Raw genomic sequence first — 120,577 nt, 5'->3', positions numbered from 1 at the left:
CTGCAGTGGAATAATTATTTACCTTTTTAGATAGGGTTAGGTGACTAGGTAAATAGTCTATCCCTCTATGCCGCAAAAGGATTTGTCAGAGGTAGGTCAGATGAAGGGGACTGCAGATGTCTTCTCTTTGCTGGCCTTAATAATACTATTTGTATGATATATGGGCCTCCCTTATCCCAAACCTTCATTATTTTAAGTTATGAATATGAAGCAATCTTCCATAGCAGACTTCCAAATTATTGTGGGAACTATGACTTTGCTACTTGTGCTATGGCCGTGCCCTCTCACCCCTGACCTTCATAGGCTCTATCTAAATTCTCCACCACAGTGCCAGGGAGACGCCTACACTACATTAAGCATTTAGCATGTGAGACCTCAATAGAAAAATGTTTTTAACAGTCTGTAAATGAGAAATATATGTGAAAACTACCTAAAGGTCTGTGTGATGAAATATAGAATTGAACTTAAAATGCTACCTCCATATTGGCATTTAGTAGCAGTCTCTTCTTTAGGAAGTGAGTAGTCAGGAGTCTGTCTCTTTGTGTTAGCTTGTGTAAATTTGCAGTCAGGATTGCCTTAAGGACTTAGTACTGTAGAACTCTAGAGTTAAGTTTTGGTCTATATTTTTATGAGATTTTAATTTCACCTTTGATTGTATTATTTTCACAGCGCAGCTATTAAGCCTTGTTAGTAATATCTATTACAAAATTTGTCAAACTGTCGCTAGCTGTAAATAGCTCAAGTTGAGTAAGACAGCTTAGGCATGACAAGCTATCCGTAGCAGCTGTACCCTGTGGCATGTATTCGGGTGTATGACTGTGTTTACACCATATCTTATTAACTGTCTGAGTTCACTTAAGAACATTTTAGTAAGGAGATGTGTAGCAATTACGAAGACTTCAGAAAGTGACATACTTGCATCACGCTGGCTTACTATTGTCTTTGCACTTGCATTTTAGGGAAATTTCCAGCAGATGGCAGCACAGAATAACTTCACTTTTTATATTAACTACTTAACATGTGTTTAAATAGCTTGTCTGTGCAATACTACTGATTTTCTATGTTGAGGCATCATTTAATCTTGCTTTAGCAATGTGCTTTAACTTTATTTGGGTCAGAAGCTTTAAATTATTATAGGCTTTATATATTTCAGATCTTTGCTGCAGATATTTTGAAATGTTCTTGGTTATCTCTCATACATATAAGTAATAAGAATCTATGATCTATGATCTCTCTCCCTCGATAACCTCTGAGGTCACCTGGTCCCCTGTGACTGTCCTCTCCACTTCTCGAGTGTCCTTTGACCTTGCTCTACTCTGCTTCCCTCGACCTCTCCTCCCTCTCTCCTCCCTCTCTCCTCCTTCTCTCTTTATTCTCCCCTCCTTCTCTCCTTCAAGTCTTCAGCCTGTGGATGATACAGAATCCCCGTACTCCAATTTCACCCTCTCATCATGACATCCATTAAAGTTGTGCTGTGCCCTGAGCCCCATTGGCCCGACAGCACATTAGCACTTGGACCATTGAACGGCAACAAGGACCGGCTGAATTATTGATACCAACACAACTAATGAGGAAACCCTATCTCACGTCTTTTGCGGATACACACACACACACACACACACAGGTGTGTGTAGGAGAACCTGCAGACGATGCTGCATTGATGTATCATCTCTTGTCCTTCATTCAGAAATAAACTCTGAGCCAACCTCAGCTGAGCTAAATATAGGTCCATGTGATTTTGCTGTTGCCGTCTTGAGTCTAGGAGTTGAATAAATGCACTAAAATTCAGTTTTTACTGTGTCTCATAGAAGCCTGTCTTTTAACACCTGGAGCACAGTTGACCTGCTCTGACAGTGTGCTGAGGAGGGCAGGGCTCTTCTGTTGTGATTTGTGTTTGTGATTTGTCAGAGTTTGCTCACACTGACTTTGTGCTGCTGCGGAGAGGTACTGAGGTGTCAGTCTACTCCTTAGTATTCTCTCCAGCACTGTGTGAGTCACTCAGTCCTCAGTCAGGGAGGGGGCAGTGGAAGAGGGAGAGTGGAGATAGAGGGAGCAGGACAAGAGGAGCCCCTCTGAACATTAGCACTGTTTGTGTAGCCCCGGGCTCACGTGTTTGTACTGGTGTGTTTGCAGGCATGCTCACCCAGGGGGATTAATTTTTGACAGCTTTGTTAAGCCTTCTTCTGCAATGTGGCACAGGGCTGTGATGCTCTGAGCTATCACTGTACTTGTGTATTGTATTGTGATTCATCTTGAGTGGGACATGACAGAAGACATTTTCTGATCAACTCGATGGTGTGAAGGGGTTTTAGACCCATCATATCTTTACCATAAAGACAACATATAGCAATAGTCCACAGGATAATTCTGCTGTGTCCACCAAGCCCCTGTATTTCCTGTCCCCTGGTCATCTCCTCTTGTCACTCCACGTCTCCTCACCCCTCTGTCAGTTTGTGTTTAGTTTCATCTCTGCCCCTCCTTCCACAGCTTCCTCTGCTCTGTCGCTTTCTATTTCATCTTGTGATTTGCCACCCCCTCCTCTGCCTGCCTGAATCGCATCCCTTTGTTGAAAATGTAGTGGTTGATCAGATGTGGTGTAACCTTGCTGGCGCAGGTTAAGGGATGGAGACAGTACAGGGGGACAGGACAGAGCCACGTGGATAAAAGGTTAATCCTTAAACAAGTCAGCGCGCAACACCAAATCAAAGGACGGTGAGGGGGAGGGGCATAAACAACCACTGCAATAAACCCATCTGACAATCAGCCCTGCCTCTGTATGGGAACGGTGGTTAGGGGGAGACGAGCATTTTCAGTCTGTGTTCCCCCTTCATGACTTCCACTCTGCATGATGACAAGTGTCTACAGCTTTTCCCATTGGCTGAGGCTACCACCAATCAGAGTGGAGGCATGTAAGGTGCCTGTAGGTTATAACCAACACCAAAATCAAGAAGCTGTGAGAGGGAGCAGAGGCGGTACAAGTGAGGGGCTGTTTGTTTTTAGAGGGAGAACTAAACCAGGCACGACTCGCTGCAGTGAAGACTTATCTGAAGCGGTTTCTTTGAAATCAGAAGGAGAAACTGCCTGTCAGCTTTTTGTTGGAGAGCACACTGCAATTCCTTCAGGCTGCTGTGGAGAAGAAGATCCAGGCTTGTGTGTAGGCTGCCCCTGTGATTGGCTGTCACACTTTAGGCTCCCCCTCCCCTCTCTCTCTCTCTCTCTCTCTCTCTCTCTCTCTCTCTCTCTCTCTCTCTCTCTCTCTCTCTCTCTCTCTCTCTTTTTTTTTTTAACCCCCTTTTCTCTCTCTCTCTCTCTCTACCCCTCTGCGACTAACCCCCCTCCAAGCACGTCCTTACACTTACCTGAGCCACAACTGCAGAACACGGACCACCTCCTACTAACTCTCCATTCTTCTCTCTCACACACACCCCCTGTGGTTTACCTGGACAGGGGCAAAGGAGATAACTAGGGAACGGCATGAGCAGCAGTGTCTCCTCACCTCTCCTTGATCTGCCTCGCTGAGTTGCCTCTTTCTGGAAAGTGGCGAGGAACTCTGAAAAGACGTGTTTTTCCTCGTAGCCATTGTCCCCTTGATGCAAACGGGGGAAACGGGGGCAACTGAGGAGCACTTTTCAACCAGACCAAAGACAGAGCACTCAGCATGATTTTAGGTGAGTTTGGATTTTGTTTTTGGAGAGGTCATCGTTCTTGTGAATACTTTAACTTGGACACATGCAGCAGCAGCTCTGTAGTGTCTATTAACAGCTCCGGATACTAGACATCTGTCAATACTAAGCGCTGAGTGGAGCTTTAAATCATGGTTAGTGCTTGTAATCACCCTAATAGTGTGCCATTATTGTAGCAGGTGTGAGTGATGACAGAGAAGGTCAAAGTGTTTGTTGCCTCACCGTATCATTTTGAGCTGTTTGGTCACATGACTGGACTCCACCATTTCTAGGATTTGTGTAAAGGGACAGTTAGCTTTCACTGTTTGTTTTTGTTATGATGTCACCTGCCACTAAGCTCTGAATGAAGCCCTCCATTCTTTTTAATATGAAACACATACAACTTTTACATTTTAGGATTGTAGAAGCGTGCGTGCATCCCAGCATACAGTATCCCATGTTATTATTTTGCAGTCTTCTTCTGCTCTGAGTCAGCCAGCTTTCTTCTTTAGTATTCTGCTCTCATAGTGGCCCTGTCTGCAAGTGGTGTGGTGGCCCCTATATAGATATCCTGTACATTTATCTAGGGGATGGCTTTCACTGTATGTACATACAAAGGTGCCCAACCGTGTAGATGTTGTTGGAGACATGTGCGCTGCAGTGGCAGTGTGAGTTAGCTTGTCAAAGTGGACTTTTGTGGATAGTTTCTTTGTTTTTGGTGTGTGTTGCTATGTGGGGAGAGCTCACTTTGTTTTAACGCATGCCTGGGCTGATTCAGGAGCTGCTCTGTTCCTCTGCTCTCCCGGCAGGCATGTTTTTCAAGCAGACTCTAATGATTATAGGGAGGGAAGTCTAAGGTGTCTGAAGTCATGGTGCATATTTCATTTAGCTTCAGGCTTCAACACTTTGGTGTATTTCTGTGTGAGAGTAACTTTCGATAGTTTTAAGGGTAATTTTCTAATGTTCAGTGTCCAGAAGAGTTGTGTTTTCTGAGTTTTTGTGGTGGTGGGTCAAAGTGTCTTGTGCCTCATTTAACACTTAGACATGCTGTGTCTTGATCAGGCTGCAGGTGGTAGCAAGATCTCCTGTTAATGATATTTGGTCAGAACACGTTAACAGCAGCTCTTTGCCTGCAGCTGGTGCACCGTAGCAAACACTCAGTAAAGTTAAACAGCTGAACTAATGGTTTGAACCACCAGCACTTTCAACAGTTTGCTTCTTGGAGTAAAATGCGATATCTTAACCTGTGTAAATTAGGAACATTTGAATAATATTAATGTTTACTACACTATGTGTTCAGCAGCTGATATTAATTTTACCACAATACACACTGTATTTCCTATCATTTTTATTGACTTGTAAAATATTCTGTTTAAACCTGCTAACAATTAGCCAGTTATAAGTTGTCTTGTCACATAGATGAAAATGTTTGGTTTAAAGTTTCAGTGTTACCAAATTTGCCTCATTTGTGTCATGATGCACTTGACAATCATTTGACATTTGTGGATTTTGTCTCTAAAAAGGCTAATGTCATTGTAATGACCTTTACCATGCTGAAACCAGTCCAAATAAACCACAAACAAATATCAACAAATATTTACACCTAACCTTCCCCTCACATACAAAAGAACAGATAATGGAGCAGAATTTAGGTGTTTTGGCTTTGGTGTTATTTTATAGCAGTAATCGCTGCTCAGGTGTAAAATACAGTCAATGCAATGCTGATTAGCCTTTACCCGTGCATTTGTGTGAATGACCTTGAACAGTACCCTTGCTAATGCGTGTGTTTATGTTGCATACAGTGGAGACTGTTGGAGCTGTCGGGGTCTGCTGGAGGATGCTGGCTCCTCTCATAGTGATGACAGTCCTGATGCTGATAATGGCAGTGGATGTGTTAGTTTTGTCCAGCACAGCACTACAGTATATATACAGAGGTGCAAGCAGCAGCTCCACAAGGCTCTGCACCAAACAGGACCAGTGCTGCCAGCACCATGGTACCTGAGCACAATATAAAGCGCACTAGAACACCTGTACAAGCTAATAAACAGCATGGCCAGTGTGCTCCCGGGGACTCTCACACTGAAGCACCTCTATTTTATGACAAAAGCCTTCCACTTGTTTAAGTTTGAGAGTTTTTGAAATTCATGTAAATGGACCAGTGTAGGGAATCAGTTAGGGTTGACCTGAGCTGTGACCAGTTTGCCTCTATGTCTATTGTTCAGGCATGCGAGGCCACTCACATCTCATCTGTCTTCATAAAGCCTGTCTCCTCATTGACCTGTCTGCATTATTCCCCTCCCCCTTGTCTGCTCATCTACTCTGTAGGTCATATCTTCAGGTCCAGGTCTTCCTCTGCTTCCACTGCCGTGTTTTGGTCAGTTTCAGAGTGACACAGTAATTGTTCCTCTGAAATGAGACAGAATTGGGTATGCATGGTACAACTTGCCTCTTTGGGCTTCTTTGCATACCCGCCATATAATTTGCATGTTTTACAAGCACTGAAACATTCTGCAGTAAAATGCTAAAAGTGTGTACCTCATTGTTTTACTGTTACTCAGATGTGTTATATTTAATCTAATTAGCTTTAGATTCTTCTTTTTAAAGGACAATTTATTGTATATATATGTATATATATATATATATATATATATATATATATATATATTAAAATTAAAACATATTTCATGCATTTGCTTTTTGATGAAGATCAGGCATCATCAGGCATGGGCAATAATGACTGTGGCAAAGATCCATATAACTAACCGCTGGATTGCACTTGACCCATTTTAGCTCCTGAACCGTTCTGCAGCACTTATATGAAGAGGACTTATTCCCAGGGCAGTAATTAGAAAAGGCCACACACACGAGCAGTGATCTGGGATGGAGGGTTAAGAGGTACAGAGGAACAGCATCATTATGTTTGTGTATTTATATTAAAGCAGAGCACTGGGGATTCCTCTAAGGCCACTGTTGACCTTATTCATGATGTGTTCGCCACAGTAATAAGCTCCTCTAAAATCCTCTCTGGCTGTTCCTTTTTCACTCTGTGGTCTAGTTTGTGGGAGACCTTGATATTACAGGAGTAGAGGAGATGTCCTACCCCCTTTGCACTTGTGCTACTCTCCACTGCCCCATTTGTTTATGCTGGAGTGTCTGTGTGTCAGCAGCTTGTCAATACAGTCTGTAAGAGACTCTAATGAATAGGCCTGTTATTGGACTAGTGGGATGGCTACCCATTGTATCTATGTGACTCTAAGGGCTATTGGAGTGTGTGGTGCAGAGGAGAGATTGAGGTGTTTCTGCTCTGTAGACTGTACTGCAGTGTGCTCCATCAGGGAGCAGCCACCACGACTCAAATATAATACCACAGATATCTGCTTAACTTACACTGGTGGCATTACTTACAAATATTACAAATGCTTGCTGAGATGTACAATTAAAGAAATAAATGTGAAATATACATTTACACTTTATAGCTTACATACAATTGCTAGTCTGAATAACAACAGTTTCATAAACCAACGTAACTTATGTAAATCGTAAATCAGATCTACATTTTTAAATGTTGTGTTACTCTTTCTGCATTACATATCTCCATAACATAATTTAAGTTTACTTGTTGATATTGAATTAATGATATGGTAGTTTAATATATGGAATAAGATGTGACTATTCATTTTCCTCTCACATTTATTGTGACTGTATTTCAGACCACTTAACCAAAAGTGTGGAGATTGTAGCAGCTGCACCTGCACCTTTGGTCCCAAACTCTGGCCAGATGCTTAGTGTTTCTGCTCTGCATACCTCCACTATCCTAGGACACTGCTGCTGCTCTGTGAAGCACAAATGTCCACCTGCGTCATTATGGTGTCACATTAATGCAGTGAGTGGCCGCCTGGTTGAATACTTACTGGGAGTCCTGGGGCTACGAGACACCTGGGACTTGCTCTCTGGAAAAGGGCTTTTATGCTCCACCAGTCACTGTGATCACCCAGTAGAAACACCCAGACGATTCACAGTCTTCACCTTGTAGCCTATAGTGTAGATTATAGTGCCACTGACACCTGTCAAATTGTATCACTTATCTCATTACCTTATGTAACTTTGGCTCATACATCTGTGCAAACTTTAGCTCAGCTGGTTTGGTTGCTCAGACATTGTTAGATAGTTCTTTAAGATGACACTACTTTTGATATAAGCACATGAATCCAGTCGATCAGGGACAGGTTGCATTACATTTTGTCTGTCATATAGTTAAGAGAGTTGGTAATTAAAGCAAGACAGACATTCTTATCTACTATATTTTATAGATTATCATCCATGTGTTTGGTTTGTAAATTTTGAATATTAAAGATAGAATTTTTCTCGTTGTTTGTTTAGCAATAAAACTGTTTTAAATGAGATTACTGTTTGACATTGTTGGAATAGGCACAACAGTTTCCAGCAGCCAAGTATAAAAGGCTGGGCAAAGCTAACGTTTGGCGGCAATAGATGTTGCATTAATCATGGCCGCTCTATTTCTGTGAGCTTAGAAGGGAAGGGAGAAGAAAGCAGTGGGGCTACGAAGAAGAGGGAAGACACACAACTGAGTGAAAAGTGTCATCATAAAAGAGAATTAGCTCCATCCAGCTTTGCAGCTGGGAGGATACTCCTCTGAGCACCGTTAAGATGCGATTTCACACAAAGACCAAAAGAGAAATCAATTCTCCTTGCGATGCAGCAAGGTCACTTCATCAGAGCCTGGTTAGAGCACAGAAACAAGGAATCTGAGGAAGCAACCAAAGGATGGAGGGAGAGCGCAAGATGAGATATGTGAGGCTGTTACAGAAATGAATGCAGAGGCAAATGACATGACGAGTGAGACAGGAACAGAGTAGGACCACAGTCTTCCCTGTTAAATCTGGCCCAGAGGGAGAAATGGATGCTTCAGCGTGGATTTTATACTGTGTGTATAATCTGACTCACACCTAAGGGGAATGTGGGCATATTTGGACAAGACTATAGCCTGGCCTGAACCTACGTTAATGAATATATAACATCTTTGAGGTGGGATCCATAAGAATCACCATCTGATGCGTGTGCATGTACATGTGTACATTAAAGACTTTTTTTTACTCACACATTATAAAATTAAGATACTTAAACAAACAAAAGAAAATGTTGGAAATTAACAACACCACTTTCTCCTCATCTATCTATTTATATGGTTTCTATGTACACACAATTCCAAGCAATGGCTAAATGCCATTATCTTTTACTTCTAAGTAGACTGAGCATAGTGTTTAATCCTTAATGTAACATGAAGTGCTCAGAATAGCCTAAATCCAAGCCCTGAAGCCTCCTCACTGCTAGACAAATCTGCACCAGCTCAGGTTAAACAACAACAGATGAGATGCTGACAGGGAAGTGATGAAAAGGTGTAACTATTTGCTTGCAACATTGAGAGGCACCAAGCTAAGTGCTAATGGCTAGCCGAATGCCCTTTTTGGCTTTGGATGAGGGCCTCGCTAACAGGTAGTTATAGGATCTGTGTGGGGCAGGTTTTAGCGCTGGCGTCTGGTATGCGCACCTGTCTCCACACAAGTCCTGCCCCTTTTTGAGAGACAGGGGTTCTGCCAGGACCTGCAGCGGATCCATGCACTGGCCCTGGGGGAGCGGGGGAGGTGTGGAGAAAGGGGTGCAGGGGGGAGGGAGGGGAGAGGGGGAGGAGGCCAGATCAGGTAAGGTGCCAGAGGTATGGATTAGAAGGCTGTAAGGGACAAACAGGTAATGTGGTATCTGAGGTCATCCATTTACAGTATGTTACTATGTCAGCACAGGTCACATGATACTCCACCATCTACCGCCTCCTATTTTAGTCTTCACAAAAGTCCTCATTGTCCTTCTCTGACTTAAGAAATTAGTGTAGCTCTCTCAAACCTCACTGATTGCTATTTGTGCTTATAAAATGTAGCACAAAGACAGCAGAGTACACAGCAACAAATTAGTATTTCCATAAAATTAGCATCAGAATCTACAAATTTGGTCCGTTGAGACAGGATTCACACAGCACAAGCAAAGTGGCTAGATCACGTTGCATTCTTCACATCTGAATAATGTTGGTTAATGTTGAGGCTTGTTTTTGGGATTGTTGACAAATTTCTCATCAGGAATTTGACAGAACATTACAACACCGTCTGATGTTTAGTGTGTCATTCATTCTCATTTGCACATGTTTGGCCTTGAGGAGCAGTATTTACAGTAGCCCAGAAGATGTTTTTTGTCCTAGCGCTGGGCCAATAATCACCAACCAGCCAGAGCCACAAATCTTCATTAGAGGATTAGGCAGCAGGGAGACAGCTTGTGTTCTTTGGCTTTTATTGGTCACCACATATCCAGCGCTATCAGACTTAGATTCTGCTTTTCTTGTCTCCTCTTGTTAAACCTGTGAACAACAATCTTTTGCATAGACCTTCATGAAAGTGAGGGAAAACATTTTTAATTGACCTGTAATTACATTGTTATTTGTACATTTTCTATATTATGTTTTTGAGGTTTTTGAGGGTAACTCTTCATGGTGAATTGGGCAACACTATTAAAAAGTTTTTAGTGAGATAAAAAAAAATCGGACTCACTTATTTGTGCAAAAAAGTGTATGGATTTTTAGATGGAATAGGTTTTAGTTTAGTTATGATTTAATATGAGATTTTTTCATTTTTTTTCTCTGATTATTTATTTTGAAGGACACTTCAAGAAAGACTAATGCAACTGACGCTTGAATATTCTGAAAGATCACTTGAGTGCCTTTCCTTGTATTAAGTCAATTCCTAACACAGCTCTTCTATTTGAACTCTGAAGGCAAAAGTTTTTTGTCTGAAAATGCAGATTTTCATTTGCTCTGGCCCTTGCCGCCCTGTGAGACATCCCCTCTCTGCATCTCATTGTGAGATTGTGTCCTGTGCTCTGTACATATGCTTACAGCCCTTTGATAACGCTCATACGTGCTGTCACTTTGTTCCCTGAAGAGCATTAGCTCCCACTGGACACTCCAACTCAAGACACAACAAATTAAGGTCATGGTAGAGAGAGCCGAGCCAGGGAAGGACAACCCCGTCTGCCAGGCCATTGTGGATGTGCCAGTCTCTGTGTATCTGTGCCCATGCTGATCTCCAAAGAACGGCTAGACACCAGCAGTGGTTTTGTGTGAAAGATTTTTTTGGCCTAAATTCAAACCAACCCAGGTCTAATTCAAGGGTATTAAAGCAGTTGTAGTACTAAACTATTGTTTTATTTGTATCATAAAACTGTACAAACTGCGACAAACACAAGTCTACAATATGCTTAGATTTCAAATGCAATCATTCTTATTAAATTAGGATAATTAAATTAGGATAAGAGAAATATAATTTTATGTTCTTTAAGCACCATTTTAAGTACCTCTAGACCTGTACTTCTGCTGCATACTTCCATTCATATCCTTACTGCAATTTGGACATAAAAATGACTTCAGCGTACTGACTAACTCTCTTCTGAAAGTTCTTTTTAGTTGGTTTGAGTGGGCTGTGACTCACCTGTGGCTGTGGTTACAGCCCACAGATGGTCAGATACAATTTTCAGGTACTTTTTAGGACCGCAATCCTACATTTATCAACCCAAATTTGCAGGATTTTTAGAAAACAGCCATGGAGTGAGCTGAAGTTTGCATGAATTAATAGATTTGTTCTTACTTTTTATTTGAAGAAACTACTTCTCTATATACATAGCTGTTACTCCTTCTCTAAGTGTTTAGGTCAGATGCATGGTAAGATCATAGAGCTACTTAATATTTTTACAGCTTGTGTCACGGCCCCTTTTAGTCTTTTAATTTAAGCACTATTGGGTTATCTTTAGTCGACCAAGATACCATAGTATTTGATTAGAATAGCACCTGATGGCAGTTTAGTAAGCCTGGTTGTATTCCCCCAATATAGACACATGTTCCTTTTTGTGTGCTTTGACATGCTACAGCTACATTGTAAGTGGCAGAGGGACACGGGGGTCGGTGAGGCCTGGTTGTGCCCGCAGACCTCCCCTTAGGCACGGGATCGTATTCTGCCTGAGTGTGCCCCTGTAATCCATCGCTGCAGGGGGGGTGACCTTCACAGCGGGCTGCGACACTGGCTCTGAGACAAACCTGCCACGCTGACAGCACCAGGGCACTGCACGGCACCTCTTAGATAATTACCTTTTCACATCCACACTCCCGGGCAGTTGCTCTTTTTCCTGTGTCAGCTTTAATTAATTTTCAAGTGATGCAATGTGTGCCATCATCAGTGCTCAATACTTGTAAGACAATCTTGTTATCAAAAGAGCTTCATAGCTTCTCCTCATCATAGTTAAAGTTAGTTTTTCAAGTTGGCACTGTTAAACATTTGATTTTTTTAAGATTTTAAGCCTAATATAACATTTCTAAAGTTATTGGCAGATACGTAGAGATGACGCAGCCAAATAAGTCCCCCTCATGAATGATGCATGCTCCCAGAGGCGCTGATGGAGAGGAGAGAGTAGCAGGCTGACAGCTGGAGTGCGCTGTGTGTGCATGGTGCAGAACAAGGTGAGACTTTATGGTAGTCTCTCCTTTCTCTCTCCTCAGTCCTCTCTTATCCACTCACTTCTATATCGACTAAATCAAGAGCTCTCAGTGGAGCCGTTACGCTGCTAGTCTCCCAGAGCCCAAACTTGCTCACTGACCTTAACGCAGTCTGCTTTACTGATCTGTGTCTTGCTCTTTCTTTGCACTTTCTCTCACGTCTGAGCCCCCTCTATATTTGCCAGGAACAATCACTGTATGTTCCGGCCCAGTGCCCTGTGATGCAGCAGTCCCAGCCTGCAACAGCAACAGCCACGATGTTGCGACGTTACCATAACATTGTCCTTTTGGCTTAAGACCATGTTAACAGTGTCTCCATAAGAATGTCAGTGGTATAATACTGTTTCATGTAGGAGCATATAAAATGTATGCATGGTTACGTTAGACTAGACGCTTTGAACAGCTGCAGCCTTGATTTAATTGCTAATGTATGCAGCAGGTATAAGCAGTTTAAATTCATGAATTTGGGTTGAATTTACAAATTATAAAAAAGCTGCAGTCAGATCCAGATGGCATATAAAAGGTGCAGTTGCAGCCTTATATGTGTAGGCTATGTTTTGATTTGATTTGTATTTTAACAGCACATAAAAGCATGACAACACTTGAACACGATGACAACACTGTCTTGTTTACTATGTATTCTTATTTTTTATAGCCGTCAATTTAAATGCCAATAACAGTGATTATCTGCCGTGGAAGGAAAACATTCACAACTGAACTTTATAATTTGACAGCTCTGTCCAAGGTGCTGATCATGAAATTGTTATTTATATATTTAGGAGCTACGAGACAAACTGTTGTGTCACAGACTGGCAATTTGGCCAACAAGTTTCCCTCAGTTGGTCCCAGAACAGTTGTAGCTACTGAAGGGTGGGTCATGAATGAATAATGCAATTCAAAGAGTTTTGTTGGACAAAATCATTTTGTTCAGGTGTCAAATGAAATAATAGTTGAGCAGTAGCTGCTGAAACAACCTGTTTGCTTATATCAAATTGAATAATTGTATTAGGAAAAGTAACAGTGACAGATCCCAACACTTATCTCAAATTGACTGAGCAGGCGTTTGAATAAAACATTGTGGAGGCAAACAACATCATTGGAGAAAGCCATTAAGTCCTAGATTAGGCGCACGGCTGTTAATGCAGTTGGTTGGTTTGCAAAGGCCCTGAACCCACAAACAAACACATCAGTCTGAATAACAGTGTGTCAACATGCACAATGATTACCATACTAATCCTAGGGCACATGCCACTACAATCGCCACACAAATACATAGAGAGACCTTAACCCCAATATGCAAATGTTCAACTCACTTTTTCAGAGCCAGCTGATAAAACAATGTTTTCAGTGCCACAGTCAGTAAATGGTCTCTGACACAACACACCAGGTGGTATTTAGAGAGCCCTTTAATGGCACTCCAGTGATTATGCCATGTAAATGTGTGGTGAGTGTGAGATTTCAGAAGGAGATGTGGCACTGTGGAAAAATCGCGGGAGCATTGAGCTGGCAATGACTTATGTAGTGTGGGGCATTCTGGTGAAGCTGTTTTGCTTTTATTTAAGATTTATAAAAACGTAAGACACACGGCTACCAGAGCCATTTAAATAAATTCCTATTAAGGTCATTTAGATCAAATTTGACAATTCTGTATATTGTCAGTAGAACTTCTCTGGATGTTTACATAATATTCTAGCTTTTCAACAAAAAGGCCGTGCAGCAATGACACAATCAAAACATTTAACACAATTAATTAAGCATTATATTATATTTAATTAAGCAATATATGTCTAAAAAAATTATACAGTATATATACAGTATATATATATATATATATATATATATATATATATATATATATATATATATATATATATATATACACATACATACATACACACACACATATACACATATATACATGCATATATAGACATATATGTATATACATGTATATGTATAGAATATGTGTGAGTGTGAGTGTGTGTGTGTGTGTATGTATATATATATATATATATATATATATATATATATTTTTTTTTTTTTTTTATTATTATTATTATTTTCTTTTTTCCTTTTTTTTATAATATGAAAGGAACAATTAGATAAACTTCTTAATTTGATTTATGGATGGAAGGATGATGATCATGTGACACCCGTTTGTAACAGTTTAACCTATAAAATCCTTTATCCTTTTAAGTCACAAAACAGTTAGAGATTACCCCATCATGTCTAATTAATACATTAGGTCTGTTTTGCAGCGTAGCATATCTGTGCTCCTGACATGGCTCCCTGTCACCTGCTCTCCTTGGGCTGTAGAAATGTGCTGGTGCTGCAGTCTGCACACCTCTGCTCTGCATGGTGCCACTGGGCTGTCCTCCAAAATGCATCCACTACTGCACGCGTGTCACCCTGTCACCACTGCAGAGCGGAGGGCACCCAGCCACACACAGGAAAGGGGAGGTGGGGGGGTGGAGATAAGAGAGGGGAGAGATGGATAAAGAGATGAGAGAGGGGACGGGGGGAGACGAAGGTTGGGAGAGAGGAGAGGAAAGAGAGGACATGTGAGACAGGAGAGAGGACATGAGAAAGAGGGGAGAAGAGAAGGGGAGATGGGGGTGAGAGAGAGGAGAAAGGGCAGAGGACAGAGGGGAGAGAAGTGATGAGAGAGGAGTAGGGGAGAGGAGTGGGCAGAGCAGAGAGAGGAGAGGAGGAGGAGAGTTGAGTGAGGAAAGTGGGGTGATGAGAGAGGACAGGAATAAGAAGAGGGGGAGTGGAGTGGGCAGAGGGGGAAGAGGGGAGACAAGGGCTAATTTTGGATGCGACGCATGTGGAGTTAGGATAAGCATCTTCTCTCTGCAGCTCTCCTCCTCCTACTCCTCTGTTTGTTCAATTACTGCAGCAAGAGAGAGAGCGAGACAGAGAGACGGGAGGGGACACAGAGGAGATGCTCAGTGATGCAGGGGATGTTGAATGGAATGTGGTGAGAGCAGTGCTGGGTGATATTGTTATGTAAAAATGTTAGGTCCCCTTTTTGCATTAAGAAAAATAACTGGACTGAAATTATTTCTATTAGCTCTTTTTTCACAGATGTAAAATACTATACATGATTAAGATACATGATTAAGGCAGTAGTATCTTCTAGTATTGCTGAGCCTGTATTTACATTCCGTATCCCTGCATGTCCAGACTGTGTCGTTCTGACGTTTAATCTTCAAAACAACTCCAAAATATCTTACATGTGATTATTTCTTCCTGAGTCAACACACATATACAGTAGGGATGTAATAATAACTGAAATATCATGATACGTATCGTCAAAAGTCTCACAAAAATATCATGGGCCATTACAATAGATATGTGTGTGTGTGTGTGTGTGTGTATGTATATATATATATATATATATAAGTCTCTTTGTTTAAATGAATAGGCATGGTGCAGCAATAACTGCACCATGACACATGACACAAAGGGAAATACATAGATCATACATAGAGACATGGTTTAAATCTTAGTTGTTTGGATGAGGGAACCAAATGCTTGCCAAGGTTCATTATGTACAGTTTTGTTAACCTCCACAAAATATTGCAATAAATATTGTGCCGTGAAATGCATATAGTGAAATATTGTGCTGAGTGATTTGGATATCATTATATCAGTACCTTTCTGTGATGTGTACCATTTTCTATTACACATGACAAATACTGAAATCAAATAATCTTCAGATACATTTTGTCAGTTCCAATAGTGTTTTTTTGTTTTTTGTTTTTTTCACGAGTGTCACAGGCTTTCAAGTGTAGCTGGGGCATACTGTTCAGCTCTCAGCAGGGGGTCCCCATGCACCATAACAAGTTCTCAATACTGAAGACTTGCAGTTTTAGCCAAGAACTCCTCCTGCACCTCCCCCCTCCCCTTCCCTTTGCCCCTCTATCCCAATCCTTCCTCCCTCTCTGTAAAGTCTCCTGCCCTTCTCTTTGGCTGGCTCCAGCCCGAGTTCGGAGCAATTACAGAGATGATATCCACTGTCAGTCAGGAGCTCACAAGATGAAGCGGGGCCTCTTTAACATGCTAATGGAACGCCACATTCAATCAAGCCTTTGTATGGCAGAGGGGAGGGCCGTGCAGCTCATTAAAAACCGAATCATAATAACAATGAGGCCCTGGCCACAAGGGAGGCAACACCTAGCCCTTAGCTCCGACCTATGTAAGCTCTCTCTCTTTCTCTCTCTCTTTCTTTCTCTCTCTCTCGCTCTCTGTCCTCTCTCTTTATCTCTCTTGTGTCATACATTGGATGGTGTGAGGGAAAGGTGCTATCAGAACAAGGAGAAAAGGGAGAGAGGGGCGGGCATCCAAATCATGTTACAAAACAAAACGACGGAAGGAGGAAGTTGTCAAGTCAGCACTCTGTCATTTACTTGTGCTGTGTGTCCTCTACAGTATGCCAGTCATTGTCAGCTATACCAGTGAGAGATCTCAGGAGGTGACCTGGAATATAAGATGTATAGTGTTTCTGTATTTCTGTCAGCCAAGACAGCAGAAATCTTGTTCACTTTGTCACTGTTTATCAAAAATCATCATGCGTATAATAGGAAATGCTGTTCACAGTCACAAAAGTGCCTCAAGACAAATGCTAAATGTGATTGCACCCTCGGGTAACACAAAACAAGAGCTGAGAAAAGGGCAGATGATGCAAAACATTGTCGCCAATGGGCTATGTCTTGTTACAGATACAATATATACAAACTTAGTATTTGACATTTTCTTGGATGAATTACAGAGTTACATGGATTACACCATTTTTTTTGCACAGTTATCTTCCCACTACAAAACATTGGTGGAGGCTGTGGATATTCATGCCATTCATTCATCTTTTGAGTCATTTGAGAATGCAAGAATTAATGTTGGTAGTAAATTAAATGAACACAAAGATAACTCACTGTATATTTAGATCTTAATAAGATTAACTTAGAAATAGTGTGTTATGTTATGCGATTTATACCTAATTTAATGGTATTAAAATAAAATCGCTAGTGACCAGTGACCAAAGTGTTCATAATGTTGCTTTCATACTGTAGTTTCAGTTTGTTCACAACATTGATAAATTAGTAAGGGTTTGCAGAATGGGTGCTAGACTTTAGTAAATCTATGCTACACACTGAGCACGAACTTCCTCCTCTTGGCAAATCATCTCCCTCAGCTGTGGCCCTGTCCCATGCACAAAGCAGGTACAGTAGCCCATTTGCATCAGCACTGGGGGAACCTCTGATGTAATCCTCCTGTCACATCTAAAGTAGCACACCGCCTCTCCTCCACTCTCTGATATCCTCATTACTCTCATTACCTTGCAACATTGGCTTGGTTTTTCAAAAGGCCCAGCTCTGCTTTCATCGAGGGCGCGCTTTGTTTAAGATCTCTCCATGGAGGTGTGATTCATGGTCTTCCCTTTATTCATTGGTGCAACACTAGAGGATGCAATCTTGTGCACTTGGGCGCGAGTGTGTTTATGTCTGTGTGTCTATAGACCAGAGATTTATTATGGCCAAGATCAACCAGAGCCGCTGAATAATTCATGAGACACTATCATGGAAAAAAATGTGCTGAATACACCTTAGCCCAACTACAACAAAGTGAGGGAGGCTAAAACGGGGAAGCTTGCGCTCAACTTAGCTGTGGTGCGACAGCAGAGGGAAAACACTGCTGTGACAAATGTGCTGCGGTTTACTTCAAGGCCCCCCTCTCGCTCACGTAATGAGCTGCACCAGGGGAACCTAGGTGTATGCAGATATTTTTACTACAACTAATCACTGCATAGTTTGCCTGCTATCATAAGGTCTTGCTATAAACATCAAGAGCATATTCAGTATGACACAGAAGTGTGTTGATTTCTACCCAATTTCATGACTTAAAACTGAGTGTGTGTGTGTGTGTCATTATTTATTATGTATGAATAAATTGTGTATGTTAGTGTTTTATCACCAGTTCATTAGGAAGAGCCTTCTGACTTGTTTTGGGTTCACTCTTGTATCAGTGCAGTTATGTCTTTGGGCAAGACATTTCACTATCTTGTGTTTGAGGCAATGATGTACAGGCATGTTAACATCAGTGAGTTTGTTTGTGGCCCTTGTCATAGCTGTTGCATCTCTGACCGAGTGCCAGAGGGTAGCGCTCTACCAGTGTGTCACTGAATGAATGTACCTTTTAAACAGTTTTATAAATATTGAAATGATTAACTTACTACATAGTGAATTGAGGCCATGAGTTTTACTTTGAAATAAATTAAACAAATACACACATTCTGTCCATTTGAAGCAGGAATGTTTATTTCTATTATAAAAAGTGATAGATGCTGATTTAAACCAAAATGTCATTTATGGACATTCCAATGACAAGTGACATTAGAGGGAGTGCCTGCAGCACTTAAAGAGATTGGAGAGTGGCGGATGCCTGAGGAGAGCACAAGCTTTGGTAGAGGACACTGGTGAAGCTTCTCTGTATTCATAGACACTACACTGCAGGGCTGGACCACAGCAGTCTCCTCCCCCACCCACTCTATTAGGCTGATAGCAGTTTGCCCTTTACCCTCTATATAGGGAATGAAGTCAAGGGAATAAACTGGAAATGGGTTAGTGTACTGTAAGAATATATTTTACCGCAGAAGAAGATTTTTCATAGCTGTAGGTGCTAATAACCATGTCAGCAATAGCAACCAGTAACTTCAGCGTAAACATGCAGAATGTAATACCTCTGGCGAAGCCTTTTTTGAGGCCAACGATATAATAAATATAATAAAAAGTTTTATATGAGTGGAAAATATATGAATGGCTTCATTTTATCAATCATTTGTGTACAAAATATGCGACCCAAATACATTATAACTGACTTCTTCAAAAACAAACGTAAATTCAAAAATAAAGTAATCTGTTTTTTGTTTTTTTTTATACAAAAGTGTAATGTAAACAGATTTTATGTAGAGGTTCTCCTCAATCCACCCCTGTTAAGGCTGACATTCCTTGATTTCCATGTAAATTTAGAATTTATAAGTTGTAGAAAATCAATGTTGCTGTGTGTCGAAAGATTAACTCCATTCATAATGTACAATGACAAAGACGTCAAATAATTTTAATACTATATGTTGACTCAATTTGACTCCATGTTTAGTGCCCTGATACAGCAATAGGGAACCACGCCTTAAATCTGTAGCTTACAAAATGCAAGTTACTTTCAACAAGCTGCACATTTTTGCTCTTTACAGATCACATACTCAACCTTTTACCACACAACCCATAACTTCAAAAAGTTGTACTACCCCTTTAAAGCCCCACCCCCTCTCCTTCCTGCTCCTCAGGGCACAGAGTCTAATCTCACAGAAGATCTCCTGCCTTTGTCCATGTCCTGTGAGGTGTGCTCGCCCTCATCCACCTGTTGATGCCTGGATGATAGAGTTCCTCACCTGGGGCCACTAGTTTCAGGGAGGTGCATGGAAATAAAATCACTGTGTATTGTTCTGCACCTGGGCGTGTGACTGCTCCTTACTCTGCTGGGGAAGAAGCAAGGCGGGTTAGACAATGAACCAATGTGAAAAATAGGCTAGAGGAAGGGGCCGTGCAGGACAGGTAGGGGGGCATGTTTTGGTATGCTGCGTTTCTCGGCCAAAACTGTCACCTTGTCCCCTCTTGCTTCCTTTGCTTTCCTCTGTGTTTACGCTACACTGATATCCACACAGTGTTATACTCTTCTTTTTTTTTCCCACTAGCTAAGTTATACTGCACCCCATCAATAACAAAGCACTTGCTCCTCTTCCACCTGGACAATACATCACAATTAAGAAACATAGCTTAGTCCTTAAGAGACAAAAGGTAAAAGGTTCAAAGGGAAGCTGATTTGTACATTTGAATGCCAACTGTGTGTCTTGTGTAAGCCCTAGGAGCAGGAACAGCTTTTGAAAGCATTGACATTGCTTGGTTTTGGTATGTTTACATATACTACACAAACACAACATGTGGCTACATTACTGATGTTCATACTGATATTCAACAACACTATTATTTCATGTATCAAAGACACAGACACTGACACATTACAGAAACATCTTGAGTGGGCAACTCTGTGATCGTCTTACCAATGTGGATGGCCCCCAGCCAAGGGAGGAGCTGAGCTCATTACAAAGACAAAATACATAAAAAAAAAGAAATTTGAGAAACAGGCAGACAGCAGGGAGTTTAAAAGAGGACAGAGGAGATGAATGGAGGGTATGGAGACAGCTCTAAAACACTTTGTCCTTTTAGCTGTTTGTGTATTCTCAAGAGGCACTCTGCTGTGAGGTTTGATTAAGAGGGTACAGTGACCACCTGCACTTACAGTCTTTCACTTATAATGTAATGAACCAACATTATTCACTTGTATGCCTGTACTCTGTAGTCATTCTATTATGCAAGGAAAAAACAAATAGTATTCTTTACAACTGGAACCATAACTTTGACCTGGTTGACCTTGGTTGGTCCAGCATCTCTCTGATTTATTAGAATGTTTCAAGCCATTGTGCAAGCTCCCTTATTAAACGTGATAAGAGCATTGTCTATGTTATGCAAACCTGAAAATTCATTATTTGTTTTTCTTGATTTTGTTTTATAATATCATAAAGTAATTCTTTACCATTCATATAAGTCTGATATGCAAGTGCTCAGAGTCACCAAACATAATTGTTATTGTAAGATACACAAATTGGTCTGTGGTCAGTGGTTAACATCACAAGGTAAAAGGCCATGTCTTGGTGGAGGTTTTAGCTGCTTTTATGATGGTAATGTGTGCATGGTATGTGAGGTGGGGGATTAGATTTTTTATGTTTTGGAGATATGCAAAGTTACATGGTTTAAAAATATATACAGTGTTTTTAATGCCTTCTTATGTTATTCATTATTCTGTGTGCAATACTTGAACTTCAGCCAGACTACGGGTATGTTTTTCACAGCAAGCAGACTTTAGACTTATTTATTGAAGATTGACTTAGCAGGAGATATTCGATTATGTGTGAGACATTAATATTGTGCAACCATATACTGTAACAATAGATGAGACTATAATAATGTTCGTAATTCATAGAGGAAATATGAAAAAGATAGTATTTGACAAAGCTTAAAATGGCCATCTCTATGTAAATCTATGTATGAAATTCCAGTCAGACATCGTGGTGTCTCCTTCTGTGTGAGTGACCTTGTCTGTGCCGTAGGATCCCAGTGTGCAGCGTCTCCTCTATCAGCCCTCTCCCTCTGTGTCCCCTTCATCTGACTGTCCCCTCCCATTAGCCCTGACAGCTATTAGTCTGTCATTACTGACCTCAAAACAACACACACACACTCACATTTTCAAGCATTTATGTCAGGTTTCCATGCTTGTTGGAGACATTACGTTGACTTATATTCATTTCCTGGAGACTTATAACCATGTAATCTTAACCACAGTCCCTACTAACCAAATCTAAACTCTAAATCCCAAACTTATCCTATTTTAACCCATATCTGAACTTGTCGTGGATCTAATAATAAAGGATTAAGTCATAGGGGACTGATTTTTGTCCCCATAAGTGAGGCAGATCCTCATAAACTGAGTATGTATATAGATTTCTGGTCATCACAGTGTTATAAATACCTGCCCATAACCAACACAAGAGCTCTCCAAAACCATTAGCGTTAAAACTTAATTATACCATGTAGCATCGTGGAGATAAATATGAAAGTGGAATGCATCCCGGCTATGGACAGATCCGGCATATTTTCATTAGGTCTATTAATCCTGCCCTGAATGGATTGATGCGAGTCTTTGCATGAAACCAAACGCGCGGTGACTCTCCTAAAACAGCATCATTATAAGTGTTGTCATTGATTTAAGGTGGAACTGGAGACAAACAGGATATCAGTCATGCAGGCAGAAATAAAGCTGTATCATATTCCCTGACCACCTTTAGTGCCCTTGGATGGCTGGATAATGCTGTACAGATGCGTTGGGAAGGGAAAATTACTAAGTCAAAGGATTTGGAAAACTGATCATATGAATTGAGAAGGTCATAACCCCTCAGTATGCAGGTCAACCCATGTGCATATGTGTCCTGTGTGTGTGTATGTGTGTGTGTGCAATTCTTAAAGTGACAAAAGGTACCAAAAGTTTAAGCGCAATGAGACCAGGTGCCAGCGGGAGATTTAGGCCCCGGATTATGGAGGGTGCATCTGCTTTTGGAAACAAGCACGTGTCTAAAATTAAGCATTTATTTTGAGCATTGACATTGTATAGGACAACTGCCATTGCCACAGAGATATTGCTGTTATAATACATTTATTCTTTAGTAATCAAATAAATTAGAGTTGTGCTTGCGTTGAACTAGACTTTAACCAGTGAGCTCTTTATTCCATTTTTTTTACTGACCCCTTGTGATTTTCCCATATCTCATCTTAGCACTTGAACAAAAAGATTCTAGGCATCTCATCCAAACCAAAAAATTAATACTTCCTCTATTGGCCTCACCCTGGACTGAAATTTCCATAAGAAAATGTAACTAATATTACATTTTACATTAATTCAGTTGAAGCTTCCAGAATCACTTTATATTTGCTATGCACATTACTATGCACATTTTACATTGTCTGCTGCTGTCTTTTTATCTCCATTTCATAACCCTCTTCTTTGTGTCTACCTCCTAGATGGGCTGTGTGTATTTCATTAAATCCTCCAAGGGCCTGGTTCAGTTACTTAGGAGAGATCAAGTAGGCTCTTAGGGCTTCGGGGGGGCTTCCACTGTCAGACCACCAGCGTGTCATTTACCATACATTCTCTGTCATTAAAACCTCGCATGTCTTTGCTGTAGTTATAAGGTTTTCTTGAAGTACTCTAAAACTGAGCTCTCATTAGAATAAGTTTACTTACTTTATCTTTGTTTACTTTAAAGGTCATATATTTCGCAAAACTGACTCTCGTGAGCTTTAAGCCAGAATAAGTTGTGTTTTGTTTCATTCTCATGTTTGAGTAATGCTGCATTATTACTCTGTCTACATCTCCAAAGCTCAAAATGCTTTGTTCCATTTTATGATGTCATGAAGCATTGCTTTTCAACTTAACAGCTACTTTGTACCCTTTGTTTAGTAGAGATTGGCAATTTTAGAGCTGAAATTATCCAAGTTATTCTAGTGAAGGTGTATGGAGTTTAAAAACACAGTGGACCACCTGTTTTACCACATGACATCACAAGATGGAACAGAGTTTTTTCTGTTTCAGAGAAGAACTCAGCCTAAATATGCAGAGTTTGTGTGTGAATGAAACAAAACGCAACTACAGGTATGTTTTTGATGTGGAAACAACATATACGATAAAACATATAACAGAAAATCTGAACTCTGAACTCTTTAACAAACTTCCTGTATTTTTTTTTATAGTAGTAAGAAAAGGGTAGAAGACAAAACCATAGCAGCAACAAGATTATTTAGTTACCGTAAATAAAAGGTAAAGATAAATACAGGAGGATACTTGTAGAAATGTAAAGTAAACATTTATGTCTCTTTAGTTTCTACCAAAATCCAAATGATTTTGATGTAAATGCTTTCAGACGTGTGCTCTTCATGTCTGATGGGATTTTCAAAAACAGCAGCCAAAGCACATAACATCACATGCATGCAGCAGCCTATACTTACTCATACCTCACAGTACAATGAAATTAGCCAAATTGCTGTTTTCCAAATTGGTAGGTTGGGTTGCATTTAGAGCCGTACAATTACAGGGGAAAGTTTAACACCCTCCCCGTTATACAGAAAAATGCTTGCAGATATCATCATTTTGCTATCGTGCAGTCAGGCTAGTACAGAGTAGACTGCATAACAAAACACTTATTCATTTGTTAGACATCCAAAATAAGCCGTCATATGTCATAGCTGGAACACTGTACTCTGTTTGCAATGCCGTGAGTGACTGTGCGTGTGTGTTTTTGGATTAAGGCCCTAGACATGTTCTGACTAATTCTCTGCTAAATCTTCAAGAGCACATTTATTCAAAAAGTCAGTAAGCATTTACTTCACCTGACTTGTAAATAGATATGCACATACCTAGCGTGTAAGATGAGTGAAAAAAACTCAAGCCTTCTGTAGCTGTAACAGTGAGACTAATTCATGCTAGCTTGGCTTCCCCTGCATAATTCTCATTTAAGCATAACAGCAGTTCCAGGCAGCAGATTCTTATCACTACCCACCTCCATTTTTATGCATGTATTAACCTTCCCAAGAAGCTTAAATTAGCATATCGTGATTAGGACAGATAGAAGGAGATATGGGGTTTGGGCCATACAGTATAGTCCATTATTTTCTTCTAAAAATAAGGACTTAACATGATGGCTTTGATGTGTACACAGGGACTCAGCAGTGCTCTCTAGTGGACAGTCATGCTGGGAATGATTTACAGTCTAGGCATCAAAGGACAAACTTGACTCTGTGGCCTCAAGCATTTGGTTGCACTTTGCAATTTGTTCTATAAAACACTTTTCAGCTTCAGTCAAATACCGTATTTTGTCACTGAAACTGCGTTAGTGATAAGGGCAGCCATCACATTCGTGAACAAAGCTGTAAAGAAAAGAACATTAAGGTTTACCGTTGCTGACAACGAACACCAATCTTTTAGCATACGAAGTAAGCAATAGGGTAAAAATGCTGTTGCTATACTACCCATATATTTCCCTACAATAAAGCATGAAATAGTAAGATTATCATTGCATTTATGGAAATTGTGTCGAACAGGAAAATACAAGCAAAGAAAATGTTTACTGTGTCTTTAAGTAGAATCATCAAATGTTGTGAGCTGCCAGCTTTTGTATAGATTACTTCTAGGTCTTTACTCTAATATACACAAACAATAGTATGTTATAGGTTACATAAAAAAATGCTTAAGGAAGACCATTTCTCACAATTAGTGGGACATGCCATTTCTAACTTCTGACTTTTCAAAGTGTCAAAATTCCTCGTATAATCCCCTTACTGTGTGCTTATGAACATAGGTATAAATCCACAGAGACATGTGAGTCAAAGGAATGCTGCTTTTATGGGCCTCACTGTTTAATCCTCTGAGTAACCGGGGGCAATGAAGTGTAAGCCTGCATCAGGAGAAAGAACAAACTCCACAGCCCTTAACCATGAAAAAACATTTGCAATTAAACTCATGACTAAACGTGCACTATGTAGCTTTTTCGGGTGGAGGGTCCATCTCTTTCTTGTCATCTTGAAGCGGTTAATGCTTTGACTAGATTATTCTGCAGGTCAAGTTACATGTCAGGTGTGTAGAGAATGGACATGCAAGTCTGGTCACAGTAAGAATGGTTGTTTTTTCATGTTTTTTCTTTTTGTTTCAATAAAATACCTATCGTCTAGTCCTACTTAAACATGAATCTGTCTATGGATGAGCCAGACCTCTGATCCTGTGCATGTGTCATCTGAAAAGAAGCACAGTAGCCTAAAGCTGTGAAGGAATACTCTTTGGAAAAAGACCAAATTCTCATTCTGTCCCCACTCCCAGTCTGACTGCACTTTATCATCCCACCTCCGACTCTCAAATGAATTGGCTATTGGTGTATGGGCTCCGGCACAGCTGTGTACTTGCCCTGTACCCACACTCACTCCATCACCAGGGAGGGATCGTCCGAATGAGGAGCGGGATGCTGCAAGAATCCAGACAGACATTTGGACATATGGCCAGCCACCCATTACACAAGAAACACCATATGAAAGCACACATCAGCAGTGAATTATGTGTGGGCCCTGGCTGATGGTAAATGCTGAAGTCTTTATAAGCCAGTTATTTTAGTGGCACAGGTCTCCTCTCCACTGCTTATGAAAAAGTCTGGCAATCCCATTTGGTAGCACAAGTTAATGTTAATGTGCAAACAGCCATCCTCCGAGCTGTCAGGAGCAGCTAATGGTGTCGCAGTGAGGGGCTAGTGCAGTCTGCCATGTCTGTCTCTGCCTGTGTGAGTGTGTGCCTTTGAGGCCAGTGGCTGTATGACTTAAAATGAAGTACCAGCTTAGATTTCAGATACTCACACATAAGACAGGAACCAGTACATTTTTTTTTTTTCATATGAACTTGCTTGAATTCTAAATGTATTATATCCTTCAAGGATATCAACAAAACTAAACCTTTACTAACTTACCCTGGCAAAATTTGAGGAAAATACCCAATAATGATTCCTCTGATAAAGACTGTGGTTGGGTTTGCCCTTTTATAGCAGGCCTGAGCAGACACTAAAGCGGGACAAAATTACTCCTTAATACAACTAGACAATGCCAATGTCCTAAAAGTCACCCCACTACCTCATTTTATAACCCCCAGGGAAAGCCAGTGGTTGAGGTTTTCTTATTAAATCATCCCACACACATATTTACGCACACAGCCAGAGCAGGTTTTCCTGGTATTTAGAGCCAACAGTTCTTCAGATATTTCAAAGCGCTCACTCCCCTCCACATCGATAAAATAAATTATGAACAGTGTACAGTTAATCACTAAAGCTGCTGCCTGGCGCAAACTTAAATATGCCAGAAGTATTTGTTGCTTGTTGTTATTCATTATGCTAATTTCAGTCAGATGCTGTTTCTATCAAAATACTGAGGTAATGGCCCACTGGCAGTTCTATCTACACAGTAGGATGACATAGCCCTTCTCTCCAGGGACCCACGCGGATGACAGGTGGACTAGTTTATGGGGCAGCAGACACAGGAGTTGGCAAATTGGCTGTGAGCTTCTCTGCTGCCAACAGGCCTGGCACATCTGTGTGTGTCCAGCCCTGCCAGCCTCATCTCCCATTGTTCTCCTCTGAATGCACCCAACGCCCATGGGAGCTGAAGAAATGCAACCTACACAGCTAGATAATCTGAACACATGAAAGACTCCGTTAGCCTAGATTTGAGCTTTTGTCTGAAAGGAAAATGCTCCCACTTGAGATTTGTATGATTCCCTTCCACAGTTTGGTTTTCCATGTGCACAATAATCTTACCTTCTGTGATAAAGTGTGTTGTTTGTTGGTGTATCCATCCAAAAAATGAGAAATGAGAAAGGATGCAAAAATCCAGCATCTATTGCATAATTAAAAATGAGTTATTGATTCAAACAATTAACATTTTTAGGAGTCTCACAAGCCAATGTACCGTTTTGGCTGGAAATTGAATTTTTAAATCAAGTGAAATGGAGGTGCTTAAATTACTCATAAATCATTTTCACTGGAAACAAACATAAAAGCAATGTAAAGCAAAGTAACAGCTACATTTCACTAACACTAACTGTATCACTTAAGGTATCCAGTCAGTGTAAAAATGCAATATGCTTCAGATACTTTCAGATATTATGCTGTTGTGAACTTGTAATTAGACAAAATCTGGTATATTTTTAGTCTTCGCCTGAACATTTAAAAGTCCTCGAGCACCATACAGTTTGCCCACAACCAAGAGGCTATAACAAAGAAGTGGCCAGACCAAGCACAGAGCCATATTGACTGTATATGTTATTTACACTTGTGGCTTATGTGCCTGCTCTAATTTAACTCTGCACACACAAAGGCGAGCGCTGGGGTTTGTCCCGTAGAAAATAGGATTTGGAAGCATTGATTTGTGTGTGTGTGTGTGTGTATAATGTATGTGTGGAGTCACAGGACGTAGCCAATGGCACATTTATCAGGGGCATACAGACTGCAGAATTATTCCAGATAGGAGAATCGCACTACTCTGGCTTTGATCTCACTTCTCTCTAATTTTAAACCCGCCTTCATTTCCTCTCTACTCTGCGTGTTTTGCACCCAATTTCATCTCTTAACTACAGCTGCAATGTGGAAGTAGTTTGCTTGAATCTATTTATAAAAGCTTTATAAATGCCTTGGCTCTCAACCTCACCATCACAACTACAAGCATATTCCAAAAAAATACCACCTAAGTGATCATTTAACCCTGAAATATTCTTTAATTGGTTCTAAAGTGGAAATAGAAACTGACTTTTATAACTTGGCTGCTATGGAGTCCAGTTGCAATGTCATCCAGGCTGTTTATGACTCCTGATTATGGAGCTATGAGCGGGGGGGATTCCTGGAGTGTCATACAGTTTAACAACATCCCTGACAGTGTGAGGAGCTCTGCAGTCTGACCCATCTGTCAGTCACACTCTCACACAGCTACAGCCACTGGCGTCAAGATTTATGTTTGCACTGCTGTTATGGATAATGTTTTATGATCCTGTGGTGCTCTTGCGTTTTGGTAGACTCAGGTTTAAACATGCTAGTATTGACAAACTATCATTCTTCTTAGATAGATGTGGTCACAACTTATTTTCTCCTCAAGTCTTATTCTGGGACCACACAAATGTCTGAAAAGAAATTATTTAGTTTTGTTGTTTCTAGTGTCCATGTATTTATATGAAGTATAATATTTATATATTATATTTATTTATATATTAAAGTTATTAAGTTATTGTCAGCGTTCCCTTGGGGGGTCAGTTAAGTCATACGGTGTGGTGTCACAAAGAAAAAGTACCTACGATAAATATTTACCTCCAAATGATTGTTCCATCTTTCGTGTGTATATAGTATTAACCGTGGCAGGCCTAGAAGTTGCATGCGCCTTTAACTAGATGCAACACAGTTTCTACTTAATATCACTAAATGTCAACAATAAGAATTTTGGCAGACATGATAAAGACAACTGATAACAAGGGCAGAAGTTTAATTCCAAGTTAATGCTGGCAGATAATCCTCAAATAATCAGTGTCTGCTGCAAAGTGCAAAGAGAAACTAATGAACAGGAAGAAAAATGACTGCACATGAATACTGCAAGAGCCACATCAGTCCTACTGCACAGTCAGTACCACAGATGCCTATAGACCAGATTTAAAACGCACATATTGACTTGTGGTCTATAACATGCTGCGTTGGAGCATATAGAGGTCATAAAAGCACATTAAAGTCTTTTAGTGATTTACTTTGTGTGGGATGTCTCTCTAGAGATGTTCAAATTAATGGTGTAATTATACAGTGGTATGGGATGGGAGGCATTATGATTTATGGTCATAGATAGACACGCATATGCCCAATACAGCACACACATACACACACACATACTTACACAGAACAGGGAGAGCGCGTCTTGGGACGAGCTCTGTCTTTGCTCCAAGGACAACTGCCTCTCCACTGTCTCCTCTCCCTTTATCTGCATACATTTTAGCCTGTCCTCTACACAAACTGCTGGCTTTCGGGCAATTTTTCATATAGACAGTTTATTAAAGATGTGCTTTTCCTTTTATTTTAGGGAAACTAATCATTCACCTCATTGCTTTCTAATGTCTAAGGCTGAACGATTGCAAATTGATTTACGTTTGATGTTTTCAAATCAGATCATAGTGCCCATTTTACACATGTCTCAAATATAAACCGCTATACTAATCCATGAGTTCCAATGTATATCAAAACATGTATGTTGGTCTAAACATGCATACAGTAAATACATACATTCCATACATCTGTACTGTACAATACATCACTATACATACATTGTGTGGGCAAGATTTATACATAAAACAGGATTTTTTTGTTGTTGTTTGTCATTCTCATTAGGTTACAATTAATCTAACTGGGGTCTTATCTATGCTTAGAATTATAAAGCATTTTTCACAAAGAGCAAATCGAACACAAACCTTTTTGAGCTTTGTTGTTAAAGAAATAGCTATATCCAACTCCTTTATAAAAAGAAATCAATAAAACAAAAAAAGTCAGAAAGCTGGTTTTTCATCTATTTTTGCCATGTTTTCTGTCCAAACATGAGCAAAGTGTTGCTGTGGTCACTGTAGACATCACGACGCCGCAAACATCACAAGTGCACCATTTCCACTTTGAGCCTGTCTGTCTCCCCTGCACAAAGAGCAGGAGGCCATGTGTCAACTACTACATGTGCCGTAATGGCATGATGAATGCAGTGGAGAGGTGTAGTATTCGTCATGTTGTTAGTGTCTGGGCCCCAGAGGAGGATCTGCAGTCATCACTCACTCTGGAGGTAAAGGTGGAGGAGAGCAGGCCTCACATCCTCTCACATCTCTGCACACTGCGTAAGGGAGGAGCACACTAGACACCAACTCTATGTGGACTCGCTATTTACTGCTATTTTATCATACAGATCCACTGGATAGTTCTCAGCTTTATTCAGATATTAGCTGAGTCACGGATACTAACTCATCAATATCCTGAAAAAGCTAGAAACACAGTCAGTCACTGCAGATGTACATTAAATAGGCCTGTCATGATAAATACCATATCGACTTATCGTTCAATACATGACAGATGGAACAATAGTTTTTTGGGGTCAATATTTATTGTGTGTAATTTATTTTTATTTTTTTTTTGCTATACAATGAGATTTGAACTTTAGAAGGTTGAATGAATAAATATTATGACCCATTACAGATACAATGTAAGTACTAAAGTGTTCATTTTGCTATTTATTTATTTATTGCAACAATTTTGATTTTAAGCAATGATTTTTGCAATGTAGAGTTCAATTTGTTTTTGTGGTTTAAATCTGCTCTTGGGTTATTGTGTCAGTGGCATAAATTACTTTCAATATTATCATTTATCATCTATATCTTCTTCAGCAATATATGTATGTACTTCAAAGAGACCATCTTTATGATCTCAAAGTCTCTGTACATAGTAAACTAAATGAATACATCTGAAAGTGTATAATTTTAAAACTCCAATGAAGAAATGAAATAAAGAGTACACAACATGGTACACGTTGCATCAAAAAGACCATTCATCATAAAACATAGTCTCAGCACAACAGAAGAGAGACAATTTGATTCATTTTTCATTGTCACTACAGTATAGTCTTTGAAATATTGAAAACATACTAGAAATTCATTTTTTGGACAGAAGCAGTATTGTCCAGGCATAGACCTCGTATAAACAATGTTTTATCTTTAAAGCTATGGTGTTAATTCTTGTTATTGCTTCCATATGTGTTTTTTCCTCCCCTCTTCCTCTCCTCTTCCTCTTGTCTTACTCCCCTCTTCCTCTCCTGTTCCTCTCCTCTTATTCCCCATGTCGACTCCTTAACCTCTGTCAAGGATGATAGTGATGGGGCCCACACAGCAAACAGCAAACCTCAGCCTCAGCAAGCTCTCAGATTAAGCTTCTTAATATCCGCAACTGGATTTCTGTGGCTTTCAGATTCCCCCGAGACTTAAGGCTTTGCTGCGCTCTTTTTGGGATTGCTCATAAGCTACTCTTTCCCTCGCTGTCCTTCACTGTGCAATCTGTTTTCCTCCCTACCTGCTTGGCGCTTTCACATGCTAATTTTGTGCTTTATTTGACAGCTCTGCTTTCTCATCCAGCCTCTGAATGTGATCATTGGCAATAATGGCGGAAATATGGTGTTTGCAGAGGGATGCTAGCTCTAAAGTTTGGCTCATGAGAAATGAGAGATGAGAGAGATACAGTGAGGCAGACTGTCATACTGTAGGGAAAGTGCCATCTCAGCTCAAGCTTGCTGCCTTCTGCTGAGCATCTGTGGGCTCCGTGATTGAAGAATGACATTCATTTTCCACACAATAAAACACAATTGCAAAAACATACTTCAGGTTCAGGTTCTCCCCCTGACTACACAAAGTGTTACAGTACATTTAACAGAATCTGTATTTTATGTAATACACTGTGTACAATGAGGTAAAACAGTTTGCATTTAAACCACAAATCAATTTTGTTTTTAAAAGTGCACTATGTAACTATTCTGGCGGGGGGCTCCCCTACCTGGTTGTGCCCATGCTTTCCACAGTATGGCATTAAACTGATCTATTATGCATTTACAAAATTATTATTACACATCTTTACTGCTAAAACATGTATTCTTGCTGTGTATGGGGATCACCTCCACAGATCTGAACAGTAACTCGGTCTGCTTTTGTCATCTACTTTTAATGCCATACTGTAGAACATTCCAGGCAAAGTCAAGTAGGTAGCAGACACTTCCCCCGGAGCCTGAAAAATATAGTGCACCTTTAACACAGTTCCTTGCTATAAAACACTGCAAGATAACAAGGACAAAGGGACATATTCTCTATTGCTACTTGTGCTGTTGACATGATATTGTGTTCATACTGACTACTCTTCTGTTTATTTTCCTCATGCTGCAGTTTTACACATGAGCTGTTGCAAGGAAGCAAGGAATTCCAGGGAAAGTTTATCTCGGCGTGTGCAATCCTCTCAAACAGCATGTCGGATACAGTTTAAGCTCTGCTGCATGTGTCGAGCTTTTAGTCCAATCTGCCTCTGACTCATTCCCTTCATAATTAGACACAACCCCGGGATTCCTCCATAGCTCCTTTACAACGCATCCAGATATGAGGCCATTATCACAGGGATGCACATGTTTCCACACACAGGGGCAAGGAGGGCCGTGCAGGTAGACGGCTCTGAGATTTTCTCCATGTGGCATTCCTGTTTCATTTGATCTCAGAAGTGAATGAAATGCCAGCACAAAGGCCACAAATTCATCAGTGCTGCTTCATTCTTGCCTTTTTGTCTAGCTGAGCAGAATTCACGATTATTCAAGAATCCTTTTCAGAGATTCTTTTGCTGCATCGCCTTTCTCTGTCCGCTGAGAAATAATTGCTTTTGCAGTGCAATCATGGCACACAATGCAAGAAGAGCCAGTTGGTTATAAGGTAATAATGTGAATTTATTGGCCGTGACTCCATTTTATTACGTGCCAAACAAAGCCAAGTAAACCATTGATGTTATTTAAATTAGCTTCAGAGCATGCACCATTTAACCTTTCCACGGTGAATTTTGTTGCAGGAGGAATAAACCGAGCAGGGGCAGCCGTGCCCACGTTCCTGAGGACCCCCACCGTGATCCAGCCGCACCTGGACATGAAGCCCTTCCTGCAATTCCCCATGGAGACAGCCCCCCCTCCACACAGCATGAGCCTCTTCCACAACTTCAGCACGGTATGCCACCATATGTAAATACACGTGAAAATACCAGTTATACATAAGAAGGCAAATAATGACAAACAAACAACAAAACCAACGTTTTAGGAAATGTTTTTAATAAGGCCAAACTATCTACTTTAAAGATGAAAACTTTTTCCTTAATATACCTATATTGTACATTCTTTACTGTGCATTTGCTTATAAATGCAAAAGCCTGTGGTACTGGATTTAATCACAACAACTATATGCCTTAGGTGGAATAGAATCAACAGTAAACAACACACACACACATTAACAGACAGTTCAGTCAGACAGTCAAATATTCTTTAGCTATTTAGGAATTTTATAGTGGTACTATAATTAAATAGTGATTACAAACTTTAATAAGTGTTGCTCTAAACTAGTCTAATAAGCTTACAACGTTACACCTAAAATTGGGAATGGTGCAAAAATGGTTGGGCTATTTCTATTAGTCTATTACTATTAGTCCCAAGAGTTCACAGCAATTTTCATTTTAAGTTTGTAGATATTCATCAAAAACAGCCCACCTCTTCTGTGGGAGTTCTGCATCAGCTAACAAGTGTGAATGCATATGTTGACCATATGAATGGTAGTATGAAATGAATCAGTCTAAAGGGTACATGCGTTTTTTGTTATGTTATTGTGTCTAGAATTTTATTTTTGCTGTTTTATGTTATATGTGCATTTGTAAAACTCTACAATGTTATAATGTTGTTACCTCATCAAAAACATGCCTTAAGAGGTTTTAGATGTCATCCATGCATGTTTTAGTATTTTAGCACTCTGTCCTGGGCACTATTCAAACCCTTCGTATGTTTAACAGTAAGAGTCTGTACAATTCTCAGTCAACAAGCCAACATCCATGCTCCCACACAACAATTCTCAATAAAAATTCAAAAACATGATACGAAGCACACACACTTGACAAACCTTATGCAATGTGCAGTAGTTTCATTAGCAGGATGCATGCTGATTGTGTTGTGATAGCGCTCTGAAGGGGAAGTGACATGGAGAGCAAAAGGAGGGGAGCCTCAGATCGTCGAAAGTGAAACTTATAAAATATATTAATTAAAGTTGGCAATCTAAAAATGCATTAGCAGCTAATATCTCATAGAAGTAAAATACACTCTTTAACAAATAATAAATAGTAAATAACAAATAATAAAAATTAAATCAAAGATACTTTTTGTTTATTCTGTTTCTACATCCTTTTACACCATCTTGTCATGGGGATTGTACCTTTAGACTCCAGAAGGACCATGAAGCATTGGAATCTGTGACCTATGTGTATCCTAGCTTGGCCTGGCCTAGCACTATTAATGGACTAAAGAGGTTCCTTGAGTCTTCTGCATTTCAGCTGGTGTATATTTGGTTTTGCAATTTGCTACGGATCTGTGTGCTAGCCTCTTTCAGTTAATTGGAAGTCATTCTCACTATGGCACTACAGGGAGTGTAACAGGAGTCCGAGTGCTGTTAAGCACATTAGAAGTTGCATAGTAGGTTAAGAGCCCTCCTTGGACCATGACATAAGAGGAATACCCATTGATGTCAAACACCGCACCCAACACACAAGGATTAATAGACACGCTGACATTATCCAGGCTCTGCTCTCTTCATTCCTGTGTCTATTGTTCAGAACTGTTTCTCTTCTTTTCTTTGGTCTCTGTAACATTCTCCAAAAATCCCCACTGTCCTTCTTTCGGCTTGTTCAGTAATCTGTACCAGCCTGCCACACTCCTCCTCCTCACAGAAACTGATCAAAGCCGGCTGTAGTCTTAGTATAAACTGGACCTAGTTTAGATTTTGTCTTTTTTTATTCATGTGCTTCTGGTTTATAGCTTAGGTAAGGTGCACTGTGTAACAATTTTGGTAGGTGGTCCGTCACCTTCTTGTTTCCATGATGCTTTGCTTGGAATGTTCCATAGTGACATTAAATCTAACATTGATGGAATTACTTGTGTTTTCATAACTCTAGTATACATTGAAAAACAAACATTCTTATTGTGAGTGTAGTCCTCTCTCCGCCTGTAATTTGGCCTGGTGGTGTAACTTGCTTGTCTCCATGAAAATAGGTAAGTTTACTGCCACATTGTGAAAGATTCCAGGCAAACAAATAACAGACAAGCAGGGAGAAAAGTGACACAGTACACCTTTATCAGTGTCACTATGGTCCCAACTATGTCCCATTACTCATTTTAATGATTGATTTGCTTTTAGATCTGCCTTCCTCTAACACAACTGGTCTGGTTTCAACCTGGAATATATTAGTCTCTCCTGATCAGGTTCTACTGCTCTAGTCCTGGTTAAATTCTGGTTAAGAACTGGTTCAATCCTGATCCTTGTTTTTGTACTTTTTATTTTGATGAACTTCATATTTACTGATGGTTTGAATTTCTTCAGAAATCAAGACTGACTTTCTCTGTTGCTCTTTTATAAATATTAACATACTTTGTTTGCATAATATTCCCCACGTGTTTGAATGCTGAGGCTGGCAAGTTGTGGTGCTCTTCAGGCTTGTGGCCAGAAGAGGGGGCCAGAGGAGAGGCTCGGAGGACACTCTGACCTTTCTTTTTCTGTAGCAACCCTGGCTCATTCTCTCAACACTGGCACATTTGCACTATAATAACAGTTAATGGCATGGACAGATGATCGGTGCTGTAATGATCCCAAATGGCATCCTGTATGAAAGAAACTGGAGAGAGAACTGTGATGGTGTAACTCATGGAATGCAGACTGATTTGGGTAATTTATAGCCATTTAGACCTTAGATTACACAATTTTTATTTGTTTTGCTTTTGTTCTGTATATATTTTTTTCTTATGACTTCCAAATGTTGCTATTCAAGACAGTTTTTCAATTTATCCTGGCTAAATATGCTTTTTATTTTATGCCATTTTGAGAGTTTTCTATTGAATGATTGATTTACCAAAGTTTACAGCTTGGTTTAGTTTGTATTTAGTCTATTCTGTCCTTATATAGTAATCTACATTTCAGCTGTACTACATTATGTGAAATCACTGGCGTAGCACAGTCCCTGTTGTTTTGAATGCATGCAGTGTAAAGGACTGCTTAGGGAGGCACTTTCAGACATTAAAAATTAAGAAAAAGAAGACATTGCGAGTGTCTTCTGCTAACAACCAAACTGTGTTGGTGTTTTCTCACAGAATCAGTGAAGCCCCCAGCTCTGTCCGCCCTGCTTTATGTTTAATTTAGTTGTGTGCATTTGTAAAAGGAAGATTCCCAGTTTTAGCGAGCATTTCTGTTTACATCCTCTACGCCGCTTTATGGTTTGTTTCACTTTTAGGCAGAAGAATCTTTAAACACCGTGAAGGAAGTACTGGAGATGAACTCCTGTTAATTTACATTTACAAGATATCGTTTAATCTCTCTCATGCCTTCTGGTTTATGTCTGTGAGGGATCCATGCCGTATATGTAGAAATAAAGCTTTTATAACTGAGTGTAGCGGTACCCTCTAGAGTGGCATTACTGAGCTAAGCTGCCGGCGAGCTCTTGTACTGCTCCTGTTAAGTGATGAGTCCCGAGTTTGTACAGCCCTAATGAGACTCTACTTCAGATGGAGGGTTATTATCTTTATTATAACAGAGGAATGGTCCTATCCTGAAGTCCTACACAAGTATAATGGTTTTCTAATGTGATTTGCCCTCTACCTGGATGTCTGGTCCAATGTGCCTTAAGACAGTGACATGGTTGAATTATTTATTAGCAGTTGCTCCTGATATAGAAACATCTTATGCATAGTACATCATTATTCTATACTGTGTTCAGATTCACCCCACGTAAAGCCAGATTTAAATGTGTATTGCTTGGTGCATGTTGTTCTTATTCAAAAATGGTTCAATGTAAGTTTAATCTACATGACAAACATTACATCATTGTTACATCACTTCCAAATCATGTCCAAGTCTAAGAGAAACTTTTGAAAGCTGAGTTTAGTGTTTTGAAGTGCATTCTTTCAGACAAACCAACAGACTGATGTCTTCTGCTGATGATGCCCTTGAGACCATTCATTATACTATTGTTTCTAGCACTTTATTCTTTTGCCTGAAGTCCCCACAGAAAATGACTTGCATATTTACGCAAGTCAGTGTGATTTTGTTTGGGACTGCTCTTTGGGAGGCTCTTTGTACCTAAAAACAAATGTTGCAATTTTATTTCTTCCGATTATTCCTTTCTATTTTATGTCAGCATCCATTTTTCAAAAATGCAAGAAAGCCCCCACAGTACTTCATAAATTCACTTTCTATTCATTTGGGACAGATTTTTCCTAAAACCTTTTCCTTGCAGGTCACAGTCAAATTATTTTCTCCTAGCATGTTGTTGTTTAGATTATCCTGCTTGTGTACAGACTGTTGATTAGCAAATTACTAAATTAGATTTTGGGTACTTGTTCTGGATTATTCTGTAGTTAAAGGTCCTATATTATGCAAAAATTGACTCTTGTGAGCTTTAAGCCATGTTATAATGCTGTTACCACATTAAAAGCATACCTGGAGTTGTGTTTTATTTCATTCTCACAAGTTTGAGTAACGCTGCATAATTTGTCTGTCTACATCTCCAAACCTCAAAATGCTCTCTTCCACATTGTGATGTCATGAATCTTTCAAGTTAACAGCTACTTTTTACCTTTAGTTCAGTAGAGACCGGTAGAATGAAATTATCCAAATGATTCTATTAAAGGTGTATGGAGTTTTAAAAGCACTTCCTGTATTTCCACATGACATCACAAGGTGGAACCAAGTGCTTTCTGTTTGAGAGAAGAACTCATCTTAAATATGCAGGGTTTGTGTGTTAAACATGTATGAATGAAACTAAACACAACTGCAGGTATGTTTTTGACAATGAAACAACAGTATAACACCCTAATACAGCGTAATATATGCAATTTAATAAATCAGATAAGCAATAATTAAACATTGTAGTTTTGATGTGTTTTCAAATATTTGCACAATCAAAACAGCTCCTTAAAATTATATCCATGTAATGAATAGGTTTAGTTCCCACGGGACCTAATCATCATTTATGTGAATTTGGCTATGGCCTGAGGCGAAAAGTTCACTGTGTGTAGCTGTGGTTAGGGACTTTTTACTGGGAGGGGGTGTTGTTGCATGGGTGAGGCTCAAATCTCCAGTTTCTTTTGATGACATATGATCGATGGTGCGAACATGCACAGGGGGGCGTGGGGGTTGACTTGCAGGACCCTGTACATCTGGACACATTGAGTATGCATGAGGAATGGGGCGCGATAGGTTCCAGCTCCAGCAGAAGGGGGAGGAGACAAGCGCAGAGCTGTGCCGGAGAACATACTCTTTACAGGGGAAAGCCGGAGAGAAGGAGAGAGCTTAGACGCACTTGTTTGATGATGTGTCAGCTATAACATTTGGTTTCTGTTTTGCTTCAGCTGTATGTAAGGAAAAAGAGAAAGGAACTCTTATACTTGAAATGCATCTCTAGACTAGATCTTTTGAGTTAGGATTCTGAGTTGGTATCTGACCAGTGCAGCTGAATGAGTGAATGCAGCGTAGCCAGTCTCACACATGCTGAGACCCAAACAGGAGCACCAATGCAGCTAGAAACCTCAGCAGAGACAGAGGAGAAGAAGGTGAGTTTGAGAAAGCACTTTAAGATGATTTTTTCCAGCTTTGTTGTAATCTGGCACAAGTCAAAAGAACTGAGGAACTTGTCTTCAAAGGGGGTTGTTATCTCGCTCTGCGCAGAGTGTGTGTCTCATAGTGTATTATAGTCACTGGAATTCAACTCTCTTAAATGTTTTGCTGAACTGATCAAACATAGACAATGCCAAAGGGAAGGATGAAATATGTTCACATAAACAGTTAAGATGAAAAATGGGAAGTCAAGTTTCTTTCTGCTCAAGTGGCATTGTCTACACTAGAGGCGTGTTGGGTTATTTCTGAGTTGTTGACATGAACACTGTGATGCTAGACTCTGTGGTTTGTCTGGTGTAGTTGTCTGCCATCGCTGTTACCACTTTCACTAAGCACTTAAACTAACTATAGACTCTTGAAATAGCTGTCTTTACCTCATACGATTTATTTATAACTTAACAGTCTAATAAATGAGTGTCACTTTAGATTCTGATTCGACCACAATATTTTGGAAACATTCTGACACTGTAAGGCTTTCCTCCAGTCCATGAGACTAAGTTTTGGCTAACGTTTAGGCAAAGGGGTTATGACTATAGCTCTCTGAAAGGCTTCCTGGCAGAGTGAATGTTTTCTTCATTTCATTAGTATTATTTTTCAGTGCAGTCCAGTTCAATAGATCATAGCCGATCCACACCCAGTCTTTGGACACATTGCAACTTAAAGGAGAGTGAAGCATTTCCACATCCACAGTCCCATAAAGTTACATACATTTATTATAACATTTGGCATTTAGTGTTTTTGTGTTTTATTATGTCAAAACCTGCCATTATATGTGTTGATAATAACCATTTAATTGGCTGGTTTAGGGGTCCATAGATGAATATTTTTAGTCTAAGGTGACATGAATAATGACGCCTTGAATCATAATGCCTTTAAGGATACCCAATATGTTTGCATGTTGCATTATTCAAAATAATTCGAAGTGCACTGGCAGGCCTTCATTGTAAGAAGAAAACTGTGAGAAGAGAAATAAGCCAAATCCTAATTTGTTTATTAACACAAATGTACCAAATGCATTATTATCTCTTATTGCAGTAATTGAATGCATATTATTTGACCAGTTATCACAGATGACTTTTCTTTAGAGGGACGCTTCAGGGAATTGTGGATTTATGTGGTTGAGAAACAGCCAGATGCGATAAGAGAGTGTGATGGGAGGACGTCCGGACTGGGCCCCAAACTCCCTTTCACTTCTCTGCTTTTCTTCGTCACCACTTCCTCCCATCCGTCCATCTCCCCCTGATTCATACAGCCCTCCAGATGGCGTGTTTCTGTACCATCCTGTCAGGGCCACATGCCTGGGCTCTGTTGGGCTCTGTTTGCCGTGTTTCCTCACGGTTGCTGAGTAACACTTCCACAGAAACTTGAATAGTTTAGTCTTTCTTTTGGTCCCTCCTTCGGCCAAATTCTTCAGTTTGTTTATAAGATGACACTCTCTAGGCGTAGAGTAGCCTTGAGTTATAAACCTGGTCATTAGCCAAATTACTCTACAGCAATAAGCCAAAATTTGACTCATTTTTCCATTAAAGCCAAGAATTCAACTTGGACATGTTTTTGGAATATTTTTACGAAGCATAGACATAACATGATATGTGTTTACATTGAATAATTTTATAATTCCTTGTTGACTTCTATTTGAACAGCACCACAATTAAACTTCACCAGCCATTGACGCCAGGCTATGATCTATGAGCTATCATCATTAACCTAGTGTCATTTTCAAACACAAGTAATTGGAATGATGCCCATCTGATCAGTGTTAAAACAGAGGGATTAGCCACTGACATGCTAAAGCTAGCCAGTTAAATTTAAACAAGGTGCTTAAGTTGCCACCAATGATTGACAATGCAGCTGAGACTATTAACACTCTCCAAGGACTATTTGGATTGAAAACTGATCTGGGATTAACATGTTGTAAACACCTAATAACAATACACACAGCATAAAGGTTAAATAAAAAAAACATGTGTTACTACTTATAACTGTAACTTATGTCATGTTTTTCTGAATGATTGGTGCAGTTTGTTTGTTTGTTTGTTTGTTTCACTATGTCATTGCCATTTTAAGCTATTTCTGTTGCTTCTGACAAATGCTCTAACCTCCAAGCAATTTTTCATGGTGTGATCACAACAAAATATGCAGAGATAGTGGCATCTAAAGAGATTCATTAATTGTAGAACGGAGATGACATTTTACCCCAAACAAGAAGTCTGTATTCCTTTCAAAATTTTATTAGGAAATCTCAGTATCACCACACACTGACTCAATAGAAATCTTGTGCATGCATTGTTGTCTAAAGACCTCGGGGTGCCCCATTCATCAGGCTGAAGGCCACTTTGTGTTCAACCCTTCTTTGTAATGGTCTGTCCTCACAAGGAGCTGTGAGAGTAGTGTATGAAATATGGCCGCCAGACATTTTCCTGTTCTTATTCTCTTTCTATGTTTCTCCTCTGTGCTTTAGATGGATCCGGTGCAGAAGGCTGTGATCAACCACACTTTTGGAGTCCCTCTGGTCAAAACCAAGAGGCCAATCATCTCCTGTAACGTCTGTCAAATCCGCTTCAACTCCGAGGTACAGTCCCGTAAAGAAACACTACATTTCGTCATCACATTTTGAATTACATTTTGACATTCTTTGATAATCTAGGCATTTCTCCACTGTGTTCATAAGGCCCCACATCCTGTTTGCTCTCCTGAGGATATGCTACATTTGTTTGTGTTACGTTTCAGCTGTCCGGAGTCTGGTGGAATTTAATTTGTTTTAAGACTAGAGTCAAATAATCACAAGAGCACAGGAACAGTTGTAGCTGAGTGCGAAAGAAATGTGCAAAATCATACATGCACAGCAATTAGCAACAATCCAAAGAAAAAGAGATTGCCAAGACTAGTAAGTAATATGGTATTTTTGGTCCATAAGACAGAATGCAGAATCCAATGAGCCAGTGTAACCGATAACAGTGATATTTTGGCTTTAAACATGGAAATTCCTCTAGCTTGTCAAAACTGGATGATGCTATCCTGATAGTGAACACATGTATGAGGTATTTTTAGTGAGTCACTAAGTCAACAATGTCAAATTAATCCTGCATGCTTTATTTCGTTCTTTATTTTAATCTTTCTGGCCATATGGTTCAGTTTATTGTGATCATAAACTTGTAATGCAAGTTTAATCACACATTGTGGGCAACCTGCACAGATGAGTAATGGCAGATTAACAAACATCATGTGAACGTTTTCTAGTCTTGCACCAGTCCAATCCTTTCTCTCTGTTTTTCCTCTATGGACCAAAAGGACAGACAGTGGTGTCACGTGTACACTTTGTAATTTGGCTCTACTCAGACCCAGGCCAAAGCATGCGCCCGTCCACAGCACTCAGCGTTAGGGTGTGGACCAGGGCTATATATACTCGTCAGGTCTACAATCAAGGCTTCCATGTGGCCACAGAAGCACAAGCCTGTAATCTGTCTCACTGTAAATCTTCAGTCGACAGGAAGCAGTTTTATAGAAGAGACACTGCAATGGGAGGTTTTGATCCATGTTGTTCAATATAGCAAGAGGCTCTTAAATCTTATATGCATCATGTGTATTGTGAATGGTGGTTTTATTTGACATACGGCATAAGTCATAAAACAATGTAAAAATGTTTAAAAGTTAACTGCAACTTTTCTGTAAAAAGGTCATTGCTTATTAGAATGTGGTCTTCTCTGGGCTTATTCATCATTTAGCCAGCCTACTGTAGCCTGTACATTATTTTATTTTAAATCATAATAATCTAATAAAAAAATGCAGGCTCTAATACAATGATTCTCAAGCTAGGGGTCGCAGTCCCAAAACACTTAACAGTGGATCCGTAGGCATGTTAAATTACTCATATAGCATATTTTATCATGATAACTTGTTGTTCCATAACATCTTCCTTATAAGACAGTAGTTGGTGTCCCCAGAATAGCTAATGGTAAAAGAGGGGACTTACTGTATTAAAGCCTAACAAAAGCCTAATAATAACCACCATCATAAGATATGCTTTTTGATATTGTTTCATTTGGTGAAAAAAGCATTTCACAAAATCATAATAAATTCATAAGTCACTGATGTGAGTTTGCATGTTGTCCATTGTCAACGCCAAAACATAAAAATGACCTGTCCCTTCTTAAAGCATAGATTAGTGGTGGTATGCCTGTTGAGAAGCACATGGACATTTGTTGACATGTTTAGTGCTCAGGTTTAGGTTCATGCTTTCTAACACCAGACATGTGACTTTGTGAATGTGGCATGTGTGCATATAGCCCCTCCTTGTCACTGCTGTATCAAAGCCCTCACTGCAGTAGATCAGCCATTGTGAATGTATGACAGCTCATGTATAGTTTGTGCTGCTCCACTAAGCTACCTCCCCCAGAAAGCTTCAGACAGACTCCCTACCCACGCTGCTCTTTTTACATAATGCCACATCAAGCCGAATTTTTCATGGACTGAAATAAAACAGCGGGAAACTGTGCAGATTAAAGACTGACTTTTGCAGCTCCAGTGTTGATGAAAGTCCTTTTCTCCTTCCTTGATATTTTCGGTGTGCTCCGCCTGTATACACTGTTGTTTAAGTCAGAACATTTGAAATGGGTTTGCTGTTTAATCTGTGTCATCATCAGAGGAGGTTCTTTGAAGGCCCAATCATGGCGTCCTGCCCTAACCGTGCACTATCTCAGTATTTCACGCTTCATTTTATCTGCAATTCACCTGACACATTTGATCATTTTCTAGGCACTCCTGTCCTCATGTCTGGCTGTATCCTCTTTAGCTATTATTCTTGTCTGTCTTTCCCTTTTTGCTACATTATTTACAGTGTGGAAATACCTAAAATTGCCTGCCACTACTTATTTTATGATGCATTCGTCATGGCCATGTGTTAGTGTCCAGGTCTGACAGCCCCATTGCATTTTGGGATTGCGACTGCTGTGCGTGTCCTGTGAGGTGCTAAAGGCATTATGCTGTATGCAGAATAACCTTGTGGCTGCTGCTGCATTAGTGACATCACAGCTCTGTGGCGCTGCATTGACCAATGTCACTGTTGCTGCAGTGAGCTCCGTCCTCTTCTCCTCAGTCTCCTTCACGCACTCTCATTCGCCCACAGCTCGGGTTCTCCCTCACTTTTCACTTCCTCTTTGCCTTTCTCTGCTTTGATCTGAAGCTGCAGCTGCTACACTCCAACATCACACTCGTCTCCCTCAGAAAGACAGTTACCCACTTGTGCAGTTTGAGTTCAGGGAAGACATGCACACACACATCCAACATCAATATTTGAATGGGAAAAAAATGAAATGTATTACTATCATTTCAGTTAAGGATGGGTGATATGGTGATAAAACTCTAATCGTGATCTCATCCCTATGACGATCTGCAATATTGGTGATATTGTGATTCACTATTTCTCAGTTGAATGCATCTCTTTTTCCCACTTTGTTCTCGAACCAATCACAGTGACTGTGAGCTTTCAGAAGAAGCAGATGACTTCATTTATCTCAAATGCAACAGAAAAATACAAAGCATAAATGAACCATGATCAAATAGATGGCCCCAAAGAAAACGTTGTATACATTTTTTCCACCACATTGTCTTCCCTTAATTTTAGTAGATAACATAACCACTGTTTCCATCTCTTGCCAATATTGTTTTGATTATGAGCACCACACTTTTGCTTTTAACTATTTTGATTACCAACAGTGAATTTGCCCAATGGTGTTGTTGCACAAATCAATTATTCTAGATGTTTTTCTCATATTGTACAGCTTCCTTAGTAGCAGTACGTCCTTCCATCTCCCTCTTCTTTATTCAGGCGTATTCTCAACAGCTGTTGGCCAGTTGATCCCTTTGGCCTGCAGACAGGGGTTAAGCAAACTTCTGGAGCTGCCTGTCCACACTGCATCATACACCTTTGGATCCCTCTCAGATCTCTGACATTATTGACCTTTTCTTCTCCCTGAGTCTCTGTCCATCTTGATCTCAGGGCATTTGCTGAACTCTTTCTTAAGGCCCCCTTGTTTGGATACAGCAGGGATAGCTAAACTAAGAAACAGTTTATATTTACAAGAAGCATGCCAGATACTAATTCAAGTGGAAGCCATCAGACACATACAGCGTGGGTACAGTACAGTGGGGCTCATAGGCATTACCCATCAGCCCCAGCTTCTTTTGTTAGGCCATCTCGCTGTGATCCTGTGGTCAGTACAATGTCCTAAGTGTCACTGAAAATATTCCTGGCTTTCAGCACATACGGCAGCTGTCAGCCCCTCTTCAAGACACACTGATCCAACCACTTTACACTAATCTTATCATAGCCTCTTTTTTGTACTTTTATGTGGCCACATGGCAGGACACGTTCATTAAAAAAGGGAAACTATTTGACTATGAGCCTTGAAGAAGACAGCAATCAGACTAGTTTTATCTTATGTACTACTGTAACATGTCTGATCTATAAACATTTGTCCCACAATGGAGAAATTCCGATGTTCAAATGCAGGAGGAGAATAGAAATACACAAGCAAAATTCTAAGTAAATGACTATTAAAAATAAACATATGCTGAGCAAACAGTGTAACAATACAAGGCTACAACACTATTATGCACAATAAGTGGCATTGTCTATGATTCTTTACAGAGCAGCAAAAGCAAGAATCCTATACACAGTATAATCAAATACACAATGCTGTTTTACTAGGACTAGCATAGGCCTGTCACGATAATTACTATATTGAATTATTGTTCAATATATGAAAGTTGGAACAATATTTTTTGGGGTCAATATTTATTATTTATACATTTTCTTTGCACTACTGGGAAATTTATGGTTGTTTTTGGCTATATGTTAAGATTTGAGCTGTAGAAAGTTGAATTAATAACTTAATAAGGTGTTTCATTCTCATGTTTGTTTATATATTGGTGCTTATGATTTTTAAATGATATTGTACATTTAGAATAGTTTTTGTGGTATAAATCTGCTCTTGGGTTTTGAATCAGTGACATAAATGAGTTTCAGTTTCACTATTGTCTACATTTTTTTCAGCATTATATCACACTTCAAAATTTGTTATCGTGACAGGTCTACTGGCATTTATCTGTGTATTTGAAGCTGATACCTTTTGTTTAAACATTGACCAACCTTGTGCTTGCAAGTTTTCTTGCTCTTAACACTTAATCTCCAAGGTCAAATGTTTGTTTTATTGTTTCCACACAACCTCTATGAAGATATCATTTCTCTTCACCTGTCAGTGGTAAAATGTCTGATCAGAGTATAATCCCACTGTAAGCATTATGGCAGTATGGTATGGTACATAAAAGGTTATATAAATATCCCATGATCCAGGCGTGTGTTTATGTACCATTGTAACACATGGACACTAAAGCTAGACTTGTGGCGGCATCTCTTTATAGCAACATACTTCCCTTCCGCCATATTGTTTTGATGTGAGATATTCTGTAACTCGCCTGAGCTATCTAGATAGATTACTCTTTTGTTTACTGTCTAGACAAACATATTAGCCGGTAGCAAGTTGCTCATTGAAGCTTCTGCAATACGTTTCTCACTACAGTAATGCACTTCAAATCCCAATCTAATCTAGATCTTGAGTTATTTTTCCCAGCTGCTAGTTTTTTATTGTTGAAGGCTCGTTGTAATGGTAATCTGTCCACTGTAATAATATTACAGTGTGCATGTTTTGAAAGCAGGTCAAAATGAAGCAGATGAGTGCGCCAAGCAAATAGTTCAGGCATCCCGCTGACCCCAAGCTCAACTCTCACTGGCATGTCAGTCAATGTGGCTCTAATAATGAAGGCTGGGACCTTGCATTGGCAGCCACAGTGTCTACTCTGCACACTCTACTGCCAAATTATTAATTTGTACTGATATTCAGTAAATCACAATGCTTCTAGATATTGATTTTGAAAAGTCTCATTCAGCTGTTGGTGTGCAATCAGAGTTTTCTTTCACTTTATTATGATGATTATTATTATTATATGAATTGTATTTATTAATATTTTATTCATTCTGTAATTCATGTTTTGTATTCTTTTTTTAATTCTAATTCAAAATGTTCCATTTACCGTGATATTGCTATAATTTCTAAATTAAGATATTGCATGTTATTACATAATGCATATTGCATGACATTACGTAATGTAAAGTAAATGAAATATTGTTCATGTAAGCATTCTACTTGTTCCTTCTGTGGATAGCATGAAATGATAGGAACTGTTCATCAAGTGTTACTGCTGGTGCAGACACCCCATACCCAAGAAGTGTATGAAAAATTTAGGCTGACCGAAAGTAGAGTCTTTGGCCCTTGAATGTGTCTGGTATTACATCACTGTATACCAGTAATCCACCCATCTCTTCACTGTAAAGCTGTCTGCAGTCTGTGACTGTGTCCCCAGTGTATATTGAATAACATGCTGTCATAAAGACATGCAAATGTGTGTGTGCTACCCTCCACTGTTTTATTCACCTGCTGCTGTTGCTGTTCCTTCATGTGTTCTGTGCAGAGCCAGGCAGAAGCACATTACAAAGGCAACCGCCACGCCAGGAGAGTCAAAGGCATCGAGACCTCCAAGAGTCGTCCTCAAGACGGGGACAAACCTCCTACTGTGCCCCCCACCTCGTCTCCATCACCGCCTGGAGTCCACAGCAGTACCTCTGACAGTGAGCCAACCAGCAAACCAGGTGAGTGCTCCAAGAACCAAGAAGACTCAAGTTTTTCCCATGAACTTTGGGGAATCATGTCTTCTTTCTTTTGTTGTAAGTGAGGAAAGTCAAATCTTACGAAGCACGTATAACCTTGATCCCTGGAGGGGCCTTGCCACACACATGTTACACTTATCCTGAAAAACATGATAATCTTACGGTTATTATTACCGCTCTGATAATATGTTATTTTCCTGAGGTGGCCCTAGATCGGGAAAGCCAAAGAGGAAAAAAAACACATAAACACACAAATATGAAATTACAGTTTTTGAGTCCCCCATTCTATGCAAACATATCAGGTCATTGTGTGGTCACCAGTGACTCCAGCCAACACAACCTCAGCCAAAGCAAAAACACATAACAGGAACTCTAGGCCATATTTCTAACTCAGAAAAACAAGTCACTATGAAAATAACACAATGAAGACTTCAGCATAAAACACAGATTTTTACTATAATTGAATTGTGCTGGACGTTTGAGAATGGTAATGAAACACAGATAAAATGTTGAGGTAATTCATTTTTATTGAACATAAAATTCTAGATTTGGAGCATGTTGGAAAAGTGTTACAAATTCTGGCAAACGCTTGATGAAAACAGATGATCGTCAGATGACTGAAGGAAAACAGGGCTCAACTTAAAACAGAAGAAATGCATTCATTCAAGCCAAAACTCTCAGTCTCCTCTTAAGCCAATATATCATCATGTAAAATGTATTCATTGCACCTACTAGTGACAGGGCAAGTTCATTACAAGTTATTCTAGTCTGGGTCAGCATTTGGGTTTCTGGAAGGGTTTGCTCAAAGCTAGTGCAGATTAAATGTGACTACTTAAAATTCAAGACAGATTGTGGGTTTGAATAGTTTGTTTTTTTCCACTAGATTTAAAGGAAGCTAAATGTGCTCTTTAATTAATCTTCTGGTCAGAAAAGGACTACAAATCAGGCGCGCCCCCCCCCCCCCCCTCTCTCTCTCTTTCTCTTTCTCACTTTCTCTTCTCTTCCCTTCTCTCTCTGTCTCTGTCTTTCTATCTCTCTGCATGGTATCTGAGACTGAGTGACAGGCTGATGGCATTATTATTGCAGCGCATTGAAACAACCCTTGTCATTAGTCCGATCCTGGCCACAGCAATGCTTTGTTCACTTCAAATATGTGTCCCCAGTTAAGAGTGTGTTTAGCCTCAGAGCAGGTGAATGGCACGCTTTCAAAGATCCTCACAATGCTGTTGATGTGCTTATGTCAGTTTAATACGTCTTAATGGGGAATCTGCAATGGGCCAGTGATAAAGGTCGTGCTTTGGACTCTTGTTACTCACTCAACATCAGATCATATTATCATCATTATATTAACTAATAAGGAGCCATCCTTTAGGGGACACTAATGTAAATCATATGCCACTTATTATTGATGAGTTTCAGTTGTGCTTTTTATAAGCAACATTTTGTGGGCATTTGGCCATTCAAAAGATAATTTGGTTTAGAATTGTTTATTTTTCACTTTTTATCATTATTATTATGGTTGCAGTAAGTGGGATTATATTTTGTTATAAATTTTGATTTCCATTGATACAACTGACTGTATAACAATTGTTGGATTGCTTATGATTTACAGTTCAGAATAGTTTAAGTTTTAACTGTAGTCTGTACACTACCAGTCAAAAGATTGGACACAATTTTTCATGTATGTTTCTTCTTTATTTCCATCATTATTTACATTGTAGATACTCAATTAAGGCATCATAACTATGAATGGACATGTATGGAAAGCAGTAAACATTAAAAAAAAAACTTCACTCTTTGCTTTGATCACTGCTTTGCACTTCTTGCATTTCTTGACCCTGACAAACCCTTGGCCCTTGACCCTTGAGAAGGCCAAGGGTTTGTAGTCCACAAAGCTACTAAGGAATTTGAGTAAAACTAAATATAAAATAATACTGAGTTTAGTTATTTCACTTTGTGTATATAAAATGTAGAAAGTAAATGTATACAAAAATAAGAAAAAGAAGGTGTGTCCAAACTTTTGACTGCTAGTATACATATGCAGATAAAGGCAGATGTAAAAAAAAATCACAGAAATAAAAAGACCTTCACCATGACAATTACATCGTCAACATTAAAAAAGTAATCAGTTCTCTATTTTGAACCATTTCTGAAAGTCTACCATTAAATTATGATGCTATTTGTTAAGAACAAAAAAAGACAACTTCCTTGGTAGATATAATTAAGACAGTTCTTTTTAATTGGCATACAGACAACAGATTGTAAGAGAGTAAAAGAAAGTAATTTATTGTTGGCTGCAATTATTTACCAGTTGCTAAGAGCAGAATTTTAATCCTCATCTTTAGTGGGATGCCATTAGGTTTGCACTGTGCTCTGATCATCCTATTTCCAGTTATATTTCTTGGCACAGTGCTGGTTCTGTTGAGCCTCTGCCCTTCTCCTTCCTTCTGTGATTTTCCATTCTCTCAGTGTCACTTGGTCCCTGGATCAAAAAAAAAAAAAAAAAAAACCTAAATAGAAGCACCATCTTTTCAGTGACATTTGCTGAGGTTACAGTAGTCGACAGAGAGCCAAGATGAAGAAACGAACCCATTATAGTAGGCCAATATGGAGCAACTGACCAGCACAAAGGTCACAGCATACTCCTCATGCTGGGTGTTTTGTATTTTATGTTGGACATTGTCTCAGCATGTGCCAGTCCCAAGCTCAGACAAACTGGGGGAGAAAACTGAGGGTGGTTTTGGTATGGCTAGTCATATGACAAAGAGAATACATTTTCCCTCTCATATTGATCAAGATTGAATGTTGTCTTATTGAAAACAGATATATTATTTATAAATTATAATATCCTGATGGTAAACAACAGACTTTTAATTATTGCAATTTAAAGGAAAAGCTTTATGACAGAAGATTTGTTGTGAATTAAAGCAAACTGATAATTGACCATTAAGAATGACAAATATCAACTAAATTCTTAGACTTTTGTCACTGTTGGCCAAGTTTACATGATTATTACTGTTAGAATGTTAACATTGAATGCTGTTAAAGTTACGTAATTAGCCAATAATGTTGCACGTGCTTCTCTCCCCTTTCTCCATATTATTTGGATTCTGCTGCAGACAGTGCATCTACTAACAACACTACTGCTCTATGTAACTGATTTTCTGTGGCACCTTCTGAAATGGAGCCAGCAATTTGTCCATGATTGTTCCTGTGCCCTCACCCCTTCCCCCACAGCGTTGTGATTAGAGCGCACTCCCTGAGCCAAAACAAGCCTGACATGATTGAGATCCGAGAGTAGTAACATGTGAAAGAATGCTATTTTGTATCCAAGCCACATTCTCGTGACCCCACAGCTCATCTCATCTCCCTCTGCATCTCTGGTGCAGTGGATGTGCCTGTTAGTGGTGTGGGACAGTCCACATGTTTGTATCCCCCATTGGGAAAGACTGTGTCTGGAGGGTGGACTGAGACTTGCAGAGGCCACTTTAGGGCAGCAATAAAAAAAGACATTGTACAAAGGAGACCAGGGACTGCTCAGTGTAACCATGCAGGCCTTAAAAAGGAATGATGTGGAAGATTTCCCATAGTGCAGCTTTCAGACAGCACAGAGAGGCAGTTTGCTGTTTTTTGTGGTTTGAACAAAAGTGCCGTCTGTGGAGTTATTCCATTCTGTTACATTTTAATTCAAACTGCAGCTATTGTCACTAAGTTGCAGTTTGTTACTATTTTAATGTATCAACAATTAATTTAGTTTGAACAGTCACAAAAAGCCCAAGTATGTATTCACTTTATTTACTGGGAATATTTCTAATAAAATTAGTTTTAAATGATATAATGCGTTAGATATTATGTTCTTTCTGGATTGCATCTGTTCTAAGACCTATGGCTTATCAATCAAGCATATTGAATACCATTGGTGAGTCATGCTTGCAGTGATCAGAATAGCCCATGGTCTTGTAGAATGTGGTGAGCTTGGCCCCTAAAGAGGAGGCCACTGTGGCTTTGTGGGATTTGGTGTGTTGAAGGAAGGGTTTGGCTGGAGCAGTGGGAGATGTTGAGGCAGCTGTTTACTCCGTTCTTGTCTCCTCCCTCAGCTCCTCTGTGCAGTGTGACAGGGTAATGCAGGGTCTGCTAAACCACCCTTTAGCCCACACACACACGCACACACTCAAGGTCAATTAAACAGATGACTTTCATGTGAAGGCTAGGGTTACCCGGCTGACTTTGGGATTATGTTACAAAAAGCTGATATGCTCTTACAGTGTGTCTATATAGGTGCCTATGTTTCCATTCTTGTATATGAAGTTCTTGAATGATAACAATACTTCAAATGTCATTAGCATGGTTAAGCTGTGAGTGGTTGGGAGACTTTTATTAAACAGGCCAAATAGAGTTAAAATGCACAGCACTGAATTATATATGAATTTGTAAAGCTAGCATTGGGTTTCTTGTAGCTTGTTAATGATTAAGTTCAGGCATTAGGGGGCACCAGTAGCAGACAGGCTAATCCTGCCTCAGCGACTTCTGTATCACAGCTCACTTTGCTAACCCAGAGCTGCAAACAGCACAGTGTTTTCATTCATTTTCAGTGATTATGTAATTCCATTACTTTGTGTACGGTATTTATATATTTTATGTTTACGTTAAGCACTATCAGGCCTGATTGGCCAATACGATCATCACAGATACAAAGCAGCAGAGGTGGGACCAAGTCATTGTTTTGCAAGTCTCAAGTCTTTGGCCTCAAATCCGAGTAAAGTCCCAAGTGAAAGACAGGCAAGTCCAAGTCGAGACTCTAGTCACTAGCCCTTAAGTCCAAGTTAAGTCTAAGTCGTCTGCTTTGAACTTCAAGATTAAAATTTTAAAATGCAGTTATTTTGTCATATAGTCGTCCTGCAGTGAAATGGAATGTTCTTTGGAGTTCCCTCTGTTTTCTGTATTGTACTGTATATTACTGTTTTGTACTGTATATTACTGTATTATATTTGAGGATATTGTATCACAGTACTTCAGTTACATCCAAAGTAACAAACAGAGAAGTGTGTGTGTGTTTCTCAACTGTAAAGAGAAAAGTATTTCCTAAAAACATATATTTTTTAGGATAAGCATCAAGTCTTCTCAAGTCACAGGCTTAAAGTCCTAAAGTTATTGAGCTTCAAGTCCAAGTCGAGTCCCAAGTCTATTTTATCAAGTCAAGTCTCAAGTCCTAAAAATAGTGACTCGACTGACTCGAGTCCAAGTCATGACTTGCAAGTCGCCACCTCTGTTAAGCATGCTCTTCATACACTGAAATGAAGAAATGCCTCTTTCCCATCTCCACCATTTCCATTCTCAGCAAACTAGCTCTAAAAGGGGACATCTGAAGTCCCCCATATTAAAAGATGACACTTACTTGTATGTTTCGGTATGGCTGTGTCTCTTTATTTTTGGCGTACATTTTTTGAAGTATATCTACTGTCTACTTACAGTGAACTGGCATAGATATGGCCTTCCTAACAAAAGCTTTTCATTTAATCTTAACATGAAAATTATAGTTAAGACTATATGCAAGTAAGTTAAGTTAAGTTAATTAAGTTATTTTCCTTATGGAATCACTATTGTAGGTATCTCATTCTAAAGAGAACAATAAACACAAATAAATCAGACAGATTGTAGTAGCAAGTCCCAAATGCCCATCTGGATTTAGATGGTTTATGGACTTCTTTTTCACCTCTCTCATTGCAGTATAATACTTTAATTTCCTGATAGGATTAAGTGGATGTGGACACCCCAGGCGCGGCTAACACATCTGGACTGAGTTATTCTCATACTGACCTGCACCTCGGATAGCACAGTTCTCTGTACCTGTGAGGTTGGTGCATGGAGGGAGAGCAGCTAACTGCCTTATCAATGTTTAATTAGAGCATATCCCACAGCAGGCACAGCCAAGTACCTGAGGATGGCTTTATTTAGGGCAATCAGTGAAGAAGTGTTACAATTCAACCCTGCTTGTGTGAGAGAGTTTTTCATTTGAGTATGCAAACATGAGGAAGAGGTCTTGTGAGTGAGTCCTGACTATGGAGAATGACAGTGAATGAGCAGAGCTGTGCACAGGGACCAGAACTCAAGCTAAAGTTGTTCAAACACACTTGAGGAGTGACTTGGCTGTTTCAGGTTAGACTGACTAGATCTGATGGTTTGCTATTGGCACATCTCCAGCACTTCTTGCATTTTCTATTTGGCCAATAGTGCCTCTGCTTAAACTCAAACCACATGGGTTGTGCAGTTCGAATATTGATTCTTGTTATGATAGTGAAGTCATGTGTGTTTGCTTGAATGTGTGTGGGCATTCAGAAATAAAACTATTATAAGACTGTACTATTTCTGTCTTTAACCACTCACTGACTACACTTGGGTAAAGCCTCTAAAGGCTAAACCAGTGCAGACTGTGCCCTGGCAGAGCAGGTAGGCACATTAAGAGCCACAAATCTCCTCTCACAGTTTTCTGCCTTACAGAGTACTTTGATCTCAGTCCAGTTTATAGACTGCTCACTGTCAGAAATATATATTTCTTTCTTATAAAAAAACATCTGCCTGACAGCAGCAGTGGAAGCTTCCAATGTGGAAAGAGAACAGATCTCGATCTAGGAAAGCAGTGGAATGGAAAGCATTCAGATGGCATCTAAGTCTGGATGATGCAACGGAGCAGCTACAGGAAATCTGCTGTCATCTCTCATGAAAGACAGAATAATATAATATAAAACTACTATCAAAAGTATCAGGTCCCTTATGGACTATTAGGTGACACTATTGTGCTTATGGAAATCCTTAAAAGGAAACTGAGCAGTTAATGTCAATATTTGTTGGCTCCCAGAAAGACTCTTTTCATCTAATACAATAATCCAATGGGCTTTCTCATGGTCTGCCCTCAGCGCCTCATCCTTTGGGGTTTGGACCAAGGCCCACTCCCTCCTTATGAAGGGGGTTCTGCATATCCCACCCAAAATTAGGGGGTCTTACTCAGCCCACACCCACTGCTTAGGGAATACCAGAGTCATTGCGTAGGGAGTGGTTGACCAGAAACATGTGTGCTTAAATATATGTATAAACATACATCCTCTTATTTAAAAAACACCATGTGACCACAACAATGACAATCTGCTCAGGGCTAATGGCACTGAAATGCTAGACGCCTGTGAGGCCCCCGTTAATGATATTTACTTTGGACTTTGTGTAATGCTCTGTGACAAAGCAAGTGGCATTTGGTTTCGACCCCAGTTAAAAACAACAGGTGTGTGGGAAGGCACCAAGTCAGTGGGCCCTAGTTTTCCTTTTGGCTGTGTAACATTTAATATGAAGAGACCACATCATGGCCAGATCACAGTCAGCACTTCAAAAGCCCAAAACATATTAAACTGTTGCCCATACTACAGCACATGCTTGGTTCTATAAAATGAGTGCGTGCACTATAACCAGTGGTGCCATGTTTAGTGGGAACTCACTGGTTTATTCTTTGTCTGCAGGCTGGGTTTTCCACATTTAACTGGGAGTGGCCAAGACATAGTTTATAATACAGTCCATAAAGTCAATAGTAAATCATTTTGATAGGTGTAGCTCATGTATTTAATCCTATTCTCACAGTTTTATTGTATTTTTTTTGTCTTTCTAGATGAAACTCATCCCATACCCCAGATTAATGGACCTCTGCTTCCTCCATTGAGCGACCCAACAACACCACCTCTAGACTCTCCCATTCCCTCTGTCTGCCCCATGCTATCTGCCCCAACTCCACCCCTCATGCCCCCTGCCTCGTCCTCTCCTGGCTGTGGGGGCACCAGCAGTGTTAGCAGCACTGGTAGCTCCAGCTCTGAGCAGCCTGTGTCCGGACCCTCTGCCCCCAGCGTGACGTCCAGCCCAGAGACAGAGGAGGACAAGGCCAAGAAGCTTCTGTACTGCTCACTTTGCAAAGTGGCTGTAAACTCCTTGTCACAACTGGAGGCTCACAATAAAGGTAAAACATGACAAATATTTGCAACTAAACAATTTAAATTAGACAGACTGACTTTTGGCCACAATGAGTAAATTTGAATGGCCAGTAAAAATCAGAATAACCCATTAATTAAATCTAATAATTGCTATATTCTTAAATGCTCAAAAGAACTCTAATCATCGAAACTCCCTGGTAACACGTGTCACACGTGTATTTTGGAAGACAATGCATTCTGAAATAACTCTTTCAAAGTTAAACATTTTGCCCTTTTTTGCATTTTCTTTGACAAACCCTGCTTATAACAATGTGTGTGTGAACAACGTAAATATATTAACTGTTTACATAACATTTCAATAATCTGATAACTCCAGAAATGAGATAATGATCAGATTTCTGGTGTGCATGTAAACACACCAGTGAGGTTGTTGGGCTACTTCTGTTTGCGTGAGGAAATATCCATGACCAAGTGCGCAAGCATCAACAGCCAGATGTTGTTTTGGTAGACACTCCATAGCGATATAAAAAACAGAATTGCTACAAAACAGCCGACGAAACAAAGATTTATTGCATCTAGAAGGTTTAGTCCCAATCATTCCTCACATTTCAAGTGTCTCTGTGAATATTGGAGCTACTGTGCACTTGGATCATTGCTTGTTTTACAGTCTAATTAAACACAGCTTCTCCTGAATAGGCTGCACGCACTTGCAAACAAACAGTAAATAACAACTCAAATGCTTCTGTTTCTCTCTGCGTTCTCGGCTTTTCATTAAAATGTGCCCTTAAGTGTTGAGGCTGGGGTGTAGTGCTGCAGAGGGCACACAGACACTGATCAGCAGATAACTGATCTGTCTGACAATGAGCACTGGGCTTCTGTTACACCATCACCCCAGACACCAGACCACAGCAAAACTCTGTCATAGGAACCCACTGCAAAGGTCAGGAACAGCCATGTTTCTTGGTATGAGTGGCATTCAGCAAAGGAATTCTGTCAATGTACTTGTGCAACTACATCAAGGAGGTGTTTATTAGTGGATAAACATTATTTGATGACTCCAGTATAAAATATGTTCTACATAATTAGTTTTTTAGTCTAACTAGTGAGGCCTTAAAACAGGCTGTTTATCATTGTATGCATAGCTTTAAATGTCTTAGTGTTGTCTATGCTTGTGTACAGGCAGTTATTAAAATGTCTATGGACAATAAAACTATTAGTTATGACTATTGAGAGAGAAATATTATGACTATGTATCTATTTGCAAATATTGACACTTTGACAAAAACAAACAGCAATGAAATGTCTAATAAATCACTTCCAACTAAATCATTCAACTTGTGTGATAGCTTTATGAAATTAATCTTTGACATTGGAGTGACATGAGAGTATAGATTGAATTGACATTATTTATTGTTGCCTCTGAAATGGTCATAATTATTATTTTTAGCTCTTACAAATGTATATGTTATTATTTAGGAAATTGATCATTGCCATTTATATTGAGATCGCTAATAGATAATAGTAGTCTTCAAGGTTGTAATAACTCTGGGTCATAGTTGGACAAAGTCTTTCATCCCTCTTGCAATGGTCAGTTCTGAGGTTCAGAGATGTGATTCTTTTGAAGGCAGCTTCACAGTGTGTCACTCTATAATTCGTCTGTCATAATCGGTGACAGCAGATTCTGAGTAGCTCCTTTGCCCTTTTCTCTGGGATGAGGGATGATATGAATGAATATCCCTTATGATAACATGAAGAACTGAAAAATGTTTGATATTTGTATTGTAATATCAGTAATACCCAATAAGATAACATTAGAACAAAAGGATTTCAAATATGTTATCTTACCTTATCTTGAAACATATACCTTATCTAGCTACTTAGCCTAACCATACATTGAAGAATGAAACATGTACAATATAATTCCAGTGCTGTCTAAGTATATTTCATAAACAATATTGGTGGCCAGCAGCTTAGCCTGTGTTCATTATTTTTACTTGTGCTTGATCCCTATGTTTAGGTTTCCTGGATTTCCATCACATTGGACACAATTTTCTTTCTACAACTATTACAACATTTTCCTGGCAGTTAACCAGCTAAACATGTCACCTCCACACCTCACCATACTAACATTGCAATGGAAACATTTTAGGTGGAAAATGTACACCTAAGTCTAGTCAAATTTCAAGCAGGAAAATGACTGAGATTTGGATACTGCACTGCTTTCACGTAGCAACACTGTTACCATACTGTGAATGTCCCAGAGGAGCTGGTGCCTGCTCTAATCTCTTCTGCTTTTGTGTCTCTGCCCTGTATGAATGGCTGCATCACTGGGACTGCCACTCTTTGCATAGCTCTTAATTTCATACAAAGAGCATCTGGCAGGCATTTTTATTGACAGTCGAGTAATTGAAATTCAGAACACTATGGCTATATTTCCTTTAATGCTGCCAGGCAAGAAGAAAAATCAGTGCTCGTTGTAGAACGTTTAATCAACACCACCATAACTATTGGATTAATGCCTGCTATGCGTCCATAAATCAAGCATCTTATTGATTTTAGTTGTCAACAGCAACTTGTGCTTTGTTGTTCTGCCTACTAGGATGTTTTTATGTTTGCATATATGTAAGGACAGATTTAAGACAGATCTAAACAATCCTTGAATGCTCGTCATGCCCACTGGCTACAAATGTGACCTCCAAATGATTTAAAGATCTCAAAATAGTAAATAATTCTTAAATGATATGCCTATAGAATTGAAATCATATGGGGGGCACATGTTGACATATGAAGTGCAAAAGGAAGACCAAAATCAGAAATTACTTGATTTATTGTTTATGCAGATGCCTCTTGTATGTATTGATGTCTTGAATGTATTTCTGTGTTTTAGTACACATGGAGTCAACCTTTCAAAGGCAGAAAATCCACTGGGCCTTGCTTTGTCATTGACTAAAATAGAACAAAGGGGAAAGTAGAGCCCCAAAGAGCACATTTCTGGCTTCAAGTGAAATCATTCATTGTGGCCCCCTTTCCCCTCAAATAGCCCCTCTCTCTGACCCCGGCATACCCTCTGTCTCTGGTAGTCTTTGCTACTCTTAAAGGGACAGGTTAAAATAATAAAATGGTTCAGTCAGCATATTCAGAAATATTCTTTGCACAAACAATATTGAATAGCCTACACGAACACTGCTATATCCGCCTTATAAGCTTATATCAGTTGTAAATGAAAAGGGAAATGCATTGCTCCTGTTAAAAGCCTACCTCAACAAAAATATGCTTCTCATTAAAATATATCCTTAAATTTCTTTGACATTTACAATCACAAATATTGATTTTATCCTTGCAGTTTACCTTTGTTTCCCTATATTGGCACATGTATATAGTCATCATTTTGTAAAGGAAATATTGTTTATTGCAATTTACTGCTGATGGTGCAATTAGATTAGATTGCTTAAAATTTTGCTGCCTGTTTTCTTCTTCACAGGTGTATGAAGGGTGTCCTCTAGTGGCTATAGCAAAACACTGCAGCTTCATTTCTGAACTAATTCAGATGTGGTAATTTTAACAGAACATTGCCAGTTATAAATCCTCAGTTTAAGGTTTCAGACAGACTGAATTATAAATAATGTTAATCCTATAACTTCATTCTTTATTATCCCCAAATTTGTAATTTCAGTATTGACCCTGCTGACCTGTCTGTGTCTGTCAGGTACCAAACACAAAACCATCCTGGAGGCACGCAGCGGGCTGGGCCCCATCAAGGCGTACCCACGATTGGGCCCCAAACCCAGTGGAGAGCAAGGAGGAGGGCCAGTGGACCCCAACACTCAGGAACGCACCTTCCACTGTGAGATCTGCAATGTGCGGGTCAACTCAGAACTGCAACTTAAACAGGTACAAATAGTTATAGTTATAGTCTTGTTATAGTTATAGTTATAGTTATAGTTATAATTATAGGGAATCTCTCTTATCCATTGTAACAAATGTACAGTAACCTTTTCATCTGTCTGCAGCACATATCAAGTAGAAGGCACCGGGATGGTATGGCTGGAAAGCCTAACCCTCTCCTCAGTAGACACAAGAAGCACAGGGGAGCCGATTTAACGGTGAATGTTACTATGTATCTTATTGTATATCTTTCTACTCTAAATTAATCAATTGAGCCATCATTCTTTTTTGTCTATTTTTAGTCTTCTTTGACCTTCTCCAAGGATCTCACCAAAGCGTTGGGTGCAGGGTTGTTGCCCAGCCCGTTGGCGGTTGCTGCAGCAATGGCTGCCGCTGCGTCCTCTAACCCACTGGCTCTGAGAGCAGCAGCTCCTGCACCCCACCCTCACCACCTCCTGCAGGGTCCCCCTCTGAGCCACGCTATCCTGAGACCAGCCCCGGGGCCCATCCGCACCACACACGGGCCCATCCTCTTCTCTCCATACTGACACATCAACCTAACTGCAGTCGCAGAAACAGCCACTCAAAAGCACACTGTGAAGATACAAACAACAAACAGCAATTGGGGAAATTCTGAGGGCGATTTATCTGAGAGAGCTAGAGGAGTTGATGCCAGTTTTCCCTTTACCTGAACTCTCCCTCTATTTCAAAGACTTCTGAGATTCACCAGAGAAATGAGCAGAGGAGAGATATCCATTATGCATTGAACTCCCTGGTACATCTCTCACCTCCCTGTGTGGTGGACCTGTTGAGTCGCTACAATAGCTACAGAAGAAACCCATGCAAACCATTTTCCAAACATTAAGCTACATGTAGTGTTACCTAACAACTCTGGGCAGGGTGTTTTTCTCTTGTTGTTATGGCTCAGTGTTGTCTCATCCTATGCACCTCAAAGACAATAATGTTATGTCAGTAGCGTAGCTGCTTCCATTGGTCTTAGCTGTATTGGCCTGTGGACACTCCTGCCCCATAGTGACAGTAGGTCCCTTTAGTTACAAACAAGACTTAAGCTGACAGGCAATTGGTCACCACATCTGAACAAGAGACATGCACGGCTATGGGGGACTATGCTCCCCTGTCATCTCCTGAGAGGTCTAGGTGAGAGGAGGGCTGGCATGGGTCAGCGGATGGATGGACTTCAGGCAGCATGCTAACACGCACACAGAAGCCTGAACAAATCTGTGTTTCAAAATAGATTTACCAAGAGAAACTGCTTCAGGGCACATCTGCCAACCTTTATAACAGTCAGACAGAGGCTTCACTGAAGGCAAAAAACTAGTCAAAACATATTGAATTGGACACATGCAGTACTTAGATTATATAGTAGTTTGTATGACTCATTCAGTGTTAATGAAATCATCAATATAGAAGCAATTTCCCCATTTATCATAATGTAAGCCTGTGCAATCATTTTGTTGCATGTGAACTGAAATGGTCCTGTAAGTTCTACCTTCTGCATGACTACGTTGACCTCTAGTGCAATGCCATGCCCTCCTCCTCCAACCTGCTCTCTTCTTTCATGTCCAAAGGCACAAACGAACAAAAAGTAGAGGGCGTGCTATGAATGGTGGCCATAATGCTAGAAGGGAACAAATGGTAGAGAGGAAAATGAAAGCCAAATACATTCTTGAGAAATGACGCTGAGTGGCAGTGACAGGCAAGCATGAAGCCCACAGAGGCTGCCCCGAGCTCGGACACAGCCCTAGGCATCTATCTATACTTTATCTCCTCTAACTGAAAGCCATGAAGCGCACCATGATTAGCTTTCTTTTACAATGACTGGTGAGCACTTTGTTTTCTTTGGGGTTGAATTGTTGTTTTTGCATTTATATTGCATAATATATAAAAGCAGAAAACACAAACTATTTTTGTAGGTAGCAAATGTGTTATCAATGCATTCATTGACTAGAGAGAGAATATTATTGTGGATAAATAGTACTGTTATCATTGAACCCAGACACACTGGCATGCAGGCAAAGGAAGTGACTAAGCAGCAGAAGCAGAGCTAAACCTTTTTTCTGAATTAAGATATTTACACTGTGCCCTTCATTGAGAAGCAATGAGCTCTAATGTCTTACCTTTGTCTAAATATTGCAATGCAATGGGAGTGACTTGTATCTGTGTAACATGTTGTGACATGTTGTGGAGTGAGTGTGAACTGGGAGTGAGCCAGCTGACAGAGTTCAGTGTTCTTCCATGCCCTTGGAGGGCACATTGGGACATGATGTAGACAGACTGACAGAGGTTATAGCTGGGCCCTTCATATTAAAGGGCCATCTTCAATGATAATCTCTGCTTGGGGAACAGGGTACAAAGCCAGGGATCAGAGGATTAGAGCTAGACTTGTTCATCACCATTGTTTTTGGTTGATCTTTGTCATGCGTTTATGTGTGTGTGAAATCAGACAGATTTCCATTGCCATTACTTAAACAGAAGCTGGACTTGGCCTCCACCATTGTGCTCTTTTTGTTGATTATGAGTGAGAAACTCAACTGCTGGTGTGTGTAATATGTATTCTAGTGTGTGTTGGGACCCACTTCGATGAATCAGAGATGAGAAATCTGGAGCTATAAGTGGCCTAACTGTAAACCAGAGACAAAAACCTGCATGTGGGGACTGGAAACACAACACATCCTTCTGGAGACTAGACCATCCAACAAACCTGAGTACGGCTCCTCTTCCTGGTAGATAAAGCTAGTAGCAGCAACACAGAAGTGTTCATACCCTTGTTCTTGAGTTCATAATGTGGAGATCCACCCATTTCATCGTCACTATTCTCTAAATGGGATGTAAGTGTTAGATTCAAGGCAGGTATTTCATGTTAGCTGTATTTAGGCTACTAGCCTTAGCCTTATTCTGCCCTCACATGGAGAGGCTTTGGTGTAATTTTGTCTTGCCAATAAAGTTATTTTTGAATTTCATTGTTGGAGGGACAACGTTTGTATGGCGAAACTGTAGCAATACCTGACTCATTCTGGCTACTCTTGTTTATTGCAATAAGAAAATGAAATAATAAATGTGTATGTGAGTAAAGCATTATAAATGTAATTTAATGAAAAGAAACTTTATGGTAAACACTATTGGTATTCAGAGAAACCATGGTGCAAATCTGTACATGTCAATAAAATCATTTAATGAAACCAACCTGCTTTGTTGGTCTTTCCAATACAGACAGAAGATTCTTGTTATCTCCTAAGACTCACTACCCATAATAAAAGGACTTGGTATTTATTATCATTACATAATGCAGCATTTATATATCACATCAGCACATCAAAGCCTCATGCAGAGCTAGTTAATGAGTCACTAGTAAATGAACATTATTATCAGTCTTTTTGCACAGAACTATAAATAGCAGACTGCTGGTGCTATTAAAGCTCAGTGAGAACACTTACAGCACCCACTATCTCCGCTATCCTGTCTATGTATCACTCAAACCACTATGAACTATGAACTCATGAACCGTCTGTTTGTACTGGCCAAACTCTAGACCAATGTGGACTTTGACCAACTGAACACTTCTCATGCACAAATGCAACACTGAGAGCAACCACAAGATGGTGCTGCTATTTTATCTGTATCCTACACAGTCCCTAGTGTAGTATATCAAACCAAACAACATTTCATGCAGGATCATAACAAAATTTTACTGTGTGTATTTATCTATGTGAGAACATTCTGTTCTGTTGTATGTAATAATCATGTACCTCACGGGGTGTTTTTACCTCTACTGTATTTTTTCCCCTGAGAAGCAACATGATCTTTATGTATGCCATATGAACTTATATTAAACCAGATCAAGGTGATAATATGTAAAATATGTAGTTTGTAGCACACGACGCAAGAAGAACGTACAGTGTCTAGAACTCACATAGGGATGAGCAGTAAATGGAATGTGATCAATATCAGCTGATAGTAATATTGTTATGGGCAATTAGGGATTTATATAGAAAGCTCCACAGCCAACCATGGGGCATTAAAAGCGACTGTATTGCTTTTGTGTTAAATTGCACTGAAGTGGAAAGCAGACATTTAGTAGAAGTTATGCTTCTTCTTGTTTAGTAAATGTTTATGTTATTTGTTAAATGTTTTTATTATAAATATACATTTTTAGAAAATTACTTGGAATTTTGATCAAATCATCTAGTGGCGTGGTTATCTATTTATTTATGTTTAAATTTTTTAGCATGTGACTATCCATTATCCACTCTTTATCAGATTTGGGATTCCCAAGTAACTTTTGCCCACCAGGGCATGTTTAAAGCATTAACTTTTTGGTTGAGGGTCCATCACCTGCTTGTTTCTATGGATATGTCATTGCTCTGCCTGGAATGGTCCACAGTATGACATCAAACAGCTCTACCTATTAAATTACTGTTGGTTTTATAGCTCAAAAATACCTAGAAAAGAAAGCATTCTAACTGTGGACTGGGTTGCCTCTCCACAGATCTGGTGTTTAACTTGGTCTGGTTTGGTCTCCATGAAGATAGAAAGGTTTCACACCAAACTGTGAAACATTCCAGGCAAATCAATAACATCTCAGTGGAAAAAAGCATTTGAAAGACCCTCCACCAAAAGTTACACAATGCACTTGTAGGGTTTGGATGATCATGACATGACTCTGCTTTACATGCTGACCTCCTCTGGCATATCAGGACCTATGTAAACCAGACAATTCATTAAGAAAAAAAAGTACAACCTCAAACGCCTTTAAAAGCATTTCACAGACATCAACTAAACACTTCACATTTCTCACATGCCCCTTTAAATATTTTTAGCTATGGATTTGTAGATTTCTTCTTATAAGTCAGGACTTGTGAGAGCTTGTGTAATGGCTTGGTCCTTCTTTTGCCGTGAACCACTCTTCAGTTGAGAGCAGCACACATCGCACTGTGCCAATAACATCAGAACAGACAGCAGACAGCCAGACGAGGAGGGGTGTTCAAATGGGATCTGAAGAGGCCCAGGTACCAGCACTTTCTCTAAATGAAAGTCTGCATCTGAGAGGTAAGAAAGGCCCTGTGCTTTGGTCACACTATTACTGTGTCACCATCGGCCACTGCCTTTACGCACTCAGAGACTTACTATGCAGTGAGAAAGTATCACGATTTTTTGCTTTCTATTTCTCCTCAGATTATTTCTCAGAGTGCTTGTGCGAGTTGAGAGAGCCTTTGCAATCAACAATGTGCACATGAGCAAATAACTTTTCTTCAAACAGTACAAGGATTTGGGTTGTATCTAGATTGTGTTATTATGACATCTTGGACCCAGCTCTACTTTTATGTGTGATTGACTGACTAAATGATTAAAGGTCTCACAAAAAGTCACAAACATATATGTTCAAATAAACATAGAAGCATATAGTAATGCAATGAAAATATTCTTAAAATGGTATATTGGCATGGATAGTTTTGTGAAATATAGCATACAAGGTGCAACTAAAGTTTTGTCCCTGTCTGTCAAATAGGAGCATAATTATGTGATATTTCCATGCAGCCTACTCACCAAATGCTATTAAATATATCTACATTATAATTAATACCATTAATTTGCTTCTGTGGGCGTATGACAGCTGAAAGAACATTGACATGATGCCAGAAAATTCAGGACCTATGCCTAAAAAGAATGAATCATTTAATATTGATCAGTATTTGAATAGTGGTGATTACATGGGGCACGTGTGAGGTGAAGGTAATTCTATTTTTCTGTTGTTATATATTTTATAGTGAGTGATGGGGCAAAATAAATGTACATCATTAATCATTTAAATTTACTTTGGGTGAGAAATATCTTTCAGTGTGTGTATGCTATGTACACTGTGGTGAAAATGCCATTAAGTACACTTTTTAAAAACTTTTTTATCCTGAGAAATGTCAGCAAATTCTTGATACATGTTATTATTTACATTGACTCAATTCTCAGAGTGCACTGTACTGTACACAGAATTGTTTTCATTATTTTCAGATTAATCTTGGTAAATTGCCAACAAGGACTGGCAGGTTCAGGTGTCTCACTGATGAGATAATTCCTCTAGAGACAGTAAAGCATTATATTATGAGGTGAGACGAGCAGCCGGTGATGTTTGTTAATGTTTCTCCAGCAGCTTTGAGATGTCATAGTGCAAGTGTTGAAGCATGGTGATAATCACATGCCACTATTCCCCTTTTTAAATACTGGAAAACATCAAAATAACTGGTTTCTTTATAGTCTGGACTGTAATACTGGCATCTGTCACAGTGGGAACATAAGAGAGCTATGTGCTGAAGCTAATATGAGCTTCTCTTCAGGGAAATTAAGTCTCGACTCCACCTGAACTATAACCACTGCACCACTCAGGGTCACACCAAAGCCAGACTCATACAAGATTCATTTAGCTCACCCCTCTAAATGAAATACTATTACTGAAGGCCCACTCAAAGTTGAGTGAAATCTTGTGCTTTATTTTCATATTTGGTGATAGCTATGCCAAAGGGATTTATATTGGTAAATTGTTTTATGGGTTGTTTGTTGTTGTGTAGTGGTATAACAGAACTGGTGGTTGACATAATCAGGTGTGGAAAACACAGGGAGATTTGATAAACCGATCTTACGGGCTGATATGGACATCTCAGTCCAGAAAAGTGCAGTACTCAAAATAGCAACTCTCAAGCTCCCAGGCCTCTGGTGAGCTGAATGACCTACCACAGTATATATATATATATATATATATATATATATATATATATATATATATATATATATATATATATATATATAAAAGAGGCATTAGCATTCAGTCGATAGTGTTTGCCTTACTATTGTGTTAAGACTGGTTAGTATGGAGTATGAAGTACTAAGAGTAGAAGTATTTCAGTAGCAGTAACGACTCATCAAGTCATCATAAAGTCTTGCAATAGTAGTAATGATTGTAGTAGTGGTATTTTCATAGCAAGCATGCATGTATTCATACCATGATGCTTTAAATTCCAATATGGAAAGGATTTTTGTCAACAAGAGCATATAGTGTAAGAATGGCTTGTCAATTTCTGAAAATAAAAATAAAATTTGACTTACTTTTAACATTTATAAGTAAAAGTACTTTTACTTGAGCACAGCTGTGGCCTACTTTACTTTCTTCCAACCTTAAACTCTGAGATGGCAGTGATCCACTTTAAGCCTCAGATGCCTTTTCAGCACCATCTCACAACTTTAGGCTGAGAACATCTGGGGCACGTTGGCATGGCAGCGGTGGTCTGAGACAAAAGCTCAGATTGTTGTGACTGTGAAAGAGAGAGAGGGGGGCGGGGGTCTGAAGGGGGCAGTCCTCTGAGTCAGTACAGGCCACAGCCGAGTGAATCTAATTAGCCCTTTTCCACCTGGATACATAGCCCTCAATGATATGTGTGCCTGATCAAAGATGATTTTTGGTCCTGGGCAGGAACTTAAACAGGAAATTTAATCAAATGTATCATAAATTACAGCATTTGTTTGGTTAACTGTCAAATTTACAGTGTAATGGGGATAAGATACTGGAAACACCCAGCTGTGCGACCACTGCGTGTTTGTAATATAGATTTTTTAAACACAGACAGTACCAGTCTAAAAAGTCATGGCAGATAACAGACAATGGCATTTACTTTCAGTCTATAATCAAATGAGATGTTTTCATAATGACATTTATAGCATCTATATTAAATTGAATTTAAAAAGGCTCTTGGATGTAGCCAGAATGATCCAGAACATTTCTTGGTTGAATGTCTAGTATGTGGGATATAGTATGTATGCATTTGTCCAGACTGTCAATACGGTAACACTTTAGCAAAAGGTTTTTGTTATAATAACATCTGACACAAAGCAATCAGCTTTTATTGCATACAGTGACATTCATTTCTAAAATAAATATGTAGAGGTGGAATGTATAGTGATATTTTTGTCCCCCTTTTTTTTTTTTTTTTTTTTACCTTGGCCTAGAGGGTTCGCAATGCTGAATCATCTCCATCCATTAAGACCTAAATTTTAAATCCATCATTTCACATCATCATCTCATTCACCACATGTATCTATGTATCTATTTAGTATATTTTAAAGCTAACTGCATGTACTACAACATTGTATTCTCATCTGACTACAGTGCTCTCTACTGTACTGATGTTGGCTCTTGTTCTAAAAGGCACAGTGAGTCACAGGTGTCCACCCGAACTGTCTATTTTCATCTGGTGCGTTTTGCATTGTAACCCCTGGAGTATGAGTGCGGGTGTGGATGACAGGAGCTGAGCATGCAGCTGGGGGGGACACTGACACTTTGGTTTTCATGTGGCGCTGGTTGTAATGAGAAAGATCGGATGCCACCTTTAATTATGTGACAAGCCGCTGACGAAGGGAACAAATAATGTTGTCATTCAGTTTCCTGTTGTGGCAGAGACACACTAATTACCTCTCCCTTACACTGATGCATGTGTTGTTTGACTTTCAGCCCTAAAGTGAAAAACTCCAGTGGAGAGCTTTATCTGGGTACTTATGCAATCAGACACATAGCTTTTAAAAGCAATTAAAAGCCAGTAAATATACTTTTCCAAAGAAACTGCACTGCCAATAGTTGAGGATTTTGAATATGTCTGATGCACAACACTGGTCAAATTTCATTCAGTTATGTCACATGTGTACCTGGACCTAGATCCACAATAGTACTATGACTGTGATGAGTGTATAGTCACCATTGTTCATTTGAAAAGCCAAGTGTCACAAAAGAGTTAAAGGGGTGCTACTGTGTGGTCTCTCATCTTTGTCTGGCTGTTGTCTCTCTCTCAAATAGTGCGCCCACACAGTGCTCCATCTCTCATTGTCACGAGTGGACTTGTACTTCTGGCATCGACTCACAGCTACTTGGTATAGCAGCTGTGGGATTACATGATCTGTACTGTATTTTCACTGTGCCCTATAGTGACCCTCAATATGTCTTCAATCTAAAACTACACATGGGGTTGCCTTTGTTCAATCAAATCTTACATTGTTGGACTACTTCACAATAAAGCCTATATTTACAGGAAGAATGGGTTTGGCAGCTCTTTGGATGAGCTCTGTTAACCCTTTTATGTACAATTTACTGATACTCGACTTAACATATAGGTGCCTTTAATTTCCCAAGATATATTTTTCTTAGTCCTTTGTTTTTGTTAGCGTTGTTCTGCTTATAAATATAATTGTTCTCTTTATCACAACATTCATTTTACTTACAGGTTTAAAAAAAATCTACTTAAAAATTCTAATACTTCACAAGGGTTGATCATGGGAACAATTGGAGATGGCATAGACCTCTGTCTCCCAGAGACAGCTCTTTTAGGGGCTTAGTTTGCTGGCACTGCCTTCTGAGTCTAGAGCCAAGATGGACTCCTGTTACTGATCATCATACAGATCTTTTGATAACACTTAATCATGAAAAATTCAAATGAAAGTTTCCCATCCTCCAGATTTGGGTTTCTGGACTGTATCATTGCTAAATCACAGTATCATTATTACCGACAGGACATGGGTTTGTGTGATAAACATCTCATTTGTATCAGATTTATAATGAACTACAGTACGTGTAATTATCTGATTGTCGTATAATGACTTTATATTACCCGTCATGCTCACAACAGACTTAAGTGTTGACTATCCAGGGATTTTATCAGAGTCTTATCACACTGCTCTGGTCAGTCAGGTGGAATAAATGGAGTCTGTCTGTGTCAACTCCATCCCAAGAGTGTGTGTAAACTTCCAAAACGCAATCCATAATTTTACATGACTTGAACAATTTGCCTGCGTACAGAGAGCAGAGGCTAGTGTGTTTACCACTGGCGTTATGAACACAATCACTTCAGCAGCCCTTGGCCTGTTATGGATGGCACTTGTCATTTCCACAGCAGGGCCCAGGGCTATCAGTCATCTGGATGTGAGAGCGCAGCCTCTATGGGAGCGTATATGGGGGTTTGTGTCTGACAGGGGGTTCAGAGGGTTTGGAGCTCTATGCAAAACACAACAGGAAAATCTTCTCACATGTAATCACTCAACAGAAGAAAACATTACTGTTTTCTTTCTCTTACTCACACGTTTGAAAATAGTCCATAAACATGCAAACAATAATCTCTGTGTATCACTGTGCAGAATGAACACAACATCTATCACAGACTAGAACAGGCCAAATAGAAATAGAAATGATCTATTCAAACAAGAATTAATAAAAAATGTTTGTATGATAAGATCTGAAAGGATGTTGTTGCAAGCTCAGTGCATGTTTGTTGAATGCAAATGATTGGATTCAAATTAACCATTAAACAATTAAAGCCTACCTAATGCAGACTTATAAGGCTCAGTTAAAACATATTAGCTGAGAGCATAAAAAGTGCATTTTACCTTGGGGAAAGGTGTGGGCTAAGGTCACTGAAGCTAATGATTTTTTAAGCAATCATGTTTTTTTAATAAACAGCAAAGAGCTAATCTATGCTAACTTCATTACACAAAATGAGCAGCTTACCAGTTAAATCTTCTATCAATATATGCAGACACTTCCTCACTGAGAGGCAGCACTAGCTTGATGTGTCACAAATGATCAATACTTGGACCTTCATACTGTGAAAGCAATAAAAGCTGTTTCTTCAAGGTAACGCAGCAGCAAATTAGCCCAGTGCTCCATGAATAATGCCTTTCATTGACTCAATCTCCATCGAGAGAACACAGCTCTCGCCAGCGGACATTCACCACCAACTTTGTATTGTTTTGAGAGATTTTTTATGCACAATATCACCTTGGTTTAGGTATTTGCCTGTCAACGATTTCTAAGTACACTTCACCAAATGTGAGACACAAGATACCACCTATTACAAATGTTTTAGTGTAAGTCCTTGTAGAAATGAATGGAGGTAGAATTTTCATGGGAGATGTACCACTCTCTTGTATTATTTCACATGATATCAGTAGGCTTATAGCCTGCTGGCTTATAGCAAGACTTTTAAGATTAGTTTATACTATTTCATTCATTTCATTGATTTTTGTCAGTTTCTACTCCTGCATACATTGTGGATAATGTTTTAATTATTTGCAGTAGCACACATTTAAGAGCAGGTTCATGCTGTTAAATGAGAAGAGGAAGAGGTCAAGACAAGGTCATCCTCTTAGGGAGTATTGCCTGTATTCACAGTGAAGTAATGAGTAAGGGCTCAGGGTTATTTCTCTATCAAAAACACTTTTGGACATCTCTGTACACAAAGCACTCAGGAAATGCTTTGTGAATGCTGAGACAATTGTATTTTGTGTGTCTCTGGGATGGAATTATGAGAGGATGATGTAAATGTAGACATCTTAAAAATGTTTATTATTATTATGTAATAGTGAAAACATCCATTTGTGTGTAATCCCATTAGTGCAGGTCACCGCTTTTTCCTCTCATGAAAATTTCTCATCAACGAATTTGTCAACATCTCAAGGGTCAAGGCTGTAAATCAGGTGTCATGTTGTTCCAGTACACAGCTTAGCAAAAGTCAGTGTAGCTGGTGTAACTTTTGCAGGTAAGTGTTACAGGTGTAAGTAACTGTTCTATCTTGTAAAGAAAGATATAAGGCTATTTTAACATCTATTAAACAAGACGAATAAAGGCATAAGTAATAAATTACTATTGTAAGTCATCATGGCCACATTAAGTCATGAATCGTATCATGTTGACTTCCTGAAGCCAGGCTTTCTCAAGTCGGCATTTAGTAAAAACTGACCATACACTACAGTAAACCTGAACCTGACTATTGTAGCCTTGAGTTTTGATATAATGTTTAAGGCTGCAGACTAACATAAAATTTTAAGACCATGTTAGGCTTATATAGTATATTTTTTTCAGTGTAGCCAACATTTTGCAGAAGAATCAAAAGCTTCTGCTGATTGACTTGATGGCTGGATGTCAGATTGTATATGAGTCAGAGTCTAAGTTCATGGCTAACTCCAGCCAATCAGGGCCCTGATTACACCTATTTTATGTGAAGTGAGACACTGAACACTGCAGTGATGACTTACAGACACTCACCCTCAGAGCACAAAAAGATGATGATGCAGATGATGTTACTGCATGGTGATATTGTTATGCACAAATTATTTGTGTTTTCATCTTGTGAATATTGTGTCCTGGAGAGGGAGATTTTGACAAGGAACAAAATACCAAATGTGTCCAGACAAGTCTTGAGTCTGGATAGAACATAATAAAATGTTATCAAGGAGGTATTATTCTTTTAAGATGCAGTGGGAGAGGGGCAGATCTGAGGCTCGCTTTAAAACAGAAGTACTTATAAATTCCATGTTCAAATTACTGTAATCCTAATAGATTTAGAGAGCATATCAATGTCCGTACGAAACACTCTTCAGATTAACATTTAGATTGAAGTGACATTTACGGACTTCAGCAGTCATAGATCAGGCCTGAGTGGGAGGATTCACAAACACACCCATCACAGTCATTCTCCATGCCCTGAGGAGGACTCTGTGTGAATGTGAAGTGGACCATCTCACTGCTACAGTCTCCCATTAGATTAGCGCCCATTAACTCAATTATTGACAGGTGAGTCTTATGATCTGCTATGGCCAGGCTGTGAAGCCCACTTTTTTAGCCACACATCGCCACCAGCAACAGCCAAACAGCAGGACTCAGTCGTGTGAAAAGAGGTGTCGTGCCATATAGTTCACACTTGTGCAGGTCCCTCTGGACAAACTGACATTGGATGGAACCTAACTCAAAATTTACACCTTCCAATTTTTGCTCTCACCATCATACATCTATAGTAAGCCCATTTACTGATGCATCATCTTTCAGAGCATGTTTTAAAGAATTTTTTATTTGATCTGTGAATGAAGCAGGGTTTTTAAGCTTTATCTTCTTCCTGTTTCTTTTATTCATGCCAGAAATGACAAGGCACATAATGGTTGAAACACGTATATATCTTAAGTGCTAAGTGTTAATTGCATGAGCAATAAATAAATAAATAAATAAATGTTCTCCCTATAAGAATGGCTGTGACATCACCCCTGGACAACTATAATAGTGTTTACAGGGCAGGCTACTGTTAAAACTAATTGACAAACCTATGTAAAATATTCATTATTTTGTCAAATTAAACTTCCATTTATCATCAGTACAGTCAACTAGAGCCATAGCAAAGCCAAGTTATATTTTTTTCTTAACAGTTTGCCAAAATCTGAATTCTTCTAAAAGTCAAGAAAACATTTCATGTGCAGCATAATGGAGGGCATTTGGTGTAAAATGGTAGGACAAAGGTTTCAAAAAGTTGCTAACTGCACAAGGTTTTTTAGGTTAAGATATTTTTGGTTTACCTTCAGAAACCATTTTGAATTCTATGGCAATTTGCCACTGAAATAATATTAATATATCTTTTATCAGCTATCTTATTTAATTCCTTGTTATTCTACATTATACATGCTACATTCTTTAGCGCTACGATTTTGAAGGTTAACTCAGTGTTCCAGGTCATGAAGTAGATTTTAGTGCCTCCAGCTCAATTATAAAGAGTTACTTATAGTGTGTTGAGACTCCAAGCTGTGGGCGTCGTGCTGACCTGTCATGTTCACTGATTCCTTCAAAATCTAAATGTGATGTTGTGTGACTTTATTTTGGAAAACAAACAGCATTGAAAGCCAACTCAAGACAGAACAGCAAACTGTTTAGAAAACCAGTGGCTATATATGACTAAGCCTGTAATAAATTGTAGGAAGTTCTGTCCATTCCCTGTGGTGTATCTTTTGGATTTGAAATTTACCTCCTCTGTCACAGTATATTGTGGGGAAAGAAGCTTACGGCTCTGTGGCATGTGGCTGTCCAAAAAAGATGGTACAGTCTTGATTACCTACGCACATACAAACAACTCATTAATAATGTAATATGCAATTAGTGACTTCCCCACTTCAGAGCCAGATCTCCCATCACTAGACCCCCACCCTCTGTACAGGAACTGGACAAATATGGAAATGGGAAGTCATTACTAAAACATGGCACATATTAGCTTTTGTGAAATGCACTGGTCGGACTGGTGCCGAGTACTTTGTTGTGGGTGTCACATCCTGTAAAGTGAGCCCTTGGTCACAACATCCCCCACCGTTTTACATCCATGATCTAAAAGTTAGCTTCACTAAAATATTTATGGTTTACTGTTTATACTTAAGTGTAATTGCTTGTGAAAATCATAGGTTTCCGATAAGGAATTAAGCGTTTCTGCAGGGGGGTCAGTTCTTGTAAGTATAAGTTTCAAACTCAAAACATTGCTTTATCAGCTAAATTCTTATCAGTGTTATTATTCATATAACAGATTTATAATACTATGTTTCATGTTACAAAGTCCCACCACTTGTCACAGCAGTTTAGGAAGAATCCATCACCAGTGAAAGTGACATGTTAATCATTGTGTCCAAATATCTATTTTCATGACAACTGGGCAAGCTGTCAAAGTCAAAGCCTGTTATCAGATGTTAGGTAATGGCACCTTTAGAATTTACAAAATACACTAAAGAAATGTTGCTCTTAAAAAAGTTCTCACATTAGACAGGTATTTTAAAATTTAAATGTAGATGGTGTTGTGTAAAAAGCTTTATATTCCATTAACTTTAAGAGTTTATATTGTCAATTTTCTGTGTGAATGGATACTGTGCATAGAATTTCAACCACTGGGCTGTGTATGGACTACATTACAAGCAGCTGCTATCTGTATAATTACTTCCTAAAAAGATTAGTGCGTTGACCATGTTGACTAGAGCGACAAGAAAAAATACACTAGACTAGAGCCGCATAAACCAACAAGGTCAGATTCAACTTAACATACAGTCCATTAACTCGGATAACTTGCACAGAATACTAACGTCAAACTAAAGTGTTAGAGTTGGGTCCGTGGACGTAGACCGTGACGTCACGAGGACTTTTTGCCCCTTTTTGAGGAAGGCGTGTGAGTGGTGGTGATGGTGGGACTTCGTATTGGTCATCAATGAGTGAGGCTGCGTAAATCTGAGCACAACGCGATATAAGCACTTCTGGTCCCACCTACGCTTCAGTCGCTGATTGGCACCAGACAGGTATCCAGCTGTTCAGTCTCACTTCTACAAAAGACACCAAGAGCAGGGCAGCTCAGGCTACACTCTGCGGCTGGATCTAAACCACAAGGACTTTTTAAACAGGTAGACTTTTGCCATTTTGTCTTTGTCTAGTCTGTCCTCGATTCCAGTAGACTATTTGTAAAGAAACTGTTGTTTTAACGCACCAATGTACTTTTACGCACAGATTACACACGACTTTTAGGCGCATTGGGGGTTATCTCTTTTCCATTAATGATGTTCTTTTTTTCCAGACAGGTCGTTGTTAAAATGAGGGCGGGTTTGCTTTTAGTTGCGCTTTTTCTCGTCATGAAACTTCGGTACAGCCAGTCCAGATGTGACGAGCCAGACGCACGAACATCAAGTTCAGAAGTAAGCTCTCTTCTTTTTATAGTTGGCCTGTGATGTTTGTCTTTTTTATTTTTAACTTGAATTACACGTGTGTGTCTTTATAGCAGACCACTGACCGTTTGGATAATCTTAAAAGAAACATTTTGAAGAGATATAGCGATTTGGATTATGACAGCTTTGTGGGTTTGATGGGGAGAAGAAGCGCCGGTAAGGGTGTTTTATTGTTGAAATTTGCTGTTTCATATTGGCGTGTTTTGAAATAGCCTACATTGACGGCGTTTTAATCATTTTGTCTTGTTTCCACAGAACAAAACCCAATTCAGCCCCCGAATAAAAGTAAGATCGGAGATATAGAAATATTTAAAAAAAATTTGTCTCAGGTTAAACTTCTTTTCACTTCTTTTACCAGGGGAAATGCATGACATCTTTGTTGGTCTAATGGGGAGGAGAAACTCAGAGCCTGGTAAGTGCTGTTTCCTACCAATATTCACAAGACTTGCCTTTGTGAGTTGAGTGTTCATGTATATTTTGATGGTACATTGCCCATGCTGCTCATCTTCTGCACAATATATCTTTATGAGTCCGCCTAGTAATATGTGCTCTCACAGATAATGGCCCTTGGAGGAGAGAGAGCCCAGAGAGGAGAGGGATTTTTCTCAACAAATGCAGACTGAGGTGAGTGATTCAGTTTAATAATTTTCACCTGCAGAAATAGATATTTTACTGGGTTAACCATGCTATTAGCACACCATTATTAGTTAAGATTTTTTTCTTTTGCGCAACCCACAACTTCACTTTTTGTGGAAACATTTGCATATGTTAACTCACTCTTAAACCCTTTTTGTTGCAGGTTTCTTCAGGGTCTGTAGCATCTTAATGACTATTCCTTTATTTATTATTTGAGACTGTAAAAGGATTGTGAACACCACTAGAAACTTTTCAGTTGGAAGCAGCTTGGCTTGAAAATGTGTGACCCAATACCCGATGAACTACAGTGAAATTACACATCTGAGATATAGTATGCCATTTTGCTAAAATGTAAAATAAAATATTTTTTGTATACTCTTAAGTTATTATTAGTGGTTATCATATCTTTCCTCTGTCTGAAATGTTGAGTCACAATGTTACATAAAAAGTGAGAAAAAGGTTTACTGAATCGTGTATTGTACATTTGTCAAACAGCAGCACTTCATCAGAGTAGCTCATGTCACCTCAAAGTCAAATAAAAACATTTCTCAAAATGCACTCATGGCTTTTTAAAAACAGTGTGCTTCAATGCCTGCTGTGCATTTTAATAAAACAAGTTTAATAAAACAAACTGGAATAACCCATTGTTGCCTCAATATTTTTTCCTTTGATTGATTAGTGGATTAGAAAGACCTAGTTGCTGTTAAAAGCTGAAATAGGCACTGTGATTTTTGTACAATAAAATATAGTTAAAAAATAGTCAAATTAGACTATAAAAAACTTTTCCATAAGAGTTGACAGTTGAAGTCCAAATCACATCAATTTAGTAATTGTCCTTTCTTTCTTTGTAAATACAGTCACAGCATAATCAATGTTGCGTTTCTTGTGTTAAAGTAGTTGTTGCATTCTCATTATGTCTATATTTTGGACTAGTTTCCTCGTTTTTTGTTGTGGTTTGGTTCATACTGAGGATGTGGTCTGCTGTCGTGAGGTTTCTCTGGTCTGTCATCCCATTCGTGCTTTCATGAGCAGGTGGAACAGTGGGCGTGTGGGAGAGTGAGGAGGTGGGGAGGAGACCACGGCGAAGGGGAGGTCTATACCGAGGCTTGTATCCATACGCCCTCAGGTGGTAAGTGTAGTACTCCAGTGTGTACATGAGCTCTGCATCCACATAATGAAATGACACAGCTAGGTCAGAGCAGCACTGGGGACCCTGAGAACACCACAGATTAACAGCGTAAACAAATCAAATGTATAAATTCACAATAATAAATGTTAATTGCAATGGTTATTGCATTATTGGATCTAGTTCATTTATCTTTCTGAGTCCAGTTAGGTTGAAAGCTATTATGATAGAATCAAACTAATAATATGAAATTTAAATTGTTTTGTAAGATAAAATAAATTAAAGCAGGCAAACATTGCTCCTTTGTAAATGTATGAAAAGCAAATAATTGTTTGTTGGTAATCCAATTATAAAATTAAAAAAGCTTAATTGTGTAGTACCAGGATTAGAAATTACTTAAGTGAATAAGTTGTACAGTATTTAGTTTTAATCACCAAGTCTAGCTGATGGCACTGACCCACAAACCGTTTTGATTTAGTACAAAAACTCAATTACTTTCATATAATGCCAACTTCAGTCCAGTCACTCTCTGACAGTAATAGCTCTCATTTTAATTGCAAAGTACAGTAAATTAGCAGCAGCATCAGCAACAAATTGAGCAATTTTCTCCTTTGTTGATCGGACATTGTCTCTGCAGCAATCATGTACTCAAACTGTACTAGGATCTATTTTAACATGCTGCTTTCTTTTCAAAAGGTCAGGTGGAGATTTCAAATGGGCAAAATAATCAATTATTAATTTGCTTAGTGCTTAGGTTTAATCCTTGGACGTGTAAAGAGACTGTTTTACAATTGTTTGTTAACTTGTTTACTGTACAGAATGTGTTGATGTCATACTCCTAGTTTAAAAGGATAAAAACATTATCCAAACAGAATGTTGTCATCTGAAGCCAGACAATATACATACATAAATGAGGAGAAATACTGTGTCTTAACGTGTAATTTTGTACTAATACTTGCCTCAACAATTTGGTAGTAGCAGTAGCTCCAGTACCAAAAGCTCTTGGAGAATTTTCCTGTTAAATGATGCTCCGGTACAAAGGGATGAAATGTCTCTCTCTGCAAAGTGTCTCTGGAATCCCCTGCCATGACTCCCATCCTTTCTAAGCACTGTCCTAGGGCAAGGTCCTCTACAGGAGTGGTATGTGTACAAACTTTAGTCCGAAACCCCTCCACAAACCTCTGCAGGGCCTCTTTACTGAGCACGTACCCTGCCCCTCCGCTCATGTAGCCCTGTTTGGTGTAAGGTTTAAAGCGTTTGCCAAAATATACAGGTTCTTCTGGAGTGTGATTGGACAAAAGCCAGCGCAAGTTGTCCACATTCACAAAAGTGTCATCGTCAGCTTTGAGGAACCAGTCTGCATCATTTAAATGGTGCTGGTGGACATAATGGAAAGCACGGATGGTTTTCCAGTAGAGTTGGTCGCGGCCCTCCTTGGTGCCAAGGCCCACAGTGGGAAAGTCACTGTCCTCTTGAGAGCTCATGAAAACCACCAGGTTACAGTGGCGGCTCCAGGTGGCTCTGACATGACGTGCTCGGATCTCCAAATTTGAAGGGCCAGTCATTACCCAGCAGAGGACTCGGACTTTCTTGTATAAGGCATCTGCAACCTGGCTATCCTCCCCTAAAAAGACACAACATAAGAGTGTTTAGGTTTAGGTACTACATTACTTTTAAAAGAAAAAAGTTACAAAAGTGGTACTTTTTCAGAAAATTCATGAATACATAAACACCACAAGACCACCTGTATGATGAGGATGTATATGGTTTGACAAGTGCCGAGCCATGTTTCTTCCAGTTGGTCAGTTTATCTTTGAAGATTGTTCCTTTCTCCTGGGCCTCAGTCAGCACAGGGTAGCTCCTCTCGAACCACACCTGGCGCAGGTATAAATATACGCAGCACGAACCAACCAGGAAGCCCAGCATGAAGGCCCATCTGGAGCTGGATCCCTTCATCTTTGTTCGACTGCTTTCAGTTAAGACATGTCTACAATTCAATATGCCACGAAATAAAGGAGAAGTCTGTTAGTACACTATAGCAGCATTAAGCCTATGCACAATAGATGGCTACTTGAAATAAAAATAACAATAACATTAATAAACTTCTCAATAGGGTTTCAATCCTGCTTCTGGTTGTAACCCTATTATTAGTTAGTTCATATATAATCTTTATCAAAAAATGCCAAAGCGTGATTCAATTCCAAGCGTGATATTTGTGCTATTTTTTTTTTTTTTAATATTTAGTAGTATATGCACTCGATTTTAATTGTAAATAGCCACGCGGAGCCTAAATGATCATGTACATTGTTACATTATTACCTTACTTCTGCCTTGTGCCCTTTCATTCATGAAAGCGACGTAACTCCAGACTCGAGCCGCGCAGCCGTCAAATAAAGAACACATGGCACCTGCACCCTGTGTCTTCTGCTCGTTGTATTCACGGTTTGAAATAAAAGCCGTCTTTGTTGTGGATGAATAAGATGATTAGAAAGAGGAATAAACAGCAGATTCTTCTGCATCACAAGCTTAGCCCTAAAAGCTGGCTTCTGATTGGCTATTGACGCGTTACGCAGGCGATTAAGGAAGCCGCTTAACCGCTTTGAGCATGGGCACTGAATTTTCGAATAAAATGGACTATTTTATATATTATTTACATTTGCATGTTTAAAATCTTTCCAATAATTAGTTTAAGGAACCACTAATGTAAAACAAAGAAAAAATATATAGGCTACATTAATGCTTGCAACATGATAAAATACATCAGCTAGCCTTGGGCATCGTAGACTGAAAAATAGTAAAATAATACGTTTGTGATTCAACCTAGTAATAGTTTATATATATATATATATGTGTGTGTGTGTGTGTGTGTGTGTGTTTCTCACCTTCCACGGTGGTAGGTCTCTCTCACCCTCATTCAGCTCGGGTCCTCGGGAGCTTGAGAGTTCTGCGCAGTATCTTTGCTGTTCCCAGTACTGCACTTTTCTGGACTGAGATGTCCATTGTTTTTCCCGGTATCTGTTGTAGCCACACTCTTCCAGTTTGGGGGTTACAGCCCCGAGTGCTCCGATCACCACAGGCACCACTGATGCCTTTACTTATATATATATATATATATATATATATATATATATATATATATATATATATATATATATATATATATATATATATATATATATATATATATATATATATATATATATATATATGGAAGTAGGCCTATAATAAGATCAAACTAAACAGAACTCACGCAATTTCATATACTGACCTGTAGATGTCACTCTCAGCTCACTCCAGTCCAGCAACAAAGAAGGCGCAAATATGTCATTACATTTGTAATGTTGCAAATTTTGCACCTTTTTTTTATACAGTCTAAGGTTTGCACCAAGCAAATAAATCATCTGTTCGAGTTTTTAAAAAGTTATCCACGACAACATTTGGATCCATATAATGGTCAATTTATTCAATGACAAATATTTAATTGGTTCTTTTTCTGACAGTTGGCAATAATTCTAGTTTATGAGTCAATAGGATGTTGCATGTGTAGAGTGGTGAAATTAAACCGTGCAAACTTTCAGTTTGTGCAATTTGAATACATAATAGGAAGTACACGTACCTGTACCGATAACTGAGCAGTTCTTGTAATTATTTACAGATAGTAAAGCCTGTCTTTCACTTTTTCCAGACAAACATTGTGAGACGTCAGGCAACTACTACTTTAAGTAATGCTAGGCTATTATACATTTATTTGCATGTAATTTAGCTGCCAAAACAATGCATTGTCTTGGGTGAGAATGGAAGCTGATGAGTAGCCCTATTGTTGCGTAACCCATGTACTCAAATGAGCTTATGTGCCAACAAACAGTAGTGTAAAAATATATATAAAAACAGTAAAGGTACCTGCAGAAAATTACCAGCATATTTTCTGTTGAGTGGTCTGTAAAAAGCATTTCTCAGACCAAGGGCACATACAAGTTTGTTTCACAATATTTAATCACACAATTAAACTGTCCAACAAAAAGCACATACAGAAAACAATAAGAATTACACACTGTAAAATCTAACACTAGAGTTAACTTGCATTCAGCTAGTTTACTTTGCTCACAGCTACGAATTTGTGGATCTTAATGGTTATGGTAAGGTAACAGTTATTTTCAGGGTGAAAAAAGCACATTTCTTGTCAGTTAGACTAAGGTCAATTTGAATGCGATAAGTAACTTCAACAGTGACATATTATTGCCAAAAGTCCAGCTCCATTTCGCAGTCTGTTCCAGTTCTCCTTTCGCTATCTCCCTGTTTTTCCTACAACTGCCACTCATTCCTTGATCCTCCCAGGACATCTCTATATCCCCCCTCTGTTCATCCAGTCTCTATATCCCCCCTCTGTTCATCCAGTCTCTATATCCCCCTCTGTTCATCCATCTCTATATCCCCCTCTGTTCATCCAGTCTCTATATCCCCCTCTGTTCATCCAGTCTCTATATCCCCTCTGTTCATCCAGTCTCTATATCCTCCCTCTGTTCATCCAGTCTCTATATCCCCCCTCTGTTCATCCAGTCTCTATATCCCCCCTCTGTTCATCCAGTCTCTATATCCCCCCTCTGTTCATTCAGTCTGTGGTAGATTACACCTGCACACCTATTTTGTTTCTTTCAGCATTTTTTTGAGCCTTAAGTGCGCCTTAATTACTGCAGCTTGTATCTTAAGTGGCCTTGGTTGAGTTGACATGGATTGACCAAGCTATAATATTTTATTGTTACAAATGTTACATGTGTTTTGAGCTGATTGAGCTGTTTTAAGCTGAACACAAGTTTTGCTACATTTTTTTTCTAAGAATAATAAATATTCAAATCCTTGTATCTGATGCAGATCTAAATGACATTATTGTAGAATAGAACCTGTTTTTACTCTAACTTGTATATATAAGTAACATTTACGTGCTCAATTCAAGGCCCGGTCTGAATTTACAAAGGTAACACTCACAGCTGCTAAAATCAAACCATTGGATGCATTGTGCTCTCCACAGAACATGACCCACTCACCCACTACAGGAACATCTCACCCCTCTGCCCTCAGGAGAGAGGTACATTGCGCTCAGGTGCAGCTAGAAGCCTGGTGCCCTCAGCTCTGCTTTAGATTCACAGTCCACTTTAGTCTGATTTTTCAAGGCAATACATTTCCTAGATTTTTTGAACTAAGATCTATTTATTAGATTTTACAGTATAAGAATGCGCATGATGTAATTCAATAGCCCCACTGTCCAGGCCGATAGCGCACCCGTGCGCCCCGTCGGTCTCTATGTGTGACCACATTAACTGCTCCAAACGAGTGTTCAACTTTTAAAGGTCTGAAAACCCTTCTTAAATTGTGTGGTAAGGATATTAGCCTACAATGAAATGTGGTCACAAATTTCAAACTACTTTTCCGCGTAATAGCCAAGGAAGGGCACTGTGACAAGCAAAGTCTTGACGTTTGTTGGTAAAATCTTTTCAGGTAATACAAATGATGAGTGTCATCAAGGAGTGGCCCGTGGCTATCTACAGACGCCCTTTTGCGCAGGCTCTAGATTCCGTAATCTACAAATAACACCTACAGCTCCGGCAGGCAGCGGTAAGTGCACCTATATAAGTCTGTTGTTTTAGCTTTAGATAGTTCAGACTTAAGCCCTGTGACTTGAGAAGACTTGATGCTTCTTCTAAAGAATACATGTTTTTAGAAAATATTTTTCTCTTTACGGTTATAAATGCGGTGCTGAATTTTACAGGCACAAACTGGAACATGTCCCTCCTACTTCTCTATTTGTTACTTTGGATGTAACTGAAGTATTGTGACGTGGTATCCTCAAATGTACTACAGTAATATACAGTACAATACAGTAAAACAGAGGGTACTACAAAGAACATGATCCTTCCATTTCAGTGCAGACTACATGACAAAATAACTGCATTTTAAAATCTTAATTCTTTCTATTCTGACAGAAACGATTTGCACTGAGATCTTGTCAAGACATTTAAAAAGGAAAAAATAGCATTTCTACAACTCGTATAAATACTCATATATAAATATACTATGACTTTTTAAGTACAATTTAGTTTAAAAGTCATATGAATAGCAAAAATCTAAGATGGTACTTTGGTTTAAACACTTGAAATGACTTGAAGCTCTAAGCATACGACTTGGACTTGACTTATGGGCCAGTGGCTCAGAACTCGACTTGGTCTTTAAATTGAGACTTACTTGAGACTTGCAAAACGACGATTTTGTCCCACCTCTCATCTATTCTACTACTCTACAAACTCTGTTACCCTACACACTAGATGTAAAAGCTGACAAATAGCGACGTGTTTTTCGATTTAGTTTTTTTAATTTAAGTTTATTTGTTCACTTCATTTTTAGGCTATTGTGTTAACTAGCCTTTGTAAAGGTTACAACTGTATTAACATCTCTTTTCCACTGTAACTAACTTGTTTTGCGTCTTCTTATTTCCGGCATAGATGCCATATCCTCATAAAAGGACTTTTGGTTTGATCTTGTGTAGTGCACTTGGGGTGACTGTGTACGTTTGGAGTCACATGGGACTCTCAGGGGTGAATACTTTGCCCAGACAAGACAAAGCGCATCTCTTCCAATGGCTCAGTCACTACCAATATATTGTTGGAAACGAAAGTGGCATCAGAGTTAAGGATGGCATTGCATGGTATGTGGTATTCAACAACCCTCTTTTTGCTTGTGAAACATAGATTCAAACAAGTGTGATTGAATATCATTTTGTTTTTTATGGCAGCAAAGTGGCATTAAATGTGTGCTCATGTATACCTGATAAGGAGAGCTTTCGGCTCCCATTCTCAAAATTGATTTTTCCCAGAGTTTGGGCTCACTATCTGGACAAAGCCGTTTTGGAGTCTTACCCTGAACCAGAGGAGTTAAAGGTTCACAGAGCACAGGAGTACAGTAGCTTTCAGAAGAGGTAAGACAAGGCAGGCAGTGTATGTGAGGATTAGCATACAGTGATTTGCATGTTGACTTGCAAATATGTAAGTCCTGTCTATGTATCCTCCTGAGATCCAGCCCATTGAACTGCGTGTATGGACCTTTTCAATTTTGACTTTAAAGGCTAATATAATGATTGCACAGCTAATGCTCTGGGCCTGAGGTCTTATAAAATCGTCATATATAATATTTGCAGCATATAAAATGGGACCAGTGTTGGGAAGGTTACTTTTAAAATGTATTCCCCTACAGATTACAGATTACATACCCCAAAATGTAGTTTGTAATGTAATCCATTAAATTACTTAAAGTGAGTAACGTAATCTGAATACTTTGGATTACTTGATTTGCTGTAGAGAAGCAAAGACGAGGATGCTTAACTGTATTAAAAATATTATTGATAGAAGAGGAGGAGACACGTCTGTGCAGCATGGTTTAATCCTGTTAAATCCTGTTACATCCTGTTTTAGTCCTGGTTTAGTCCTGGTTTAGACCTGGTTTAGATCTAGTTTAGATCTAGTTTAGATTTAGTTTAGATGTGGTTTTAGTCCTGGTTTAGACCTGGTTTAGATCTAGTTTAGACCTGGTTTTAGTTCTGGTTTAGATCTAATTTAGACCTGGTTTAGTCCTGGTTTAGTCCTGGTTTAGACCTGGTTTAGACCTGGTTTAGTTTTTGGAATTACCAAAAAAATAAATAAATAAAAATAAAAAATAATGTGAAAACAGGAAAATACCGCCATGTAATCCATTTATTTCAACAAAGTAACTGTAATCCAATTACCACTCATTGAAACAGTAACTGTAACTGGAAACAGTTACTCATAATTTGTACTCTGATTACGTAACTCTGGTACATGTAATCTGTTACTCCCCAACACTGAATGGGACAACATATATTTAACTTGATTGTGGGAAAATTTTATTACCAACATATTTAATAATCTTGTAAAATGACATATGTAGCAGCTTAATTCATATTTTTGTCTGTTTCAAACACAGATCTTACACTGCAGCCAATAGACTCATTGTGGCTGAAGCCAATAGTCCTCTGCAGTACCCTACGCAGGGAGTGGTGGTACGACCATTGAAAACTATCATCCTACCTGGTAATGCTCATAGTTTCAATGGGGCTTTTTTATTGCTGTTGATAATACTATGTGCATTTCAGTTTCTATTTGCCGCCTAGTTGCAATAATAAAAGTCCTCTTGTTGCAGGGTTGGCTCTTAAAACAAACAGAGCATCTATCTACAATGTAAGCACACAAGTGTGAGGTGCTATACACCATGAGCATTGTCTAATTCAAGACGAATTGCAAATCCACATTTCATTTTTATGACTATACAAGCTTTTGAATTCTTGTGGCAGGAGCATGTATTCCAAAAAAAAAAAAGTTTGATTTGCTTATCTAATTATTTGAGCTGTGAAAAACTGAAAAATATGTATGTCTGTTGAAGGTCTATTTGAGAGCTGCTCTAGGCACTTTTGATGTCGCAGCCACTGTAGAGGGTGTCTCTTTGAATGGTGAAAGTAAAAGCCTCATGACCCTATCCAGTCCTAATCTGTCCACTCTGAACAAGCAGCTGAGCCTTGTCACATACACCAACACTGTGTTCCATCCCAGGACTGCTGACAATGGTACAATCTTGTCATAAGTAATTCCATATTGTTTTTACTGAATTAATTTAAACAAATGTATAAGGAAGACAGATTAATTCTACAAATGTAATGGAACTGTGGTGGTAATTGTTTATGTCTTTGTGTGTGTAGTTGAGTTTGGAACAGATGGTCATCGTTCATTTTTCACAATTAAAATTCAACACAAAAGTACTACAAAGCTTTACAACTCTGGACACAAAGGAGGTCTGAAGCATTCATTCAAATGCTAACCATCACTTAATGTAATTTAAAGAGAATTGGTTTCTTTTTTCTAGAGTACAACATCAGTGGACTGGTCACTCTAGCGACGAAGACTTTTCTACGCTATGACAAACTCAAAGATCTCATTGATAGCGTTCGGAAGTACTATCCCACAGTCACTATTGTGATAGCTGATGATAACAAACACCCTCAACCTGTGACTGGGCCACACATCGAGCAGTATTTCATGCCATTTGGAAAGGTAAACAGTCGGTTAATAACATATGTGAGTTATGTAAATTAGTACCCTGTTTTTTAACATCCACAGGGCTGGTTTGCTGGCAGAAACCTTGCATTGTCTCAGGTAACCACCAAATATGTGCTATGGGTGGATGATGACTTCTACTTTACATCCAACACCAAACTGGAGAAGCTGGTGGATATTTTAGAGAAAACAACTTTGGATCTGGTGAGTGATTTGAGTTGTTCTTTTTGCTTTAGGATTGCACACAGCCTGCTATAATCTGTCTGGTGGCTATACAGATAATCCTCCAATGAGATAATACAACAGTAATAATCGGGCTAAACCTCAACATACATGTGTGAGACTTACCTCTCACCTTCTTATTAAGTGCATTTCTATGTCTTGCACTTAGGTAGGTGGGGCTGTGCGAGAGGTAACCGGTTACACAGCAACTTACCGTCATACTATTTCGGTGGAGGACGGAGGAGAAGAGGGGGACTGTTTACACATCCGGACCGGACACCACCACACCATTCAAGGCTTTCCCAACTGTGTTGTGGCTGATGCTGTCATTAACTTCTTTATGGGAAGGACAGACAAGTTGCGAGAGGTGGGATTTAACCCCCGCTTGGCCCGACAAGCTCATCTAGGTGAATGTGCTAAAATTAAAAATGCAAAAACTTCAACTATATGAAATATATTGCAATCAGTGATCACGTGTTTTATATTTTATTCCAGAATTCTTTATTGATGGTCTTGGCTCTTTGCACATTGCTTCCTGCAGTGACGTCATTGTGAACCATGCCTCAAAAATCAAACTGCCCTGGGGAAAGACAAGCTCAGAAAAAGAATATGAAAAATTTCGTTATTCTTCTGACAGTGAAAATTCTAAAATGCGCAATGAAGTCTTTTACTTTACCAACAGGTTCAAGTGCATGACAAGCAACTAGAACAATTTTTTTAAGCTTATATGGGTGTACATATTTTTGCATGTATATACACGGTAACAAATTACTGTAGTTTCTACAGTAACTTTTGCAACTGCTTCTTGCTTTCACAAATTACCTGTCATAACTGTAGATTGCAATGCTTTGTGGGACAAAAAAATATTACAGTTAGTAAAAACTTTTTCTACAACAGCCTGTTGTAAATTTAAATTATTTTGTGCTTTACTGTAGATGGGAGGATATTACATGTAAATGTTTTTTCAAATGATTTTCAAATGTACCGTAAATGAGGCACCGCGGTGTCAGAGATCCGAGCTGAGCCGGACGGACCCGGGTCCAGACGAGGCTGCCTCCAACATCTGAACACTCCGGTAGAACGGGTGTGGCGCACACGAGAGGCAGCGGTAAGCCGAGTAAAGTAGAGGAATATTACGACAGTGTGCTGGGAACAACACAGACACCGGCCGCGGCGTCTTAAAACTCCGGTAGAACAGAAGTTTGTGGCGCATATCGCACTAGAGCCTGTGGTTATCAGAGGTGATCGCGGGCTAAGCCGCTGTTTTACATGTTAACAGTGAATGCGGGCATTGGTCCTGGTACAGCCCGGTAGAACTTGTCATGGAGTGAAAGAGGTGTGTGTGAGGCGGGGCCGCGGAGAACACCGGAGCAGGCAGGAGGAGCAGTGGTGCAGTGCACACGTGATGTGTTTCAAAGGAATCTATGTCAGTCTATTAATTTTTTGAATATGTTTAGGCCTATTTACTGTGAGTGTGAGCTACAAAAGCATATTGCCAGTTCAGGCTTTACACTTCTATGTTCGATACAAATGTGAATGTGTTTGTTCGGGTGAAGTTGTCAGTGCAGTCATCCTTCACCAGGTGGTGCACTGAAGAGAGAAGACCAGGGGCCTCATTTATAAAAAAAAAAAAAAAACTGCGCAGGAGTTGTCGTAAGTTAGTGCGTACGCTTAGTAGCGAGAGGGGTCTGGCTGCAGACACATGGGGAAAGTGGAGCTCCACTCCAGACCGGAAACACGTGACCTCCACCGGAAATACGTCATATCTACGATAGACTTTTATTTTTTATTCGTATTAGCCATATTAGCCGTGTCCCAGTTCCAGGGCGGCAGCTTTCGAAGGTTGTGAAGGCTGTGGCCTTCACTGTAGCTGAAATGTGACAGGTGTAGCCCACGGAGCCGCCCCGTCGCCTAGCAACCGAGACACTTTGCTAATGCTAATGCTAACAACACGTACCACGCAGATGACGCACGGGTAATCAAACTGTTGGAATTTCAGACCAAGTTATTCTAATAATTCTCATCCAAATCTTATGGGTAAAAACGATAACTTATGTTTAACTTTTGCAAAACAAAACGGCGATATTTCTGGGATACATCTAAAATAGACTAAATTGCCTTAAAGTTTCAAAAACTGATGAGATTATTAATTATTAATAAAGTATTTTTAAATTGATAAAGGATTACATTTATACCGGGGATGTATTTAAGTCAGTTTTTATAAAGAAAGACGTCTCTGCTTTGAGAAAAGATGGTTTATTAAACAATCAAAGGATTATAAATACTGTAAATACTTTATCATAATGTGACTAGTCAAACATTAAACCCATTACACAAACACACTCTGCATTAATAGGTGAGTACAAATAGCTGTATGTCAGTGTACTCTCAAAGAGTTGTTCCCATTTTGCTGAAGCAGAAAAAAAAAATTCCAAAATATGATCAGGTGGAATACCACTGCTTAACTGCAGTACAATAGTACATTCTTATAGTACATGTAATTAGTTACTTTCAAAAGAGACAGAAAGTAAATAGCACATTTCATCATGAATCAAACATCAGTACAGACTGAAAAAACATTCAGAAAAACTTATTATGAGCAACTTATATGACTAGTTTTGTCTCATACACTTGTTAAGATCATATAAGGCCACATTTATCATGGGACACTTCCTCAGTGATAAAGCTGTTTAGGTGCTCTTCAGCTAAGACGAACAGAAACCACCATTTTACTGTTTCACTTCTGGAGGAAATAAAACGTTAAACCTAATCTTTATGGACACATCTCTATTAGGACACATTAGGAACAGCAGCAAACAGAATGTGCAGGAGGGAGGCCTGATGCAACCAGAGGCCCCACAGGTCTACAGTCTGGACCTCCTCCTCCTCCTCCTCTGTGAGTCTGGACATGGACAGTGGAGACATGACCCAGTGTACTTGGATCATTCAGTCTGACATATCTCTCGTTTTCTGGAGGAGGAAGAGCAGAATGGGCCTTACGTCTGACTGGTTGAAATTTCTGTCTGCAGAGTGAAAACCTGTAATGACACACACATTAAGAAAACTATTACATAAATCCAAACAGCTAAATATCACACATTTGAGAAATGTGTATTTTCAGAAAATTAAATAATGATTTCAACATGAGCCTGATTCATTTATTATTATTGGAGTTTTCAATGTAACATGTCCCAGACCTAAACAGAGGCAGAAGTCTGGGTCAGCACCTCCTGCTGTTGACTTTTCTTTGTCATCTGCATTTGACCCATTTCATGAATCATGAGCGTCTCATCAGCCAACATTTCTGTGGCCCCAGCAGTGTGTTGTGTTCTCATACAGGAAGCTGCAGATGAGAAAAGAACATGAATATCAAACAGTTTACTCACTGTTATGATATTAGATGTGATAGGCCAAACAGACACAGGTGTCTAGTATCTACAACAGTGTCTGCAAAATCTGTTAAATGAGCCTTATGTCCACCTTATATCTGACCTGTCCAGGCAGGATTCTTTACTTTTCACTTTACAAACATGCACGGATTGTTAAAAGCAGATAATGTATTCCCAGAATGAAATGCACACGTTGGAGGTTTATGTTACATGAATATAAGTAAATATAAGCTTTGATATATTTAATGTTTTATACATTAAACATAAAAAACTGTGTCTTTTATGTTTAATGCATGAAATAATGCGTGTTTTTATCTTACCGCACTTACACTTATACTGGCCAAGTGTTTACAAGTTTTCTCCTCGTAGCTTCATTAAATCACTCCGTGGGCTTCTTTACCCCTAACAGTAAAAACATGATTAGTGTTTGATGGAAATCTGTCCAAATATGAAAGTTTGAGCTGACTTTTCATCGCGTTAGCTGCAGATTACTAATCAAACTTTTAGCTCAAATCTCCGAGGTTCATGCAGTTAAAAATAAACTTATTTGACAGTTTTGTGGGAGTTATGGCTGTATTTTACATTTACAGTTGTGTTAGTAATGATTTCCTAAAGTTAAAAGCGTGTTACTCACATGTTTTCTCCGTCTTCCAGATGGTCGTTTTGCTCTGTGTTTGTATGTGCGAACAAATTCCATAACGTAAAAACAATCTTATTTAATAAACATTTAATTGCGGTCAAAATAAATCGTTTTCGTCCCCCATAGGTCTACATAAAAGTAGAGATGACGTCTTCGGTGGAGGTCACGTGTTTCCGGTCTGGAGTGGAGCTCCACTTTCCCCATGTGTCTGCAGCCAGACCTTCTTGGCTAGTAGCTACGACATTCGTGCGCCACGCAAACTCCATATTTAGAAAACCCACCACACGCACCAAACCACGCAATCTTTGCTTTATAGATCCCACCTGTCTAAAATCTTGTTAATTTTCTGTGGTGTTTATCGCAGCAGCGTCTCCAGCGTCTCTGTACGTGGCCCCTCCCACCAGAGCAGCACAAATGAAGACTTGTCTCTTTCCAAACGCTCTTAAAGGACGATCGTTTTGACTGTTGACCGTGACACCCTCATCAGAAAAATGTCCAAAATGAGAAAAGTGGAGCCGAGTGCAGGATTTTCCAAGAAAAATTTACTTATTCCTATTTACATACAAGTTCATGTTAAAACTTTGTGTTGAAATTGTATTTTTCTTAAAGTTTCCGGTTGTTCATAATATTATAATATTTTGTAAAAGAGTTCATCAGTTAAAAAAGATTTCTGTAATAGATTTGTGTTTCTCTGCACAAATATTTAAACCTATTGTTATTTTTGGGGTTTATATGACATGAGTTTTCTGATCCAGCCCCTTTGAGATCAAAGTAGGTTGGATACGGCCCCCGGACCAAAATGAGTTTGACATCCCTGGCGTAGAGTTAAGCAAAGAGCCACGCCTTAGTCGAGTTTTATAAATACCGCGGTTGGCATAGGAAGCGCGCACGCACGGATTTTTGCGTAAGCAAGTTTTATAAATGAGGCCCCTGGTCCAGGTCTTATATCACTATGAGCTGGACTAGCGCAGCAACAAGGATATAACAGTCCACTGTGCACTGGATTAAAGGAAAGGTAAGCTTGTGATTAAATTAAAGAATTGGCCAAACATGTCCAAAAGCATGGACTGCACCCCCCAGCACAGGCCGTTATTATTACTATTTTAAAATGGTTTTGTTTGGCGCATTTCTCTTTGGACAACGGGCACAAATTTTAGCGCCCAGACCAATGATATCACAGTCTCTGTTTATTTAGTGTAGTGTGATTGGACAACTGTTCTGTCACTCACGTTACGTCATGTCAACCTGCTGCGTCAACTCGTAGCAGTTTCACGATTAGCGGCAGCTAACTACTATAGCCTAAACCTCCCATGGATTTATTAAAAAAAAAAAAAAAAAAACCCTCCACACAGGAAATCGCGAGGAGAGAGCCAAAGAGCGGACACATGACAGACCCGCCGCCGGGGCCAGGCAGAGGATAGAGTCTATCCGCCTTTGCCCGCTCGTTTCTGGGTATAAAAGTTTGACCACTGGTAACCAAAATATTCAGAATTTATATTTATAATTTTGGCCTTGGTGCCCCTCCCAAAAATTATAATTTATTTTTTTAATATCTCACATCAGGAGAAGTGTGTGGATGGCGTGCCCTCGCGTTCCACACCCACTACACCCCTGGTGCTATCCGATGTGTGGTTCTTCCTTGCTTCTTTCAGTGATGTTCAGGGGTGTTTTTGACGAGAGGCTGTTGTTTAATGTTTACAACCAGTGGCAGGCCTTATTGTTTTTTTGTTTTTGTTTGTTTGTTTGGTTTTTAAAATAAATTTCAACCTTTTATTATTTTCTTGTGTGCGTATCATCTACCACACAGCCTCAACAACTATTGCAGCTAATAGTAATAATGTTAACAATAATGATAATAATAACAACACATAATTAGCCTAAACGTGTTTGATAGCATTTCTGCTTTGTATGACTCAACGCCATTAAAATATTTCTCAAATGGCAGTGCCCCCCTTGCTGGTGACTCACCAGTAGACGTGCTCTGGCGCCGACTCGGAGTATGGAACACAATGTTCTGTGATTGCAGGTGTAATAATGAACACCATGTTTAATAAAAATATGTATTTGTTTAGGTGTCACCGACCAAACATCTCCTCTTTAACTGTCTGTATTCTTCACTAGAAGCCTCCATCACACTGGACTGGTGAACATGTAAGTAAGACTTTATTTATATAGCACTTTCCGTCCCCAAAGACACTTTACAGAGCATTATTCATTCACTCTATACCTGGTGATGGTAAGCTACTATTGTAGCCACACACACACACACACACACACACACACGGGCGACCCGGGGATTGAACATAAGGTGTGCTGTTATTGTTGATACGGTACCAAGGCTCTGGCCTATAATGCCATACATTCTTTTATCGATGATAAGTGAAACTTTGACCTGGGTGTGAACTTTTGTTTGTACATCAATCATTTGTGCTTCGATCATTTACCTGGGCACCCAGCTACGAACACCTCCACGCTTATTTACGTTTCATTTACATAAACAATGAATATGCTTTTATGTTTATTTTTATGTTTTTTTATATTTTTGTATTTGGTTAGAGGGTCATGGGGGGTGATGAATCCAGTGTGGTGACCAAGCGCAGGGCTGTGACAGTGGCCCATGTGGAGAGCACTCTGGCTACTCAGCCTTTATTGAGTGGCACCACAGAAAGAAGCCAAAGGGAGGGTGGCCTCACTATAAAGGATATGTGCTTTTTGTTAGTGGTAAGTTTGTTGTGAGTTGTTATATTTAACTAGCCTTACTAACCCTTACTGCAAAGACATTGTTTGGCATTAAATCATAATATGTTTTTCTGTATGAACAATAATTGGCATAAACTACAGTAGTTAGCTGTTGAAATTAACTATGTTCTATGCTTTCTCTCTCTTTATTCTCAAGGTAGCCGCTTTGAAAACACCTGTAAATTGAACTCTCTGCTGGAAAAGTCACAGCTGACCAAAAGGGTGTCTGCTTCCCTCAAAATATAGGGACGATTCCGATGATTCCACTGATATTCATAGTGAGAATGAGCCAAAGAAAGTTAAGGTGACATTCATTTACATTTGTTTTACAGTATACAGTCATGGATAAAATTGTGGTTACCCCATTATAATTAATGAAATATCAACAAAGGTCACTAAAATAACTTGAAACTGAGAAAAGCAATAATAAATAAAAGTTTCCTGACAAATAACCAATGAAAATCACAGTTTTTAAGAAGTTGTTCAACAGAATTATTTAAAAAAAATAAACTAATGAAACTGGCCTGGACAAAAATGATGGTACCCCTAGAAAAGACTGTAAATACTTGCACAATAGGGACATGTTAAACTTAGGTGTGTCCTCTAATCTGCTTCACAGGTGTCTTCAAACTTCCTCAGTCAGTCTGCCTGTTTAAAGGGTGACACGTTGTCATTGTGTTGTTTGAAGACATGATGGACACAACACTGAACATGGACCAGAGAAAGTGAAAAAGAGAACTGTGTTAGGAGACTAGAAAGAAAATTATAGACTAGCAGGTTAACCCTCTCCAGGCAGGTGTTGCAGATTTGCAACAGCTAAATGCTGATAAACGTGGACGATGCAGACTGTGCAAGAATGGCTACACGCAAATGGCCTGCCAGAAGTGCAAAGTACTTTTGTTGTTTACAAAGGATAAAAATTTAATGAAAGGTGTTACCTAGTGTTAGAAAGCTTGGTCTCAGTCATAGGTCATGGGTCTTCCAACAGGATAATGACCCAAAACACACAGCTAAAAACACCCAAGAATAATCAACCATCTCCCAATCAATTAAAATGACTGATTTTCAAAGAATAAATAAATATAGCATAGAAAATAGTATAGATCTACTGCACGTGAGACATCTTTGTAAAGTGAATGTCAGATCTAATTAACCTTTATTCAGTGACTTAAATATTCTGGAAGAGAAGCATTGTAGGGTCCTTTGTGTACACTTAGAATGTTTTTGATACTTGATTTTATGTGAAGGGACTGTTTTAATACTATTGATGAAGTATGATATTGTATTGAGCCTTGTTAGTGGTTTAAAAGTAGTATTTTAAATGCATCTTACTGTCTAACCATAGCATGTTCACTGTAAGCTAAAGAGCTGTGAATGCTTACATTGGTCAAACTAGAAAATGCTACTATGCATTTAAACCACTTGTTGAAAGTTTAACTGGTTCCCATGATCAAATAAACCCTAATGTTTCTACGCTGAAATATTGCTTTAAGTGTGTTGCAATGAAAAAACAAATAATACATATTTCAGAATTAATGCAGTCCTTGTGCAGTCTGTTAACCCAAACAGACTTCATGCTCTATAAAACTCCTCAGAAATGTTATTGGATCACATAGTAATGTTTATAAGAAATAATAAAATATATTACTTACTTACAATCATAGAGGAATTCGATTTTTTTGTTGCATTATTAGAGTAATTCATTAGTATTCTTAAACAGTAGCATTCTTGTTCTTATGAGCGCTCCTGACTGTTCGTAGGATTTGTTCTTCCAGAAGAAAATTTTCAGTTAAGAAAAAGTCTTGAGTGTCAGAAATGTTAATAAGAAGGCCTTAAGTACAAATTTATTTGTAAGAACGCTTCATGAATGAGGCACATTGTTCTAGTTGTAATGTAAACCTTCACCACTAAATCCTATCACACAACTTAATACTTATTTAAATATAAATAACAAAAAGCACTTCTGACAGTAATGGGTCTACTTGTGTAGGTCATGCAATGATCTAATGCAGGGGTGTCAAACTCATTTTGGTCCGAGGGCCGTATCCAACCTACTTTGATCCCAAAGGGGCCGGATCAGAAAACTCATGTCATATATACCCCAAAAATAACAAGTTCAAATATTTGTGCAGAGAAACGCAAATCTATTACAGAAGTCTTTTTTAATTGATGAACTCTTTCTTATTATAATATTATAATATTATGTACATTCTGAAACTTTAAGAAAAATTCAATTTCAACACAATGTTTTAACTTGTATGCAAACAGGAATAAGTCAGTTTTTCTTGGAAAATCCTGCACTCTTTGTCCACTTTTGTCATTTTGGACATTTTGCTGATGAGGGTGTCACGGTCAACAGTCAAAACGATCATCCTTTAAGAGCGTTTGGAAAGAGAAAGGTCTTCATTTGTGCTGTTCTGGTGGGAGGGGCCACACACAGAGGTGCTGGAGATGCTGCTATGCTAAGCACCGCAGAAAATTACCAATATTTTAATAGAAAAAATTATTAAAATATTTTAGTAGAAAATCACCCAAGGGCCACATTAAAGGTCTTGGAGGGCCGGATCTGGCCCCGGGGCCTTATGTTTGACACCTGTGATCTAATGTGTTTATTTTGTGTGTAACGGTTTGTTGATCTCGATTATAATAACAGTACAAGGTCAAGGCTACTGGAGTACAGCTGTAACACTGTTCAGAGCATATTCTGTATCAGCGTATTGAATCACATTAACCAAAAGACTGTCATGAGTTCTGTTCACCACAAGATGGAAGCAAAAGTCCAAACTGAGAACGAGTAGCAGCAGTATTAACAACGTAATAACGGAGAATATAAGAAGCAAACATATAACATGTCAATATCTTAACTTTACTTTATTGTCTGCACAAAGGATACAATTCATGCTACAAGCCAATCCCACACAAATTGTTGTTTTCTTTTTATGATTATTAGTAGGCGCAATTATCATTATTATTATTATTATTATTAGTTTTTGTTTTTTTACAAATAACTTCATGTGCGATTGTGAATACGTTATTTTTCGGCCTAGTAAACAGCTGGCCTGAGCCTCGTATATGACGTTCTAATTGAAGTGGAATACTTTCTCCCAATTAGTGAAATCCTCCTTGAGCTTTAAAGGGAAAACCCAAAGGGCAGTGTGTCTAGAGACCCCTTTGAAATATGGACTGGATAAAAAATATTCACTTGCCCGTCCAACATCAAGCAAAGAAAATAATTAGTTTTTCCTGGTTTTGTCCTAGTTTTGAACGCCAACGTTCAGCTGTGTTAGGTCAAGGTAAGACAAGTGTAAGGACAAATGGTGTGACTGTTGGACAGTAGGGGGCAGCACAACAGCACACACCTACTCCTCAGGTCCATATCCAATCTGCAAGAATAAAAACTACAATACTAGTATACTTTTAAAGTAGAAACAATAACAAAAAAATCCAATATATGTCCTGTGTTTAGTATTGAAATTGTGATGCTGTTTACGGTCTGTTAAATTTGGAAATCATTACAGGACTCTTCTTGCCTGATCTGTTCTGTTGGACCAAATGCTTTGCATTCTTTAGTATGCTTTCGTCGTTACAGTCCCTATTACATACTGCACACATCCACAGAAACAGAATGCTCTGACTTTTCATTTACAGGTCAAGTGTATCACTGAAAAGTTAAATTATAATTGGAAAAACAATGCTGAACACATCTTGCCATGTGGCACAAAGCATGTTTTCAGATTGTCCTTTCTGAAGCATAATACGAAGGCAGCATACATGCAAAAAATTTAAAGGCATTGTTGAAATTTATATAAATATTCAGCACACATACATCAAATATGAAATATAGAAATAAATACTACAACATTCAAACAACATCAGAATATGTTAAATATATTTTAACACATTTTCTATACAAAAAAAAATATGTTATGAAAAATGTCATATGAGCTACATACTTTACTTATTTTAAAACACTGCTTTATCCTGTTTATCATGTGTCTTCTTCACCAACGACCCATTGCCTCATACCCAAACTGTGGAGGTGTTTTCTTGGGGTTTCTCCTAATAGAAAATTTGTTGTCACTAAGAATATTTAATAAATGGTCTTTAAATGATATATTATAATATTATAATATTTTTTCTTACCCTCTGGTGTTGAATGTACATTACTGCATCATGGACTGTGACAAAAATGTGTTGTGCATTTATGTAGTTCATTAAACCACTAGATGTGAGAATCCTTAAGACATTTTCTGTAAAAACAACTACAATCAATACACAAAATGTGAATATAATTGTATTTTAAATTTCTATAGAACTCACCATTGCAGTTTGCTAAATATACACTCACTCCAACCATCTGGCATTCGGTGCACATCTGTTAAGGATACAAATATAACAGTAAAGTAAATATAACAATAATAAATTAATGTAGACTTTCTAGAAACACAAATGCAAAAACCTGTATGAAGAGTCTTGCTCCAGCTATATCCACAAATATGACACTACTGCAGTCAATCAGTACCGTCTGTACTTCATTTTCAGGAGTCTCTGCACATGATGACCCAAAAAATGTGAGTTTCAGAAATGGGATAATTATTATTAAAATCTTAAAAGCACATATTTTAATTCAGTTAAACTGCTGAGAACTACTGAAAATATTTAAGGTTGCTGTATTTATAAAAAGTGAAGAAATTAAGAACATATCATACACTTACCAGGCTTTAAAATGTCATTATTAGGGGAAAATAAATGGTTTGCAATGCCTCTTTCCTAAAATGAGTAACGAGCAGTAATATTAGTTTTGATAATCTGCAGTACAGTATAATGAATTAACAAATGTAGTGCAGCAGCTACCACACACCACAGTGTTGACAGTGGTCTCCCTCTCCCTTTTCTCCAGGGCTTTCTGGGCCTTTTCTCGGCTGCGGATCTTCTCTGGAGTCAGGCCAAGTAGCTTATTGACTTCCTCACGAAAGAAACTGCGGTTCCCATAGTAGATTGGCCCGTTGTAAGTCAAGATTTTAACCCCCGGAACTTCATAACACTGAAGGCAACATAAGAAACACAAATTAAAAATAGTGAATGTTAGTAGAACAGTAGTAGTACAATATTGAACTAATATTACTACATGAAAAAATATTTTAGTGCTCATGTATTATTTTTGCAGTGCACAATAAAAATTTGCTCTGTGCAGGTAATAAATGACAGGCATGTCAAACCTTGGTGTGTTTTTCCATAGGTCTGTAAATTTCTGTGTTGCTTGCTCGACCAAGGACCGAACAGCCAGCCCTGTAGACAACAATGCAACACTATAAAGAACAACAAAATCGATATTCTTCATAATGTTCTTCTTTGTCTAAAATTTATATGAATATCTAATTACATAAAAATCAATTCTCTTATACCTCTGTGTGCGGCATATAACAGTCATCATTGAAAACACGACCCCAATGGCCAGACCCAAGTCCACATTTAGTACCACAACAGATAGCCAGGTCACCAACCATACCATCTACATAAAAATAAAATAAAAAACATTATTACTTTCATCCAAACTAAACAAGACATGGTAGACAAATAAACAAAAAATAGCCTTATAACAACAATTAACAGTACTTAATTGTCTTGAGCAAAATGTACTAAAATATTGCTGTTTTAGGGCAACGACAGAAATAACAGTAACACAGGTATGGTATGGCTATACATAAAAACATTTAGTTTTCTGTTTTCTATTCAGATCTATGCAATTGTAATGTTATGTAAGTTTGTCATTGTCCTTACAAAGTCTATCTTGCTGATTCTCCAGAGTTCAGGAAGATCTTGGAACTGCAGAAACATCTGCCTGAGGCTGGTGACATTGATGCACGCTAGGACAGCCTGAGAGGACAGAGATGGAGAGATTCAGTTAGATTAGTTTGTTTTTCTCTAATAACATGTTAATGTAATCGGAGCATGCTTAAGCACCTTAGGTAGGAAGTAGAAGAGAGGCCCAATCAGCAACAAGACTATAAGAACTACCAGACTGGTGAACAAGCCAGACAGCTGGAGCAAATACAGAAAATATTGTTTAATTGCAATCTTGTACAAGCAGTATGATACTAATGATATCTCAATGAGGATTTGATAGTCAAGTATTAAATAAGTAAGAACCTATGTTTAGTTTTTAGAAAGCTAAATGACGTTCATTAAAAATAAATACCTGAAAAAAGAGTATCATATTAATATAAAAAGTAGTTCATAGTTTATAACAGAACTATGATCCAACCTGGGTGTGTCCGCCAGCACTCTCGAGTATGTTGGTGGTGGCTAAAGTGGCTGAACTGGGGAAACAGGTGAAAAACGACGACACTGTATTAGAGATGCCATGTGCCAGGAGCTCCTGTCACACAAAGACCTCAGTGAGTGACATCTCCAAAACAAGAATGTGCTCAAATGTTATTATTCACCTGGTTAGGATGTATTGAGTAACCATGTTTATCTGCATAAATCATGGCTAAAGACACGGATACAGCATAACCCACAAATGTTATGGCTATCGTGTCTCCAGCGATCTCAGGAAAAACATGCACAGCAGGCATCCGTGGCCTCGGGAACCTGTGTACAAAACCAATATGAACGAGATATCCGGAAATGAGGATATGAAACACACAACAGGGATTTTTCTTATGGTAATCTCACCCAGCTGGGATGTGTCCAACTATCTGTATGTTGTAGGAGGAGTCCAGGGAGAAGCCATATGCCACTGCTGTGGCTATGATCACCTGGGGAATAAATTAGTTATAACAAAATATTGGTATATAAACAGAAAATAGTCTATGACTATGACTACTCAGCATGTGAAAGTAATACCACAGCTATAACTTCTAGTACTACTGGCAATTATTGGTGTTGTTAACTGTTAATGTTAAGGTATTTTTTACTATGATTACCCAATACTTGAGAAAAACATTAAACTTTACTCTAAAAGTGTTTTTGAATATCTATGTAAAGTATACTTACTATAAGTATCTCCACAGGAATGGGCGTACGCAGTTTCTGTTTGTATCTCATATTAACTTCTTTGATGGCCACAAGAACAATAAGACACACCAGAGAGATCAGAAGCTCTGCCATGTTGGTGTCACCAAGATTCTCCATCACAGTTGCCAGAGTCTGAATATACAAACCAAGATTAGACATGTTTTGAGATTATGTGAGAGTATCAATATTACCTTGAACAAAGAAAAGGTGCCTGTGTGGCGGGGAAGTCGCAATCCCAGCATGCTTTGCAGCTGTGAGATGGTAACGTGGAATGCTGCTGCACTAGTGAAGGCCTTAACAATTGGTTCTGAGAGATAGGTGGACAAGAAGCCCAGCTGAAGACCAAACATGCAGAGCTGGAGAAACATTTATAATCAGTTAATATAAAAGACCTTGTAATTTACTTAGATGGTTGTTGAATGTAGTGTCGAACCATAATAATTCCTGAGAGGAGAGCCACAGCTGATGCCACAGCGATCCTCTGGGCCTCAAATTCAGTGGCTACAGAGGAAGAAGAGTTCAGGTCCAGAGGAGTGGGCACAAGCTGCTCCACCACAGAGCCCGTCATCAGACTGATCACAGCAAAAGTGCCTGAACATCCACACAGCCAGGGTGAGGCACAGCACTTACACATAATAAAATACATTAAAATGTTCATTTAATGTCACCTGTTGACACATGACGACCTGTGCCAAAGAACATATAAAGGACCACAGGGAAGAAAGATGTGTACAGACCAAATATTGGGGCCACAGATGTAAGTAAAGCAAAAGCCATCCCTGTTGAGAACAGATTTCTTAGTTATTTCAGCCAGTCTTTTAATTCAGAGCTACGTTGACAATGTAGAGGCAAAAGATAATGACATACAGCAAAATAATAGTCCACAATGACATAATAAAGTTATTTTGACAGCACTTGAAAATATAGTAAAAATGCAATGACATAAAACAACTAGTAACTAAATAACTACAGTTGTATTTGATGTGGGTGAAGGATTGTTTCTAAAAAGACAAAAAATACTGGGCCTACGTTTAACTTGCATTTGCACCTGTCCTTATGTTATGCAGTGGTAACTTACCTTGAGGAATATGCAGAATCCCAACAGTGAGTCCCGCCACAGTATCTCCTAAAATCCAGTTTTTGAGTCTGTAGCTGGGCAGCCAGCTGAAAATAGGCACCCTCTCCTTAAGCAGGTGAACGCACGCTCGGCGTGAGCACCTGCACGTCCCAGTGAGCCTCTCGCGGAGCCGTGCGTCTCCCCTCGCGTCATCATCCGCGCCGTAGGCCTGTTTGAAGCGGTCCTCCGTGTAGATGTTTCGGTACACGGCTACAGAAGCGCTCATGATGCCGCTAAAGTTGTTGGTGATTGTGCATCATCATCCAAACAGTGTTGTGAAGTAAACTGTTGTCTTTTGCTTTGAATATATACGAGGGTCTGCCTTGGTCTCAAGAGCCATCGCACTTTCCTGTCGGACTCCTCTCAGCCAATGACAAGGCCCAGAGCTCTTTTTTTTTTTTTTTTTCTTTTTCTTCTTCTTCTTTTTTTTTTGTTACAGTGTGAACTCTTTTTTTCCAAACTCCAGTCTCCTGGACCAAAGGTGTGCATGTCCAGTTTGCCCCTTTTATTCCTCTGGGTCCTACTGCTCAACAGTGTTTGTATTGTTGTTCTATGGTAAATTTAGACTTGCTGAAATGTGCCTACACACTCACAGCACAGTCTTATCTGACCAAAAGATTATGTACTCTCCAGAGAGCTACGCTGGAGGTTCTGGCCAAATGAGCTACAATTGAGCTTTACAATGTGCAGCACTGTCAGAAGTCAGAGCAGATCAAAGTGCCATTGTTAGTGGCTCTGAGGTGTAACCTCAAACCAGCCTTGCCAGTAAGGAGTTCATTTCCGAGAAGGATGGATATCTGTTTAAACCGTTAAGGCATTAGCAAGAGTAAGGTCTAGAGAGACCCCCATGAAACCCAATGACACAGAGCCCCCTGGTCCAGGGATCAAACCACAACTTGACTCTGATAAGGCACATCTCATGAATGATGAGTAAAGTCAATACAAGGGACACTCTTATTAAGACATGGTTTACTAGTATCTGGACTTTAAAAAAAATCCTTAAACAAACATTTAACAAAGGTTAAATTAGGGAAAGTGTTGTTTATAGGCAGCCCTTTGAATGAACCTGTCTTGACAGGCGTCGCAGGTCCCACAAGGCAATGGAAGTCCCTGCAGTGCCGCTGTTTTCTATTGTTGCATGGACCAACACCCAAGGACCTGGGTTTGAATGGGTGTAGACCTTGGCTTGAAACATCCATCCTCACTGCATCCTATTTAGTTTTTGTGTGTGTGTGAAACATGAGCAAAATAAAATAAAAATATGATCCAAGAAATAATACGAAACACATTTCTCCTGGCACAAACACTGTTATTTTAGAAGTCGACAAGTCAAATGATTATTTCTGTTGTACTTTGAAACTTTTCAAGCAAAGTGATAAAGGTTAAACTTACTAAAAGATCATGATTAAAGTGTATATACTGCTAAAGATCTGAAAGTCTTTTCTTTATTTTGCCAATTTGATTGAAAAATGCTGTCTTACAAAACATCTTTTCACAAATGTTTTACAGTTTGTATAGTAAAGATAACCATTAACACAGTCAACTATTATTTTAATAGCCGTTTGGTTACAATTGTTTAGGTTAATTGTTGCAGTCATATCTGTAATCCAAATATTTGACTCATGCTCTAACTCATTCACATAAAACATGCTCAGTAAACTTGTCTTTGTTCTTAAGCATCAACAGGTAGACCTAAACACTGGCTTGATGGGCTCTACTGCAAAATATCTCCGTATAAAGGATATAAATTCTAATCAGCTAATTTTGTTTGAGATCATGAGACTAGTTGTGACATTAACAAACAAACACACAAGGCAGTTGTTTGCATCCTGTTCCTAGAACCCCTCTGTCTGTGTCTGTGCGGCAGTGGAGGAGATCCAGTGATATAAGGGACTTCCTCTAAATGCCAGGAATGTGGGCCATTGTGTTGATCAGCTCTGGAGAATTTATGCACACACCGACGACATGGTGTGTCTGCGCTCTGTTTAAACAAGATATTAATCTGTGGTAAAGGGAACAATGCTCTGAATACAGAGGATATGGATTGTTCAACCACACTAGACAAAACCCATCATAACGCAGACACACTTTATAAATTCAGACAATGAAAATGCTAATACTTGTGTGGCAGGACGCGACACAAGACAAGCTATATAGTGTTGTTTATGTCACCAAAAGTGCTGCTGTGTTTGGTGACATTTTAGGCTATGGTGTTGTCTATGTTGTGGACAAAATATTTATTATTTTATATTAGGCTTACTAAAAAATAAAACAAAAAATACTTAAGCCATAGAAAGTTTTTTGCATCTCCTCTGCTTCCTCCTCATTCATACCCAAAGTGTCTCCTGGACTCATGGGTGCACTGTTTTTGTGGACCAGGGAGAGAGTCAGTCATTATGTGGCCTATAGTTCCTGCAATTGTTCCTTATCTGCTTTATGCGATGCTTGTGCTGACCCCCCATGGCATGTTACTTTGGATGTGACCTTGTCTATGAGACTGGCTCCTAGTGTCTCTGTCTCCTCTCCCATCCCTTTCCGCTGGCTGCTCTTTTCTGAACCCCACTGACTTTACAACTTGATGCAAGCATGACTGCATCCATCTCATCTTTTGAAGAAATGGTCGCATTGGTTCAAGAATTTGCTGTAATTGTTCTTTTTGTCCTAAACAGCATGAGGGGTTAAGAGTTCGGCTGAAAAATGCGTGACCCATACATTTATCTGGCAGCGCTTTCAAGTGCATTGGATAGTGGATGTTTTAGAGCCTTGTATCTATTATTAGACATTACAATAGTGAAGTTTTATTATAGACTGTTTATATGAGCATTTCCAAGCTCATAACATTTCCAGGATCATAACAACATTCACTCTTTAAAGGCATTTTAACTGAAAAGCATTTTAATTTTCAATAAATTAGCTTAGTATAGTGTCTTCTAAAACACTAAAAATATGTTCACAAATGCTGCATTGAAGGAGAGGCTAGCATTAAACAAAGTAGCAAAGGCTTGTGTCTAACTAATAAATCTAATGAAGATACTTAATTCCAGATTCACAGCGCCTCTAAGAAACAGAAGTTACCCACCATCTTTGAATAAATATTACCATGGATGTCTATCTTAATGGTGGCAATGGCATTTCATTTACTTAAAATGCCAGGCTGGCCCAGGCCTTATTGTGTGTGGAGTTTGCATACAGGTAAAATTGTCCAGCTAAGGTTTAAGTCCTGGTCAGGAGATGGGTCTCTAGACGCAGCACAAGTTGCCCAGTGGTACTGAAGGATGGGTCAAATGTAGAGGAAAAATTTCCCCACAGGAGCAATAAAGTGAACCATAAAAGTCCTATAGTACGCAAAATTGAATCCTGTGAGCTTTAAGCCATGTTAGAACATTGTTACCTAATCAAAAACATACCTGGAGTTGTGTTTTGTTTCACTGACATTTGAGTAATCCTTTATTATTAGTCTGTCTACATCTCCAAAGTTCAAAATGCTATGTTCCACCTTGTGATGCCATGCAACAGTAGTTTTCAAATTATCAGCTACCTTTTACCTTTGTTTAATAGAGATTGTCAGTTGGGCTGAAATGGGCTGAAATTATCCAATCAATTCTAGTGAAGGATTATGTAATTTAAAAACACAGTGGAGCACTTCCTGTATTACCATATGACACCACAATGTGGAACAGAATATTTTCTGTTTGAGAGAAGAACTCAGCCCAAATAAGCAGGGTTTGTGTGTTAAAAATCCGTGTATCATTCGTTCATTCATTTTTCAATATAAAACCAAAAATAAGAAAACGAAAAAAAAAACAAAAACAGTTTTCTCCATTATTTGTCTCTAAAACCAAAATGAAAAAATGGATAACAATTCGTTTTTTCAGTTTTCAATTTTGTGTTTAAATGAAGAATGGAAAAAAATGGATAACGACCGTTTCCCGTTTACGTGACTTCCGTGACTGCAACGCCGGACTTTTGCACCACGTACGGACTGAACCAGGACTGATCCAGGTCCGGGACCAGACCCGTACCAGAGCGGACTCCGAGCTTTGACTCTGAGCCTCTGCAGGGTCCCGGCCTCAGCTTCGAGTTCCGGTCCTGCCGTGGGCTCTGAGCCTCCGGTCTGGTCCCGGTCTACACTCGGCCTGGTATCGGTCTCAGTTCCGGTCTGGGTAGTTGGTGCGCACCAAACGGTCCATTCAAACCAAAAGCTCTTAGTTCGGTTCGTTTTCGTTAGTATGAAAGCTTCAATCAGTCTCGGACCCGCACCAAATAAAGCATTAAAAAAGAGGTGAGGAGGTCGTTTGCTTGAATCCACACCTCTGGTGTGAACGCGAACTCGGGTTGAAACCAGAGACAGCAGGTCCAAACAAACTATTCCAACCAGCGGAAGCAGCTCCGGTTCAGGCCGGGCTCAGATGAGCTGGAGTGGGGAGTGATGTTAGAAGCCTCGGCCTGAGAAGTGTTTTCCCCGGGGAAGAACCAAATGCGCGGGGGACAAATGGTCAAAACAATATAACCAACCAAACTGGATTCACTCTTCTGTCCGGACGCTTTGCACCACCTCAGAACCAACCATGGTTCTTGAGCGTGGAGGACCGGAGCAGCCCGTCGGAACCTGTAGTTCACAGCGCATTCTCGCTTTCCCCGCACGGAACCAGCGTGCAGACGGTGACACGGAACCGCTCGGACCGGTCTCAGTCCCGTTCTGGTCCCGGTCTCAGTCCCGGTCTCAGTCCCGCTCTCGTCCCGGTCTGGTCCCGGTATGAGTCCCGGTCTGGTCCCGGTCTCAGACCCGTTGTGGGCCTGGTCTCAGTCCCGGTCTCAGTCCCGCTCTGGTTCCCGTCTGGTCCCAGACCTGGATCAGTCCTGGTTCAGTCCGTATGCAGTGCAAAAGTCCGGCATCGCAGTCACAGAAATCAAGTAAACGGGAAACGGTCGTTATCCGTTTTTTCCATTCTTCATTTAAACACAAAATCGAAAACTGAAAAAACAAATCCTTATCCGTTTTTTCATTTTGGTTTTGGAGACAAATAATGAAGAAAACTGTTGTTTTTTCATTTTTACCTCCGCCAAGGAGGTTATGTTTTTGCCGGCGTTTGTCTGTCTGTTTGTTTGTCTGTTAGCAACATAACTCAAAAAGTTATGGACCGATTTTGATGAAATTTTCAGGATTTGTTGAAAATGTGAAAAGGAAGAACTGATTTCATTTTGGGTGTGATCCGGAAGAAATCCTGGATTCTGGATCACTTTGAAATTTTAGTTAACATTGTGGTAAATGGGGCCAAAAATTTTGTTTCTCAATATCTCGGTTAATTATTGACCAAACCCCATGAAATTTCACTCAGGGATGGACAATGGGATCCTCTTTCATATTCCAAAGGCTGATCCGGATCTGATCCAGAAGACTGATTTTATCGCAATTTATATAAAAAATGGGGGTAGTCCTTGGCGGAGGTCTGCGCTCTCTGAGTGCTTTTCTAGTTTTATTTTTGGTTTTATATTGAAAAACGAATGAACGAATGACACACTCCAGGTCTGTTTTTGATGAGGAAACAGCATTATAACATAGATCAGAAAACAGCATAATATGGGCCCTTCACCTTGTAAGGCAGACTTTATATTTCTTTCTTTCTTTATTCAATTATTGTAAAATTGTGTCAATTTGGCAGCACAGTGTCAGGATAAATGGGAATGGTGCGCCAGGAAAAAGTCACAGTGTAACATCTGGTAAGAGTAATAGTAGTAGTAGTTGCTGCTTTGGCAAAAAAGGAGACAGCCAAAATAGTCCAAGCATTATGACAAGGTTGCTGCATCCAGTGATTCTTAGAGCATGTCTGATTTCCTGTCTTCTGTTGAAGAACCTGAACTGCACCACACCTCACCATCAGCTCCATTTGTCAAACATCTGGGTCATGCATCTCCTGGGTGGGACAGGACGCATCCTCCTGGGCCCAGCCCAAACTTTATGCAATATTTTATCTGCTTAACAAAGTCATTAGGTGACATCCTTAATGACAAAACATAGTTCATTAGATTGGGGAATGGGTGGGCAGATAGTTTTGACGTGGTCCAGTTCTATGTTAAGAGACTAAAGCAAACAATAAAAATACATGGCCCGGTCAGAGTGGCCAGTCCAGTCTATGGAGAACAAAAGGTGACTTTGGATTCCCCTTTGACCTTCCTCTTTGTTGCTGATGTCCTGTCTGACCTCTGAGGAGACTATCAAAACACATGTCTGTCTAGACTAGTACATTTCTTATATATGCATTTATTACAGACTGAGGGCAAATGCCTTGACAAAACCATATGCTCTGACTTTACTGTACCCTTGTAGAAGAACATGAAAAGTTTTTTTCAGTTTTTCTTTCTGTTTTTTTAAGTCAAATGATCCTCCACACATGCATATTTTCTTGGTAATGTGGAAACAAATGCAAAAAGTTCCCAGTTATCATGCAACTATGTCCTATGCGTTTACTGTCCTACCCCATACCGATGTGCTTAAAAAAAAAAATCACAGAAGGTATTATTAATACTGACTTCAAGTAGCACAAGCCATTATTGGCAGTATGATCATGTAATAATCTCTCTTTCCTTGTAAAGGGATCAACAGGCTCACCTTAATATGACGTGTCACTTCCTACCTCTTTCCAAAGCATTGTTTTTGTAAGAACACAACAGTGACACAGCCTTGAACTGTTTTGTGTCAAAACTTTCCCCTGCCCAGTGGCATTCTATATGGCTCCTGTTGCAATTCACTTTTAGTATCAAAACAATGTTTTCATATCTGAACCTAACACTATAGTCTGTAAGACTCATGAACACAAATAGGACAATCTTTATTCAGTGTTCTGTCGTTCTGTGTAAAATTCAAAGGGCTCTTGAAAGTCACTAGTGCAGCCAAACTCTTTGACGTATGTCTTCTCTTTGCTTGAAAAAGGTTGACTGAGCAATAAGAGAGTAATTCTTAAAGAAGCAGTGCCCATTTTAGGCATGTATTTGTTGACTGAGAAAGGGGTGTGACATGGTAAAACATCCATGAATAAGGCAGATTCAAATCAAGTCTAGCAGTATTATTAATATTAAAATTGCATCTGTGGGCCATCGGCCTTTCCAAACAGTTTCCAATACTATTTTAATAAGAACTAATCATATCCCTCTATCTGCTGTAACACATGGTTTGAATGCCACAGTAAAGAAAATAATCAAGATGCTGCCAAGAGTTGAAAAGAGTTTGTTAGCTGAAGCTTAGAATATCTGAATCCAGTTATGACCAGCACATATGTTCCTTGTGTCCTTGGGCAAGACAGATCTTCCACCTTGTTTGATGCAGATGGACAGCCATAGACCTGGTATGACAGGCATAGCAGCTTACCAAGGAGTGCAGAGAGTGAATAAAAATATGACGTAAAGTGCTTTTGGTATCATGAAAGGAGCTAAAAAAAAGCCAGGTTATAATTACTGTGGATGTTTTACTGTCACAAAAGCGTCCATTACCCATATATTAGTGTTGAGAGTGAACTTTTGGCATTGCCCCAGAAACTTCACTCATCTATTCAATGAGTTCCACAAACTCCTGGAGCAGTGAACACAGAGAGAGGCACGTACCCAGCCTGAAGCTGCAGGGTGGAGGCTGTAGACGTGGGCTCACTGTGGTACTACGAACTCAGATACACAAAGAGATCTGAAACAAAAGCAGAGTGAATTACCTCATATGCAACACAAAAAATATTCAAATACAGTACAGTTTCTTGATGCTCAAAATACTAAAATTGTTCATTCACACACATTTGTAATATCATGGAACCTCATCTGAGACATGTAGGAACAGTTGCCATACCATGATTCTTTTTTTTAAATTTAAAAATCTTGCATAATAATTACGATTCTAAATTAAACTGATAATATTACAGTTACTGGTTCACTGCCCACTGTCTGAGGTTTGGTCAGTGGTACCTCGCTGGGAGATGAACACATGGTTTGCACAAAGGCCATGTCAACCCTAGTGACTAAGGTAATGCCTTAAAATCAAAAACTAGTGCAAATCACTTTGCACTAGTTTTGGTAATATTCCTATTACCATAGGAATATTGAGACTTATGAAGTTCAGTCTTGTGCTCTTTCCCCTTCAGATGAATAGATTGAATCAGCCTTCAAAGCGGAGGACTGGCTCCAGCTGGGTGGCCGTTAGCTCCTGGTTTCCGGCGCTGCTCTGTGCCGCGGTGCACTCCGTCAGGGTTGAGCACACCCCAGGGAGGGACCAAAGGCTCACCTCACCCACACCACTGCTTCCTGCTCATTTTGGACGGGCACGATCTGGAGTGCCATTGTCCTGTGTGTTATCTGATGGCCCCACTCGACATGCACACAAAGCCCAAGCAACATTACAACTTTGTGTAGACTGCAAAAGAAATGACAGACTGGAAGGGCATTCATTCACACAGCTTGATCTTCTAAACTTACAACACACTAGAGAAAAAATAAACAAAAACAAATAAATAAAGCGTTACATAAACATTACACTATAATTAAGAATCTACCCCTTGTTATCTAAATGTGACTCTAATGATGAGAGATATTTCCTGTGAAGGTTCTCATTTGAGCATCTCCAATCACCAACATACTTTACTGTGTTTTGCCCTTGAGGATAATTACTGTGGATTTAGGCAGCCTTTTTGTTCTCACGTTTACAATGACAGATGCTTGGCGTGAATAACATATGAGGGGGGTTGATGGGTTAGTTTAAGAAAGCTAACCAAGTTAACATATTCTGTTTTTTTTTAAACATTTTGGTTTAATTGGACATTTGAAAACAGATATGGTTGCAGTAACATGTACATGTACATGTACTACTTTCTGGAAACTAAACCAGGTCTAAACTAGACCTTAACCAGGACTTAACCAGGACTAAAACCAGGTCTAAACCAGGACTAAACCAGGACTAAAACCAGGACTAAACTAGATCTAAACCAGGACTAAACCAGGACTAAACCAGGTCTAAACCAGGTCTAAACCATGACTAAAACCACGACTAAACCAGGACAAAACAGGACTAAACCAGGACTAAAACCAGGACTAAACCAGGTCTAAACCATGACTAAAACCACGACTAAACCAGGACAAAACAGGACTAAACCAGGACTAAAACCAGGACTAAACCAGGTCTAAACCAGGACTAAAACAGGACTAGGATGTGTCTCCTCCTTTTTTACCAATAATATTTTTAATTTGGTTCAGTAAAGTCTGGGCTTTTTATTGTCTTTTATCAGACAAAACACCTTAAGTGAAGATATCCTCATCTTTGCTTCTCTACAGCAAATCAAGTAATCCAAAGTATTCAGATTACGTTACTCACTTTAAGTAATTTAATGGATTCAGTTACAAACTACATTTTAGGGTATGTAATCTGTAATCTGTAGGGGAAAACATTTTAAAAGTAACCTTCCCAACACTGACTACTTTACTATTACTTTACAACATTGAGGGACAAAAACAAAAAAGTTAGTTTTTGGTTAGTTCAGCTCAAAATGACAAATGAATTCTGCATATTAAAGTGTGCTATATTATAAATATTATTGTTTCTTAAAAAAAATACTATTCTCCTAGCGACAGTCTAATGATGTATTATAGTACATATTTCTACTATATGGCCCAACTAGGCCTACCAAAATGTATAACACAGAGAGCAGTGTCCTCTTGTGGATTGACAGGGTATAGTCCCCACACACATGCACAGGGTCTAAGTGGATTCCCATAGAGACACTATTGTGTGGTGTGAAACAAAGGGAGATCTGTAGCAAGGCCGTCTGGTGATCAGCAGTATCAGTGGCACATGAGTGAGGATGACCTGTGCAGGTGCCTGGGATGGGCTACAGCGGGGGGACGCCTGAAAAAATGGGCTCCAGTTTCACTCATGTGGGATTTAGGATTTATGTGGGTAAACATGAACAACTAATCATTTGACCAAAGCAAGGGAATACTGTTGTTGTTTGATTTTTTTGTCCTTGCTCAAAGCTAATTTTGATTTAAAAAAATCAAGTTGTAGATACATTAATGCATCAAATGAAATTCAATGTCAATCTCTACTGAACAAAGGTAAAAGTTAGCTGTTGCCTTGAAAACCACCACTACCATGACATCAAAAATTGGAACAGAGCATTTGAGCTTTGGAGATGTAGACAGACTAATCATGATGAAGCATTACTCAAACATGTGTGAATGAAACAAAACACAAATCCAGGTATGTTTCTGATGCGATCACAGCATTTTAGTATGGTGTAAAGCTCACAAGAGAATATATTACCTTCAATGAATGTTTTGGATGCCATATTAATGGATTATTTCATTTAAACACTAACAAAAAATCCCCATTAAGTCTTCAATCAATAAACTTTAGCGCAAAGTACAGTTTTACAAACATGTCATACTAAGATTCAGTACACTAGATTAACAAGCCAAAACTGAACCACCACACAAAGTAATTGTAGCTTATGATAAAATGCGCACCCACAAAATAACCCAAAGAAATCAATTCATTCATCTAGATCATCCCTACTTTCTCCTCTTCTTTTCTGAAGATCAAGCAATGGCAAAAAGTTGAATAATTCTCACTCTTTGATCTGCGCACACAAGTGAGAGTTCATTTCCATTTTTGATTTTTTTTCCCCTTTCCTTTCTGTAAGAGTGCCAGCATCAAGATTTACCTTGGTGTGCAAATGTGCTGGAATAGGTTAAAAGGAAATCTCGCTGCTCTCTCAAAGCACAAGTGCAGATGTTATGAAGTTAATTAAAAATTTAGCAATTCGTTTCTCCCGTCCCAATTTAGGCTGCATCAAACTGAAAGAAAACAGACAGAAAACGACTTATAAGGGAAGTCCACACATTCTTTCTTTTAACACATATGGGGATGACAGTGTAAGGTGTACTCCTGTAATGTTAAATCTAGCATCAGTACCACCTTTTCCCATTCTCTACAAGTTTAAAACATCTTTTTCCAATGTAGACTTTGTAAGATGATTCTCTGCTTTTAAATCAATAAACTCAACTGAAGGAACATTGGTGGACTAAGAAATTATGCATTTTCCAACTTAATTTCATTACAAGCTCCCTGAGTGAGTAGACAACAGTCATAAAGACTCCCCCATCCACCAATCTGCCCAACAAATAAGCAGCTTTATCAATGTTTACTGAAATTGCATCAGTATGTTGACATGGGCCACGCATCTTCTCCCAACTCTTAGATCTCCTCCCAAATAATAGAACCATCCGTGGAAAGGGTGTCAAGTCTCCCGATGCCCCCACCCCTGTGTGCTGTACCGGGAGGGGAGAGCAGCGAGAGGGTGGGCTGCACAGGTGTAGCTGCAGCTGCGTATCCGTACACAGGCGTTAGCATTAGCCCTGTGTGCTTCCTTCTACCCCATTGGGACCCCCTCCACCCCTCTCTCGCCTCCGCTGAGTGATATTACAAGCGGCAGGCACGCTCCTCTGATCTGTGCGCACTGGGCTCCCATCACGGTCCTGGGTGAATAGCGCTTGACTTGTTCAATTTGTTTAGAAGCAACGTTCACCGCTTTGAAGCCACACGTTTTAGCATAAATCATAACCTGTCTCCTCGTGCACAACAGCTTTGAAATGCAACATCTGCTTTTGAATCCCCAGCTTTACAATTAGTTAGGCAACATCAATAGATTGACTTGAGCAATTTTTCTTGATAATGAACTCCTTTGTACACGCCTGGGGGCATTAGGGCAGACCCCACTGGATTTCACAAAGGCCAAGGTCCGAAAAGTGGTCAGTCTCTACCGGTGGGACGTCCTATCAGTTACTCTCTCCAATCAAGCGTGTGTTAATTGAGGTTACCCTGTGTGTGCTAACCTACTTAGGAAGTGTCATGGTTGTGGGGCATGTTAGCGAAGCCATGTTGTTTACTCTTTCATCACACACTTCAGGTTGGCTGTTTGTTGGTTTGTTTTGCAAAGCAGAGCCTTCTGTTGAGCACTGGGAAAATTGCGGAATCCAGGTCCCACAGAGGAGCCCACCGCTGACATGGAGAAGGCTGACTTGTCACTATGTGTTTGTCTGAATGACAGTGACGCTCAGGTCGGAGTCTCCTGAGCAACAAACCAGGCCCAAACCAGGTGTTTGTGGTAGGAAGTGTATTCAAGTGAAAGTTGAAACAGCACAGATCACAAGTTAATACAAATTCAAATAGGAGAATGCAAGAACCCTATGGCAAAGTTTACAGTCTCAGAAACTAATCTGAACATCTCATCAGGTACATTAAGAATTCCTTTTGCACTTTTCCTGAAGTAGAAAATAACAATCCCAAATATTTTATTTTCAAAGGCACGTATTTGATCAGTAGTCATCAATTAAAGTTACTGTGGTGCACATTATACCAGCAGAGTTAGATGAAAGAGGCGGCATGTCATTCTGGCCCCACCCCCTTCTCCTCTGAGCTTGGTAGCAGTATGAACACACACACGCACATACACACACATGAACAAACATGCACACACACACGCTGATGGGCGGCAGTGACAGGGTGACACTTCCCCTCACATTACACTCTCTCATCTGACTGAGGGCCTAACGTCATGTGGCACCAGAAGTCCTCATTTACAGATAAATCTACAGGAGAACTGCTCAGCTCATGTACTCTTGTGTATCTCTATCAGTGCTTTGAACACTAGTGCACCCTGTTATAGGTGCAGTTTTTAAGGCTTTTAACCATATTTGTGTGACCATACCAGCTTGTCAACGCCTGATTCCGTCAGAGCTCAGTAGCTCAGCAGGGCCGGGCCTGGTTAGTACTTGAATGGGAGACTGCTGGGAAAATCAGGTGTCACAGTGGGCGGCAGTCACGGAAACTCATAGTTGTGTCCTTAGGCAAGGTACTTTACCCACATTGCCCAGTATGAAAGTGGAGTGTGCGTGAGTGGTGGTGGTAGTCGAAGGGGCCGATGGCACAGATTGGCAGCCTTGCTTTCGTCAGTCTGTCCCAGGGCAGCTGTGGCTACAATAGTATCTTACCACCTCCACAATGTGGAGTGAATGAATAATATTCTGTAAAGCATCTTTGAGTGTCCAGAAAAGTGCTGAATAAAACTGATGCATTATTATTATTATTATTATTATTATTATTATTATTATTTATTTATTTATTTTATTTTTATTTTTTTTCCAAGCTATGGACAAAGTTCTACTATCATAATTTCCTAATTGTTTAAACAGAGTTGATAATATTATACAATTAACAGTAAATTAAAAAAGAATTTGCCACTTTACCTGTGAGTTCAAACTAACCATCCTCTTCTTATACTGGGTTTTCCTTTGCAGCTGATTTCTTTAACCATCTTGAACCAGATCTTGTAAGAGAGAACAAAAAAAAACAGAAATCAAACTAATGGAAATGTATCTAAACAAATAATTATTGTTAAACATAAAAACTTAAGATACAAGAAAAATTTAAAAGGAAAAAAAAAAACTTTTTCTCTTTCTTCTCTTTTTTTAGTTAAACTTTTTTTTTAAGCAGTGTAGAAACATTTTTAGATATCGGTATTATTATTTTTATGAAGTTTTAATTGATACTATCATATTTCTGCCTGTGGATGCTACTGCATGGCATCCCCCCCAATCACATGCAGTATTAGATCAGAGGCATATATTCATGTGACAGGTGCGTCCCGCTCCACTCTGTACAAGATTCTAATAGCAGCCTGCACTGGTCCCATACACCACAATATCCCTGTTCTGTTAAGATTATTGTCAAGTGTCCTCGCTAATTATTTACCTTTGTTCACAGCGGTGTTAACGCGTGTAGACACTCTGTGATTGATCATACCATTGTTTATTTTTTCTTTGTCTGCCCTTTTTTATAATTTATTCTATGTGGCGCTATGCAGACAGACAGACTATTGTAGGGAATTCATCTTTTTAGTAAATCCTATGAATAAACAATCCCAATAAATTAGTTATCATCAATTTTAAATGTACTGGGGAAATGAATTAAAATAAATGGCAGTGTTTGCAAAAAAGTGTGCATGAAGCTACTTTTAGCATGAACAAACTATCTAGAAATGCTCTCTGTTTATAATGCTTACTGTGGTCTTCGCCAGTGTAGGCCTGTCGCAATAATAACTCTATCGATTTATCGTTCAATATATGTCAGATGGAACAATTATTTCTGGGGGGTCAATATTTATTGTGGCCACTTTTTGATTGCACAAGTGGAAATTGTTAGTTATTTTGTGGGTATATAAGATTTGAGCTGTAAATGGTCACTTCTATGACTCATTACAAATGCCAACTAACTACTAAAGTGTTTCATTCTGCTATTTATTTATTATTATCATGTTTTTAAACAATATTGTAGATTTAGAACAGTCTTTGTGGTTATTGGATTATTGTGTCATTGGGATAAATTAGTTTAAATATAATTGTTTTTGCCTATATTTATTTCAGCATATCACACTTCAAAATGTGTTAACTGGGAGCTAAACTGGATCCATCACATTTGGAATAGGTTTTAAGGTGACAATAATGTTACAGTACCCCTGATACACTCCATTATTTCCCTCTAACGACCTGTAATAATACATTAACTAACAAAAAAAGTGTGACTTTTTTACAGATGCTCTAGTAGCTGTAAATTACTCATAGGTGCACGGTGTAACTTTTCTGGTAGAGAGTCTGCCACCTGCCTGGTACCTGTTAGAAGTTATTTTAAAGCAATAAAACACCACTAGAGAAATAAAGGCAGCATAAATGCTGCAAAAAGCTACATATTGCACTAATACAGATTTATATGCTGTTCTTAACTGAATAAAGCAATGGCACTTTTAATGACATTATCTCTTGATTGACTTCCCATTTTTCATTATAACATTGCTACAAGTGGCGTCTTCTTTTCCAGATCAAACCCCATATTTTATAAACCGCAACCTTCAAAGTGTGTCATATCCTATCCAGATGATGAAATGATTCTGAAGGAGCATGAAAGTGACATTTGGCAGATGGACTGTATTTCTCTTTATCACTTCACACTTCCTGTACTAGGCTGCTTTGATAAAACATGAAACATATCCTCTACTCCTCACTCTATGACAACTATTTTAGCATAGCTGGTGTTATTGAGTGCATATATATTCTCATACTTTGCCTCAAAGTGTTGTATATGGTTTGAACTTTTGTAAAAAAAAAAAAAAAAAAGTGGTCAAAAAAGCTTTTACATGTATTGCAGTCAGCAGGCTACTGTGATGGCATAGAAATCCCAAGTCTTACTCTCCAACAATAAATATGCACATTCTCAAACTGTAAGATCTTCTAGTTCAGGTTATAGGTCCCCTTACAACCCTCCACTCCCCCCACCTGCCATAACTGTGAACTAGACTCTGCACTGATGCAACAAACAAACTCACCTGCACCTTATACTTCTGTATCTACCTCTGCCTTTATGTCATGTTGTAGTATATATGTTTATATTCCAGTATTTGCACTTCATAAATTGCACTGATACTGTTTTGCAATAACCATGCTACTGTTTAAATGTTCTAAATGACAATAAATCCATGAATTCTTAAATGCTTTATCTGTCTCACCAACCACTACAGTATCATTATTTTATCATTATAACAATGGTTCTAAAACAAATCACTCTCTTTTAGTGGAATAAGAACGATCAGTGTCTTTCTAAAAAAAGTAGAGAGTATCAGCATTTCTTTGGAATCCACATCAAAAATGATCATTTCATTCTCTTCATTTTCCTAGCATAATTAAATACTAAAATGATTTGTCTAATAAAAGACTTTTGTCAGTTTCTTTGTAGAACTTCCAGAGTTCTCAAAGTTCTAATAAAGCTTAGGATTTCTTCCATGTGCCTCTCCCTCCATCTTGTCTACCTCCCCATCTCTCTCTCTCCTCTCTGTCTCTGGGAGTATGGTGCATGTCAAGTGATTGTTGAATTGAAATATTGATGTGGAGTATCAAAGCATGGCGTAGCACTCCTGTGTTTCCAGAACTAACCACGAAGCGCTTTGATCACACACTCCTGTGATCTGACTTCTGAAGTTGTTAAGAGTGCTGGAAAACAAAATGCAAACAAACTTCAAGTGCTCTTGATATTGATAAAAGTTTTCTCTGACAAGTGGAGATGCATGCCGTCTGCCCGCATTTGCCCAAGACTGGAGATTTTGGGGTTTTGTACATGCTAATGGACATGAGATCAGGGAATAATTACACTTCTTCACCGCTCCCACACCTAAAATCTACTACAGGGGTGGGATCTGCTTAAACCCCGCTGTGAGCTTGGAGAACAGAGGAAGAATCAAAAGAGCACCTCATTGTAATCTGTGACGTTTTTATGAATGAAACATATTCACTGTAAGTTGACTGACGCTCAAAAGTTGTAACAACAATAATTAATATGAAGAAAATAAAACATGTTTGAGCTAGTAGACCCTGTTTATTCTGTTACCTCCTCCTCTTATTTCTTTTCAGTTCTGATCAAATCAAAATATTCAGATCAATTTAAGTAAGTACATACAGTAAATCATACTCATTTGACTGTACAAAAACTAATCTAGACTCTATGACCTGAAATATGTAAGATCTAAAAGAAACATTCATCTGTACAGGTTTTCAGATCTTATTCATACTTGGAGACAGTTTCAGAGGTAATTAAAACACATCTGTACTTCTTCCCTGATGTATTAATTATATCACAGTATCCTTTCAAAAATTTAGTTGAAAAGTCTGTTACTTTTGTACACATATGATTTGCACAGATTAGGGTTATAGTCAATGAAAGAAAATCTTGGTCGAAATCTTGGTGTGGCAAAAGCTCAAGATGAATCTCTAACTGACCTAAACCTCACTTACAAGACTACATCTGCACAGGAGTTCAAGCTAAATATTTTTACAGAGAAGGAGGGAACAGGCAGATTAATCTGTTAAAAGACTAAGGACCTACAGCCCTACAGCAGTATGAGTAAAGGCTGTCAAAAGTATAGAAAATCTAATCACATACTAATCACAACTAAACTCAGCAACAAAACTAGATTAAGATTCACCTTTCCTGAACAGTTTTAGAATGATCTTGAGCTTTATCAGAACTATAAGACCACATGGTAACATAAAGTAAGTACTATCACTTAGTGTTGAAACTGACATTCTATTACCTAAAAGAGTGTTTTTATTAGCATGTGGTATAGCTAATATAAACACTATATATCAGAAACAGTATAGAGTTCTGAGAATATTCTTGCATATCACAAGTTTGAAAATTTAGTATCATGCGTACTATGAATGAGTCAGTATGAGTGTCACACAGTGGGGGACAGGAAAGAGACTGTGAATGAGCTGCAGAAGAGTGGCCCAGTAAAGTCCAGCTGGTATTGTTGCTCTTTAGCCCAGTACAGTGAGTGTTATGGTAATGCAGGCCCATATTGTCCTGTTAGTTAAGAGTTAGCAGCAGCAGGCTCCTCCATGCTGTCTGTCTCATCCATTAGGCCTCATTTGTCACACACGGGTCGTAGAGTGAGTGCGCCGTTGTAAAATTGGCTTTTTGACATGGCCACCAGTACAAAGGCTCTATGCCCGGCCCTTTCTCTACAGATGGTCAAGACAGCTGGGACAATTTAGTGATGTGTATGGGCCTTTAAACTGCCTCCGAGGCATGATAAAAACAGCTTGACTTGAGCCTTTCGCATATGCTCTGATGAGAGTGTTCAGCTTTGGAGATTCACATGATGGCTGCACTAATGCTACCGGTTGGTAGGCCACATAAATTTGGGCATATATGTGTTTAGGATATTGATCCTTCCACTCAGCACTGTAAACAAAAGAATTTATAATTGCGTTGTAATACCTGAGGAGAGACCTTCTTAACCTGCACACTACAAATAAATAAAATAATCTGTGTAGGTACAGGGAAGAGATTGAAAGAATTTGCAACAAAGCTTTTAATAAAACTTCTAAAAATGGATTTTGTTTCTCTCTAGTCGAGATTACTTAATAAAAAAAATGAATAAATGATTGGAAAAAAATTGTTGGTTAATTTCACTATTCATCAACTTTTCACTATGATACTTCAACACTGGCGCACATGTTTTAATACATTTCTGATGGTCTAAAAATCATCATTGAGACAATCCTTGAAGATGTATTCCCTATGTATTAGTATAACAATATGGTAAATATGTGTAAGCCTCACACTGGGAGAGCACAAGCCCTCAGTGTAGAACAGAATAAAATATAATTGAATATAATAATTATATATATATATATATATATATATATATATATATATATATATATATATATATATATATATATATATATATATATATATATATATATATATATATATATTATTTTTTTTTTTTAATTTTTTTTTTTTATTTACATGTTTGTTTTTCTGCTGTCTGCCCACATGTCAGATCTGAGGTATGTCTCCATATTGGCGGTGGTGCGTGTGTGTGTGCGTGTATCGTGTATGTATGAATATGCGAATGTGACGGCAAAGAAGGTGATTAGCCGCCATCTCAACAGCTGTTTAATGAACACAGGGACCTCTTTCTCTGGAAATGAGTTTTCCCTTGAAAACTGGAGAAGCTGTATCCAGGTCTATTTAAATGAGCTAACATGGGGAAGGTAAGCAGCACCACATGAGCATTGTTTTCACAGTTCAAAGTGAGGAGAGAGTACTTTGCACTTCAAAGCCACTCATCTGGGAGGCAGTAAGGGGGAGGGGCGGGGGAGAGAGGGGACAGGAAATAAGAATCAGGGTAATTAACAACTTCTGCTCCATAATAAACCAAAGACATGCTGCACCTCTACTTCTGCATCACAGGATGGTCCATGTCTTCTGGCCTTCTGAGAGGGAGCATCCTTCAGCCTAAATCTTCATCTCTTCCTCTTGTCTGCATTGTTCTGTAGGTTACATCATATTTATTCACATTTGCATGAGGCCTTGAATCATTTAGAAATCAATGCAGTTTTATTTGGAGCTCAGTCGGAAGGCTTTGCTCACATAAATTGTTTGTTTTGCACCAAAAGCCAGAGGCGTTACAAAGCATTTACACTGCACTGATTATTACAACAACTGAAGATCACATTCCCAGAATAGGAAGCTTGTGTTCTATTTATTCACAAACTAAAGAGGATAATTTATAGAGCAATAATGCATAAAATTAATATTAATGAATGATTACAGAATCTTTCCAAAAGGCTAGGTCTAATATACAATATCCTATTAGGGTGGAGCATAATCAACAATGACTGTTGAATTACATTAAATATATATGTTTTCATTCTCTTTTATTTCAAAAACAGTATGGATTAAATACAGCAAGTGATATCAGCAATTTAGTATTAACTATATCCTATTTTAAGTTTTCAATTTTCCCACAGTAGCTTCTCTGGAACAATGTCTATCAATAGGTTTAACTCCTACTCTCCCTTACAATCCTGTGTTAAAATAAATTATATGACTTGTATTAA

At 39.1% G+C, this 120,577-nt stretch overlaps 5 protein-coding genes, 2 long non-coding RNA genes and 1 pseudogene across 9 annotated transcripts; 5 read left to right on the top strand and 3 right to left on the bottom strand.

Annotated features, from left to right (window-relative positions):
- Window positions 1–3,506: 3,506 nt before the first annotated feature.
- On the top strand, window positions 3,507–62,722 carry znf385a (zinc finger protein 385A). Its single transcript, XM_020929887.2, has 8 exons — window positions 3,507–3,668; window positions 33,113–33,264; window positions 41,417–41,527; window positions 47,485–47,662; window positions 55,332–55,673; window positions 59,354–59,538; window positions 59,658–59,750; window positions 59,835–62,722. Exons 1-8 carry the CDS (start codon window positions 3,659–3,661, stop codon window positions 60,078–60,080), a joined length of 1,317 nt encoding a protein of 438 aa, XP_020785546.1. The 5' UTR covers window positions 3,507–3,658; the 3' UTR covers window positions 60,081–62,722.
- Window positions 62,723–74,675: 11,953 nt separating this feature from the next.
- On the top strand, window positions 74,676–76,184 carry tac3a (tachykinin precursor 3a). Its single transcript, XM_020929583.2, has 7 exons — window positions 74,676–74,766; window positions 74,937–75,054; window positions 75,138–75,240; window positions 75,340–75,369; window positions 75,443–75,496; window positions 75,642–75,708; window positions 75,884–76,184. Exons 2-7 carry the CDS (start codon window positions 74,953–74,955, stop codon window positions 75,900–75,902), a joined length of 375 nt encoding a protein of 124 aa, XP_020785242.1. The 5' UTR covers window positions 74,676–74,766; window positions 74,937–74,952; the 3' UTR covers window positions 75,903–76,184.
- Window positions 76,185–76,238: 54 nt separating this feature from the next.
- On the bottom strand, window positions 76,239–79,345 carry c1galt1la (core 1 synthase, glycoprotein-N-acetylgalactosamine 3-beta-galactosyltransferase 1, like a). The gene is given in 5 exon segments (XM_020930108.2): window positions 76,239–76,933; window positions 77,806–78,470; window positions 78,591–78,615; window positions 78,617–78,833; window positions 79,166–79,345. Coding segments are annotated over 5 exon segments (1,278 nt in total). The 5' UTR covers window positions 79,192–79,345; the 3' UTR covers window positions 76,239–76,588.
- A 2,968-nt stretch (window positions 79,346–82,313) lies between these two features.
- b4galnt1a (beta-1,4-N-acetyl-galactosaminyl transferase 1a) lies at window positions 82,314–87,077 on the top strand. 2 transcript variants are annotated; one of them, XM_055166021.1, is made up of 11 exons: window positions 82,314–82,456; window positions 83,341–83,543; window positions 83,631–83,813; window positions 84,836–84,942; window positions 85,052–85,089; window positions 85,292–85,472; window positions 85,605–85,697; window positions 85,769–85,956; window positions 86,023–86,163; window positions 86,351–86,588; window positions 86,677–87,077. In XM_055166021.1, exons 2-11 carry the CDS (start codon window positions 83,341–83,343, stop codon window positions 86,886–86,888), a joined length of 1,584 nt encoding a protein of 527 aa, XP_055021996.1. In that variant the 5' UTR covers window positions 82,314–82,456; the 3' UTR covers window positions 86,889–87,077. The 2 variants fall into 2 exon arrangements, with proteins under 2 accessions (XP_055021996.1, XP_055021997.1); XM_055166022.1 differs by lacking the exons at window positions 82,314–82,456; window positions 83,341–83,543; window positions 83,631–83,813; window positions 85,052–85,089 and having other exon boundaries at window positions 84,838–84,942.
- A 1,687-nt stretch (window positions 87,078–88,764) lies between these two features.
- Window positions 88,765–90,584, bottom strand: LOC129412392 (uncharacterized). 2 transcript variants are annotated; one of them, XR_008633691.1, is made up of 4 exons: window positions 90,205–90,584; window positions 89,900–89,972; window positions 89,379–89,524; window positions 88,765–89,219 (listed from the first exon to the last, which is right to left on the bottom strand). It is a non-coding gene; the product is annotated as an uncharacterized LOC129412392 (long non-coding RNA). The 2 variants fall into 2 exon arrangements; XR_008633690.1 differs by having other exon boundaries at window positions 88,765–89,524.
- A 1,640-nt stretch (window positions 90,585–92,224) lies between these two features.
- Window positions 92,225–93,411, top strand: LOC129412416 (uncharacterized). The gene is made up of 3 exons (XR_008633717.1): window positions 92,225–92,361; window positions 92,767–92,931; window positions 93,107–93,411. It is a non-coding gene; the product is annotated as an uncharacterized LOC129412416 (long non-coding RNA).
- Window positions 93,412–96,946: 3,535 nt separating this feature from the next.
- slc26a10 (solute carrier family 26 member 10) lies at window positions 96,947–101,493 on the bottom strand. The gene is made up of 18 exons (XM_055166187.1): window positions 101,048–101,493; window positions 100,638–100,748; window positions 100,403–100,560; window positions 100,161–100,325; window positions 99,949–100,101; window positions 99,628–99,710; window positions 99,396–99,543; window positions 99,215–99,328; window positions 98,914–98,991; window positions 98,731–98,826; window positions 98,355–98,461; window positions 98,169–98,238; window positions 97,811–97,993; window positions 97,665–97,719; window positions 97,409–97,497; window positions 97,270–97,324; window positions 97,093–97,199; window positions 96,947–97,008 (listed from the first exon to the last, which is right to left on the bottom strand). Exons 1-18 carry the CDS (start codon window positions 101,310–101,312, stop codon window positions 96,970–96,972), a joined length of 2,076 nt encoding a protein of 691 aa, XP_055022162.1. The 5' UTR covers window positions 101,313–101,493; the 3' UTR covers window positions 96,947–96,969.
- A 12,319-nt stretch (window positions 101,494–113,812) lies between these two features.
- Window positions 113,813–113,930, top strand: LOC129412488 (5S ribosomal RNA; annotated as a pseudogene).
- The last annotated feature ends 6,647 nt before the right edge of the window (window positions 113,931–120,577 follow it).

Source organism: Boleophthalmus pectinirostris, unplaced genomic scaffold (assembly GCF_026225935.1).
Source record: "Boleophthalmus pectinirostris isolate CB_2022bp ecotype Guang Dong unplaced genomic scaffold, ASM2622593v1 HiC_scaffold_8, whole genome shotgun sequence".
Classification (NCBI taxonomy): domain Eukaryota; kingdom Metazoa; phylum Chordata; class Actinopteri; order Gobiiformes; family Gobiidae; genus Boleophthalmus; species Boleophthalmus pectinirostris.
The sequence above is the reverse complement of the archived record's forward strand: the minus strand, read 5'-3'. Positions and strand labels throughout refer to the sequence as shown.

Coding starts and splice junctions, on each gene's coding strand:
- znf385a (XM_020929887.2), top strand. Junction 33,265..41,416: donor TCTTCCACAACTTCAGCACG/GTATGCCACCAT, acceptor TCTGTGCTTTAG/ATGGATCCGGTGCAGAAGGC. Junction 59,751..59,834: donor ACAGGGGAGCCGATTTAACG/GTGAATGTTACT, acceptor GTCTATTTTTAG/TCTTCTTTGACCTTCTCCAA.
- tac3a (XM_020929583.2), top strand. CDS start 74,953: ATGAGGGCGGGTTTGCTTTTAGTTGCGCTTTTTCTCGTCATGAAACTT. Junction 75,055..75,137: donor CACGAACATCAAGTTCAGAA/GTAAGCTCTCTT, acceptor GTGTCTTTATAG/CAGACCACTGACCGTTTGGA. Junction 75,497..75,641: donor GAGGAGAAACTCAGAGCCTG/GTAAGTGCTGTT, acceptor GTGCTCTCACAG/ATAATGGCCCTTGGAGGAGA.
- b4galnt1a (XM_055166021.1), top strand. CDS start 83,341: ATGCCATATCCTCATAAAAGGACTTTTGGTTTGATCTTGTGTAGTGCA. Junction 83,814..84,835: donor TACAGTAGCTTTCAGAAGAG/GTAAGACAAGGC, acceptor TTTCAAACACAG/ATCTTACACTGCAGCCAATA. Junction 85,698..85,768: donor CAACTCTGGACACAAAGGAG/GTCTGAAGCATT, acceptor TCTTTTTTCTAG/AGTACAACATCAGTGGACTG.
- slc26a10 (XM_055166187.1), bottom strand. CDS start 101,312: ATGAGCGCTTCTGTAGCCGTGTACCGAAACATCTACACGGAGGACCGC. Junction 99,711..99,948: donor TTCCTGTGGAGATACTTATA/GTAAGTATACTT, acceptor TTTATTCCCCAG/GTGATCATAGCCACAGCAGT. Junction 97,325..97,408: donor GAGCAAGACTCTTCATACAG/GTTTTTGCATTT, acceptor TATCCTTAACAG/ATGTGCACCGAATGCCAGAT.